This window comes from Syngnathus scovelli, unplaced genomic scaffold (genome assembly GCF_024217435.2).
Source record: "Syngnathus scovelli strain Florida unplaced genomic scaffold, RoL_Ssco_1.2 HiC_scaffold_27, whole genome shotgun sequence".
Classification (NCBI taxonomy): domain Eukaryota; kingdom Metazoa; phylum Chordata; class Actinopteri; order Syngnathiformes; family Syngnathidae; genus Syngnathus; species Syngnathus scovelli.
In genome coordinates, this window is record NW_026061362.1 from 1,470,734 (window position 1) to 1,613,002 (window position 142,269).

Sequence of the window (142,269 nt, forward strand, 5' to 3'; positions counted from 1 at the left end):
GGCAGGGAGGCAGGCAGTGTCTGTCTGTTGAGGTTTTCACCTTGTTCTTCTCCTGCTGAAGTTCTAACTGGACGTCCATCAGTTTGGTTCTCAGCTCGTCATTGGCGGCCTGAAGGGCGTCCGTTCGCTCCGCCTTGGCCCGCCCTGCCGGAGCTCGTTTGGACATCTCTTACTCGAGTCTCGCCCGGTCGTCAGTCAGAGATCACAACATTTGTACCTGGAGAGCACAAACGCAGCGCTGTTTTCCACTGGCTTCGAACTCAACTTCAATCGGTACCGTAACTTACAACATCATAAACATAGAACTAGCTTGACTTATTCATTGAATAAATGCATTTGGTTCTTCAAAACTGCATCACGCAACATAGCGTGACCGAGACGGCCGTTATCCACCTGCGTGAAGTTATTTGGTGAAATGAATGAGATGTTTAAGACACCATCGTTCTGTCTCTATGTAGATGAAGGGAAATAATCGATTGCTGAAGGTCCAAAGGTGTTGTGATAAACAAATAAACATATTAGTGATTAGTGACATATTTGTGATAAACATATTAGGCAGGATAATCACATATGTTAACGTGACTGCCCACACTGTATTTATTTATGGTTATTTGTTAAATCGAGTACTGTTAGACATGAAATAGGAAGTGTTTAACATAAATGGAAGACGAAAGGGGTACTCACCATTGTAGCTCCTGCTGGTCAATGATACGAGCCTCTTCTTGCAGTGGAAAACATACAGCCAACAAACACCGTGGAACCTAAAGGAATGAAATTAAACATTAACATTTAGCCTAAACCAACATTCACAGATACAACGCAACGCAAACTACATAAACGTAAATCTTTTTAAACACAATGAGTTGTACTTACCGTGTACGCTCTAGACGGTCCACTTGCAAGCAGAAAATAAAGATATTTCTGTTGATAATCGTCGTGTTTGTATCCGGTGTCTCGCTCAAGGCCATTGCGCCCACAGATTTGAATTTTGGCGAGAGTTCAGCCTATTGACGTCATTTCCGCGGTGTAATACCCGCATATCTGAAACGGCAAAGTTAAGAGTAGAGTTAAATAAAGTTTTTAGTCAACGCAATAATTTACAACCGTTGACCAGTCGAAATAATCGTCGAAATTTGGCGTCTGTGGCTGGAAGCAGACGCCGAGTTCGACATTCCTCCCAAACGCCACACTCCCTCGCTTTTCAGGGCTAAAAAAAAACAGTTGTAATTACCTTGTACGCTCTAGACGGTCAAGTTGCAAGCTGAAAACAAAAATATTTGCCTTGTAAGTCATCGTGTTACTAACCGCTGTGTCTTGTTTGCCAGAATTGCCGCTTTCCTACTTCCTGTTGCAAGCCACGCCCACGGATTATAATTTTGCCGTGAGTTCCGCCTATTGACGTCATGTCCGCGTCACATGACTGCGACGTAATATTATCTAAAACTGTTTGTGCGGTATTGTGTTGTTCTGTGCGGTATTGTGTTATTCTGTGCGGCGTCGTGTTGTTCTGTGCGGCGTCGTGTTGTTCAGTGCGACGTCGTGTTGTTCAGTGCGGCATGGTGTTGTTCAGTGCGGCATGGTGTTGTTCAGTGCGGCATGGTGTTGTTCAGTGCGGCATAATGTTGTTCAGTGCGGCATAATGTTGTTCAGTGCGGCATGGTGTTGTTCAGTGCGGCATGGTGTTGTTCAGTGCGGCATGGTGTTGTTCAGTGCGGCATAATGTTGTTCAGTAAGCCATAATGTTGTTCAGTGCGGCATGGTGTTGTTCAGTGCGGGATGGTGTTGTTCAGTGCAGGATGGTGTTGTTCAGTGCGGCATGGTGTTGTTCAATGCGGCATGGTGTTGTTCAGTGCGGGATGGTGTTGTTCAGTGCAGGATGGTGTTGTTCAGTGCGGCATGGTGTTGTTCAATGCGGCATGGTGTTGTTCAGTGCGGCATGGTGTTGTTCAGTGCGGCATGGTGTTGTTCAGTGCGGCATGGTGTTGTTCAGTGCGGCATGGTGTTGTTCAGTGCGGAATGGTGTTGTTCAGTGCGGCATGGTGTTGTTCAGTGTGGGATGGTGTTGTTCAATGCGGGATCGTGTTGTTCAGTACGGGGTGGTGTTGTTCAGTGCAGGATGGTGTTGTTCAGTGCAGGATGGTGTTGTTCAGTGCGGCATGGTGTTGTTCAATGCAGGATCGTGTTGTTCAGTGCAGCATGGTGTTGTTCAGTGCAGCATGGTGTTGTTCAGTGCGGCATGGTGTTGTTCAGTGCGGGATGGTGTTGTTCAGTGCGGCATGGTGTTTTTCAGTGCGGCATAATGTTGTTCAGTGCAGCATGGTGTTGTTCAGTGCGGCATGGTGTTGTTCAGTGCGACATAATGTTGTTCAGTGCGGCATAATGTTGTTCAGTGCGGCATGGTGTTGTTCAGTGCGGCATGGTGTTGTTCAGTGCGGCATGGTGTTGTTCAGTGCGGCATGGTGTTGTTCAGTGCGGCATGGTGTTGTTCAGTGCAGGATGGTGTTGTTCAGTGCAGGATGGTGTTGTTCAATGCGGCATGGTGTTGTTCAGTGCGGGATGGTGTTGTTCAGTGCAGGATGGTGTTGTTCAGTGCGGCATGGTGTTGTTCAGTGCGGAATGGTGTTGTTCAGTGCGGCATGGTGTTGTTCAGTGCGGCATGGTGTTGTTCAGTGCAGGATGGTGTTGTTCAATGCGGGATGGTGTTGTTCAGTGCGGGATGGTGTTGTTCAGTGCAGGATGGTGTTGTTCAGTGCGGCATGGTGTTGTTCAATGCGGCATGGTGTTGTTCAGTGCAGGATGGTGTTGTTCAGTGCGGCATGGTGTTGTTCAAATGCGGCATGGTGTTGTTCAATGCGGCATGGTGTTGTTCAGTGCGGCATGGTGTTGTTCAGTGCGGCATGGTGTTGTTCAGTGCAGCGTAATGTTGTTCAGTGCGGCATGGTGTTGTTCAGTGCGGAATGGTGTTGTTCAGTGCGGCATGGTGTTGTTCAGTGCGGGATGGTGTTGTTCAGTGCGGCATGGTGTTGCTCAGTGCGACATGGTGTTGTTCAGTGCGGGATGGTGTTGTTCAGTGCGGCATGGTGTTGTTCAGTGCGGCATGGTGTTGTTCAGTGCGGCATGGTGTTGTTCAGTGCGGCATAATGTTGTTCAGTGCGCCATAATGTTGTTCAGTGCGGCATGGTGTTGTTCAGTGCGGGATGGTGTTGTTCAGTGCAGGATGGTGTTGTTCAGTGCGGCATGGTGTTGTTCAATGCGGGATCGTGTTGTTCAGTGCGGCATGGTGTTGTTCAGTGCGGCATGGTGTTGTTCAGTGCGGCATGGTGTTGTTCAGTGCGGCATGGTGTTGTTCAGTGCGGCATAATGTTGTTCAGTGCGGCATAATGTTGTTCAGTGCGGCATAATGTTGTTCAGTGCGGCATAATGTTGTTCAGTGCGGCATAATGTTGTTCAGTGCGGCATAATGTTGTTCAGTGCGGCATAATGTTGTTCAGTGCGGAATGGTGTTGTTCATTGCGGCATGGTGTTGTTCAGTGCGGCATGGTGTTGTTTAGTGCGGGATGGTGTTGTTCAGTGCAGGATGGTGTTGTTCAGTGCAGGATGGTGTTGTTCAGTGCGGCATGGTGTTGTTCAATGCGGCATGGTGTTGTTCAGTTCGGGATGGTGTTGTTCAGTGCGGCATGGTGTTGTTCAGTGCGGCATAATGTTTTTCAGTGCGGCATGTTGTTGTTCAGTGCGGCATGGTGTTGTTCAGTGCAGCATAATGTTGTTCAGTGCGGCATGGTGTTGTTCAGTGCGGAATGGTGTTGTTCAGTGCGGCATGGTGTTGTTCAGTGCGGCATGGTGTTGTTCAGTGCGGCATGGTGTTGTTCAGTGCGGCATGGTGTTGTTCAGTGCGGGATGGTGTTCAATGCGGGATCGTGTTGTTCAGTGCGGCATGGTGTTGTTCAGTGCGGCATGGTGTTGTTCAGTGCAGCATGGTGTTGTTCAGTGCGGCATGGTGTTGTTCATTTCGGCATAATGTTGTTCAGTGCGGCATAATGTTGTTTAGTGCGGCATGGTGTTGTTCAGTGCGGGATGGTGTTGTTCAGTGCGTTATAATGTTGTTCAGTGCGGCATGGTGTTGTTCAGTGCGGCATGGTGTTGTTCAGTGCGGCATGGTGTTGTTCAGTGCGGCATAATGTTGTTCAGTGCGGCATAATGTTGTTCAGTGCGGGATGGTGTTGTTCAGTGCGGGATGGTGTTGTTCAGTGCGGCATGGTGTTCAATGCGGAATGGTGTTGTTCAGTGCAGGATGGTGTTGTTCAGTGCGGCATGGTGTTGTTCAGTGCGGCATAATGTTGTTCAGTGCGGCATGGTGTTGTTCAGTGCGGCATGGTGTTGTTCAGTGCGGCATGGTGTTGTTCAGTGCGGCATGGTGTTGTTCAGTGCGGCATGGTGTTGTTCAGTGCGGCATGGTGTTGTTCAGTGCGGCATAATGTTCAGTGAGGCATAATGTTGTTCAGTGCGGCATAATGTTGTTCAGTGCGGCATGGTGTTGTTCAGTGCGGGATGGTGTTGTTCAGTGCAGGATGGTGTTGTTCAGTGCGGCATGGTGTTCAGTGCGGGATGGTGTCTTTCAGTGCGGCATGGTGTCGTTCAGTGCGGCATGGTGTCTTTCAGTGCGGCATGGTGTCGTTCAGTGAGGCATGGTGTTGTTCAGTGCGGCATGGTGTTGTTTAGTGCGGCATGGTGTTGTTCAGTGCGGGATGGTGTTGTTCAGTGTGGCATGGTGTTCAGTGCGGCATGGTGTTGTTCAGTGCGGTATCGTGTTGTTCAGTGCGGTATCGTGTTTCTCAGTGCGGTATCGTGTTGTTCAGTGCAGTATCGTTGTGTTGTTCGTATTGTGTTGTGTTGTTCGTAATGTGTTGTGTTGTTCGTATTGTGTTGTGTTGTTCGTATTGTGTTGTGTTGTTCGTATTGTGTTGTGTTATTCATATTGTGTTGTTCATATTGTGTTGAGTTGTTCGTATTGTGTTGTGTTGTTCGTATTGTGTTGCCTTTAACACTTAGCCTCTAACACTTAGCCTCTAACACTTAGCCTCTAGCATCTAGAAGGTAAATAAATAGGAAGGAAGGACTCACCGGTGACGTCTTCGCCCACGTCCAAGCGTTGTACTTTGTATTTTCATCCTTCTGACAGTGGAAAACATAGCCAACAAACACCGTGGAACCTAAACGAATGAAAGAAAACTATCATTTGGCCACAACCAACATTCACAGATACAACACAATGTGACGTGCGGGGTTGAGGTTAAAGGTTGAGTGAAGGGCCCTTGTTTTAAACTACTTTTTTGAAAAGGATTGGGAACAAGTAAGACGTATTTAATTTATTTAATGGGAAGTAGTAAGAGCTATTGAATTTAATCTATGTATTATATTCTATTGTATTGTATTCTATTGTATTCTTTTGGATTGTATTCACACTAACCCCACTAAAACTTCAGCCCACAAAAACTCGCCTCTGGCGCCTAGCCTCTGGCACTTAGCCTCTAACACTTAGCCTTTAACACTTAGCCTTTAACACTTAGCCTTTAACACTTAGCCTTTAACACTTAGCCTTTAACACTTAGCCTAGAAGGTGAATAAATAGGGTTAAAGGTTGAGTGAAGGGCCCTCGTTTTAAACTACTGTTTTGAAAAGGAGTGGGAACAAGTAAGACGTATTTAATTTATTTAATGGGAAGTAGTAAGACTTATTAAATTTATTTAATCTACTTTTCTTCCCAGGCAAAATTTGATGTGCTGCAATTCCAAATTTCCAAAGTGAATGAAGGAATGAAGTCCTTTAAATTATGATTTTGTATAAATACTAGGCATTAACACAAAATCGACGGCACAAAATGGGCAGACTTTACTTGTTTGAAAAGGACTGGTTACAAGACAGACTTTTTTAATTTATTTAATGGGAAGAAGACTTAGTTTAATTGATCTATTTTTGTTCCCTGGCAAAATTCGATTTGCTGCAATTCCAAATTTCCAAAGTGAATGAAGGCAAGAAGTCGTTTAAATTATGATTTTGTTTAAATACTAGGCATGGACACAAAATCTACGGCACAAAATGGGCAGACTTTACTTGTTTGAAGAGGACTGGTTACAAGACAGACTTTTCTGATTTATTTATTGGGAAGAAGACTTATTTAGTTTATTTAATCTATTTTTGTTCCCTGGCAAAATTGGATTTGCTGAAACTGTATTTTGCCAAATCTTGCCTTGAGACCTGATAGGAAGTATTAAACGCTTAGTTAAATCAATACAAGTTGGTAGTAAGAGCGAGTAATGTTGGTTGAACCGATGAATGAAGGTTGAAAGCAATTTAAATTATGACTTTGTATAAATACTAGATATTAACAGAACATCTACTGCGCGAAATGGGCAGAGTTTACTTGTTTGAGAAGGAGTGGCTTATTCAAAACTAAGATTTATTTAATCTGTTTGTTCCCAGGCAAAATTGGATGTGATGCAATTCCAAATTTCACCACATGACGGTGCCCAATTTCGACTTCATAGGACATATTAAACACTTAGCTTGTTATTATGTTCAAGGTAATCAGATTTGTTTATTATTCTAATGGCCTCTTCAAAACTATTCTGGATTACTACTTTGGATCTATTCTACATTACTTGGCAACAACATACTCTGTAACAGATTAGGCAGTATAATCATATATGTTAACTTGAGAGTGCCCACACTCAATCTACTTATTGTGATGTGTTAAATCAATTACTGTTAGACATTATTTGTCTAATAATCTACCAAATCTTTGAATTGAAGAATTTGTGATTTAATTAATAGCTTGTTGTTATGTTCAGGGTAATCAGACTTGTATATAATTCTAATGGCCTTCTTTTGAAAACTATTCTGAATTACAACTTTGGATCTTATATTACTTTGCAACAATCTACTCGGTGACAGATTAGGCAGTATAATCACATATGTTAACTTCAGTGCCCACACTGTATTTATTTATGGTTATTTGTTAAATCAAGTACTGTTAGACATGAAATAGGAAGTGTTTAACATAAATGTTATGGCTACTCACCATTGTAGCTCGCTCCTGGTCAATGATACGAGCCTCTTCTTGCAGTGGAAAACTTGCAGCCAACAAACACCGTGGAACCTAAAGGAATGAAATTAAACATTAACATTTCGCCTCGACCAATTTTCACACGTACAACGCAACGCGGCTACACTTCTGCTATTACAAACGTAAATCTCCTTAAACACAATGAGTGTTACTTACCGTGTACGCTCTAGGCAAAATTGGATGTGATGCAATTCCAAATCTATCTGAAACGGCAGTTAAAAGTAGAGTTACATCAAGTTTTCTTTTTTAATCAACACAATCATTTACAACCGTTGACCAGAAAGAATCGTCGAAATTCGACGTCCCCCACAAACGCCACGCTCACTCGCTTTTCAGGGCAACAAAAGTACTTCTTTTTAAAAACGATGAGTTGTACTTACCGTGTACGCTCTGGACGGTCCAGTTGCAAGCAGAAAATAAAAATATTTCTCTTGTTAGTCGTATGTTACCATCCGCTGTGTCTTTGTCAACATCGCCGCCGTTTTCCTACTTCCTGCTGCGAGCCACGCCCACGGATTTAAATTTGGGCGGAAGCTCTTTCCATTGGCGTCGTTTTCGCGTATAGCAAATCCGATTGGTTGGGAAGGGGGCACGGTTATGCAGCCGAGGGGTCCTGTGATCGGTGGGATGTAAAGTAGGCGTCGACGTCACGTCCGCGTCACGTGACCACGACGTGGCAGACGTCATATAGCAACCGCTGTTTTGTTTAGTAGACTTACAGTTGTTATGCATTGACATAATGGCGCACACACCAAATAGATTTAAATAAATTAAATAATTCTTCTGCCCACTCTCTTTTAAACAAGTTAACTCTCCCCGCGGATTTGAATTCCGGCGAAAGTTACGCCCATCGACGTCACGTATGTCACGTGACCACGACGTGGCAGATGTCATATAGCAACCGCTGTTTTGTTTAGTAGATTTACAGTTGTTATGCATTGGCATAATGGTGTGCACTCAAAATAGATTTAAATAAATTAAATATTTCTTCTGCCCACTCCCTTTTAAACAAGTTAACTCTGCCCACGTCCATTGACGTCTTGTCTGCGTCACGTGACCACGACGTAGCGACGTCATATAGTAACCGCTGTTTTGATCAGTAGACTTACAGTTATTATGCGTTGACATAATGGCGCACTGGTTAGCATGGCCACCTCTTAAGCATGATGTTGCGGGTTCGACGCCTGATCAATGTTAGCATGGAGTGAGCTGAAGTGCATGGCGCTGAAGATTTGAATCTTTGAAATGCGCTGAGGTCTGACATATCAGGCAGAATGGTTTGCCATCACGTTCAACAAAAAATAGAAACTTTCCCACTCTGATTAAAACGTCCTGTGTTCATCTATGTATTTTCGTTTTGCTGTGCATCTTTTCCCTGCCATTTCGAGAGCCCAATTGACACTCATAGTTTAAAGAAATGTGTTTGCCCATCCTACTTTGTGGAATTTCACCACATGCGCTTTTGACCAAAATACCAAATTGAACTCAAGTGAAGCCAACACGCACAACCCCCCCCCCACACACACACACACACACACAAATGTTGATATGAACATAAAAGAGCCGCATGCGGTTCGGGAGTTGCGGCTTGGCCAAACCTGTACTATACAACTTTATTTGTATAAAATTTTCACAACAGCTGTCACACAAACAAAGCGGGAAAAACCGAAGACGTGCGTGTTCCGCCCACGCTGGATTTATTTGCACCTTTGAAAAGACACCGTATTGCCGCAGATGTGGCAAAGAGTACTTTTGGGCATCTGAGACGGAAGGATGTCCAAAGCATCACGTCACCTGCTCTGGTAGGCATGGTGGTGGGACGTTGAGGCCAACCGCTTTGGGGTTGGCTGAATCTTTGATCGCAGGATGCCACACACTTGAAGACAGAAGCAGAAAAGCAGAGCTAAATGCAAAATGTACTCACCGGTGACTCCAATTTTTTTCCCCCCTGAAGAAACAGCTGGACGGGTGGCCCCGGCTGGCCAGTGGGACTCTTGTTATTCTGACCCTTTTTAGTGCGCGTTTGGGGCAACAACCGTTTTTTGTGGCGCTCTCTTCTGGTTCAAAAGTGCCCTGCATGTGAATTTGCTTTTCCTGCCTTCTGATTGGATGAGCGCCGGTGTGACGCGGTGCCTCTGTCACCGTGGCGGGGGGTATACGTTGGCATCGGAGCGTCTGCCAACGTCTGAGACCGGCTGGCAGTGTATCGGAGGTGTCGAGTGCGGTGCCGCTGGAGCTCACTCACCAGCTGGTGTTAGGGCCACAGAATGAAGGCCAAGGAGAAGAATAGAAAGAGAAACAGAAACTTCTCCTCCAATTGTTTGATTTGTCTCTTCTGAGCTTCGATGAATTCTTTCAGCTCTTTGTTCCTCTAGGACGGACAAATGGAAAGTGGCATTCAAAAGCCAGTAAGCGTGCAAGTAAGTGCCGGGCTGGCTTTGGGCCCTTACCTGTTGCGCGCTGTGCAGCAGATCCATTCTCTCTTGGAGGATGCAAGCGTCGCGCTCCCTCAACTCGCACATCAGGGCTCGCTTCCATTGGTCCACGGCGCTCCTAAGCTCTTCTCTCTGATCCGCCGTCAGCACGTCATTCACGCCAGCGTGGCTGGCTTTTTCGCCGTCCGTGGCGGGGCAGTCCCGCTGCGGTAGCGCCTCGTACAACATGGCCTCCAGCTCCAGGATCCTCTGGGCCGCAATCCTCGTCCATCAGTGGTCCGGCGGGAGATTTGAGGGCGGCTTACCTTATGAGCCTGGTCCATGGAACACTTCCTGAAGTCCAACTCTTCATCCAGGTAGCCCTTCTGCTTGCAGAACATATCCTAGCACAGCTCAAGGTCAGAATTGTTGGGGCACATTGCCGGAGTTCCCCTTGGCTGATGTCTGTCTACCTTCTCACTTTCAATGTCCAACATCTTCTGTTGAAGTGCTGACTTGGTCACTTTGATGTATTCTAACCACTGAGGAAAGGCTGCTGTCACATAAGCAGAATGCGAGAGCGTGCGTGGACGTGCGCGTTACCTTCTCGGCTAGGGTGAGAAGGGTCCTGGCGTGAATCACGACCACCTGCTCCTCGTTGGTGAGATTCTGCAAGAGCCCAAAGGCACAGCGTCAACAAGCTTCTTTCAGCGCAAAGCCTTCCAAAAGTCACATTTGAGCCGCCGAGTCTCGTGGAGTGCGAACATAAGGAGTTCGACATACACTTACGGCGTTATAGCCCAGGATGTCCAGCTTCTTCATCAGATCACTGATGACGATGTCCGGGGGAAAGGCGCAAGGAGCAATGTAAGGTGTTCTGGGACCTCGGGTTAAGGTTAGGGTTGCAAGGGACGCCTTACGTACGCTCACGCCCTCGGCCTCGCAGTAGATCTGCAAAGGGCTGAGGCCGTCTGGGAAACGGACTTGCAGAAACTTCAAGACGGGGGAGCGCCACTCCCTCTCCTGAAAGGCAGAGGCATGCATCCGTCCGTCCGTCCGTCCGTCCGTCCGTCCGTCCGTCCGTCCGTCACATCTCTGGCCTCAACACGCTTGTGCGAGTCTTCCCACCTCCAGCTCCAGGATGCGGAACTCAAGCAGTTCGTTTTGGTCTCGGATATCCTGGATGTGCTCTTTCAGACGCGCTTCTTCCGCCTCCATCCGCCTGACCTGAAAAGACAGTCAGACCTCATCTGCGGGGCTTCCCGACAGGTGTGACGCCAAGCGACTCCGCCCAGCGCCTTTCTTTCCGTCACCTTTTCGGCCAACTGCTGATTGCTCTGACGCAGCAGCTGCTTCTCCTCCACCCACTTGACATTCTAGAAGAGACAAACGCGTGGACAGCTTTGGAATGTTGTGTCATTTTCATCCACAAATTCTTTGGTTGACTGGAAAATGACATTTGCTTTTCTCCGCATTTTCCCAGCCACGTTCGGGGGGGGGGGGGGGGGGGGGGGGGGGGTTGGTCCAGTAATGCCAGACGGATGAGTGACTGAAGAATGTAGCTATTATGTCTGAGAAAAAGGTGTGCTCATTGATGAGCTTACCTGTCCTTGTTGCTTCAGCGCTGACTCCAGATCTGCTACTCTGCTTTGATAGTGACCCATTTCTACCATCAGCTTTTCTCTGGTCTGAAAGGAGGAGGAGGGAGGCTCCTCCTCCTCCTTTCAGACCAGAGAACACCCGAGGCTGGGTGAGAACGGGGAGGCTGCGACCCGGCCGGGGGTTGCGGGAAGGGGCGCCACCTTGATCTCCTTCTCGGCGTCGTAGTCCCCTTCGCTGGTCTGGGCTAGCAGAGCGTAGGCTCGTTGCAGCGCTTGATATTCTTGCGTCAGCTGGCGGTAGCGAAGCTCCGCCTCTTCATGCACACACCAATGCAACACAGCACTAGTACCAGAATCAGTCAGACCGGCGACAAAGCACCCGCGACGCAAAGACGAGTCCGATTCCAGGCTGAAGAGGAATGTTTGGTGCCAATACGCTGGCAGAAATGGCGGGCTACCTCTTCGGGTTCCGTGTCGGGGGTTCTGTCGGTGTGAAAAGACAAGGATGATCCGTCCGGGTCCACCAACACGTCTTCGTCGTAGCCGTAAAATGTTTCGATGACCTGCGGGCGCGGAAGCAAACATCTCTCTGAACAAACTGAAGCGACACCTCACGATGAATCGACGAGAGGAACGATAGCGAGAAAAAGGCCATTTCATCTTGCGCAACACCAAGCAGCCGCAAACAAACAGACTCACCTTGCAGGACCTCACGCTTTGTTCCTCCTCAGAGATTCTCGACGTCGGTATCGTAGCAGCAAATCTCTCTCCTGTCGACACAAATAATCCGCCTTTGAGATTCTTTGGATGCAAAGGGAACGAACGGCTCCGGCGCAGAAACAAACGCGACTCACAATGACATTTCTGACATGAGCTCCTGTCTCCAGAGCCTGAAAAACACGTCACCGGCGATGATTGGAGGGACGCTCGTCTTTTCCAAAAGTGACAACTACAGGGTGTGTCAGGGTTTTCCAGATTATCTTTATCGTATCATTGTGTTGCTTTGACTTTGACTGCGACCTGTAATAAATAATATTATTTATCCCTTATTTATCCCTATCGCTTATCCCTTCCTACACAAAGTCGTAAAACACCCCTTGCTATGTTTTGACTAGAGGTCAAGGGCTTCCTCTATTCAATCCACTCTTACACCCACCCTGTTTCTCTTAATTAAAATGCTCGTGCAGGAGCCGAGAGTCAGACTTCATTCGTACAACGGATGGACTCTCCACCTGCAGGTGTCCAAAAGAACTTACTTGTCTCCCGTGTGGTTCTTGCAAAATAAGTTGGAGCGAGCGCAACTCTAACAGGGTGCATTTTGCCACTAGCTGCCTACGGACAATGACGTCGCGCTCGCGGCTCATGGTTGACGGGCTGAGCAGCCGGGCAAGTCCGTCGTTTTCAGCGCACAGCGAGTGGCAAAGGCGCTGACAAAACGGGAGCTTTGAGCTGCTGAAAACGGCAAAACAAGTCTAAAGCGTGTTCAAACGCGTGCGCACAATGCTCCTGCTTGAAAGGTCGGAATTTAAGGGGCCAGTTTCTTGGATGGCGGCCGCCGGCCAAGCTTTGGACGGAAAAGGTTTCCTGGCGACAGCGAGCGAGCGCGGCGCTGCCGTACGTGCACCGAGTCGCCTGCCTGAAGACCTTGGACAAGTCGTCGATGATGTGCCGCTGCTCCACAACTTGAAGGAACTCCATTTCACCGTCCTGCTGGCCGCAACCGCGGTCCAGGTCATTGAGCGAACTAGGCCTTCTCTGTGGAACACAAATGCAGTGGACTCTGTTGGCACGCCGCCGTTGTCCGCGTCGACTTACCAAGCTTGCCATCTCCTCGTTCTCCTGGGTGACAAAGCGCACTTTGTTTTCAAGGCGACACAGCACCAGCGAGAGTTCTTCATTCTTCCTGCTCAGGCGTTTGTTTTTGTACAGGAGTGGCAGAAACTGGCTTTCTGTTTCTCTCAGTCGCTTTAGCTGCAAGCATGAAGTGCGGGATGTGAAAGACGCACAACACGCGGGCCAGAACGTATCCATTTCTTTTGCATCGGTTTGAACGGAATCGTGGCTTTGGCTCCCAATAAAAGACATCTACCAGGCAACCGACTCGCCGCGCCGCTCAACTAATAAGCAAGCGCAATGGGTGCCTCGCTGGATGGCGCGCATCAAACGTAGCGCAAACCTTCAAGCGTGCCGTCAATAAATTACCAGTTCATTGCGCTCTTCAGAAAGCAGGGCGTTTCGATCCTCCAGTTTCCTGATGACTGCGCTGAGCTCAGCGATTTTCAGATGAAACCGTCGCGTGTCCCGATCCTCCTGAGACTGAAAACGCCCCGCAACACACACACACAAGCACTCGTTCAAAGTTCAAAACTGTTTTTGTGCTACCTTCCTCCAGCAACGAACTAAGTCATGCGTACTGCAAGTGTGTGATGAGGTGGCTTACGCAATGAAGAGGATTGCTAGTAGCGGCGTTGACCCCACTTCCAGGGTAGTTTAGGCCCGCCCTTTGGGAATCCCTCAGGGCAGCGATCTGCTGCTCGGCAGCCTGAGTCTGCAGCTGAAGGCGGTGGACGTGGCCGGCCCCAGGGCTTCATCCAAAACACTAACCGCTCTGTCTTTCAGCTTGATCTCATCCGTCTGGATGTACAAACGGGGAGCGCTCAGGCAGGCGGGCAAACTCATTTGCCAGAATTGTGACAAAAACAAAGAGAGCAACCGGCCAATTTTTTTCTTGAATCGACTAGAACACCTTTGCTGTGACAAAAGCGAAGCGAGCAACCGGACATTTTCTTCTTGTGAAATAGAATAGAATAGAATGCCTTAGGTGTCATTGCACTGCAGGTATACAACGAAATTGGGAACATAGCCACGCACCGCACATCTGATCAGTCCTACCAGTCGGCGGATCTCCCTCTCGCAGTCTCTCTTGGTTCGGCTCAGCTCCTCCCGATGCTGGTGATGAGCCGATCGGAGCTCGGCCGCTCGGGACTGCCAGGCCTGCTGGGCCGCTGCCAGGGCTTCTTCCGCGCTCCTGGTGGAGGCGACACCGCTCGGTCTCCCGACACCGCCGCGTCTCCTCCACCTCCGCCAGCAAAGCGCCCCCCCTCCTCACCTGAGCAGACATTGCGCCACACCGGGCCGTTGAGACCGCAACGGAGCGCCGCGACGCTTACTGGGGACAAGCTACACAATACGGTAGCGGCCGCATCGAAGCCCGACGTGGCGTGCGGATAGTCAGACACGGATAGAGCGGATCACCTTGTCCATGGAGCCGTCCCTCAGGCTGAGGACCAAGGCATTCAGTCGCTGGATCTCTCCATCTTTGATTTTGATCACTCTCATCAGCTCCATTTCATGCTGCCGCAGTAATGTCTCCCTGGTAATGGCTAACTCTTTCTGCTTCTCCTCATGGAGTTTGCTTTTGAGTTCCGTCATGGCGGCGGTGGCACGGTGGTGCTCCGCCCGCAGGTCCTGACTTCTCTCTCTCTCCAGACAGCTGACCTGACATGACTTAGACTTAGACAAACTTTATTGTCATCTTGTCTGCACATGGTGCATACAAAACGAAATTCCGTTGCATACGTCTTACAACAAAGTAGTGATATTGCAGTTGAATAGAAGTAACATATCCTATGAAAATATATATATATACATATACTATATATATATATATATATATATATATATATATATATATATTAAAAATAAGTATAAAGTGCAGCAGTGATAATTATGCAATAGTGCAAGTAGGCAAAACAGTATTCAAGAGTGTGCAGAGGAATGCTAAACCATGTATTAAACTTCTATTTAAAGGGTTTATACAAGTTCAGTAAAGTTGGTAGTGCGAGATAGTGCAAGATAGAGGTCCGTAGTGTCATAAAGTACAGTTCTGTGAATGTGTGATGCAGAGTTCAGTTTAGAGCTCAACAGTTCTAGTGTTCAACAGTCTGATGACAGCAGGGAAAAAGCTGTTGCAGAACCTGGTGGACCTGCAGCGGATGCTGCAAACCTCTTCCCAGAGGGCAGCAGGGAGAACAGTCCATGGTGGGGGTGTGATGGGTCATTGATGATGTTACGGGCACGGGACATGCAGCGCTGAGATGAAATGTCCTGAATGGAGGGAAGAGGAGCCCCTATGATCCTCTCTGCTGTCCTCACCACTCTCCTCACGTTCTTCCAATCGGAGGCGGTGCAGCCTCCACACCACACAGAGAGACAGCTTGTCAGAATGCTCTCTATGGTGCTCCTGTAGAACGTCCTCATGATGGGTGGGGGCAGGTGGGCTCTCCTCATCCTCCGCAGGAAGTACAAGCGCTTCTGTGCCCTCTTGACCAGTGCCGTAGTGTTCATAGTCCAGGTGAGGTCTTCTGTGATGTGGACCCCCAGGAATTTGGTGCTGCTGACCACCTCCACAGCTGAGCTGTTGATGATCAGTGGAGCGTGGTGAGGCTGTTTTTTCCTGAAGTCGACGATGATCTCCTTCATCTTCTCCTCATTCAGGATCAGGCTGTTTTCTCTGCACCAGCCCACCAGCTGCTCCACCTCCTCTCTGTAGTCCAGGTCGTTGTTGTCTCTGATGAGCCCCACCACCGTTGTGTCGTCTGCTGACTTCACGATGTGATTGGTGGTGAACCTGAGGACGCAGTCGTGTGTCATCAGGGTGCACAGCAGGGGGCTCAGGACGCAGCCCTGAAGGGAGCCTGTGCTGAGGGTGATGACATCAGAGGTGTTCTGTCCGACCCGGACTGACTGAGGTCTGTTGGTGAGGAAGTCTAGCACCCAGTTGCGAAGGGGGGTGTTGAAGCCCAGGTGTTCCAATTTTCCTACCAGATGCTGTGGGATGATGGTGTTAAACGCTGAGCTGAAGTCCAGGAACAGCCTCCGCACATGCGTGTTCTTCTCCTCCAGGTGAGCCAGGCTCAGGTGAAGAACGGAGGAGATGGCTTCCTGAGTGGAGCGGTTTTGCCGGTCGGCAAACTGGAACGGGTCAAATAATAGGGGGAGTCTGGAAACGATGTGACCTTTAAGCAGCCTTTCGAAGCACTTCATCATAACCGGAGTCAGTGCAACAGGCCGGTAATCATTAAATGAGGTGATTTGAGGTTTCTTCGGCACCGGAATGATGGAGGCAGTCTTAAAGCACGCCGGCACTGTGGCTTGGCCCAGCGAGGTGTTAAAAATGTCTGTGATGACCCCAGCCAGATGACTTGCACATTCCCTGAACACACGCCCAGGAATGTTGTCCGGGCCAGGGGCCTTACAGGGGTTGACTCTCCTCAGGGTCTTCAACACATCGGCGGAGTCAAGGCAGAGTACCTCCTCTTCCTGATGGGGGACAGTTTTAACTGCTGGAGTGCCGTTTAGTGCCTCGAACCTCCCAAAGAAGTTATTTAGACCATTTAGAAAGTCAGCATCAACTACACCCACCGGGGGGGGGGGGAGGGTGAGTTGTCGTCTGTAATCGCCCGTATGCCTTGCCACATACTCCTGATGTTTTTGACGTCGTGGAAACGATCCTGAAATTTTCGACTGCGGTCTCGCTTCGCTATTCTGATGGCACGGTTCAAGTTGGCTCTCGCTGTCCTCAGTGTCTCCTTGTCGCCAGACTTGAAGGCAGAGTTCCGCGCTCGTAGCGTTTGACGTACCTCCTCAGTCATCCAGGGTCGTTGGTTGCCCCGGGTGATGATATTCTTAGTGGTGCTGACGTCCTCGGTGCATTTGTTGATGTAGGCTGACACAGTCATGGCACACGCATGTCTAATCTACATCGGGAAAACTGGGAGGGAGGGAGGCAGGCAGGGAGGCAGGCAGGGAGGCAGGCAGGGAGGCAGGCAGGGAGGCAGGCAGTGTCTGTCTGTTGAGGTTTTCACCTTGTTCTTCTCCTGCTGAAGTTCTAACTGGACGTCCATCAGTTTGGTTCTCAGCTCGTCATTGGCGGCCTGAAGGGCGTCCGTTCGCTCCGCCTTGGCCCGCCCTGCCGGAGCTCGTTTGGACATCTCTTACTCGAGTCTCGCCCGGTCGTCAGTCAGAGATCACAACATTTGTACCTGGAGAGCACAAACGCAGCGCTGTTTTCCACTGGCTTCGAACTCAACTTCAATCGGTACCGTAACTTACAACATCATAAACATAGAACTAGCTTGACTTATTCATTGAATAAATGCATTTGGTTCTTCAAAACTGCATCACGCAACATAGCGTGACCGAGACGGCCGTTATCCACCTGCGTGAAGTTATTTGGTGAAATGAATGAGATGTTTAAGACACCATCGTTCTGTCTCTATGTAGATGAAGGGAAATAATCGATTGCTGAAGGTCCAAAGGTGTTGTGATAAACAAATAAACATATTAGTGATTAGTGACATATTTGTGATAAACATATTAGGCAGGATAATCACATATGTTAACGTGACTGCCCACACTGTATTTATTTATGGTTATTTGTTAAATCGAGTACTGTTAGACATGAAATAGGAAGTGTTTAACATAAATGGAAGACGAAAGGGGTACTCACCATTGTAGCTCCTGCTGGTCAATGATACGAGCCTCTTCTTGCAGTGGAAAACATACAGCCAACAAACACCGTGGAACCTAAAGGAATGAAATTAAACATTAACATTTAGCCTAAACCAACATTCACAGATACAACGCAACGCAAACTACACAAACGTAAATCTTTTTAAACACAATGAGTTGTACTTACCGTGTACGCTCTAGACGGTCCACTTGCAAGCAGAAAATAAAGATATTTCTGTTGATAATCGTCGTGTTTGTATCCGGTGTCTCGCTCAAGGCCATTGCGCCCACAGATTTGAATTTTGGCGAGAGTTCAGCCTATTGACGTCATTTCCGCGGTGTAATACCCGCATATCTGAAACGGCAAAGTTAAGAGTAGAGTTAAATAAAGTTTTTAGTCAACGCAATAATTTACAACCGTTGACCAGTCGAAATAATCGTCGAAATTTGGCGTCTGTGGCTGGAAGCAGACGCCGAGTTCGACATTCCTCCCAAACGCCACACTCCCTCGCTTTTCAGGGCTAAAAAAAAACAGTTGTAATTACCTTGTACGCTCTAGACGGTCAAGTTGCAAGCTGAAAACAAAAATATTTGCCTTGTAAGTCATCGTGTTACTAACCGCTGTGTCTTGTTTGCCAGAATTGCCGCTTTCCTACTTCCTGTTGCAAGCCACGCCCACGGATTATAATTTTGCCGTGAGTTCCGCCTATTGACGTCATGTCCGCGTCACATGACTGCGACGTAATATTATCTAAAACTGTTTGTGCGGTATTGTGTTGTTCTGTGCGGTATTGTGTTATTCTGTGCGGCGTCGTGTTGTTCAGTGCGACGTCGTGTTGTTCAGTGCGGCATGGTGTTGTTCAGTGCGGCATGGTGTTGTTCAGTGCGGCATGGTGTTGTTCAGTGCGGCATAATGTTGTTCAGTGCGGCATGGTGTTGTTCAGTGCGGCATGGTGTTGTTCAGTGCGGCATGGTGTTGTTCAGTGCGGCATAATGTTGTTCAGTAAGCCATAATGTTGTTCAGTGCGGCATGGTGTTGTTCAGTGCGGGATGGTGTTGTTCAGTGCAGGATGGTGTTGTTCAGTGCAGGATGGTGTTGTTCAGTGCGGCATGGTGTTGTTCAATGCGGCATGGTGTTGTTCAGTGCGGGATGGTGTTGTTCAGTGCAGGATGGTGTTGTTCAGTGCGGCATGGTGTTGTTCAATGCGGCATGGTGTTGTTCAGTGCGGCATGGTGTTGTTCAGTGCGGCACGGTGTTGTTCAGTGCGGCATGGTGTTGTTCAGTGCGGAATGGTGTTGTTCAGTGCGGAATGGTGTTGTTCAGTGCGGCATGGTGTTGTTCAGTGTGGGATGGTGTTGTTCAATGCGGGATCGTGTTGTTCAGTACGGGGTGGTGTTGTTCAGTGCAGGATGGTGTTGTTCAGTGCAGGATGGTGTTGTTCAGTGCGGCATGGTGTTGTTCAATGCAGGATCGTGTTGTTCAGTGCAGCATGGTGTTGTTCAGTGCAGCATGGTGTTGTTCAGTGCGGCATGGTGTTGTTCAATGCGGCATGGTGTTGTTCAGTGCGGGATGGTGTTGTTCAGTGCGGCATGGTGTTTTTCAGTGCGGCATAATGTTGTTCAGTGCAGCATGGTGTTGTTCAGTGCGGCATGGTGTTGTTCAGTGCGACATAATGTTGTTCAGTGCGGCATAATGTTGTTCAGTGCGGCATGGTGTTGTTCAGTGCGGCATGGTGTTGTTCAGTGCGGCATGGTGTTGTTCAGTGCGGCATGGTGTTGTTCAGTGCGGCATGGTGTTGTTCAGTGCGGCATGGTGTTGTTCAGTGCAGGATGGTGTTGTTCAGTGCAGGATGGTGTTGTTCAATGCGGCATGGTGTTGTTCAATGCGGCATGGTGTTGTTCAGTGCGGGATGGTGTTGTTCAGTGCAGGATGGTGTTGTTCAGTGCGGCATGGTGTTGTTCAGTGCGGAATGGTGTTGTTCAGTGCGGCATGGTGTTGTTCAGTGCGGCATGGTGTTGTTCAGTGCAGGATGGTGTTGTTCAATGCGGGATGGTGTTGTTCAGTGCGGGATGGTGTTGTTCAGTGCAGGATGGTGTTGTTCAGTGCGGCATGGTGTTGTTCAAGGCGGCATGGTGTTGTTCAGTGCAGGATGGTGTTGTTCAGTGCGGCATGGTGTTGTTCAATGCGGCATGGTGTTGTTCAATGCGGCATGGTGTTGTTCAGTGCGGCATGGTGTTGTTCAGTGCGGCATGGTGTTGTTCAGTGCGGCATGGTGTTGTTCAGTGCAGCGTAATGTTGTTCAGTGCGGCATGGTGTTGTTCAGTGCGGAATGGTGTTGTTCAGTGCGGCATGGTGTTGTTCAGTGCGGGATGGTGTTGTTCAGTGCGGCATGGTGTTGCTCAGTGCGGCATGGTGTTGTTCAGTGCGGGATGGTGTTGTTCAGTGCGGCATGGTGTTGTTCAGTGCGGCATGGTGTTGTTCAGTGCGGCATAATGTTGTTCAGTGCGCCATAATGTTGTTCAGTGCGGCATGGTGTTGTTCAGTGCGGGATGGTGTTGTTCAGTGCAGGATGGTGTTGTTCAGTGCGGCATGGTGTTGTTCAATGCGGGATCGTGTTGTTCAGTGCGGCATGGTGTTGTTCAGTGCGGCATGGTGTTGTTCAGTGCGGCATGGTGTTGTTCAGTGCGGCATGGTGTTGTTCAGTGCGGCATAATGTTGTTCAGTGCGGCATAATGTTGTTCAGTGCGGCATAATGTTGTTCAGTGCGGCATAATGTTGTTCAGTGCGGCATAATGTTGTTCAGTGCGGCATAATGTTGTTCAGTGCGGCATAATGTTGTTCAGTGCGGGATGGTGTTGTTCATTGCGGCATGGTGTTGTTCAGTGCGGCATGGTGTTGTTCAGTGCGGCATGGTGTTGTTCAGTGCGGGATGGTGTTGTTCAGTGCAGGATGGTGTTGTTCAGTGCGGCATGGTGTTGTTCAATGCGGCATGGTGTTGTTCAGTTCGGGATGGTGTTGTTCAGTGCGGCATGGTGTTGTTCAGTGCGGCATGGTGTTGTTCAGTGCGGCATGTTGTTGTTCAGTGCGGCATGGTGTTGTTCAGTGCAGCATAATGTTGTTCAGTGCGGCATGGTGTTGTTCAGTGCGGAATGGTGTTGTTCAGTGCGGCATGGTGTTGTTCAGTGCGGCATGGTGTTGTTCAGTGCGGCATGGTGTTGTTCAGTGCGGCATGGTGTTGTTCAGTGCGGCATGGTGTTGTTCAGTGCGGCATGGTGTTGTTCAGTGCGGGATGGTGTTCAATGCGGGATCGTGTTGTTCAGTGCGGCATGGTGTTGTTCAGTGCGGCATGGTGTTGTTCAGTGCGGCATGGTGTTGTTCAGTGCGGCATGGTGTTGTTCATTTCGGCATAATGTTGTTCAGTGCGGCATAATGTTGTTTAGTGCGGCATGGTGTTGTTCAGTGCGGGATGGTGTTGTTCAGTGCGTTATAATGTTGTTCAGTGCGGCATGGTGTTGTTCAGTGCGGCATGGTGTTGTTCAGTGCGGCATGGTGTTGTTCAGTGCGGCATAATGTTGTTCAGTGCGGCATAATGTTGTTCAGTGCGGGATGGTGTTGTTCAGTGCGGGATGGTGTTGTTCAGTGCGGCATGGTGTTCAATGCGGAATGGTGTTGTTCAGTGCAGGATGGTGTTGTTCAGTGCGGCATGGTGTTGTTCAGTGCGGCATAATGTTGTTCAGTGCGGCATGGTGTTGTTCAGTGCGGCATGGTGTTGTTCAGTGCGGCATGGTGTTGTTCAGTGCGGCATGGTGTTGTTCAGTGCGGCATGGTGTTGTTCAGTGCGGCATGGTGTTGTTCAGTGCGGCATAATGTTCAGTGAGGCATAATGTTGTTCAGTGCGGCATAATGTTGTTCAGTGCGGCATGGTGTTGTTCAGTGCGGGATGGTGTTGTTCAGTGCAGGATGGTGTTGTTCAGTGCGGCATGGTGTTCAGTGCGGGATGGTGTCTTTCAGTGCGGCATGGTGTCGTTCAGTGCGGCATGGTGTCTTTCAGTGCGGCATGGTGTCGTTCAGTGAGGCATGGTGTTGTTCAGTGCGGCATGGTGTTGTTTAGTGCGGCATGGTGTTGTTCAGTGCGGGATGGTGTTGTTCAGTGTGGCATGGTGTTCAGTGCGGCATGGTGTTGTTCAGTGCGGTATCGTGTTGTTCAGTGCGGTATCGTGTTTCTCAGTGCGGTATCGTGTTGTTCAGTGCAGTATCGTTGTGTTGTTCGTATTGTGTTGTGTTGTTCGTAATGTGTTGTGTTGTTCGTATTGTGTTGTGTTGTTCGTATTGTGTTGTGTTGTTCGTATTGTGTTGTGTTGTTCATATTGTGTTGTTCATATTGTGTTGAGTTGTTCGTATTGTGTTGTGTTGTTCGTATTGTGTTGCCTTTAACACTTAGCCTCTAACACTTAGCCTCTAACACTTAGCCTCTAGCATCTAGAAGGTAAATAAATAGGAAGGAAGGACTCACGGGTTACGTCTTCGCCCACGTCCAAGCGTTGTACTTTGTATTTTCATCCTTCTGACAGTGGAAAACATAGCCAACAAACACCGTGGAACCTAAACGAATGAAAGAAAACTATCATTTGGCCACAACCAACATTCACAGATACAACACAATGTGACGTGCGGGGTTGAGGTTAAAGGTTGAGTGAAGGGCCCTCGTTTTAAACTACTTTTTTGAAAAGGATTGGGAACAAGTAAGACGTATTTAATTTATTTAATGGGAAGTAGTAAGAGCTATTGAATTTAATCTATGTATTATATTCTATTGTATTGTATTCTGTTGTATTCTTTTGGATTGTATTCACACTAACCCCACTAAAACTTCAGCCCACAAAAACTCGCCTCTGGCGCCTAGCCTCTGGCACTTAGCCTCTAACACTTAGCCTTTAACACTTAGCCTTTAACACTTAGCCTTTAACACTTAGCCTTTAACACTTAGCCTAGAAGGTGAATAAATAGGGTTAAAGGTTGAGTGAAGGGCCCTCGTTTTAAACTACTGTTTTGAAAAGGAGTGGGAACAAGTAAGACGTATTTAATTTATTTAATGGGAAGTAGTAAGACTTATTAAATTTATTTAATCTACTTTTCTTCCCAGGCAAAATTTGATGTGCTGCAATTCCAAATTTCCAAAGTGAATGAAGGAATGAAGTCCTTTAAATTATGATTTTGTATAAATACTAGGCATTAACACAAAATCGACGGCACAAAATGGGCAGACTTTACTTGTTTGAAAAGGACTGGTTACAAGACAGACTTTTTTAATTTATTTAATGGGAAGAAGACTTAGTTTAATTGATCTATTTTTGTTCCCTGGCAAAATTCGATTTGCTGCAATTCCAAATTTCCAAAGTGAATGAAGGCAAGAAGTCGTTTAAATTATGATTTTGTTTAAATACTAGGCATGGACACAAAATCTACGGCACAAAATGGGTAGACTTTACTTGTTTGAAGAGGACTGGTTACAAGACAGACTTTTCTGATTTATTTATTGGGAAGAAGACTTATTTAGTTTATTTAATCTATTTTTGTTCCCTGGCAAAATTGGATTTGCTGAAACTGTATTTTGCCAAATCTTGCCTTGAGACCTGATAGGAAGTATTAAACGCTTAGTTAAATCAATACAAGTTGGTAGTAAGAGCGAGTAATGTTGGTTGAACCGATGAATGAAGGTTGAAAGCAATTTAAATTATGACTTTGTATAAATACTAGATATTAACAGAACATCTACTGCGCGAAATGGGCAGAGTTTACTTGTTTGAGAAGGAGTGGCTTATTCAAAACTAAGATTTATTTAATCTGTTTGTTCCCAGGCAAAATTGGATGTGATGCAATTCCAAATTTCACCACATGACGGTGCCCAATTTCGACTTCATAGGACATATTAAACACTTAGCTTGTTATTATGTTCAAGGTAATCAGATTTGTTTATTATTCTAATGGCCTCTTCAAAACTATTCTGGATTACTACTTTGGATCTATTCTACATTACTTGGCAACAACATACTCTGTAACAGATTAGGCAGTATAATCATATATGTTAACTTGAGAGTGCCCACACTCAATCTACTTATTGTGATGTGTTAAATCAATTACTGTTAGACATTATTTGTCTGATAATCTACCAAATCTTTGAATTGAAGAATTTGTGATTTAATTAATAGCTTGTTGTTATGTTCAGGGTAATCAGACTTGTATATAATTCTAATGGCCTTCTTTTGAAAACTATTCTGAATTACAACTTTGGATCTTATATTACTTTGCAACAATCTACTCGGTGACAGATTAGGCAGTATAATCACATATGTTAACTTCAGTGCCCACACTGTATTTATTTATGGTTATTTGTTAAATCAAGTACTGTTAGACATGAAATAGGAAGTGTTTAACATAAATGTTATGGCTACTCACCATTGTAGCTCGCTCCTGGTCAATGATACGAGCCTCTTCTTGCAGTGGAAAACTTGCAGCCAACAAACACCGTGGAACCTAAAGGAATGAAATTAAACATTAACATTTCGCCTCGACCAATTTTCACACGTACAACGCAACGCGGCTACACTTCTGCTATTACAAACGTAAATCTCCTTAAACACAATGAGTGTTACTTACCGTGTACGCTCTAGACGGTCCAGTTGCAAGCAGAAAATAAAGATATTTCTGTTGATAATCGTCGCTGCTCAGTGGCTCACGGCCATCGCGCCAACAGATTTGAATTTTGGCGGAGGTTCCGGCAATTACGTCATATCCGCGGCACATGACTGCGACGTAATACCCGCTTATCTGAAACGGCAGTTAAAAGTAGAGTTACATCAAGTTTTCTTGGAACCTAAACGAATGAAAGAAAACTATCATTTGGCCACAACCAACATTCACAGATACAACACAACGTGCGGGGTTGAGGTTAAAGATTGAGTGAAGGGCCCTCGTTTTAAACTACTGTTTTGAAAAGGAGTGGAAACAAGTAAGACGTATTTAATTTATTTAATGGGAAGTAGTAAGACTTATTAAATTTATTTAATCTACTTTTCTTCCCAGGCAAAATTTGATGTGCTGCAATTCCAAATTTCCAAAGTGAATGAAGGAATGAAGTCCTTTAAATTATGATTTTGTATAAATACTAGGCATAAACACAAAATCGACGGCACAAAATGGGCAGACTTTACTTGTTTGAAAAGGACTGGTTACAAGACAGACTTTTTTAATTTATTTAAAGCTGTCCACGCGTTTGTCTCTTCTAGAATGTCAAGTGGGTGGAGGAGAAGCAGCTGCTGCGTCAGAGCAATCAGCAGTTGGCCGAAAAGGTGACGGAAAGAAAGGCGCTGGGCGGAGTCGCTTGGCGTCACACCTGTCGGGAAGCCCCGCAGATGAGGTCTGACTGTCTTTTCAGGTCAGGCGGATGGAGGCGGAAGAAGCGCGTCTGAAAGAGCACATCCAGGATATCCGAGACCAAAACGAACTGCTTGAGTGCCGCATCCTGGAGCTGGAGGTGGGAAGACTCGCACAAGCGTGTTGAGGCCAGAGATGTGACGGACGGACGGACGGACGGACGGACGGATGCATGCCTCTGCCTTTCAGGAGAGGGAGTGGCGCTCCCCCGTCTTGAAGTTTCTGCAAGTCCGTTTCCCAGACGGCCTCAGCCCTTTGCAGATCTACTGCGAGGCCGAGGGCGTGAGCGTACGTAAGGCGTCCCTCGCAACCCTAACCTTAACCCGAGGTCCCAGAACACCTTACATTGCTCCTTGCGCCTTTCCCCCGGACATCGTCATCAGTGATCTGATGAAGAAGCTGGACATCCTGGGCTATAACGCCGTAAGTGTATGTCGAACTCCTTATGTTCGCACTCCACGAGACTCGGCGGCTCAAATGTGACTTTTGGAAGGCTTTGCGCTGAAAGAAGCTTGTTGACGCTGTGCCTTTGGGCTCTTGCAGAATCTCACCAACGAGGAGCAGGTGGTCGTGATTCACGCCAGGACCCTTCTCACCCTAGCCGAGAAGGTAACGCGCACGTCCACGCACGCTCTCGCATTCTGCTTATGTGACAGCAGCCTTTCCTCAGTGGTTAGAATACATCAAAGTGACCAAGTCAGCACTTCAACAGAAGATGTTGGACATTGAAAGTGAGAAGGTAGACAGACACGCGACATCAGCCAAGGGGAACTCCGGCAATGTGCCCCAACAATTCTGACCTTGAGCTGTGCTAGGATATGTTCTGCAAGCAGAAGGGCTACCTGGATGAAGAGTTGGACTTCAGGAAGTGTTCCATGGACCAGGCTCATAAGGTAAGCCGCCCTCAAATCTCCCGCCGGACCACTGATGGACGAGGATTGCGGCCCAGAGGATCCTGGAGCTGGAGGCCATGTTGTACGAGGCGCTACCGCAGCGGGACTGCCCCGCCACGGACGGCGAAAAAGCCAGCCACGCTGGCGTGAATGACGTGCTGACGGCGGATCAGAGAGAAGAGCTTAGGAGCGCCGTGGACCAATGGAAGCGAGCCCTGATGTGCGAGTTGAGGGAGCGCGACGCTTGCATCCTCCAAGAGAGAATGGATCTGCTGCACAGCGCGCAACAGGTAAGGGCCCAAAGCCAGCCCGGCACTTACTTGCACGCTTACTGGCTTTTGAATGCCACTTTCCATTTGTCCGTCCTAGAGGAACAAAGAGCTGAAAGAATTCATCGAAGCTCAGAAGAGACAAATCAAACAATTGGAGGAGAAGTTTCTGTTTCTCTTTCTATTCTTCTCCTTGGCCTTCATTCTGTGGCCCTAACACCAGCTGGTGAGTGAGCTCCAGCGGCACCGCACTCGACACCTCCGATACACTGCCAGCCGGTCTCAGACGTTGGCAGACGCTCCGATGCCAACGTATACCCCCCGCCACGGTGACAGAGGCACCGCGTCACACCGGCGCTCATCCAATCAGAAGGCAGGAAAAGCAAATTCACATGCAGGGCACTTTTGAACCAGAAGAGAGCGCCACAAAAAACGGTTGTTGCCCCAAACGCGCACTAAAAAGGGTCAGAATAACAAGAGTCCCACTGGCCAGCCGGGGCCACCCGTCCAGCTGTTTCTTCAGGGGGGAAAAAAATTGGAGTCACCGGTGAGTACATTTTGCATTTAGCTCTGCTTTTCTGCTTCTGTCTTCAAGTGTGTGGCATCCTGCGATCAAAGATTCAGCCAACCCCAAAGCGGTTGACCTCAACGTCCCACCACCATGCCTACCAGAGCAGGTGACGTGATGCTTTGGACATCCTTCCGTCTCAGATGCCCAAAAGTACTCTTTGCCACATCTGCGGCAATACGGTGTCTTTTCAAAGGTGCAAATAAATCCAGCGTGGGCGGAACACGCACGTCTTCGGTTTTTCCCGCTTTGTTTGTGTGACAGCTGTTGTGAAAATTTTATACAAATAAAGTTGTATAGTACAGGTTTGGCCAAGCCGCAACTCCCGAACCGCATGCGGCTCTTTTATGTTCATATCAACATTTGTGTGTGTGTGTGTGTGTGGGGGGGGGTTGTGCGTGTTGGCTTCACTTGAGTTCAATTTGGTATTTTGGTCAAAAGCGCATGTGGTGAAATTCCACAAAGTAGGATGGGCAAACACATTTCTTTAAACTATGAGTGTCAATTGGGCTCTCGAAATGGCAGGGAAAAGATGCACAGCAAAACGAAAATACGTAGATGAACACAGGACGTTTTAATCAGAGTGGGAAAGTTTCTATTTTTTGTTGAACGTGATGGCAAACCATTCTGCCTGATATGTCACACCTCAGCGCATTTCAAAGATTCAAATCTTCAGCGCCATGCACTTCAGCTCACTCCATGCTAACATTGATCAGGCGTCGAATCCGCAACATCATGCTTAAGAGGTGGCCATGCTAACCAGTGCGCCATTATGTCAACGCATAATAACTGTAAGTCTACTGATCAAAACAGCGGTTACTATATGACGTCGCTACGTCGTGGTCACGTGACGCAGACAAGACGTCAATGGACGTGGGCAGAGTTAACTTGTTTAAAAGGGAGTGGGCAGAAGAAATATTTAATTTATTTAAATCTATTTTGAGTGCACACCATTATGCCAATGCATAACAACTGTAAATCTACTAAACAAAACAGCGGTTGCTATATGACATCTGCCACGTCGTGGTCACGTGACATACGTGACGTCGATGGGCGTAACTTTCGCCGGAATTCAAATCCGCGGGGAGAGTTAACTTGTTTAAAAGAGAGTGGGCAGAAGAATTATTTAATTTATTTAAATCTATTTGGTGTGTGCGCCATTATGTCAATGCATAACAACTGTAAGTCTACTAAACAAAACAGCGGTTGCTATATGACGTCTGCCACGTCGTGGTCACGTGACGCGGACGTGACGTCGACGCCTACTTTACATCCCACCGATCACAGGACCCCTCGGCTGCATAACCGTGCCCCCTTCCCAACCAATCGGATTTGCTATACGCGAAAACGACGCCAATGGAAAGAGCTTCCGCCCAAATTTAAATCCGTGGGCGTGGCTCGCAGCAGGAAGTAGGAAAACGGAGGCGATGTTGACAAAGACACAGCGGATGGTAACATACGACTAACAAGAGAAATATTTTTATTTTCTGCTTGCAACTGGACCGTCCAGAGCGTACACGGTAAGTACAACTCATCGTTTTTAAAAAGAAGTACTTTTGTTGCCCTGAAAAGCGAGTGAGCGTGGCGTTTGTGGGGGACGTCGAATTTCGACGATTCTTTCTGGTCAACGGTTGTAAATGATTGTGTTGATTAAAAAAGAAAACTTGATGTAACTCTACTTTTAACTGCCGTTTCAGATGGATTTGGAATTGCATCACATCCAATTTTGCCTAGAGCGTACACGGTAAGTAACACTCATTGTGTTTAAGGAGATTTACGTTTGTAATAGCAGAAGTGTAGGCGCGTTGCGTTGTACGTGTGAAAATTGGTCGAGGCGAAATGTTAATGTTTAATTTCATTCCTTTAGGTTCCACGGTGTTTGTTGGCTGCAAGTTTTCCACTGCAAGAAGAGGCTCGTATCATTGACCAGGAGCGAGCTACAATGGTGAGTAGCCATAACATTTATGTTAAACACTTCCTATTTCATGTCTAACAGTACTTGATTTAACAAATAACCATAAATAAATACAGTGTGGGCACTGAAGTTAACATATGTGATTATACTGCCTAATCTGTCACCGAGTAGATTGTTGCAAAGTAATATAAGATCCAAAGTTGTAATTCAGAATAGTTTTCAAAAGAAGGCCATTAGAATTATATACAAGTCTGATTACCCTGAACAAGCTATTAATTAAATCACAAATTCTTCAATTCAAAGATTTGGTAGATTATCAGACAAATAATGTCTAACAGTAATTGATTTAACACATCACGATAAGTAGATTGAGTGTGGGCACTCTCAAGTTAACATATGTGATTATACTGCCTAATCTGTTACAGAGTATGTTGTTGCCAAGTAATGTAGAATAGATCCAAAGTAGTAATCCAGAATAGTTTTGAAGAGGCCATTAGAATGATAAACAAATCTGATTACCTTGAACATAATAACAAGCTAAGTGTTTAATATGTCCTATAAAGTCAAAATTGGGCACCATCATGTGGTGAAATTTGGAATTGCATCACATCCAATTTTGCCTGGGAACAAACAGATTACATAAATCTTAGTTTTGAATAAACCACTCCTTCTCAAACAAGTAAACTCTGCCCATTTTGCGCAGTAGATGTTCTGTTAATATCTAGTATTTATACAAAGTCATAATTTAAATTGCTTTCAACCTTCATTCATCGGTTCAACCAACATTACTCGCTCTTATTACCAACTTGTATTGATTTAACTAAGCGTTTAATACTTCCTATCAGGTCTCAAATCGAGATTTGGCAAAATACAATTTCAGCAAATCCAATTTTGCCAGGGAACAAAAATAGATTAAATAAACTAAATAAGTCTTCTTCCCAATAAATAAATCAGAAAAGTCTGTCTTGTAACCAGTCCTCTTCAAACAAGTAAAGTCTGCCCATTTTGTGCCGTAGATTTTGTGTCCATGCCTAGTATTTAAACAAAATCATAATTTAAACGACTTCTTGCCTTCATTCACTTTGGAAATTTGGAATTGCAGCAAATCGAATTTTGCCAGGGAACAAAAATAGATCAATTAAACTAAGTCTTCTTCCCATTAAATAAATTAAAAAAGTCTGTCTTGTAACCAGTCCTTTTCAAACAAGTAAAGTCTGCCCATTTTGTGCCGTCGATTTTGTGTTAATGCCTAGTATTTATACAAAATCATAATTTAAAGGACTTCATTCCTTCATTCACTTTGGAAATTTGGAATTGCAGCACATCAAATTTTGCCTGGGAAGAAAAGTAGATTAAATAAATTTAATAAGTCTTACTACTTCCCATTAAATAAATTAAATACGTCTTACTTGTTCCCACTCCTTTTCAAAACAGTAGTTTAAAACGAGGGCCCTTCACTCAACCTTTAACCCTATTTATTCACCTTCTAGGCTAAGTGTTAAAGGCTAAGTGTTAAAGGCTAAGTGTTAAAGGCTAAGTGTTAAAGGCTAAGTGTTAAAGGCTAAGTGTTAGAGGCTAAGTGCCAGAGGCTAGGCGCCAGAGGCGAGTTTTTGTGGGCTGAAGTTTTAGTGGGGTTAGTGTGAATACAATCCAAAAGAATACAACAGAATACAATACAATAGAATATAATACATAGATTAAATTCAATAGCTCTTACTACTTCCCATTAAATAAATTAAATACGTCTTACTTGTTCCCAATCCTTTTCAAAAAAGTAGTTTAAAACGAGGGCCCTTCACTCAACCTTTAACCTCAACCCCGCACGTCACATTGTGTTGTATCTGTGAATGTTGGTTGTGGCCAAATGATAGTTTTCTTTCATTCGTTTAGGTTCCACGGTGTTTGTTGGCTATGTTTTCCACTGTCAGAAGGATGAAAATACAAAGTACAACGCTTGGACGTGGGCGAAGACGTCACCGGTGAGTCCTTCCTTCCTATTTATTTACCTTCTAGATGCTAGAGGCTAAGTGTTAGAGGCTAAGTGTTAGAGGCTAAGTGTTAAAGGCAACACAATACGAACAACACAACACAATACGAACAACTCAACACAATATGAACAACACAATATGAACAACACAACACAATACGAACAACACAACACAATACGAACAACACAACACAATACGAACAACACAACACAATACGAACAACACAACACATTACGAACAACACAACACAATACGAACAACACAACACATTACGAACAACACAACACAATACGAACAACACAACGATACTGCACTGAACAACACGATACCGCACTGAGAAACACGATACCGCACTGAACAACACGATACCGCACTGAACAACACCATGCCGCACTGAACACCATGCCACACTGAACAACACCATCCCGCACTGAACAACACCATGCCGCACTAAACAACACCATGCCGCACTGAACAACACCATGCCTCACTGAACGACACCATGCCGCACTGAAAGACACCATGCCGCACTGAACGACACCATGCCGCACTGAAAGACACCATCCCGCACTGAACACCATGCCGCACTGAACAACACCATCCTGCACTGAACAACACCATCCCGCACTGAACAACACCATGCCGCACTGAACAACATTATGCCGCACTGAACAACATTATGCCTCACTGAACATTATGCCGCACTGAACAACACCATGCCGCACTGAACAACACCATGCCGCACTGAACAACACCATGCCGCACTGAACAACACCATGCCGCACTGAACAACACCATGCCGCACTGAACAACACCATGCCGCACTGAACAACATTATGCCGCACTGAACAACACCATGCCGCACTGAACAACACCATCCTGCACTGAACAACACCATTCCGCATTGAACACCATGCCGCACTGAACAACACCATCCCGCACTGAACAACACCATCCCGCACTGAACAACATTATGCCGCACTGAACAACATTATGCCGCACTGAACAACACCATGCCGCACTGAACAACACCATGCCGCACTGAACAACACCATGCCGCACTGAACAACATTATAACGCACTGAACAACACCATCCCGCACTGAACAACACCATCCCGCACTGAACAACACCATGCCGCACTAAACAACATTATGCCGCACTGAACAACATTATGCCGAAATGAACAACACCATGCCGCACTGAACAACACCATGCCGCACTGAACAACACCATGCCGCACTGAACAACACCATGCCGCACTGAACAACACGATCCCGCATTGAACACCATCCCGCACTGAACAACACCATGCCGCACTGAACAACACCATGCCGCACTGAACAACACCATGCCGCACTGAACAACACCATGCCGCACTGAACAACACCATTCCGCACTGAACAACACCATGCCGCACTGAACAACATTATGCCGCACTGAACAACACCATGCCGCACTGAACAACAACATGCCGCACTGAAAAACATTATGCCGCACTGAACAACACCATGCCGCACTGAACAACACCATCCCGAACTGAACAACACCATGCCGCATTGAACAACACCATGCCGCACTGAACAACACCATCCTGCACTGAACAACACCATCCCGCACTGAACAACACCATGCCGCACTGAACAACACCATGCCGCACTGAACAACACCATGCCGCACTGAACAACACCATGCCGCAATGAACAACACCATCCCGCACTGAACAACATTATGCCGCACTGAACAACATTATGCCGCACTGAACAACATTATGCCGCACTGAACAACATTATGCCGCACTGAACAACATTATGCCGCACTGAACAACATTATGCCGCACTGAACAACACCATGCCGCACTGAACAACACCATGCCGCACTGAACAACACCATGCCGCACTGAACAACACCATGCCGCACTGAACAACACGATCCCGCATTGAACAACACCATGCCGCACTGAACAACACCATCCTGCACTGAACAACACCATCCCGCACTGAACAACACCATGCCGCACTGAACAACATTATGGCGCACTGAACAACATTATGCCGCACTGAACAACACCATGCCGCACTGAACAACACCATGCCGCACTGAACAACACCATGCCGCACTGAACAACACCATCCCGCACTGAACAACACCATGCCGCACTGAGCAACACCATGCCGCACTGAACAACATTATGTCGCACTGAACAACACCATGCTGCACTGAACAACATTATGCCGCACTGAAAAACACCATGCCGCACTGAACAACACCATCCCGCACTGAACAACACCATCCCGCACTGAACAACACCATGCCGCATTGAACAACACCATGCCGCATTGAACAACACCATGCCGCACTGAACAACACCATGCTGCACTGAACAACACCATGCTGCACTGAACAACACGATCCTGCATTGAACAACACCATGCCGCACTGAACAACACCATCCTGCACTGAACAACACCATCCTGCACTGAACAACACCACCCCGTACTGAACAACACGATCCCGCATTGAACAACACCATCCCACACTGAACAACACCATGCCGCACTGAACAACACCATGCCGCACTGAACAACACCATGCCGCACTGAACAACACCATGCCGCACTGAACAACACCATGCCGCACTGAACAACACCATGCCGCACTGAACAACACCATGCCGCACTGAACAACACCATCCTGCACTGAACAACACCATCCCGCACTGAACAACACCATGCCGCATTGAACAACACCATGCCGCACTGAACAACACCATCCCGCACTGAACAACACCATGCCGCACTGAACAACATTATGGCTTACTGAACAACATTATGCCGCACTGAACAACACCATGCCGCACTGAACAACACCATGCCGCACTGAACAACACCATGCCGCACTGAACAACATTATGCCGCACTGAACAACATTATGCCGCACTGAACAACACCATGCCGCACTGAACAACACCATGCCGCACTGAACAACACCATGCCGCACTGAACAACACGACGTCGCACTGAACAACACGACGCCGCACAGAACAACACGACGCCGCACAGAATAACACAATACCGCACAGAACAACACAATACCGCACAAACAGTTTTAGATAATATTACGTCGCAGTCATGTGACGCGGACATGACGTCAATAGGCGGAACTCACGGCAAAATTATAATCCGTGGGCGTGGCTTGCAACAGGAAGTAGGAAAGCGGCAATTCTGGCAAACAAGACACAGCGGTTAGTAACACGATGACTTACAAGGCAAATATTTTTGTTTTCAGCTTGCAACTTGACCGTCTAGAGCGTACAAGGTAATTACAACTGTTTTTTTTTAGCCCTGAAAAGCGAGGGAGTGTGGCGTTTGGGAGGAATGTCGAACTCGGCGTCTGCTTCCAGCCACAGACGCCAAATTTCGACGATTATTTCGACTGGTCAACGGTTGTAAATTATTGCGTTGACTAAAAACTTTATTTAACTCTACTCTTAACTTTGCCGTTTCAGATATGCGGGTATTACACCGCGGAAATGACGTCAATAGGCTGAACTCTCGCCAAAATTCTAATCTGTGGGCGCAATGGCCTTGAGCGAGACACCGGATACAAACACGACGATTATCAACAGAAATATCTTTATTTTCTGCTTGCAAGTGGACCGTCTAGAGCGTACACGGTAAGTACAACTCATTGTGTTTAAAAAGATTTACGTTTGTGTAGTTTGCGTTGCGTTGTATCTGTGAATGTTGGTTTAGGCTAAATGTTAATGTTTAATTTCATTCCTTTAGGTTCCACGGTGTTTGTTGGCTGTATGTTTTCCACTGCAAGAAGAGGCTCGTATCATTGACCAGCAGGAGCTACAATGGTGAGTACCCCTTTCGTCTTCCATTTATGTTAAACACTTCCTATTTCATGTCTAACAGTACTCGATTTAACAAATAACCATAAATAAATACAGTGTGGGCAGTCACGTTAACATATGTGATTATCCTGCCTAATATGTTTATCACAAATATGTCACTAATCACTAATATGTTTATTTGTTTATCACAACACCTTTGGACCTTCAGCAATCGATTATTTCCCTTCATCTACATAGAGACAGAACGATGGTGTCTTAAACATCTCATTCATTTCACCAAATAACTTCACGCAGGTGGATAACGGCCGTCTCGGTCACGCTATGTTGCGTGATGCAGTTTTGAAGAACCAAATGCATTTATTCAATGAATAAGTCAAGCTAGTTCTATGTTTATGATGTTGTAAGTTACGGTACCGATTGAAGTTGAGTTCGAAGCCAGTGGAAAACAGCGCTGCGTTTGTGCTCTCCAGGTACAAATGTTGTGATCTCTGACTGACGACCGGGCGAGACTCGAGTAAGAGATGTCCAAACGAGCTCCGGCAGGGCGGGCCAAGGCGGAGCGAACGGACGCCCTTCAGGCCGCCAATGACGAGCTGAGAAACAAACTGATGGACGTCCAGTTAGAACTTCAGCAGGAGAAGAACAAGGTGAAAACCTCAACAGACAGACACTGCCTGCCTCCCTGCCTGCCTCCCTGCCTGCCTCCCTGCCTGCCTCCCTGCCTGCCTCCCTGCCTGCCTCCCTCCCTCCCACTTTTCCCGATGTAGATTAGACATGCGTGTGCCATGACTGTGTCAGCCTACATCAACAAATGCACCGAGGACGTCAGCACCACTAAGAATATCATCACCCGGGGCAACCAACGACCCTGGATGACTGAGGAGGTACGTCAAACGCTACGAGCGCGGAACTCTGCCTTCAAGTCTGGCGACAAGGAGACACTGAGGACAGCGAGAGCCAACTTGAACCGTGCCATCAGAATAGCGAAGCGAGACCGCAGTCGAAAATTTCAGGATCGTTTCCACGACGTCAAAAACATCAGGAGTATGTGGCAAGGCATACGGGCGATTACAGACGACAACTCACCCTCCCCCCCCCCGGTGGGTGTAGTTGATGCTGACTTTCTAAATGGTCTAAATAACTTCTTTGGGAGGTTCGAGGCACTAAACGGCACTCCAGCAGTTAAAACTGTCCCCCATCAGGAAGAGGAGGTACTCTGCCTTGACTCCGCCGATGTGTTGAAGAACCTGAGGAGAGTCAACCCCTGTAAGGCCCCTGGCCCGGACAACATTCCTGGGCGTGTGTTCAGGGAATGTGCAAGTCATCTGGCTGGGGTCATCACAGACATTTTTAACACCTCGCTGGGCCAAGCCACAGTGCCGGCGTGCTTTAAGACTGCCTCCATCATTCCGGTGCCGAAGAAACCTCAAATCACCTCATTTAATGATTACCGGCCTGTTGCACTGACTCCGGTTATGATGAAGTGCTTCGAAAGGCTGCTTAAAGGTCACATCGTTTCCAGACTCCCCCTATTATTTGACCCGTTCCAGTTTGCCGACCGGCAAAACCGCTCCACTCAGGAAGCCATCTCCTCCGTTCTTCACCTGAGCCTGGCTCACCTGGAGGAGAAGAACACGCATGTGCGGAGGCTGTTCCTGGACTTCAGCTCAGCGTTTAACACCATCATCCCACAGCATCTGGTAGGAAAATTGGAACACCTGGGCTTCAACACCCCCCTTCGCAACTGGCTGCTAGACTTCCTCACCAACAGACCTCAGTCAGTCCGGGTCGGACAGAACACCTCTGATGTCATCACCCTCAGCACAGGCTCCCTTCAGGGCTGCGTCCTGAGCCCCCTGCTGTGCACCCTGATGACACACGACTGCGTCCTCAGGTTCACCACCAATCACATCGTGAAGTCAGCAGACGACACAACGGTGGTGGGGCTCATCAGAGACAACAACGACCTGGACTACAGAGAGGAGGTGGAGCAGCTGGTGGGCTGGTGCAGAGAAAACAGCCTGATCCTGAATGAGGAGAAGATGAAGGAGATCATCGTCGACTTCAGGAAAAAACAGCCTCACCACGCTCCACTGATCATCAACAGCTCAGCTGTGGAGGTGGTCAGCAGCACCAAATTCCTGGGGGTCCACATCACAGAAGACCTCACCTGGACTATGAACACTACGGCACTGGTCAAGAGGGCACAGAAGCGCTTGTACTTCCTGCGGAGGATGAGGAGAGCCCACCTGCCCCCACCCATCATGAGGACGTTCTACAGGAGCACCATAGAGAGCATTCTGACAAGCTGTCTCTCTGTGTGGTGTGGAGGCTGCACCGCCTCCGATTGGAAGAACGTGAGGAGAGTGGTGAGGACAGCAGAGAGGATCATAGGGGCTCCTCTTCCCTCCATTCAGGACATTTCATCTCAGCGCTGCATGTCCCGTGCCCGTAACATCATCAATGACCCATCACACCCCCACCATGGACTGTTCTCCCTGCTGCCCTCTGGGAAGAGGTTTGCAGCATCCGCTGCAGGTCCACCAGGTTCTGCAACAGCTTTTTCCCTGCTGTCATCAGACTGTTGAACACTAGAACTGTTGAGCTCTAAACTGAACTCTGCATCACACATTCACAGAACTGTACTTTATGACACTACGGACCTCTATCTTGCACTATCTCGCACTACCAACTTTACTGAACTTGTATAAACCCTTTAAATAGAAGTTTAATACATGGTTTAGCATTCCTCTGCACACTCTTGAATACTGTTTTGCCTACTTGCACTATTGCATAATTATCACTGCTGCACTTTATACTTATTTTTAATATATATATATATATATATATATATATATATATATATATATATATATATATATATATATATATAGTATATGTATATATATATATTTTCATAGGATATGTTACTTCTATTCAACTGCAATATCACTACTTTGTTGTAAGACGTATGCAACGGAATTTCGTTTTGTATGCACCATGTGCAGACAAGATGACAATAAAGTTTGTCTAAGTCTAAGTCTAAGTCATGTCAGGTCAGCTGTCTGGAGAGAGAGAGAAGTCAGGACCTGCGGGCGGAGCACCACCGTGCCACCGCCGTCGTGTTGTTCAGTGCGGCATGGTGTTGTTCAGTGCGGAATGGTGTTGTTCAGTGCGGCATGGTGTTGTTCAGTGCGGCATGGTGTTGTTAAGTGCGGCATGGTGTTGTTAAGTGCGGCGTAATGTTGTTCAGTGCGGCATGGTGTTGTTCAGTGCGGCATGGTGTTGTTCAGTGCGGCATGGTGTTGTTCAGTGCGGCATGGTGTTGTTCAGTGCGGCATGGTGCTGTTTAGTGCGGCATGGTGCTGTTCAGTGCGGCATGGTGTTGTTCAGTGCGGCATGGTGTTGTTCAGTGCGGCATGGTGTTGTTCAGTGCGGCATGGTGTTGTTCAGTGCGGCATGGTGTTGTTCAGTGCGGCATGGTGTTGTTCAGTGCGGCATGGTGTTGTTCAGTGCGGCATGGTGTTGTTCAGTGCGGCATAATGTTGTTCAGTGCGGCATAATGTTGTTCAGTGCGGCATAATGTTGTTCAGTGCGGCATAATGTTGTTCAGTGCGGCATAATGTTGTTCAGTGCGGCATGGTGTTGTTCAGTGCGGCATGGTGTTGTTCAGTGCGGCATGGTGTTGTTCAGTGCGGCATGGTGTTGTTCAGTGCGGCATGGTGTTGTTCAGTGCGGCATGGTGTTGTTCAGTGCGGCATGGTGTTGTTCAGTGCGGCATGGTGTTGTTCAGTGCGGCATGGTGTTGTTCAGTGCGGGATGGTGTTGTTCAGTGCGGGATGGTGTTGTTCAGTGCGGCATGGTGTTCAGTGCGGCATAATGTTGTTCAGTGCGGGATGGTGTTGTTCAGTGCGGGATGGTGTTGTTCAGTGCGGCATGGTGTTCAGTGCGGCATAATGTTGTTCAGTGCGGCATAATGTTGTTCAGTGCGGCATGGTGTTGTTCAGTGCGGCATGGTGTTGTTCAGTGCGGCATAATGTTGTTCAGTGCGGCATAATGTTGTTCAGTGCGGTATAATGTTGTTCAGTGCTGCATGGTGTTGTTCAGTGCTGCATGGTGTTGTTCAGTGCGGCATGGTGTTGTTCAGTGCGGCATGGTGTTGTTCAGTGCGGCATGGTGTTGTTCAGTGCGGCATGGTGTTGTTCAGTGCGGCATGGTGTTGTTCAGTGCGGCATGGTGTTGTTCAGTGCGGCATGGTGTTGTTCAGTGCGGCATGGTGTTGTTCAGTGCGGCATGGTGTTGTTCAGTGCGGCATGGTGTTGTTCAGTGCGGCATGGTGTTGTTCAGTGCGGCATGGTGTAGTTCAGTGCGGCATGGTGTTGTTCAGTGCGGGATGGTGTTGTTCAGTGCGGCATGGTGTTGTTCAGTGCGGCATGGTGTTGTTCAGTGCGGCATGGTGTTGTTCAGTGCGGCATGGTGTTGTTCAGTGCGGCATAATGTTGTTCAGTGCGGCATAGTGTTGTTCAGTGCGGCATGGTGTTGTTTAGTGCGGGATGGTGTTGTTCAGTGCGGCATGGTGTTGTTCAGTGCGGCATGGTGTTGTTCAGTGCGGCATGGTGTTGTTCAGTGCGGCATGGTGTTGTTCAGTGCGGCATGGTGTTGTTCAGTGCGGCATGGTGTTCAGTGCGGCATGGTGTTTTTCAGTGCGGCATAATGTTGTTCAGTGCGGCATAATGTTGTTCAGTGCGGCATAATGTTGTTCAGTGCGGCATAATGTTGTTCAGTGCGGCATAATGTTGTTCAGTGCGGGATGGTGTTGTTCAGTGCGGCATGGTGTTGTTCAGTGCGGCATGGTGTTGTTCAGTGCGGCATGGTGTTGTTCAGTGCGGCATGGTGTTGTTCAGTGCGGCATGGTGTTGTTCAGTGCGGCATGGTGTTGTTCAGTGCGGGATGGTGTTGTTCAGTGCGGGATGGTGTTGTTCAGTGCGGGATGGTGTTGTTCAGTGCGGCATGGTGTTCAGTGCGGCATAATGTTGTTCAGTGCGGCATGGTGTTGTTCAGTGCGGCATGGTGTTGTTCAGTGCGGCATAATGTTGTTCAGTGCGGCATAATGTTGTTCAGTGCGGCACCTAGCACCTAGAAGGTAAATAAATAGGAAGGAAGGACTCACCGGTGACGTCGTCGCCCACGTCCAAGCGTTGTACTTTGTATTTTCATCCTTCTGACAGTGGAAAACATATAGCCAACAAACACCGTGGAACCTAAACGAATGAAAGAAAACTATCATTTGGCCACAACCAACATTCACAGATACAACACAATGTGACGTGCGGTGTTGAGGTTAAAGGTTGAGTGAAGGGCCCTCGTTTTAAACTACTTTTTTGAAAAGGAGTGGGAACAAGTAAGACGTATTTAATTTATTTATTGGGAAGTAGTAAGACTTATTAAATTTATTTAATCTACTTTTCTTCCCAGGCAAAATTTGACGTGCTGCAATTCCAAATTTCCAAAGTGAATGAAGGAATGAAATCCTTTAAATTATGATTTTGTATAAATACTAGGCATAAACACAAAATCTACGGCACAAAATGGGCAGACTTTACTTGTTTGAAAAGGACTGGTTACAAGACAGACTTTTTTAATTTATTTAATGGGAAGAAGACTTATTTAGTTTAATTGATCTATTTTTGTTCCCTGGCAAAATTCGATTTGCTGCAATTCCAAATTTCCAAAGTGAATGAAGGAATGAAGTCGTTTAAATTATGATTTTGTATAAATACTAGGCATAGACACAAAATCTACGGCACAAAACGGGCAGACTTTACTTGTTTGAAGAGGACTGGTTGCAAGACAGACTTTTCTGATTTATTTAATGGGAAGAAGACTTATTTAGTTTATTTAATCTCTTTTTGTTGCCTGGCAAAATTGGATTTGCTGAAATTGTATTTTGCCAAATCTTGACTTGAGACCTGATAGGAAGTATTAAACGCTCAGTTAAATCGATACAAGTTGGTAATAAGAGCGAGTAATGTTGGTTGAAGCGATGAATGAAGGTTAAAAGCAATTTAAATTATGACTTTGTCTAAATACTAGATATTAACAGACCATCTACTGCGCAAAATGGGCAGAGTTTACTTGTTTGAGAAGGAGTGGCTTATTTAAGTCTAAGATTTATTTAATCTGTTTGTTCCCAGGCAAAATTGGATGTGATGCAATTCCAAATTTCACCACATGATGGTGCCAAATTTTGACTTCATAGGACATATTCAACACTTAACTATTATGTTCAAGGTAATCAGATTTGTTTATTATTCTAATGGCCTTTTCAAAACTATTCTGGATTACTACTTTGGATCTATTCTACATTACTTGGCAACAACATACTCTGTAACAGATTAGGCAGTATAATCACATATGTTAACTTGAGAGTGCCCACACTCAATCTACTTATCGTGATGTGTTAAATCAATTACTGTTAGACATTATTATTCTGATAATCTACCAAATCTTTGAATTGAAGAATTTGTGATTTAATTAATAGCTTGTTGTTATGTTCAGGGTAATCAGACTTGTATATAATTCTAATGGCCTTCTTTTGAAAACTATTCTGAATTACAACTTTGGATCTTATATTACTTTGCAACAATATACTCGGTGACAGATTAGGCAGTATAATCACATATGTTAACTTCAGTGCCCACACTGTATTTATTTATGGTTATTTGTTAAATCAAGTACTGTTAGACATGAAATAGGAAGTGTTTAACATAAATGTTATGGCTACTCACCGTTGTAGCTCGCTCCTGGTCAATGATACGAGCCTCTTCTTGCAGTGGAAAACTTGCAGCCAACAAACACCGTGGAACCTAAAGGAATGAAATTAAACATTAACATTTCGCCTGGACCAATATTCACACGTACAACGCAACGCGGCTACACTTCTGCTAGCGCCTCAGCTACACGTTGCTATTACAAACGTAAATCTCTTTAAACACAATGAGTGTTACTTACCGTGTACGCTGTAGACGGTCCAGTTGCAAGCAGAAAATAAAGATATTTCTGTTGATATTCGTCGTTGCTCAGTGGCTCACGGCCATCGCGCCAACAGATTTGAATTTTGGTGGAAGGTCAGCCAATTACGTCATATCCGCGGCACATGACTGCGACGTAATACCCGCTTATCTGAAACGGCAGTTAAAAGTAGAGTTACATCAAGTTTTCTTTTTTAATCAACGCAATCATTTACAACCGTTGACCAGAAAGAATCGTCGAAATTCGACGTTCCCCCCAAACGCCACACTCACTCGCTTTTCAGGGCAACAAAAGTACTTCTTTTTAAAAACGATGAGTTGTACTTACCGTGTACGCTCTGGACGGTCCAGTTGCAAGCAGAAAATAAAAATATTTCTCTCGTTAGTCGTATGTTACCATCCGCCGTGTCTTTGTCAACATCGCCATTTTCCTACTTCCTGTTGCGAGCCACGCCCACGGATTTAAATTCTGGCGGAAGAGCCCGCCCATTGGCGTCGTTTTCGCGTATAGCAAATCCGATTGGTTGGGAAGGGGGCGCGGTTATGCAGCCGAGGGGTCCTGTGATCGGTGGGATGTAAAGTAGGCGTCGACGTCACGTCCGCGTCACGTGACCACGACGTGGCAGACGTCATATAGCAACCGCTGTTTTGTTTAGTAGACTTACAGTTGTTATGCATTGACATAATGGCGCACACTCCAAATAGATTTAAATAAATTAAATAATTCTTCTGCCCACTCCCTTTTAAACAAGTTAACTCTCCCCGCGGATTTGAATTCCGGCGGAAGTTCTTACAGTTGTTATGCGTTGACATAATGGCGCACTGGTTAGCATGTCCACCTCTTAAGCATGATGTTGCGGGTTCGACGCCTGATCAATGTTAGCATGGAGTGAGCTGAAGTGCATGGCGCTGAAGATTTGAATCTTTGAAATGCGCTGAGGTCTGACGTATCAGGCAGAATGGTTTGCCATCACGTTCAACAAAAAATAGAAACTTTCCCACTCTGATAAAAACGTCCTGTGTTCATCTACATATTTTCGTTTTGCTGTGCATCTTTTCCCTGCCATTTCGAGAGCCCAATTGACACTAATAGTTTACTGGAATGTGTTTGCCCATCCTACTTTGTGGAATTTCACCACATGCGCTTTTGACGAAAATACTAAATTGAACTCAAGTGAAGCCAACACGCACAACCCCCCCCCCCCCCCCCCCCCCCCACACACACACACACAAATGTTGATATGAACATAAAAGAGCCGCATGCGGTTCGGGAGTTGCGGCTTGGCCAAACCTGTACTATACAACTTTATTTGTGTAAAATTTTCACAACAGCTGTCACACAAACAAAGCGGGAAAAACCGAAGACGTGCGTGTTCCGCCCACGCTGGATTTATTTGCACCTTTGAAAAGACACCGTATTGCCGCAGATGTGGCAAAGAGTACTTTTGGGCATCTGAGACGGAAGGATGTCCAAAGCATCACGTCACCTGCTCTGGTAGGAATGGTGGTGGGACGTTGAGGTCAACCGCTTTGGGGTTGGCTGAATCTTTGGTCGCAGGATGCCACACACTTGAAGACAGAAGCAGAAAAGCAGAGCTAAATGCAAAATGTACTCACCGGTGACTCCAATTTTTTCCCCCCCTGAAGAAATGGATGGACGGGTGGCCCCGGCTGGCCGGTGGGACTCTTGTTATTCTGACCCTTTTTAGTGCGCGTTTGGGGCAACAACCGTTTTTTGTGGCGCTCTCTTCTGGTTCAAGAGTGCCCTGCATGTGAATTTGCCTTTCCTGCCTTCTGATTGGATGAGCGCCGGTGTGACGCGGTGCCTCTGTCACCGTGGCGGGGGGTATACGTCGGCATCGGAGCGTCTGCCAACGTCTGAGACCGGCTGGCAGTGTATCGGAGGTGTCGAGTGCGGTGCCGCTGGAGCTCACTCACCAGCTGGTGTTAGGGCCACAGAATGAAGGCCAAGGAGAAGACTAGAAAGAGAAACAGAAACTTCTCCTCCAATTGTTTGATTTGTCTCTTGTGAGCTTCGATGAATTCTTTCAGCTCTTTGTTCCTCTAGGACGGACAAATGGAAAGTAGCCTTCAAAAGCCAGTAAGCGTGCAAGTAAGTGCCGGGCTGGCTTTGGGCCCTTACCTGTTGCGCGCTGTGCAGCAGATCCATTCTCTCTTGGAGGATGCAAGCGTCGCGCTCCCTCAACTCCCACATCAGGGCTCGCTTCCATTGGTCCACGGCGCTCCTAAGCTCTTGTCTCTGATCCGCCGTCAGCACGTCATTCACGCCAGCGTGGCTGGCTTTTTCGCCGTCCGTGGCGGGGCAGTCCCGCTGCGGTAGCGCCTCGTACAACATGGCCTCCAGCTCCATGATCCTCTGGGCCGCAATCCTCGTCCATCAGTAGTCCGGCGGGAGATTTGAGGGCGGCTTACCTTATGAGCCTGGTCCATGGAACGCTTCCTGAAGTCCAACTCTTCATCCAGGTAGCCCTTCTGGTTGCAGAACATATCCTAGCACAGCTCAAGGTCAGAATTGTTGGGGCACATTGCCCCGAGTTCCCCTTGGCTGATGTCGCGTGTCTGTCTACCTTCTCACTTTCAATGTCCAACATCTTCTGTTGAAGTGCTGACTTGGTCACTTTGATGTATTCTAACCACTGAGGAAAGGCTGCTGTCACATAAGCAGAATGCGAGAGCGTGCGTGGACGTGCGCGTTACCTTCTCGGCTAGGGTGGGAAGGGTCCTGGCGTGAATCACGACCACCTGCTCCTCGTTGGTGAGATTCTGCAAGAGCCCAAAGGCACAGCGTCAACAAGGTTCTTTCAGCGCAAAGCCTTCCAAAAGTCACATTTGAGCCGCCGAGTCTCGTGGAGTGCGAACATAAGGAGTTCGACATACACTTACGGCGTTATCGCCCAGGATGTCCAGCTTCTTCATCAGATCACTGATGACGATGTCCTGGGGAAAGGCGCAAGGAGCAATGTAAGGTGTTCTGGGACCTCAGGTTAAGGTTAGGGTTGCGAGGGACGCCTTACGTACGCTCACGCCGTCGGCCTCGCAGTAGATCTGCAAAGGGCTGAGGCCGTCTGGGAAACGGACTTGCAGAAACTTCAAGACGGGGGAGCGCCACTCCCTCTCCTGAAAGGCAGAGGCATGCATCCGTCCGTCCGTCCGTCCGTCCGTCCGTCCGTCACATCTCTGGCCTCAAAACGCTTGTGCGAGTCTTCCCACCTCCAGCTCCAGGATGCGGAACTCAAGCAGTTCGTTTTGGTCTCGGATATCCTGGATGTGCTCTTTCAGACGCGCTTCTTCCGCCTCCATCCGCCTGACCTGAAAAGACAGTCAGACCTCATCTGCGGGGCTTCCGGACGGGTGTGACGCCAAGCGACTCCGCCCAGCGCCTTTCTTTCCGTCACCTTTTCGGCCAACTGCTGATTGCTCTGACGCAGCAGCTGCTTCTCCTCCACCCACTTGACATTCTAGAAGAGACAAACGCGTGGACAGCTTTGGAATGTTGTGTCATTTTCATCCACAAATTCTTTGGTTGACTGGAAAATGACATTTGCTTTTCTCCACATTTTCCCAGCCACGTTCAGGGGGGGGGTGTTGGTCCAGTAATGCCAGACGAATGAGTGACTGAAGAATGTAGCTATTTTGTCTGAGAAAAAGGTGTGCTCATTGATAAGCTTACCTGTCCTTGTTGCTTCAGCGCTGACTCCAGATCTGCTACTCTGCTTTGATAGTGACCCATTTCTACTGTCATGTAACATGGGGGGAAGAGATGGTGCAAATGGTAAAATATGGATTGTTCACAGGAATAAATTGGCAGAGCTGAAATTCCAAATTTGTCCAAAAGATGGCGCCAGACCAAAACATGAGACCAAAAAAGGGGCCAAAATAAGCTAAGCAAGTTAAAATAGAAATAAAACAGGAACACGGTGTCGGATTGTGAGTCACGCATGGACGCACAAATGTGATTTTTACTTTTTGATTTCTTTGCTTGGCTAAAAATGTATTCTGTAACAGCTTGAAGCAATATTGTTAGTCAATTCGATCAAGGGACCCGTCACTATGAGAATAGTGGCGTGACATAAATTGTTTGGAGAAGCACAAATGTGATTTTTACTTCTTGATTTCTTTGCTTGGCTAAAAATTGATTCCCTCTTTCATGAACTGTGTTTTGCAATCGAATTGTTCTGGGATTGAATGATTTTATTAACACGGGTATCAGTGGGTGAAATTGTTCGGTTTCTGGAGTGATTAAGATTTGTAATTCTATTTCATGTTTCTTCAATAAATGTGTTGTGTATATTCATCTACTTTGTTGTGCGCTGATTTGTACTGAATGTACAATCGATGGTTCGGGGTTGATTTGACAATTTGATTAATGTGCGGGGGGTTATTATGGTATAACATAGGACCGTAATAAATAAAAGTAACATCAGACAATTTTAGAGAATTGAATAACTTTCGTAGTTATTTGAGACACGAGTGAATTTCAATCCGTTTGAAAGTTTGCTTCGTCTGAATAAATTAACGGAAGTGTTTGAATCGGATTATCGGTTTGGTGTAGAACTGAAAGTAATTTAATTATTTGAAGGGCGCAGGCCCGTTTCCCCTTTTGACGGGCCGCGTAAAAAGTAACTCCGAACATGTTAGAGAATTAAATAACTTTCGTAGATATTTAAGGGAAGAGTGATTATTGAAAGAGGTGCGTTTGACACTACCATCAGCTTTTCTCTGGTCTGAAAGGAGGAGGAGGGAGGCTCCTCCTCCTCCTTTCAGACCAGAGAACACCCGAGGCTGGGTGAGAACGGGGAGGCTGCGACCCGGCCGGGGGTTGCGGGAAGGGGCGCCACCTTGATCTCCTTCTCGGCGTCGTAGTCCCCTCCGCTGGTCTGGGCTAGCAGAGCGTAGGCTCGTTGCAGCGCTTGATATTCTTGCGTCAGCTGGCGGTAGCGAAGCTCCGCCTCCTCATGCACACACCAATGCAACACAGCACTAGTACCAGAATCAGTCAGACCGGCGACAAAGCACCCGCGACGCAAAGACGAGTCCGATTCCAGGCTGAAGAGGAATGTTTGGCGCCAATACGCTGGCAGAAATGGCGGGCTACCTCTTCGGGTTCCGTGTCGGGGGTTCTGTCGGTGTGAAAAGACAAGGACGATCCGTCCGAGTCCACCAACACGTCTTCGTCGTAGCCGTAAAATGTTTCGATGACCTGCGGGCGCGGAAGCAAACATCTCTCTGAACAAACTGAAGCGACACCTCACGATGAATCGACGAGAGGAACGATAGCGAGAAAAAGGCCATTTCATCTTGCGCAACACCAAGCAGCCACAAACAAACAGACTCACCTTGCAGGACCTCACGCTTTGTTCCTCCTCAGAGATTCTCGACGTCGGTATCGTAGCAGCAAATCTCTCTCCTGTCGACACAAATAATCCGCCTTTGAGATTCTTTGGATGCAAAGGGAACGAACGGCTCCGGCGCAGAAACAAACGCGACTCACGATGACATTTCTGACATGAGCTCCTGTCTCCAGAGCCTGAAAAACCCGTCACCGGCGATGATTGGAGGGACGCTCGTCTTTTCCAAAAGTGACAACTACAGGGTGTGTCAGGGTTTTCCAGATTATCTTTATCGTATGATTATGTTGCTTTGACTTTGACTGCAACCTGTAATAAATAATATTATTTATCCCTTATTTATCCCTATCGCTTATCCCTTCCTACACAAAGTCGTAAAACATCCCTTGCTATGTTTTGACTAGAGGTCAAGGGCTTTCTCTATTCAATCCACTCTTACACCCACCCTGTTTCTCTTAATAAAAATGCTCGTGCGGGAGCCGAGAGTCAGACTTCATTCGTACAACGGATGGACTCTCCACCTGCAGGTGTCCAAAAGAACTTACTTGTCTCCCGTGTGGTTCTTGCAAAATAAGTTGGAGCGAGCGCAACTCTAACAGGGTGCATTTTGCCACTAGCTGCCTACGGACAATGACGTCGCGCTCGCGGCTCATGGTTGACGGGCTGAGCAGCCGGGCGAGTCCGTCGTTTTCAGCGCACAGCGAGTGGCAAAGGCGCTGACAAAACGGGAGCTTTGAGCTGCTGAAAACGGCAAAACAAGTCTAAAGCGTGTTCAAACGCGTGCGCACAATGCTCCTGCTTGAAAGGTCGGAGTTTAAGGGGCCAATTTTTTGGATGGCGGCCGCCGGCCAAGCTTTGGACGGAAAAGGTTTCCTGGCGACAGCGAGCGAGCGCGGCGCTGCCGTACGTGCACCGAGTCACCTGCCTGAAGACCTTGGACAAGTCGTCGATGATGTGCCGCTGCTCCACAACTTGAAGGAACTCCATTTCACCGTCCTGCTGGCCGCAACCGCGCTCCAGGTCATTGAGCGAACTAGGCCTTCTCTGTGGAACACAAATGCAGTGGACTCTGTTGGCACGCCGCCGTTGTCCGCGTCGACTTACCAAGCTTGCCATCTCCTCGTTCTCCTGGGTGACAAAGCGCACTTTGTTTTCAAGGCGACACAGCACCAGTGAGAGTTCTTCATTCTTCCTGCTCAGGCGTTTGTTTTTGTACAGGAGTGGCAGAAACTGGCTTTCTGTTTCTCTCAGTCGCTTAAGCTGCAAGCATGAAGTGCGGGATGCGAAAGACGCACAACACGCGGGCCAGAACGTATCCATTCCTTTTGCATCGGTTTGAACGGAATCGTGGCTTTGGCTCCCAATAAAAGACATCTACCAGGCAACCGACTCGCCGCGCCGCTCAACTAATAAGCAAGCGCAATGGGTGCCTCGCTGGATGGCGCGCATCAAACGTAGCGCAAACCTTCAAGCGTGCCGTCAATAAATTACCAGTTCATTGCGCTCTTCAGAAAGCAGGGCGTTTCGATCCTCCAGTTTCCTGATGACTGCGCTGAGCTCAGCGATTTTCAGATGAAACCTTCGCGTGTCCCGATCCTCCTGAGACTGAAAACGCCCCGCAACACACACACACAAGCACTCGTTCAAAGTTCAAAACTGTTTTTGTGCTACCTTCCTCCAGCAACGAACTAAGTCATGCGTACTGCAAGTGTGTGATGAGGTGGCTTACGCTATGAAGAGGATTGCTAGTAGCGCCGTTGACCCCACTTCCAGGGTAGTTTAGGCCCGCCCTTTGGGAATCCCTCAGGGCAGCGATCTGCTGCTCGGCAGCCTGAGTCTGCAGCTGAAGGTGGCGGACGTGGCCGGCCCCAGGGATTTATCCAAAACACTAACCGCTCTGTCTTTCAGCTTGATCTCATCCATCTGGATGTACAAACGGGGAGCGCTCAGGCAGGCGGGCAAACTCATTTGCCAGAATTGTGACAAAAACAAAGAGAGCAACCGGCCAATTTTTATCTTGAATCGACTAGAACACCATTGCTGTGACAAAAGCGAAGCGAGCAACCGGACGTTTTCTTCTTGTGAAATAGAATAGAATAGAATGCCTTAGGTGTCATTGCACTGCAGGTATACAACGAAATTGGGAACATAGCCACGCACCGCGCATCTGATCAGTCCTACCAGTCGGCGGATCTCCCTCTCGCAGTCTCTCTTGGTTCGGCTCAGCTCCTCCCGATGCTGGTGATGAGCCGATCGGAGCTCGGCCGCTCGGGACTGCCAGGCCTGCTGGGCCGCTGCCAGGGCTTCTTCCGCGCTCCTGGTGGAGGCGACACCGCTCGGTCTCCCGACACCGCCGCGTCTCCTCCACTTCCGCCAGCAAAGCGCCCCCGCTCCTCACCTGAGCAGACATTGCGCCACATCGGGCCGTTGACCCGTGGAACCTAAAGGAAGGAAATTAAACATTAACATTTAGCCTCAACCAACATTCACAGATACAACGCAACGCAAACTACACAAACATAAATCTTTTAAAACACAATGAGTTGTACTTACCGTGTACGCTCTAGACGGTCCACTTGCAAGCAGAAAATAAAGATATTTCTGTTGATAATCGTCGTGTTTGTATCCGTTGTCTCGCTCAAGGCCATTGCGCCCACAGATTTGAATTTTGGCCAGAGTTCAGCCTATTGACGTCATTTCCGCGGTGTAATACCCGCATATCTGAAACGGCAAAGTTAAGAGTAGAGTTAAATAAAGTTTTTAATCAACGCAATAATTTACAAACGTTGACCAGTCGAAATAATCGTCGAAATTTGGCGTCTGTGGCTGGAAGCAGACGCCGAGTTCGACGTTCCTCCCAAATGCCACACTGCCTCGCTTTTCAGGCCAACAAAAAAACATATTTTTCAAAACAATGAGTTGTAATTACCTTGTACGCTCTAGACGGTCAAGTTGCAAGCTGAAAACAAAAATATTTGTCTTGTTAGTCGTCGTGTTACTAACCGCTGTGTCTTGTTTGCCAGCATTGCCGCTTTCCTACTTCCTGTTGCAAGCCACGCCCACGGATTATAATTTTGGCATGAGTTCCGCCTATTGACGTCATGTCCGCGTCGCATGACTGCGACGTAATATTATCTAAAACTGTTTGTGCGGCATGGTGTTGTTCTGTGCGGTATTGCGTTATTCTGTGCGGCGTCGTGTTGTTCTGTGCGGCGTTGTTGTTCAGTGCGGCATGTTGTTGTTCAGTGCGGCATGTTGTTGTTCAGTGCGGCATGTTGTTGTTCAGTGCGGCATGGTGTTGTTAAGTGCGGCATGGTGTTGTTAAGTGCGGCATGGTGTTGTTAAGTGCGGCATGGTGTTGTTCAGTGCGGCATGGTGTTGTTCAGTGCGGCATGGTGTTGTTCAGTGCGGGATGGTGTTGTTCAGTGCGGCATGGTGTTGTTCAGTGCGGCATGGTGTTGTTCAGTGCGGCATGGTGTTGTTCAGTGCGGCGTAATATTGTTCAGTGCGGCGTAATGTTGTTCAGTGGGGCATGGTGTTGTTCAGTGCGGCATGGTGTTGTTCAGTGCGACATGATGTTGTTCAGTGCGGCATAATGTTGTTCAGTGCGGCATAATGTTGTTCAGTGCGGCATAATGTTGTTCAGTGCGGCATGGTGTTGTTCAGTGCGGCATGGTGTTGTTCAGTGCGGCATGGTGTTGTTCAGTGCGGCATGGTGTTGTTCAGTGCGGCATGGTGTTGTTCAGTGCGGCATGGTGTTGTTCAGTGCGGCATGGTGTTGTTCAGTGCGGCATGGTGTTGTTCAGTGCGGCATGGTGTTGTTCAGTGCGGCATGGTGTTGTTCAGTGCGGCATGGTGTTGTTCAGTGCGGCATGGTGTTGTTCAGTGCGGCATGGTGTTGTTCAGTGCGGCATGGTGTTGTTCAGTGCGGCATGGTGTTGTTCAGTGCGGCATGGTGTTGTTCAGTGCGGCATGGTGTTGTTCAGTGCAGCATGGTGTTCAGTGCGGCATAATGTTGTTCAGTGCGGCATAATGTTGTTCAGTGCGGCATGGTGTTGTTCAGTGCGGCATAATGTTGTTCAGTGCGGTATATTGTTGTTCAGTGGGGCATAATGTTGTTCAGTGGGGCATAATGTTGTTCAGTGCGGCATGGTGTTGTTCAGTGCGGGATGGTGTTGTTCAGTGCGGGATGGTGTTGTTCAGTGCGGCATGGTGTTGTTCAGTGCGGCATGGTGTTGTTCAGTGCGGCATGGTGTTGTTCAGTGCGGCATGGTGTTGTTCAGTGCGGCATGGTGTTGTTCAGTGCGGCATGGTGTTGTTCAGTGCGGCATGGTGTTGTTCAGTGCGGCATAATGTTGTTCAGTGCGGCATAATGTTGTTCAGTGCGGCATGGTGTTGTTCAGTGCGGGATGGTGTTGTTCAGTGCGGCATGGTGTTGTTCAGTGCGGCATGGTGTTGTTCAGTGCGGCATGGTGTTGTTCAGTGCGGCATGGTGTTGTTCAGTGCGGCATGGTGTTGTTCAGTGCGGCATGGTGTTGTTCAGTGCGGCATGGTGTTGTTCAGTGCGGCGTCGTGTTGTTCAGTGCGGCGTCGTGTTGTTCAGTGCGGCATGGTGTTGTTCAGTGCGGCATGGTGTTGTTCAGTGCGGCATGGTGTTGTTAAGTGCGGCATGGTGTTGTTCAGTGCGGCATGGTGTTGTTCAGTGCGGCGTAATGTTGTTCAGTGCGGCATGGTGTTGTTCAGTGCGGCATGGTGTTGTTCAGTGCGGCATGGTGCTGTTCAGTGCGGCATGGTGCTGTTCAGTGCGGCATGGTGCTGTTCAGTGCGGCATGGTGCTGTTCAGTGCGGCATGGTGTTGTTCAGTGCGGCATGGTGTTGTTCAGTGCGGCATGGTGTTGTTCAGTGCGGCATGGTGTTGTTCAGTGCGGCATGGTGTTGTTCAGTGCGGCATGGTGTTGTTCAGTGCGGCATGGTGTTGTTCAGTGCGGCATAGTGTTGTTCAGTGCGGCATAATGTTGTTCAGTGCGGCATAATGTTGTTCAGTGCGGCATAATGTTGTTCAGTGCGGCATAATGTTGTTCAGTGCGGCATAATGTTGTTCAGTGCGGGATGGTGTTGTTCAGTGCGGCATGGTGTTGTTCAGTGCGGCATGGTGTTGTTCAGTGCGGCATGGTGTTGTTCAGTGCGGCATGGTGTTGTTCAGTGCGGCATGGTGTTGTTCAGTGCGGCATGGTGTTGTTCAGTGCGGCATGGTGTTGTTCAGTGCGGCATGGTGTTGTTCAGTGCGGGATGGTGTTGTTCAGTGCGGGATGGTGTTGTTCAGTGCGGCATGGTGTTCAGTGCGGCATAATGTTGTTCAGTGCGGCATAATGTTGTTCAGTGCGGCATGGTGTTGTTCAGTGCGGCATAATGTTGTTCAGTGCGGCATAATGTTGTTCAGTGCGGTATAATGTTGTTCAGTGCTGCATGGTGTTGTTCAGTGCTGCATGGTGTTGTTCAGTGCGGCATGGTGTTGTTCAGTGCGGCATGGTGTTGTTCAGTGCGGCATGGTGTTGTTCAGTGCGGCATGGTGTTGTTCAGTGCGGCATGGTGTTGTTCAGTGCGGCATGGTGTTGTTCAGTGCGGCATGGTGTTGTTCAGTGCGGCATGGTGTTGTTCAGTGCGGCATGGTGTTGTTCAGTGCGGCATGGTGTTGTTCAGTGCGGCATGGTGTTGTTCAGTGCGGCATGGTGTTGTTCAGTGCGGCATGGTGTTGTTCAGTGCGGCATGGTGTAGTTCAGTGCGGCATGGTGTTGTTCAGTGCGGGATGGTGTTGTTCAGTGCGGCATGGTGTTGTTCAGTGCGGCATGGTGTTGTTCAGTGCGACATGATGTTGTTCAGTGCGGCATAATGTTGTTCAGTGCGGCATAATGTTGTTCAGTGCGGCATAATGTTGTTCAGTGCGGCATGGTGTTGTTCAGTGCGGCATGGTGTTGTTCAGTGCGGCATGGTGTTGTTCAGTGCGGCATGGTGTTGTTCAGTGCGGCATGGTGTTGTTCAGTGCGGCATGGTGTTGTTCAGTGCGGCATGGTGTTGTTCAGTGCGGCATGGTGTTGTTCAGTGCGGCATGGTGTTGTTCAGTGCGGCATGGTGTTGTTCAGTGCGGCATGGTGTTGTTCAGTGCGGCATGGTGTTTTTCAGTGCGGCATAATGTTGTTCAGTGCGGCATAATGTTGTTCAGTGCGGCATAATGTTGTTCAGTGCGGCATAATGTTGTTCAGTGCGGCATAATGTTGTTCAGTGCGGGATGGTGTTGTTCAGTGCGGCATGGTGTTGTTCAGTGCGGCATGGTGTTGTTCAGTGCGGCATGGTGTTGTTCAGTGCGGCATGGTGTTGTTCAGTGCGGCATGGTGTTGTTCAGTGCGGCATGGTGTTGTTCAGTGCGGCATGGTGTTGTTCAGTGCGGCATGGTGTTGTTCAGTGCGGCATGGTGTTGTTCAGTGCGGGATGGTGTTGTTCAGTGCGGGATGGTGTTGTTCAGTGCGGGATGGTGTTGTTCAGTGCGGCATGGTGTTCAGTGCGGCATAATGTTGTTCAGTGCGGCATGGTGTTGTTCAGTGCGGCATGGTGTTGTTCAGTGCGGCATAATGTTGTTCAGTGCGGCATAATGTTGTTCAGTGCGGCACCTAGCACCTAGAAGGTAAATAAATAGGAAGGAAGGACTCACCGGTGACGTCGTCGCCCACGTCCAAGCGTTGTACTTTGTATTTTCATCCTTCTGACAGTGGAAAACATATAGCCAACAAACACCGTGGAACCTAAACGAATGAAAGAAAACTATCATTTGGCCACAACCAACATTCACAGATACAACACAATGTGACGTGCGGTGTTGAGGTTAAAGGTTGAGTGAAGGGCCCTCGTTTTAAACTACTTTTTTGAAAAGGAGTGGGAACAAGTAAGACGTATTTAATTTATTTATTGGGAAGTAGTAAGACTTATTAAATTTATTTAATCTACTTTTCTTCCCAGGCAAAATTTGACGTGCTGCAATTCCAAATTTCCAAAGTGAATGAAGGAATGAAATCCTTTAAATTATGATTTTGTATAAATACTAGGCATAAACACAAAATCTACGGCACAAAATGGGCAGACTTTACTTGTTTGAAAAGGACTGGTTACAAGACAGACTTTTTTAATTTATTTAATGGGAAGAAGACTTATTTAGTTTAATTGATCTATTTTTGTTCCCTGGCAAAATTCGATTTGCTGCAATTCCAAATTTCCAAAGTGAATGAAGGAATGAAGTCGTTTAAATTATGATTTTGTATAAATACTAGGCATAGACACAAAATCTACGGCACAAAACGGGCAGACTTTACTTGTTTGAAGAGGACTGGTTGCAAGACAGACTTTTCTGATTTATTTAATGGGAAGAAGACTTATTTAGTTTATTTAATCTCTTTTTGTTGCCTGGCAAAATTGGATTTGCTGAAATTGTATTTTGCCAAATCTTGACTTGAGACCTGATAGGAAGTATTAAACGCTCAGTTAAATCGATACAAGTTGGTAATAAGAGCGAGTAATGTTGGTTGAAGCGATGAATGAAGGTTAAAAGCAATTTAAATTATGACTTTGTCTAAATACTAGATATTAACAGACCATCTACTGCGCAAAATGGGCAGAGTTTACTTGTTTGAGAAGGAGTGGCTTATTTAAGTCTAAGATTTATTTAATCTGTTTGTTCCCAGGCAAAATTGGATGTGATGCAATTCCAAATTTCACAACATGATGGTGCCAAATTTTGACTTCATAGGACATATTCAACACTTAACTATTATGTTCAAGGTAATCAGATTTGTTTATTATTCTAATGGCCTTTTCAAAACTATTCTGGATTACTACTTTGGATCTATTCTACATTACTTGGCAACAACATACTCTGTAACAGATTAGGCAGTATAATCACATATGTTAACTTGAGAGTGCCCACACTCAATCTACTTATCGTGATGTGTTAAATCAATTACTGTTAGACATTATTATTCTGATAATCTACCAAATCTTTGAATTGAAGAATTTGTGATTTAATTAATAGCTTGTTGTTATGTTCAGGGTAATCAGACTTGTATATAATTCTAATGGCCTTCTTTTGAAAACTATTCTGAATTACAACTTTGGATCTTATATTACTTTGCAACAATATACTCGGTGACAGATTAGCCAGTATAATCACATATGTTAACTTCAGTGCCCACACTGTATTTATTTATGGTTATTTGTTAAATCAAGTACTGTTAGACATGAAATAGGAAGTGTTTAACATAAATGTTATGGCTACTCACCGTTGTAGCTCGCTCCTGGTCAATGATACGAGCCTCTTCTTGCAGTGGAAAACTTGCAGCCAACAAACACCGTGGAACCTAAAGGAATGAAATTAAACATTAACATTTCGCCTGGACCAATATTCACACGTACAACGCAACGCGGCTACACTTCTGCTAGCGCCTCAGCTACACGTTGCTAATACAAACGTAAATCTCTTTAAACACAATGAGTGTTACTTACCGTGTACGCTGTAGACGGTCCAGTTGCAAGCAGAAAATAAAGATATTTCTGTTGATATTCGTCGTTGCTCAGTGGCTCACGGCCATCGCGCCAACAGATTTGAATTTTGGTGGAAGTTCAGCCAATTACGTCATATCCGCGGCACATGACTGCGACGTAATACCCGTTTATCTGAAACGGCAGTTAAAAGTAGAGTTACATCAAGTTTTCTTTTTTAATCAACGCAATCATTTACAACCGTTGACCAGAAAGAATCGTCGAAATTCGACGTTCCCCCCAAACGCCACACTCACTCGCTTTTCAGGGCAACAAAAGTACTTCTTTTTAAAAACGATGAGTTGTACTTACCGTGTACGCTCTGGACGGTCCAGTTGCAAGCAGAAAATAAAAATATTTCTCTCGTTAGTCGTATGTTACCATCCGCTGTGTCTTTGTCAACATCGCCATTTTCCTACTTCCTGTTGCGAGCCACGCCCACGGATTTAAATTCTGGCGGAAGAGCCCGCCCATTGGCGTCGTTTTCGCGTATAGCAAATCCGATTGGTTGGGAAGGGGGCGCGGTTATGCAGCCGAGGGGTCCTGTGATCGGTGGGATGTAAAGTAGGCGTCGACGTCACGTCCGCGTCACGTGACCACGACGTGGCAGACGTCATATAGCAACCGCTGTTTTGTTTAGTAGACTTACAGTTGTTATGCATTGACATAATGGCGCACACTCCAAATAGATTTAAATAAATTAAATAATTCTTCTGCCCACTCCCTTTTAAACAAGTTAACTCTCCCCGCGGATTTGAATTCCGGCGGAAGTTCTTACAGTTGTTATGCGTTGACATAATGGCGCACTGGTTAGCATGTCCACCTCTTAAGCATGATGTTGCGGGTTCGACGCCTGATCAATGTTAGCATGGAGTGAGCTGAAGTGCATGGCGCTGAAGATTTGAATCTTTGAAATGCGCTGAGGTCTGACGTATCAGGCAGAATGGTTTGCCATCACGTTCAACAAAAAATAGAAACTTTCCCACTCTGATAAAAACGTCCTGTGTTCATCTACATATTTTCGTTTTGCTGTGCATCTTTTCCCTGCCATTTCGAGAGCCCAATTGACACTAATAGTTTACTGGAATGTGTTTGCCCATCCTACTTTGTGGAATTTCACCACATGCGCTTTTGACGAAAATACTAAATTGAACTCAAGTGAAGCCAACACGCACAACCCCCCCCCCCCCCCCCCCCCCCACACACACACACACACACCTACACACACACACACACAAATGTTGATATGAACATAAAAGAGCCGCATGCGGTTCGGGAGTTGCGGCTTGGCCAAACCTGTACTATACAACTTTATTTGTGTAAAATTTTCACAACAGCTGTCACACAAACAAAGCGGGAAAAACCGAAGACGTGCGTGTTCCGCCCACGCTGGATTTATTTGCACCTTTGAAAAGACACCGTATTGCCGCAGATGTGGCAAAGAGTACTTTTGGGCATCTGAGACGGAAGGATGTCCAAAGCATCACGTCACCTGCTCTGGTAGGAATGGTGGTGGGACGTTGAGGTCAACCGCTTTGGGGTTGGCTGAATCTTTGGTCGCAGGATGCCACACACTTGAAGACAGAAGCAGAAAAGCAGAGCTAAATGCAAAATGTACTCACCGGTGACTCCAATTTTTTCCCCCCCTGAAGAAATGGATGGACGGGTGGCCCCGGCTGGCCGGTGGGACTCTTGTTATTCTGACCCTTTTTAGTGCGCGTTTGGGGCAACAACCGTTTTTTGTGGCGCTCTCTTCTGGTTCAAGAGTGCCCTGCATGTGAATTTGCCTTTCCTGCCTTCTGATTGGATGAGCGCCGGTGTGACGCGGTGCCTCTGTCACCGTGGCGGGGGGTATACGTCGGCATCGGAGCGTCTGCCAACGTCTGAGACCGGCTGGCAGTGTATCGGAGGTGTCGAGTGCGGTGCCGCTGGAGCTCACTCACCAGCTGGTGTTAGGGCCACAGAATGAAGGCCAAGGAGAAGACTAGAAAGAGAAACAGAAACTTCTCCTCCAATTGTTTGATTTGTCTCTTGTGAGCTTCGATGAATTCTTTCAGCTCTTTGTTCCTCTAGGACGGACAAATGGAAAGTAGCCTTCAAAAGCCAGTAAGCGTGCAAGTAAGTGCCGGGCTGGCTTTGGGCCCTTACCTGTTGCGCGCTGTGCAGCAGATCCATTCTCTCTTGGAGGATGCAAGCGTCGCGCTCCCTCAACTCCCACATCAGGGCTCGCTTCCATTGGTCCACGGCGCTCCTAAGCTCTTGTCTCTGATCCGCCGTCAGCACGTCATTCACGCCAGCGTGGCTGGCTTTTTCGCCGTCCGTGGCGGGGCAGTCCCGCTGCGGTAGCGCCTCGTACAACATGGCCTCCAGCTCCATGATCCTCTGGGCCGCAATCCTCGTCCATCAGTAGTCCGGCGGGAGATTTGAGGGCGGCTTACCTTATGAGCCTGGTCCATGGAACGCTTCCTGAAGTCCAACTCTTCATCCAGGTAGCCCTTCTGGTTGCAGAACATATCCTAGCACAGCTCAAGGTCAGAATTGTTGGGGCACATTGCCCCGAGTTCCCCTTGGCTGATGTCGCGTGTCTGTCTACCTTCTCACTTTCAATGTCCAACATCTTCTGTTGAAGTGCTGACTTGGTCACTTTGATGTATTCTAACCACTGAGGAAAGGCTGCTGTCACATAAGCAGAATGCGAGAGCGTGCGTGGACGTGCGCGTTACCTTCTCGGCTAGGGTGGGAAGGGTCCTGGCGTGAATCACGACCACCTGCTCCTCGTTGGTGAGATTCTGCAAGAGCCCAAAGGCACAGCGTCAACAAGGTTCTTTCAGCGCAAAGCCTTCCAAAAGTCACATTTGAGCCGCCGAGTCTCGTGGAGTGCGAACATAAGGAGTTCGACATACACTTACGGCGTTATCGCCCAGGATGTCCAGCTTCTTCATCAGATCACTGATGACGATGTCCTGGGGAAAGGCGCAAGGAGCAATGTAAGGTGTTCTGGGACCTCAGGTTAAGGTTAGGGTTGCGAGGGACGCCTTACGTACGCTCACGCCGTCGGCCTCGCAGTAGATCTGCAAAGGGCTGAGGCCGTCTGGGAAACGGACTTGCAGAAACTTCAAGACGGGGGAGCGCCACTCCCTCTCCTGAAAGGCAGAGGCATGCATCCGTCCGTCCGTCCGTCCGTCCGTCCGTCACATCTCTGGCCTCAAAACGCTTGTGCGAGTCTTCCCACCTCCAGCTCCAGGATGCGGAACTCAAGCAGTTCGTTTTGGTCTCGGATATCCTGGATGTGCTCTTTCAGACGCGCTTCTTCCGCCTCCATCCGCCTGACCTGAAAAGACAGTCAGACCTCATCTGCGGGGCTTCCGGACGGGTGTGACGCCAAGCGACTCCGCCCAGCGCCTTTCTTTCCGTCACCTTTTCGGCCAACTGCTGATTGCTCTGACGCAGCAGCTGCTTCTCCTCCACCCACTTGACATTCTAGAAGAGACAAACGCGTGGACAGCTTTGGAATGTTGTGTCATTTTCATCCACAAATTCTTTGGTTGACTGGAAAATGACATTTGCTTTTCTCCACATTTTCCCAGCCACGTTCAGGGGGGGGGTGTTGGTCCAGTAATGCCAGACGAATGAGTGACTGAAGAATGTAGCTATTTTGTCTGAGAAAAAGGTGTGCTCATTGATAAGCTTACCTGTCCTTGTTGCTTCAGCGCTGACTCCAGATCTGCTACTCTGCTTTGATAGTGACCCATTTCTACTGTCATGTAACATGGGGGGAAGAGATGGTGCAAATGGTAAAATGTGGATTGTTCACAGGAATAAATTGGCAGAGCTGAAATTCCAAATTTGTCCAAAAGATGGCGCCAGACCAAAACATGAGACCAAAAAAGGGGCCAAAATAAGCTAAGCAAGTTAAAATAGAAATAAAACAGGAACACGGTGTCGGATTGTGAGTCACGCATGGACGCACAAATGTGATTTTTACTTTTTGATTTCTTTGCTTGGCTAAAAATGTATTCTGTAACAGCTTAAAGCAATATTGTTAGTCAATTCGATCAAGGGACCCGTCACTATGAGAATAGTGGCGTGACATAAATTGTTTGGAGAAGCACAAATGTGATTTTTACTTCTTGATTTCTTTGCTTGGCTAAAAATTGATTCCCTCTTTCATGAACTGTGTTTTGCAATCGAATTGTTCTGGGATTGAATGATTTTATTAACACGGGTATCAGTGGGTGAAATTGTTCGGTTTCTGGAGTGATTAAGATTTGTAATTCTATTTCATGTTTCTTCAATAAATGTGTTGTGTATATTCATCTACTTTGTTGTGCGCTGATTTGTACTGAATGTACAATCGATGGTTCGGGGTTGATTTGACAATTTGATTAATGTGCGGGGGGTTATTATGGTATAACATAGGACCGTAATAAATAAAAGTAACATCAGACAATTTTAGAGAATTGAATAACTTTCGTAGTTATTTGAGACACGAGTGAATTTCAATCCGTTTGAAAGTTTGCTTCGTCTGAATAAATTAACGGAAGTGTTTGAATCGGATTATCGGTTTGGTGTAGAACTGAAAGTAATTTAATTATTTGAAGGGCGCAGGCCCGTTTCCCCTTTTGACGGGCCGCGTAAAAAGTAACTCCGAACATGTTAGAGAATTAAATAACTTTCGTAGATATTTAAGGGAAGAGTGATTATTGAAAGAGGTGCGTTTGACACTACCATCAGCTTTTCTCTGGTCTGAAAGGAGGAGGAGGGAGGCTCCTCCTCCTCCTTTCAGACCAGAGAACACCCGAGGCTGGGTGAGAACGGGGAGGCTGCGACCCGGCCGGGGGTTGCGGGAAGGGGCGCCACCTTGATCTCCTTCTCGGCGTCGTAGTCCCCTCCGCTGGTCTGGGCTAGCAGAGCGTAGGCTCGTTGCAGCGCTTGATATTCTTGCGTCAGCTGGCGGTAGCGAAGCTCCGCCTCCTCATGCACACACCAATGCAACACAGCACTAGTACCAGAATCAGTCAGACCGGCGACAAAGCACCCGCGACGCAAAGACGAGTCCGATTCCAGGCTGAAGAGGAATGTTTGGCGCCAATACGCTGGCAGAAATGGCGGGCTACCTCTTCGGGTTCCGTGTCGGGGGTTCTGTCGGTGTGAAAAGACAAGGACGATCCGTCCGAGTCCACCAACACGTCTTCGTCGTAGCCGTAAAATGTTTCGATGACCTGCGGGCGCGGAAGCAAACATCTCTCTGAACAAACTGAAGCGACACCTCACGATGAATCGACGAGAGGAACGATAGCGAGAAAAAGGCCATTTCATCTTGCGCAACACCAAGCAGCCGCAAACAAACAGACTCACCTTGCAGGACCTCACGCTTTGTTCCTCCTCAGAGATTCTCGATGTCGGTATCGTAGCAGCAAATCTCTCTCCTGTCGACACAAATAATCCGCCTTTGAGATTCTTTGGATGCAAAGGGAACGAACGGCTCCGGCGCAGAAACAAACGCGACTCACGATGACATTTCTGACATGAGCTCCTGTCTCCAGAGCCTGAAAAACCCGTCACCAGCGATGATTGGAGGGACGCTCGTCTTTTCCAAAAGTGACAACTACAGGGTGTGTCAGGGTTTTCCAGATTATCTTTATCGTATGATTATGTTGCTTTGACTTTGACTGCAACCTGTAATAAATAATATTATTTATCCCTTATTTATCCCTATCGCTTATCCCTTCCTACACAAAGTCGTAAAACATCCCTTGCTATGTTTTGACTAGAGGTCAAGGGCTTTCTCTATTCAATCCACTCTTACACCCACCCTGTTTCTCTTAATAAAAATGCTCGTGCGGGAGCCGAGAGTCAGACTTCATTCGTACAACGGATGGACTCTCCACCTGCAGGTGTCCAAAAGAACTTACTTGTCTCCCGTGTGGTTCTTGCAAAATAAGTTGGAGCGAGCGCAACTCTAACAGGGTGCATTTTGCCACTAGCTGCCTACGGACAATGACGTCGCGCTCGCGGCTCATGGTTGACGGGCTGAGCAGCCGGGCGAGTCCGTCGTTTTCAGCGCACAGCGAGTGGCAAAGGCGCTGACAAAACGGGAGCTTTGAGCTGCTGAAAACGGCAAAACAAGTCTAAAGCGTGTTCAAACGCGTGCGCACAATGCTCCTGCTTGAAAGGTCGGAGTTTAAGGGGCCAATTTTTTGGATGGCGGCCGCCGGCCAAGCTTTGGACGGAAAAGGTTTCCTGGCGACAGCGAGCGAGCGCGGCGCTGCCGTACGTGCACCGAGTCACCTGCCTGAAGACCTTGGACAAGTCGTCGATGATGTGCCGCTGCTCCACAACTTGAAGGAACTCCATTTCACCGTCCTGCTGGCCGCAACCGCGCTCCAGGTCATTGAGCGAACTAGGCCTTCTCTGTGGAACACAAATGCAGTGGACTCTGTTGGCACGCCGCCGTTGTCCGCGTCGACTTACCAAGCTTGCCATCTCCTCGTTCTCCTGGGTGACAAAGCGCACTTTGTTTTCAAGGCGACACAGCACCAGTGAGAGTTCTTCATTCTTCCTGCTCAGGCGTTTGTTTTTGTACAGGAGTGGCAGAAACTGGCTTTCTGTTTCTCTCAGTCGCTTAAGCTGCAAGCATGAAGTGCGGGATGCGAAAGACGCACAACACGCGGGCCAGAACGTATCCATTCCTTTTGCATCGGTTTGAACGGAATCGTGGCTTTGGCTCCCAATAAAAGACATCTACCAGGCAACCGACTCGCCGCGCCGCTCAACTAATAAGCAAGCGCAATGGGTGCCTCGCTGGATGGCGCGCATCAAACGTAGCGCAAACCTTCAAGCGTGCCGTCAATAAATTACCAGTTCATTGCGCTCTTCAGAAAGCAGGGCGTTTCGATCCTCCAGTTTCCTGATGACTGCGCTGAGCTCAGCGATTTTCAGATGAAACCTTCGCGTGTCCCGATCCTCCTGAGACTGAAAACGCCCCGCAACACACACACACAACCACTCGTTCAAAGTTCAAAACTGTTTTTGTGCTACCTTCCTCCAGCAACGAACTAAGTCATGCGTACTGCAAGTGTGTGATGAGGTGGCTTACGCTATGAAGAGGATTGCTAGTAGCGCCGTTGACCCCACTTCCAGGGTAGTTTAGGCCCGCCCTTTGGGAATCCCTCAGGGCAGCGATCTGCTGCTCGGCAGCCTGAGTCTGCAGCTGAAGGCGGTGGACGTGGCCGGCCCCAGGGATTTATCCAAAACACTAACCGCTCTGTCTTTCAGCTTGATCTCATCCATCTGGATGTACAAACGGGGAGCGCTCAGGCAGGCGGGCAAACTCATTTGCCAGAATTGTGACAAAAACAAAGAGAGCAACCGGCCAATTTTTATCTTGAATCGACTAGAACACCATTGCTGTGACAAAAGCGAAGCGAGCAACCGGACGTTTTCTTCTTGTGAAATAGAATAGAATAGAATGCCTTAGGTGTCATTGCACTGCAGGTATACAACGAAATTGGGAACATAGCCACGCACCGCGCATCTGATCAGTCCTACCAGTCGGCGGATCTCCCTCTCGCAGTCTCTCTTGGTTCGGCTCAGCTCCTCCCGATGCTGGTGATGAGCCGATCGGAGCTCGGCCGCTCGGGACTGCCAGGCCTGCTGGGCCGCTGCCAGGGCTTCTTCCGCGCTCCTGGTGGAGGCGACACCGCTCGGTCTCCCGACACCGCCGCGTCTCCTCCACTTCCGCCAGCAAAGCGCCCCCGCTCCTCACCTGAGCAGACATTGCGCCACATCGGGCCGTTGAGACCGCAACGGAGCGCCGCGACGCTTACTGAGGACAAGCTACACAATACGGTAGCGGCCGCATCGGAGCCCGACGTGGCGTGCGGATAGTCAGACACGGATTGAGCGGATCACCTTGTCCATGGAGCCGTCCCTCAGGCTGAGGACCAAGGCATTCAGTCGCTGGATCTCTCCATCTTTGATTTTGATCACTCTCATCAGCTCCATTTCATGCTGCCGCAGTAATGTTTCCCTGGTAACGGCTAACTCTTTCTGCTTCTCCTCATGGAGTTTGCTTTTGAGTTCCGTCATGGCGGCGGTGGCACGGTGGTGCTCCGCCCGCAGGTCCTGACTTCTCTCTCTCTCCAGACAGCTGACCTGACATGACTTAGACAAACTTTATTGTCATCTTGTCTGCACATGGTGCGTACAAAACGAAATTTCGTTGCACACGGCTTACAACAAAGTAGTGATATTGCAGTTGAATAGAAGTAACATATCCTATGAAAATATATATATACATATACTGTATATATATATATATTACAAATAAGTATAAAGTGCAGCAGTGCTAATTATGCAATAGTGCAAGTAGGCAAAACAGTATTCAAGAGTGTGCAGAGGAATGCTAAACCATGTATTAAACTTCTATTTAAAGGGTTTACACAAGTTCAGTAAAGTTGGTAGTGCGAGATAGTGCAAGATAGAGGTCCGTAGTGTCATAAAGTACAGTTCTGTGAATGTGTGATGCAGAGTTCAGTTTAGAGCTCAACAGTTCTAATGTTCAACAGTCTGATGACAGCAGGGAAAAAGCTGTTGCAGAACCTGGTGGACCTGCAGCGGATTGTGCGAAACCTCTTCCCAGAGGGCAGCAGGGAGAACAGTCCATGGTGGGGGTGTGATGGGTCATTGTTGATGTTACGGGCACCGGACATGCAGCGCTGAGATGAAATGTCCTGAATGGAGGGAAGAGGAGCCCCTATGATCCTCTCTGCTGTCCTCACCACTCTCCTCACGTTCTTCCAATCGGAGGCGGTGCAGCCTCCACACCACACAGAGAGTCAGCTTGTCAGAATGCTCTCTATGGTGCTCCTGTAGAACGTCCTCATGATGGGTGGGGGCAGGTGGGCTCTCCTCATCCTCCGCAGGAAGTACAAGCGCTTCTGTGCCCTCTTGATCAGTGCCGTAGTGTTCATAGTCCAGGTGAGGTCTTCTGTGATGTGGACCCCCAGGAATTTGGTGCTGCTGACCACCTCCACAGCTGAGCTGTTGATGATCAGTGGAGCGTGGTGAGGCTGGTTTTTCCTGAAGTCGACGATGATCTCCTTCATCTTCTCCACATTCAGGATCAGGCTGTTGTCTCTGCACCAGCCCACCAGCTGCTCCACCTCCTCTCTGTAGTCCAGGTCGTTGTTGTCTCTGATGAGCCCCACCGCCGTTGTGTCGTCTGCGAACTTCACGATGTGATTGGTGGTGAACCTGGGGACGCAGTCGTGTGTCATCAGGGTGAACAGCAGGGGGCTCAGGACGCAGCCCTGAGGGGAGCCTGTGCTGAGGGTGATGACATCAGAGGTGTTCTGTCCGACCCGGACTGACTGAGGTCTGTTGGTGAGGAAGTCTAGCAGCCAGTTGCGAAGGGGGGTGTTGAAGCCCAGGTGTTCCAATTTTCCTACTAGATGCTGTGGGATGATGGTGTTAAACGCTGAGCTGAAGTCCAGGAACAGCATCCGAACATGGGTGTTCTTCTCCTCCAGGTGAGCCAGGCTCAGGTGAAGAACGGAGGAGATGGCGTCCTGAGTGGAGCGGTTTTGCCGGTCGGCAAACTGGAACGGGTCAAATAATGGGGGGAGTCTGGAAACGATGTGATCTTTAAGCAGCCGTTCGAAGCACTTCATCATGACCGGAGTCAGTGCAACAGGCCGGTAATCATTAAATGAGGTGATTTGAGGTTTCTTCGGCACCGGAATGATGGAGGCAGTCTTAAAGCACGCTGGCACTGTGGCTTGGCCCAGCGAGGTGTTAAAAATGTCTGTGATGACCCCAGCCAGCTGACTTGCACATTCCCTGAACACACGCCCAGGAATGTTGTCGGGGCCAGGGGCCTTACGGGGGTTGACTCTCCTCAGGGTCTTCAACACATCGGCGGAGTCAAGGCAGAGTACCTCCTCTTCCTGATGGGGGACAGTTTTAACTGCTGGAGTGCCGTTTAGTGCCTCGAACCTCCCAAAGAAGTTATTTAGACCATTTAGAAAGTCAGCATCAACTTCACCCACCGGGGGGGGAGGGTGAGTTGTAGTCTGTAATCGCCCGTATGCCTTGCCACATACTCCTGGTGTTGTTGGCGTCGTGGAAACGATCCTGAATTTTTCGACTGTGGTCTCGCTTCGCTACCCTGATGGCACGGTTCAAGTTGGCTCTCGCTGTCCTCAGTGTCTCCTTGTCGCCAGACTTGAAGGCAGAGTTCCGCGCTCGTAGCGTTTGACGTACCTCCTCAGTCATCCAGGGTCGTTGGTTGCCCCGGGTGATGATATTCTTAGTGGTGCTGACGTCCTCGGTGCATTTGTTGACGTAGGCTGACACAGTCATGGCACACGCATGTCAAATCTACATCGGGGAAACTGGGAGGGAGGGAGGGAGGGAGGGAGGGAGGGAGGGAGGGAGGGAGGGAGGGAGGGAGGCCGGGAGGGAGGCAAGCAGGGAGGCAGGCAGGCAGGGAGGCAGGCAGGGAGGCAGGCAGGGAAGCAGGCAGGGAGGAAGGCAGTGTCTGTCTGTTGAGGTTTTCACCTTGTTCTTCTCCTGCTGAAGTTCTAACTGGACGTCCATCAGTTTGGCTCTCAGCTCGTCATTGGCGGCCTGAAAGGCGTCCGTTCGCTCCGCCTTGACCCGCCCTGCCGGAGCTCGTTTGGACATCTCTTACTCGAGTCTCGCCCGGTCGTCAGTCAGAGATCACAACATTTGTACCTGGAGAGCACAAACGCAGCGCTGTTTTCCACTGGCTTCGGACTCAACTTCAATCGGTACCGTAACGTACAACATCATAAACATAGATCTAGCTTGACTTATTCATTGAATAAATGCATTTGGTTCTTCAAAACTGCATCACGCAACATAGCGTGACCGAGACGGCCGTTATCCACCTGCGTGAAGTTATTTGGTGAAATGAATGAGATGTTTAAGACACCATCGTTCTGTCTCTATGTAGATGAAGGGAAATAATCGATTGCTGAAGGTCCAAAGGTGTTGTGATAAACAAATAAACATATTAGTGACATATTTGTGATAAACATATTAGGCAGGATAATCACATATGTTAACTTGACTGCCCACACTGTATTTATTTATGGTTATTTGTTAAATCGAGTACTGTTAGACATGAAACAGGAAGTGTTTAACATAAATGGACGACGAAAGGGGTACTCACCATTGTAGCTCCTGCTGGTCAATGATACGAGCCTCTTCTTGCAGTGGAAAACATACAGCCAACAAACACCGTGGAACCTAAAGGAAGGAAATTAAACATTAACATTTAGCCTCAACCAACATTCACAGATACAACGCAACGCAAACTACACAAACATAAATCTTTTAAAACACAATGAGTTGTACTTACCGTGTACGCTCTAGACGGTCCACTTGCAAGCAGAAAATAAAGATATTTCTGTTGATAATCGTCGTGTTTGTATCCGTTGTCTCGCTCAAGGCCATTGCGCCCACAGATTTGAATTTTGGCCAGAGTTCAGCCTATTGACGTCATTTCCGCGGTGTAATACCCGCATATCTGAAACGGCAAAGTTAAGAGTAGAGTTAAATAAAGTTTTTAATCAACGCAATAATTTACAAACGTTGACCAGTCGAAATAATCGTCGAAATTTGGCGTCTGTGGCTGGAAGCAGACGCCGAGTTCGACGTTCCTCCCAAATGCCACACTGCCTCGCTTTTCAGGCCAACAAAAAAACATATTTTTCAAAACAATGAGTTGTAATTACCTTGTACGCTCTAGACGGTCAAGTTGCAAGCTGAAAACAAAAATATTTGTCTTGTTAGTCGTCGTGTTACTAACCGCTGTGTCTTGTTTGCCAGCATTGCCGCTTTCCTACTTCCTGTTGCAAGCCACGCCCACGGATTATAATTTTGCCATGAGTTCCGCCTATTGACGTCATGTCCGCGTCGCATGACTGCGACGTAATATTATCTAAAACTGTTTGTGCGGCATGGTGTTGTTCTGTGCGGTATTGCGTTATTCTGTGCGGCGTCGTGTTGTTCTGTGCGGCGTCGTGTTGTTCAGTGCGGCATGTTGTTGTTCAGTGCGGCATGTTGTTGTTCAGTGCGGCATGTTGTTGTTCAGTGCGGCATGGTGTTGTTCAGTGCGGCATGGTGTTGTTAAGTGCGGCATGGTGTTGTTCAGTGCGGCATGGTGTTGTTCAGTGCGGCATGGTGTTGTTCAGTGCGGGATGGTGTTGTTCAGTGCGGCATGGTGTTGTTCAGTGCGGCATGGTGTTGTTCAGTGCGGCATGGTGTTGTTCAGTGCGGCATAATATTGTTCAGTGCGGCGTAATGTTGTTCAGTGGGGCATGGTGTTGTTCAGTGCGGCATGGTGTTGTTCAGTGCGACATGATGTTGTTCAGTGCGGCATAATGTTGTTCAGTGCGGCATAATGTTGTTCAGTGCGGCATAATGTTGTTCAGTGCGGCATAATGTTGTTCAGTGCGGGATGGTGTTGTTCAGTGCGGCATGGTGTTGTTCAGTGCGGCATGGTGTTGTTCAGTGCGGCATGGTGTTGTTCAGTGCGGCATGGTGTTGTTCAGTGCGGCATGGTGTTGTTCAGTGCGGCATGGTGTTGTTCAGTGCGGCATGGTGTTGTTCAGTGCGGCATGGTGTTGTTCAGTGCGGCATGGTGTTGTTCAGTGCGGCATGGTGTTCAGTGCGGCATAATGTTGTTCAGTGCGGCATAATGTTGTTCAGTGCGGCATGGTGTTGTTCAGTGCGGCATAATGTTGTTCAGTGCGGCATAATGTTGTTCAGTGCGGTATATTGTTGTTCAGTGGGGCATAATGTTGTTCAGTGCGGCATGGTGTTGTTCAGTGCGGGATGGTGTTGTTCAGTGCGGGATGGTGTTGTTCAGTGCGGCATGGTGTTGTTCAGTGCGGCATGGTGTTGTTCAGTGCGGCATGGTGTTGTTCAGTGCGGCATGGTGTTGTTCAGTGCGGCATGGTGTTGTTCAGTGCGGCATGGTGTTGTTCAGTGCGGCATGGTGTTGTTCAGTGCGGCATGGTGTTGTTCAGTGCGGCATGGTGTTGTTCAGTGCGGCATGGTGTTGTTCAGTGCGGCATGGTGTTGTTCAGTGCGGCATGGTGTAGTTCAGTGCGGCATGGTGTTGTTCAGTGCGGCATGGTGTAGTTCAGTGCGGCATGGTGTTGTTCAGTGCGGGATGGTGTTGTTCAGTGCGGCATGGTGTTGTTCAGTGCGGCATGGTGTTGTTAAGTGCGGCATGGTGTTGTTCAGTGCGGCGTAATGTTGTTCAGTGGGGCATGGTGTTGTTCAGTGCGGCATGGTGTTGTTCAGTGCGGCATGGTGTTGTTCAGTGCGGCATGGTGTTGTTCAGTGCGGCATGGTGCTGTTCAGTGCGGCATGGTGCTGTTCAGTGCGGCATGGTGTTGTTCAGTGCGGCATGGTGTTGTTCAGTGCGGCATGGTGTTGTTCAGTGCGGCATGGTGTTGTTCAGTGCGGCATGGTGTTGTTCAGTGCGGCATGGTGTTGTTCAGTGCGGCATGGTGTTGTTCAGTGCGGCATGGTGTTGTTCAGTGCGGCATAATGTTGTTCAGTGCGGCATAATGTTGTTCAGTGCGGCATAATGTTGTTCAGTGCGGCATAATGTTGTTCAGTGCGGCATAATGTTGTTCAGTGCGGCATAATGTTGTTCAGTGCGGGATGGTGTTGTTCAGTGCGGCATGGTGTTGTTCAGTGCGGCATGGTGTTGTTCAGTGCGGCATGGTGTTGTTCAGTGCGGCATGGTGTTGTTCAGTGCGGCATGGTGTTGTTCAGTGCGGCATGGTGTTGTTCAGTGCGGCATGGTGTTGTTCAGTGCGGCATGGTGTTGTTCAGTGCGGGATGGTGTTGTTCAGTGCGGGATGGTGTTGTTCAGTGCGGGATGGTGTTGTTCAGTGCGGGATGGTGTTGTTCAGTGCGGCATAATGTTGTTCAGTGCGGCATAATGTTGTTCAGTGCGGCATGGTGTTGTTCAGTGCGGCATAATGTTGTTCAGTGCGGCATAATGTTGTTCAGTGCGGTATAATGTTGTTCAGTGCGGCATAATGTTGTTCAGTGCGGCATAATGTTGTTCAGTGCGGCATAATGTTGTTCAGTGCGGCATAATGTTGTTCAGTGCGGGATGGTGTTGTTCAGTGCGGCATGGTGTTGTTCAGTGCGGCATGGTGTTGTTCAGTGCGGCATGGTGTTGTTCAGTGCGGCATGGTGTTGTTCAGTGCGGCATGGTGTTGTTCAGTGCGGCATGGTGTTGTTCAGTGCGGCATGGTGTTGTTCAGTGCGGCATGGTGTTGTTCAGTGCGGGATGGTGTTGTTCAGTGCGGGATGGTGTTGTTCAGTGCGGGATGGTGTTGTTCAGTGCGGCATAATGTTGTTCAGTGCGGCATAATGTTGTTCAGTGCGGCATGGTGTTGTTCAGTGCGGCATAATGTTGTTCAGTGCGGCATAATGTTGTTCAGTGCGGTATAATGTTGTTCAGTGCTGCATGGTGTTGTTCAGTGCTGCATGGTGTTGTTCAGTGCGGCATGGTGTTGTTCAGTGCGGCATGGTGTTGTTCAGTGCGGCATGGTGTTGTTCAGTGCGGCATGGTGTTGTTCAGTGCGGCATGGTGTTGTTCAGTGCGGCATGGTGTTGTTCAGTGCGGCATGGTGTTGTTCAGTGCGGCATGGTGTTGTTCAGTGCGGCATGGTGTTGTTCAGTGCGGCATGGTGTTGTTCAGTGCGGCATGGTGTTGTTCAGTGCGGCATGGTGTAGTTCAGTGCGGCATGGTGTTGTTCAGTGCGGGATGGTGTTGTTCAGTGCGGCATGGTGTTGTTCAGTGCGGCATGGTGTTGTTCAGTGCGACATGGTGTTGTTCAGTGCGGCATAATGTTGTTCAGTGCGGCATAATGTTGTTCAGTGCGGTATAATGTTGTTCAGTGCGGCATAATGTTGTTCAGTGCGGCATAATGTTGTTCAGTGCGGCATAATGTTGTTCAGTGCGGCATAATGTTGTTCAGTGCGGCATGGTGTTGTTTAGTGTGGGATGGTGTTGTTCAGTGCGGCATGGTGTTGTTCAGTGCGGCATGGTGTTGTTCAGTGCGGCATGGTGTTGTTCAGTGCGGCATGGTGTTGTTCAGTGCGGCATGGTGTTGTTCAGTGCGGCATGGTGTTGTTCAGTGCGGCATGGTGTTGTTCAGTGCGGCATGGTGTTGTTCAGTGCGGCATGGTGTTGTTCAGTGCGGCATGGTGTTTTTCAGTGCGGCATAATGTTGTTCAGTGCGGCATAATGTTGTTCAGTGCGGCATAATGTTGTTCAGTGCGGCATAATGTTGTTCAGTGCGGCATAATGTTGTTCAGTGCGGCATGGTGTTGTTCAGTGCGGCATGGTGTTGTTCAGTGCGGCATGGTGTTGTTCAGTGCGGCATGGTGTTGTTCAGTGCGGCATGGTGTTGTTCAGTGCGGCATGGTGTTGTTCAGTGCGGCATGGTGTTGTTCAGTGCGGGATGGTGTTGTTCAGTGCGGGATGGTGTTGTTCAGTGCGGGATGGTGTTGTTCAGTGCGGCATGGTGTTCAGTGCGGCATAATGTTGTTCAGTGCGGCATGGTGTTGTTCAGTGCGGCATGGTGTTGTTCAGTGCGGCATAATGTTGTTCAGTGCGGCATAATGTTGTTCAGTGCGGCACCTAGCACCTAGAAGGTAAATAAATAGGAAGGAAGGACTCACCGGTGACGTCGTCGCCCACGTCCAAGCGTTGTACTTTGTATTTTCATCCTTCTGACAGTGGAAAACATATAGCCAACAAACACCGTGGAACCTAAACGAATGAAAGAAAACTATCATTTGGCCACAACCAACATTCACAGATACAACACAATGTGACGTGCGGTGTTGAGGTTAAAGGTTGAGTGAAGGGCCCTCGTTTTAAACTACTTTTTTGAAAAGGAGTGGGAACAAGTAAGACGTATTTAATTTATTTATTGGGAAGTAGTAAGACTTATTAAATTTATTTAATCTACTTTTCTTCCCAGGCAAAATTTGACGTGCTGCAATTCCAAATTTCCAAAGTGAATGAAGGAATGAAATCCTTTAAATTATGATTTTGTATAAATACTAGGCATAAACACAAAATCTACGGCACAAAATGGGCAGACTTTACTTGTTTGAAAAGGACTGGTTACAAGACAGACTTTTTTAATTTATTTAATGGGAAGAAGACTTATTTAGTTTAATTGATCTATTTTTGTTCCCTGGCAAAATTCGATTTGCTGCAATTCCAAATTTCCAAAGTGAATGAAGGAATGAAGTCGTTTAAATTATGATTTTGTATAAATACTAGGCATAGACACAAAATCTACGGCACAAAACGGGCAGACTTTACTTGTTTGAAGAGGACTGGTTGCAAGACAGACTTTTCTGATTTATTTAATGGGAAGAAGACTTATTTAGTTTATTTAATCTCTTTTTGTTGCCTGGCAAAATTGGATTTGCTGAAATTGTATTTTGCCAAATCTTGACTTGAGACCTGATAGGAAGTATTAAACGCTCAGTTAAATCGATACAAGTTGGTAATAAGAGCGAGTAATGTTGGTTGAAGCGATGAATGAAGGTTAAAAGCAATTTAAATTATGACTTTGTCTAAATACTAGATATTAACAGACCATCTACTGCGCAAAATGGGCAGAGTTTACTTGTTTGAGAAGGAGTGGCTTATTTAAGTCTAAGATTTATTTAATCTGTTTGTTCCCAGGCAAAATTGGATGTGATGCAATTCCAAATTTCACCACATGATGGTGCCAAATTTTGACTTCATAGGACATATTCAACACTTAACTATTATGTTCAAGGTAATCAGATTTGTTTATTATTCTAATGGCCTTTTCAAAACTATTCTGGATTACTACTTTGGATCTATTCTACATTACTTGGCAACAACATACTCTGTAACAGATTAGGCAGTATAATCACATATGTTAACTTGAGAGTGCCCACACTCAATCTACTTATCGTGATGTGTTAAATCAATTACTGTTAGACATTATTATTCTGATAATCTACCAAATCTTTGAATTGAAGAATTTGTGATTTAATTAATAGCTTGTTGTTATGTTCAGGGTAATCAGACTTGTATATAATTCTAATGGCCTTCTTTTGAAAACTATTCTGAATTACAACTTTGGATCTTATATTACTTTGCAACAATATACTCGGTGACAGATTAGGCAGTATAATCACATATGTTAACTTCAGTGCCCACACTGTATTTATTTATGGTTATTTGTTAAATCAAGTACTGTTAGACATGAAATAGGAAGTGTTTAACATAAATGTTATGGCTACTCACCGTTGTAGCTCGCTCCTGGTCAATGATACGAGCCTCTTCTTGCAGTGGAAAACTTGCAGCCAACAAACACCGTGGAACCTAAAGGAATGAAATTAAACATTAACATTTCGCCTGGACCAATATTCACACGTACAACGCAACGCGGCTACACTTCTGCTAGCGCCTCAGCTACACGTTGCTAATACAAACGTAAATCTCTTTAAACACAATGAGTGTTACTTACCGTGTACGCTGTAGACGGTCCAGTTGCAAGCAGAAAATAAAGATATTTCTGTTGATATTCGTCGTTGCTCAGTGGCTCACGGCCATCGCGCCAACAGATTTGAATTTTGGTGGAAGTTCAGCCAATTACGTCATATCCGCGGCACATGACTGCGACGTAATACCCGTTTATCTGAAACGGCAGTTAAAAGTAGAGTTACATCAAGTTTTCTTTTTTAATCAACGCAATCATTTACAACCGTTGACCAGAAAGAATCGTCGAAATTCGACGTTCCCCCCAAACGCCACACTCACTCGCTTTTCAGGGCAACAAAAGTACTTCTTTTTAAAAACGATGAGTTGTACTTACCGTGTACGCTCTGGACGGTCCAGTTGCAAGCAGAAAATAAAAATATTTCTCTCGTTAGTCGTATGTTACCATCCGCTGTGTCTTTGTCAACATCGCCATTTTCCTACTTCCTGTTGCGAGCCACGCCCACGGATTTAAATTTGGGCGGAAGAGCCCGCCCATTGGCGTCGTTTTCGCGTATAGCAAATCCGATTGGTTGGGAAGGGGGCGCGGTTATGCAGCCGAGGGGTCCTGTGATCGGTGGGATGTAAAGTAGGCGTCGACGTCACGTCCGCGTCACGTGACCACGACGTGGCAGACGTCATATAGCAACCGCTGTTTTGTTTAGTAGACTTACAGTTGTTATGCATTGACATAATGGCGCACACTCCAAATAGATTTAAATAAATTAAATAATTCTTCTGCCCACTCCCTTTTAAACAAGTTAACTCTCCCCGCGGATTTGAATTCCGGCGGAAGTTCTTACAGTTGTTATGCGTTGACATAATGGCGCACTGGTTAGCATGTCCACCTCTTAAGCATGATGTTGCGGGTTCGACGCCTGATCAATGTTAGCATGGAGTGAGCTGAAGTGCATGGCGCTGAAGATTTGAATCTTTGAAATGCGCTGAGGTCTGACGTATCAGGCAGAATGGTTTGCCATCACGTTCAACAAAAAATAGAAACTTTCCCACTCTGATAAAAACGTCCTGTGTTCATCTACATATTTTCGTTTTGCTGTGCATCTTTTCCCTGCCATTTCGAGAGCCCAATTGACACTAATAGTTTACTGGAATGTGTTTGCCCATCCTACTTTGTGGAATTTCACCACATGCGCTTTTGACGAAAATACTAAATTGAACTCAAGTGAAGCCAACACGCACAACCCCCCCCCCCACACACACACACACACACACACCTACACACACACACACAAATGTTGATATGAACATAAAAGAGCCGCATGCGGTTCGGGAGTTGCGGCTTGGCCAAACCTGTACTATACAACTTTATTTGTGTAAAATTTTCACAACAGCTGTCACACAAACAAAGCGGGAAAAACCGAAGACGTGCGTGTTCCGCCCACGCTGGATTTATTTGCACCTTTGAAAAGACACCGTATTGCCGCAGATGTGGCAAAGAGTACTTTTGGGCATCTGAGACGGAAGGATGTCCAAAGCATCACGTCACCTGCTCTGGTAGGAATGGTGGTGGGACGTTGAGGTCAACCGCTTTGGGGTTGGCTGAATCTTTGGTCGCAGGATGCCACACACTTGAAGACAGAAGCAGAAAAGCAGAGCTAAATGCAAAATGTACTCACCGGTGACTCCAATTTTTTCCCCCCCTGAAGAAATGGATGGACGGGTGGCCCCGGCTGGCCGGTGGGACTCTTGTTATTCTGACCCTTTTTAGTGCGCGTTTGGGGCAACAACCGTTTTTTGTGGCGCTCTCTTCTGGTTCAAGAGTGCCCTGCATGTGAATTTGCCTTTCCTGCCTTCTGATTGGATGAGCGCCGGTGTGACGCGGTGCCTCTGTCACCATGGCGGGGGGTATACGTCGGCATCGGAGCGTCTGCCAACGTCTGAGACCGGCTGGCAGTGTATCGGAGGTGTCGAGTGCGGTGCCGCTGGAGCTCACTCACCAGCTGGTGTTAGGGCCACAGAATGAAGGCCAAGGAGAAGACTAGAAAGAGAAACAGAAACTTCTCCTCCAATTGTTTGATTTGTCTCTTGTGAGCTTCGATGAATTCTTTCAGCTCTTTGTTCCTCTAGGACGGACAAATGGAAAGTAGCCTTCAAAAGCCAGTAAGCGTGCAAGTAAGTGCCGGGCTGGCTTTGGGCCCTTACCTGTTGCGCGCTGTGCAGCAGATCCATTCTCTCTTGGAGGATGCAAGCGTCGCGCTCCCTCAACTCCCACATCAGGGCTCGCTTCCATTGGTCCACGGCGCTCCTAAGCTCTTGTCTCTGATCCGCCGTCAGCACGTCATTCACGCCAGCGTGGCTGGCTTTTTCGCCGTCCGTGGCGGGGCAGTCCCGCTGCGGTAGCGCCTCGTACAACATGGCCTCCAGCTCCATGATCCTCTGGGCCGCAATCCTCGTCCATCAGTAGTCCGGCGGGAGATTTGAGGGCGGCTTACCTTATGAGCCTGGTCCATGGAACGCTTCCTGAAGTCCAACTCTTCATCCAGGTAGCCCTTCTGGTTGCAGAACATATCCTAGCACAGCTCAAGGTCAGAATTGTTGGGGCACATTGCCCCGAGTTCCCCTTGGCTGATGTCGCGTGTCTGTCTACCTTCTCACTTTCAATGTCCAACATCTTCTGTTGAAGTGCTGACTTGGTCACTTTGATGTATTCTAACCACTGAGGAAAGGCTGCTGTCACATAAGCAGAATGCGAGAGCGTGCGTGGACGTGCGCGTTACCTTCTCGGCTAGGGTGGGAAGGGTCCTGGCGTGAATCACGACCACCTGCTCCTCGTTGGTGAGATTCTGCAAGAGCCCAAAGGCACAGCGTCAACAAGGTTCTTTCAGCGCAAAGCCTTCCAAAAGTCACATTTGAGCCGCCGAGTCTCGTGGAGTGCGAACATAAGGAGTTCGACATACACTTACGGCGTTATCGCCCAGGATGTCCAGCTTCTTCATCAGATCACTGATGACGATGTCCTGGGGAAAGGCGCAAGGAGCAATGTAAGGTGTTCTGGGACCTCAGGTTAAGGTTAGGGTTGCGAGGGACGCCTTACGTACGCTCACGCCGTCGGCCTCGCAGTAGATCTGCAAAGGGCTGAGGCCGTCTGGGAAACGGACTTGCAGAAACTTCAAGACGGGGGAGCGCCACTCCCTCTCCTGAAAGGCAGAGGCATGCATCCGTCCGTCCGTCCGTCCGTCCGTCACATCTCTGGCCTCAAAACGCTTGTGCGAGTCTTCCCACCTCCAGCTCCAGGATGCGGAACTCAAGCAGTTCGTTTTGGTCTCGGATATCCTGGATGTGCTCTTTCAGACGCGCTTCTTCCGCCTCCATCCGCCTGACCTGAAAAGACAGTCAGACCTCATCTGCGGGGCTTCCGGACGGGTGTGACGCCAAGCGACTCCGCCCAGCGCCTTTCTTTCCGTCACCTTTTCGGCCAACTGCTGATTGCTCTGACGCAGCAGCTGCTTCTCCTCCACCCACTTGACATTCTAGAAGAGACAAACGCGTGGACAGCTTTGGAATGTTGTGTCATTTTCATCCACAAATTCTTTGGTTGACTGGAAAATGACATTTGCTTTTCTCCACATTTTCCCAGCCACGTTCAGGGGGGGGGGTGTTGGTCCAGTAATGCCAGACGAATGAGTGACTGAAGAATGTAGCTATTTTGTCTGAGAAAAAGGTGTGCTCATTGATAAGCTTACCTGTCCTTGTTGCTTCAGCGCTGACTCCAGATCTGCTACTCTGCTTTGATAGTGACCCATTTCTACTGTCATGTAACATGGGGGGAAGGGATGGTGCAAATGGTAAAATATGGATTGTTCACAGGAATAAATTGGCAGAGCTGAAATTCCAAATTTGTCCAAAAGATGGCGCCAGACCAAAACATGAGACCAAAAAAGGGGCCAAAATAAGCTAAGCAAGTTAAAATAGAAATAAAACAGGAACACGGTGTCGGATTGTGAGTCACGCATGGACGCACAAATGTGATTTTTACTTTTTGATTTCTTTGCTTGGCTAAAAATGTATTCTGTAACAGCTTAAAGCAATATTGTTAGTCAATTCGATCAAGGGACCCGTCACTATGAGAATAGTGGCGTGACATAAATTGTTTGGAGAAGCACAAATGTGATTTTTACTTCTTGATTTCTTTGCTTGGCTAAAAATTGATTCCCTCTTTCATGAACTGTGTTTTGCAATCGAATTGTTCTGGGATTGAATGATTTTATTAACACGGGTATCAGTGGGTGAAATTGTTCGGTTTCTGGAGTGATTAAGATTTGTAATTCTATTTCATGTTTCTTCAATAAATGTGTTGTGTATATTCATCTACTTTGTTGTGCGCTGATTTGTACTGAATGTACAATCGATGGTTCGGGGTTGATTTGACAATTTGATTAATGTGCAGGGGGTTATTATGGTATAACATAGGACCGTAATAAATAAAAGTAACATCAGACAATTTTAGAGAATTGAATAACTTTCGTAGTTATTTGAGACACGAGTGAATTTCAATCCGTTTGAAAGTTTGCTTCGTCTGAATAAATTAACGGAAGTGTTTGAATCGGATTATCGGTTTGGTGTAGAACTGAAAGTAATTTAATTATTTGAAGGGCGCAGGCCCGTTTCCCCTTTTGACGGGCCGCGTAAAAAGTAACTCCGAACATGTTAGAGAATTAAATAACTTTCGTAGATATTTAAGGGAAGAGTGATTATTGAAAGAGGTGCGTTTGACACTACCATCAGCTTTTCTCTGGTCTGAAAGGAGGAGGAGGGAGGCTCCTCCTCCTCCTTTCAGACCAGAGAACACCCGAGGCTGGGTGAGAACGGGGAGGCTGCGACCCGGCCGGGGGTTGCGGGAAGGGGCGCCACCTTGATCTCCTTCTCGGCGTCGTAGTCCCCTCCGCTGGTCTGGGCTAGCAGAGCGTAGGCTCGTTGCAGCGCTTGATATTCTTGCGTCAGCTGGCGGTAGCGAAGCTCCGCCTCCTCATGCACACACCAATGCAACACAGCACTAGTACCAGAATCAGTCAGACCGGCGACAAAGCACCCGCGACGCAAAGACGAGTCCGATTCCAGGCTGAAGAGGAATGTTTGGCGCCAATACGCTGGCAGAAATGGCGGGCTACCTCTTCGGGTTCCGTGTCGGGGGTTCTGTCGGTGTGAAAAGACAAGGACGATCCGTCCGAGTCCACCAACACGTCTTCGTCGTAGCCGTAAAATGTTTCGATGACCTGCGGGCGCGGAAGCAAACATCTCTCTGAACAAACTGAAGCGACACCTCACGATGAATCGACGAGAGGAACGATAGCGAGAAAAAGGCCATTTCATCTTGCGCAACACCAAGCAGCCGCAAACAAACAGACTCACCTTGCAGGACCTCACGCTTTGTTCCTCCTCAGAGATTCTCGACGTCGGTATCGTAGCAGCAAATCTCTCTCCTGTCGACACAAATAATCCGCCTTTGAGATTCTTTGGATGCAAAGGGAACGAACGGCTCCGGCGCAGAAACAAACGCGACTCACGATGACATTTCTGACATGAGCTCCTGTCTCCAGAGCCTGAAAAACCCGTCACCGGCGATGATTGGAGGGACGCTCGTCTTTTCCAAAAGTGACAACTACAGGGTGTGTCAGGGTTTTCCAGATTATCTTTATCGTATGATTATGTTGCTTTGACTTTGACTGCAACCTGTAATAAATAATATTATTTATCCCTTATTTATCCCTATCGCTTATCCCTTCCTACACAAAGTCGTAAAACATCCCTTGCTATGTTTTGACTAGAGGTCAAGGGCTTTCTCTATTCAATCCACTCTTACACCCACCCTGTTTCTCTTAATAAAAATGCTCGTGCGGGAGCCGAGAGTCAGACTTCATTCGTACAACGGATGGACTCTCCACCTGCAGGTGTCCAAAAGAACTTACTTGTCTCCCGTGTGATTCTTGCAAAATAAGTTGGAGCGAGCGCAACTCTAACAGGGTGCATTTTGCCACTAGCTGCCTACGGACAATGACGTCGCGCTCGCGGCTCATGGTTGACGGGCTGAGCAGCCGGGCGAGTCCGTCGTTTTCAGCGCACAGCGAGTGGCAAAGGCGCTGACAAAACGGGAGCTTTGAGCTGCTGAAAACGGCAAAACAAGTCTAAAGCGTGTTCAAACGCGTGCGCACAATGCTCCTGCTTGAAAGGTCGGAGTTTAAGGGGCCAATTTTTTGGATGGCGGCCGCCGGCCAAGCTTTGGACGGAAAAGGTTTCCTGGCGACAGCGAGCGAGCGCGGCGCTGTCGTACGTGCACCGAGTCACCTGCCTGAAGACCTTGGACAAGTCGTCGATGATGTGCCGCTGCTCCACAACTTGAAGGAACTCCATTTCACCGTCCTGCTGGCCGCAACCGCGCTCCAGGTCATTGAGCGAACTAGGCCTTCTCTGTGGAACACAAATGCAGTGGACTCTGTTGGCACGCCGCCGTTGTCCGCGTCGACTTACCAAGCTTGCCATCTCCTCGTTCTCCTGGGTGACAAAGCGCACTTTGTTTTCAAGGCGACACAGCACCAGTGAGAGTTCTTCATTCTTCCTGCTCAGGCGTTTGTTTTTGTACAGGAGTGGCAGAAACTGGCTTTCTGTTTCTCTCAGTCGCTTAAGCTGCAAGCATGAAGTGCGGGATGCGAAAGACGCACAACACGCGGGCCAGAACGTATCCATTCCTTTTGCATCGGTTTGAACGGAATCGTGGCTTTGGCTCCCAATAAAAGACATCTACCAGGCAACCGACTCGCCGCGCCGCTCAACTAATAAGCAAGCGCAATGGGTGCCTCGCTGGATGGCGCGCATCAAACGTAGCGCAAACCTTCAAGCGTGCCGTCAATAAATTACCAGTTCATTGCGCTCTTCAGAAAGCAGGGCGTTTCGATCCTCCAGTTTCCTGATGACTGCGCTGAGCTCAGCGATTTTCAGATGAAACCTTCGCGTGTCCCGATCCTCCTGAGACTGAAAACGCCCCGCAACACACACACACAACCACTCGTTCAAAGTTCAAAACTGTTTTTGTGCTACCTTCCTCCAGCAACGAACTAAGTCATGCGTACTGCAAGTGTGTGATGAGGTGGCTTACGCTATGAAGAGGATTGCTAGTAGCGCCGTTGACCCCACTTCCAGGGTAGTTTAGGCCCGCCCTTTGGGAATCCCTCAGGGCAGCGATCTGCTGCTCGGCAGCCTGAGTCTGCAGCTGAAGGCGGTGGACGTGGCCGGCCCCAGGGATTTATCCAAAACACTAACCGCTCTGTCTTTCAGCTTGATCTCATCCATCTGGATGTACAAACGGGGAGCGCTCAGGCAGGCGGGCAAACTCATTTGCCAGAATTGTGACAAAAACAAAGAGAGCAACCGGCCAATTTTTATCTTGAATCGACTAGAACACCATTGCTGTGACAAAAGCGAAGCGAGCAACCGGACGTTTTCTTCTTGTGAAATAGAATAGAATAGAATGCCTTAGGTGTCATTGCACTGCAGGTATACAACGAAATTGGGAACATAGCCACGCACCGCGCATCTGATCAGTCCTACCAGTCGGCGGATCTCCCTCTCGCAGTCTCTCTTGGTTCGGCTCAGCTCCTCCCGATGCTGGTGATGAGCCGATCGGAGCTCGGCCGCTCGGGACTGCCAGGCCTGCTGGGCCGCTGCCAGGGCTTCTTCCGCGCTCCTGGTGGAGGCGACACCGCTCGGTCTCCCGACACCGCCGCGTCTCCTCCACTTCCGCCAGCAAAGCGCCCCCGCTCCTCACCTGAGCAGACATTGCGCCACATCGGGCCGTTGAGACCGCAACGGAGCGCCGCGACGCTTACTGAGGACAAGCTACACAATACGGTAGCGGCCGCATCGGAGCCCGACGTGGCGTGCGGATAGTCAGACACGGATTGAGCGGATCACCTTGTCCATGGAGCCGTCCCTCAGGCTGAGGACCAAGGCATTCAGTCGCTGGATCTCTCCATCTTTGATTTTGATCACTCTCATCAGCTCCATTTCATGCTGCCGCAGTAATGTCTCCCTGGTAACGGCTAACTCTTTCTGCTTCTCCTCATGGAGTTTGCTTTTGAGTTCCGTCATGGCGGCGGTGGCACGGTGGTGCTCCGCCCGCAGGTCCTGACTTCTCTCTCTCTCCAGACAGCTGACCTGACATGACTTAGACAAACTGTATTGTCATCTTGTCTGCACATGGTGCATACAAAACGAAATTTCGTTGCACACGGCTTACAACAAAGTAGTGATATTGCAGTTGAATAGAAGTAACATATCCTATGAAAATATATATATATACATATACTGTATATATATATATATTACAAATAAGTATAAAGTGCAGCAGTGCTAATTATGCAATAGTGCAAGTAGGCAAAACAGTATTCAAGAGTGTGCAGAGGAATGCTAAACCATGTATTAAACTTCTATTTAAAGGGTTTACACAAGTTCAGTAAAGTTGGTAGTGCGAGATAGTGCAAGATAGAGGTCCGTAGTGTCATAAAGTACAGTTCTGTGAATGTGTGATGCAGAGTTCAGTTTAGAGCTCAACAGTTCTAATGTTCAACAGTCTGATGACAGCAGGGAAAAAGCTGTTGCAGAACCTGGTGGACCTGCAGCGGATTGTGCGAAACCTCTTCCCAGAGGGCAGCAGGGAGAACAGTCCATGGTGGGGGTGTGATGGGTCATTGATGATGTTACGGGCACGGGACATGCAGCGCTGAGATGAAATGTCCTGAATGGAGGGAAGAGGAGCCCCTATGATCCTCTCTGCTGTCCTCACCACTCTCCTCACGTTCTTCCAATCGGAGGCGGTGCAGCCTCCACACCACACAGAGAGTCAGCTTGTCAGAATGCTCTCTATGGTGCTCCTGTAGAACGTCCTCATGATGGGTGGGGGCAGGTGGGCTCTCCTCATCCTCCGCAGGAAGTACAAGCGCTTCTGTGCCCTCTTGATCAGTGCCGTAGTGTTCATAGTCCAGGTGAGGTCTTCTGTGATGTGGACCCCCAGGAATTTGGTGCTGCTGACCACCTCCACAGCTGAGCTGTTGATGATCAGTGGAGCGTGGTGAGGCTGGTTTTTTCTGAAGTCGACGATGATCTCCTTCATCTTCTCCACATTCAGGATCAGGCTGTTGTCTCTGCACCAGCCCACCAGCTGCTCCACCTCCTCTCTGTAGTCCAGGTCGTTGTTGTCTCTGATGAGCCCCACCGCCGTTGTGTCGTCTGCGAACTTCACGATGTGATTGGTGGTGAACCTGGGGACGCAGTCGTGTGTCATCAGGGTGAACAGCAGGGGGCTCAGGACGCAGCCCTGAGGGGAGCCTGTGCTGAGGGTGATGACATCAGAGGTGTTCTGTCCGACCCGGACTGACTGAGGTCTGTTGGTGAGGAAGTCTAGCAGCCAGTTGCGAAGGGGGGTGTTGAAGCCCAGGTGTTCCAATTTTCCTACTAGATGCTGTGGGATGATGGTGTTAAACGCTGAGCTGAAGTCCAGGAACAGCATCCGAACATGGGTGTTCTTCTCCTCCAGGTGAGCCAGGCTCAGGTGAAGAACGGAGGAGATGGCGTCCTGAGTGGAGCGGTTTTGCCGGTCGGCAAACTGGAACGGGTCAAATAATGGGGGGAGTCTGGAAACGATGTGATCTTTAAGCAGCCGTTCGAAGCACTTCATCATGACCGGAGTCAGTGCAACAGGCCGGTAATCATTAAATGAGGTGATTTGAGGTTTCTTCGGCACCGGAATGATGGAGGCAGTCTTAAAGCACGCTGGCACTGTGGCTTGGCCCAGCGAGGTGTTAAAAATGTCTGTGATGACCCCAGCCAGCTGACTTGCACATTCCCTGAACACACGCCCAGGAATGTTGTCGGGGCCAGGGGCCTTACGGGGGTTGACTCTCCTCAGGGTCTTCAACACATCGGCGGAGTCAAGGCAGAGTACCTCCTCTTCCTGATGGGGGACAGTTTTAACTGCTGGAGTGCCGTTTAGTGCCTCGAACCTCCCAAAGAAGTTATTTAGACCATTTAGAAAGTCAGCATCAACTTCACCCACCGGGGGGGGAGGGTGAGTTGTAGTCTGTAATCGCCCGTATGCCTTGCCACATACTCCTGGTGTTGTTGGCGTCGTGGAAACGATCCTGAATTTTTCGACTGTGGTCTCGCTTCGCTACCCTGATGGCACGGTTCAAGTTGGCTCTCGCTGTCCTCAGTGTCTCCTTGTCGCCAGACTTGAAGGCAGAGTTCCGCGCTCGTAGCGTTTGACGTACCTCCTCAGTCATCCAGGGTCGTTGGTTGCCCCGGGTGATGATATTCTTAGTGGTGCTGACGTCCTCGGTGCATTTGTTGACGTAGGCTGACACAGTCATGGCACACGCATGTCAAATCTACATCGGGGAAACTGGGAGGGAGGGAGGGCGGGAGGGAGGCAAGCAGGGAGGCAGGCAGGCAGGGAGGCAGGCAGGGAGGCAGGCAGGGAAGCAGGCAGGGAGGAAGGCAGTGTCTGTCTGTTGAGGTTTTCACCTTGTTCTTCTCCTGCTGAAGTTCTAACTGGACGTCCATCAGTTTGGCTCTCAGCTCGTCATTGGCGGCCTGAAAGGCGTCCGTTCGCTCCGCCTTGACCCGCCCTGCCGGAGCTCGTTTGGACATCTCTTACTCGAGTCTCGCCCGGTCGTCAGTCAGAGATCACAACATTTGTACCTGGAGAGCACAAACGCAGCGCTGTTTTCCACTGGCTTCGGACTCAACTTCAATCGGTACCGTAACGTACAACATCATAAACATAGATCTAGCTTGACTTATTCATTGAATAAATGCATTTGGTTCTTCAAAACTGCATCACGCAACATAGCGTGACCGAGACGGCCGTTATCCACCTGCGTGAAGTTATTTGGTGAAATGAATGAGATGTTTAAGACACCATCGTTCTGTCTCTATGTAGATGAAGGGAAATAATCGATTGCTGAAGGTCCAAAGGTGTTGTGATAAACAAATAAACATATTAGTGACATATTTGTGATAAACATATTAGGCAGGATAATCACATATGTTAACTTGACTGCCCACACTGTATTTATTTATGGTTATTTGTTAAATCGAGTACTGTTAGACATGAAACAGGAAGTGTTTAACATAAATGGACGACGAAAGGGGTACTCACCATTGTAGCTCCTGCTGGTCAATGATACGAGCCTCTTCTTGCAGTGGAAAACATACAGCCAACAAACACCGTGGAACCTAAAGGAAGGAAATTAAACATTAACATTTAGCCTCAACCAACATTCACAGATACAACGCAACGCAAACTACACAAACATAAATCTTTTAAAACACAATGAGTTGTACTTACCGTGTACGCTCTAGACGGTCCACTTGCAAGCAGAAAATAAAGATATTTCTGTTGATAATCGTCGTGTTTGTATCCGTTGTCTCGCTCAAGGCCATTGCGCCCACAGATTTGAATTTTGGCCAGAGTTCAGCCTATTGACGTCATTTCCGCGGTGTAATACCCGCATATCTGAAACGGCAAAGTTAAGAGTAGAGTTAAATAAAGTTTTTGATCAACGCAATAATTTACAAACGTTGACCAGTCGAAATAATCGTCGAAATTTGGCGTCTGTGGCTGGAAGCAGACGCCGAGTTCGACGTTCCTCCCAAATGCCACACTGCCTCGCTTTTCAGGCCAACAAAAAAACATATTTTTCAAAACAATGAGTTGTAATTACCTTGTACGCTCTAGACGGTCAAGTTGCAAGCTGAAAACAAAAATATTTGTCTTGTTAGTCGTCGTGTTACTAACCGCTGTGTCTTGTTTGCCAGCATTGCCGCTTTCCTACTTCCTGTTGCAAGCCACGCCCACGGATTATAATTTTGCCATGAGTTCCGCCTATTGACGTCATGTCCGCGTCGCATGACTGCGACGTAATATTATCTAAAACTGTTTGTGCGGCATGGTGTTGTTCTGTGCGGTATTGTGTTATTCTGTGCGGCGTCGTGTTGTTCTGTGCGGCGTAGTGTTGTTCAGTGCGGCGTCGTGTTGTTCAGTGCGGCATGTTGTTGTTCAGTGCGGCATGTTGTTGTTCAGTGCGGCATGGTGTTGTTCAGTGCGGCATGGTGTTGTTCAGTGCGGCATGGTGTTGTTCAGTGCGGCATGGTGTTGTTCAGTGCGGCATGGTGTTGTTCAGTGCGGCATGGTGTTGTTCAGTGCGGCATAATATTGTTCAGTGCGGCGTAATGTTGTTCAGTGGGGCATGGTGTTGTTCAGTGCGGCATGGTGTTGTTCAGTGCGACATGATGTTGTTCAGTGCGGCATAATGTTGTTCAGTGCGGCATAATGTTGTTCAGTGCGGCATAATGTTGTTCAGTGCGGGATGGTGTTGTTCAGTGCGGGATGGTGTTGTTCAGTGCGGCATGGTGTTGTTCAGTGCGGCATGGTGTTGTTCAGTGCGGCATGGTGTTGTTCAGTGCGGCATGGTGTTGTTCAGTGTGGCATGGTGTTGTTCAGTGCGGCATGGTGTTGTTCAGTGCGGGATGGTGTTGTTCAGTGCGGCATGGTGTTGTTCAGTGCGGCATGGTGTTTAGTGCGGGATGGTGTTGTTCAGTGCGGCATGGTGTTGTTCAGTGCGGCATGGTGTTGTTCAGTGCGGCATGGTGTTGTTCAGTGCGGCATGGTGTTGTTCAGTGCGGCATGGTGTTCAGTGCGGCATGGTGTTCAGTGCGGCATAATGTTGTTCAGTGCGGCATAATGTTGTTCAGTGCGGCATGGTGTTGTTCAGTGCGGCATAATGTTGTTCAGTGCGGTATATTGTTGTTCAGTGCGGTATATTGTTGTTCAGTGGGGCATAATGTTGTTCAGTGCGGCATGGTGTTGTTCAGTGCGGGATGGTGTTGTTCAGTGCGGCATGGTGTTGTTCAGTGCGGCATGGTGTTGTTCAGTGCGGCATGGTGTTGTTCAGTGCGGCATGGTGTTGTTCAGTGCGGCATGGTGTTGTTCAGTGCGGCATGGTGTAGTTCAGTGCGGCATGGTGTAGTTCAGTGCGGCATGGTGTAGTTCAGTGTGGCATGGTGTTGTTCAGTGCGGGATGGTGTTGTTCAGTGCGGCATGGTGTTGTTCAGTGCGACATGGTGTTGTTCAGTGCGGCATAATGTTGTTCAGTGCGGCATAATGTTGTTCAGTGCGGCATAATGTTGTTCAGTGCGGCATGGTGTTGTTCAGTGCGGCATGGTGTTGTTCAGTGCGGCATGGTGTTGTTCAGTGCGGCATGGTGTTGTTCAGTGCGGCATGGTGTTGTTCAGTGCGGCATGGTGTTGTTCAGTGCGGCATGGTGTTGTTCAGTGCGGCATGGTGTTGTTCAGTGCGGCATGGTGTTGTTCAGTGCGGTGTCGTGTTGTTCAGTGCGGTGTCGTGTTGTTCAGTGCAGCATGGTGTTGTTCAGTGCGGAATGGTGTTGTTCAGTGCGGCATGGTGTTGTTCAGTGCGGCATGGTGTTGTTAAGTGCGGCATGGTGTTGTTCAGTGCGGCGTAATGTTGTTCAGTGGGGCATGGTGTTGTTCAGTGCGGCATGGTGTTGTTCAGTGCGGCATGGTGTTGTTCAGTGCGGCATGGTGTTGTTCAGTGCGGCATGGTGCTGTTCAGTGCGGCATGGTGCTGTTCAGTGCGGCATGGTGTTGTTCAGTGCGGCATGGTGTTGTTCAGTGCGGCATGGTGTTGTTCAGTGCGGCATGGTGTTGTTCAGTGCGGCATGGTGTTGTTCAGTGCGGCATGGTGTTTTTCAGTGCGGCATAATGTTGTTCAGTGCGGCATAATGTTGTTCAGTGCGGCATAATGTTGTTCAGTGCGGCATAATGTTGTTCAGTGCGGCATAATGTTGTTCAGTGCGGGATGGTGTTGTTCAGTGCGGCATGGTGTTGTTCAGTGCGGCATGGTGTTGTTCAGTGCGGCATGGTGTTGTTCAGTGCGGCATGGTGTTGTTCAGTGCGGCATGGTGTTGTTCAGTGCGGCATGGTGTTGTTCAGTGCGGCATGGTGTTGTTCAGTGCGGGATGGTGTTGTTCAGTGCGGCATGGTGTTCAGTGCGGCATAATGTTGTTCAGTGCGGCATAATGTTGTTCAGTGCGGCATGGTGTTGTTCAGTGCGGCATAGTGTTGTTCAGTGCGGCATAATGTTGTTCAGTGCGGCATAATGTTGTTCAGTGCTGCATGGTGTTGTTCAGTGCTGCATGGTGTTGTTCAGTGCGGGATGGTGTTGTTCAGTGCGGCATGGTGTTGTTCAGTGCGGCATGGTGTTGTTCAGTGCGGCATGGTGTTGTTCAGTGCGGCATGGTGTTGTTCAGTGCGGCATGGTGTTGTTCAGTGCGGCATGGTGTTGTTCAGTGCGGCATGGTGTTGTTCAGTGCGGCATGGTGTTGTTCAGTGCGGCATGGTGTTGTTCAGTGCGGCATGGTGTTGTTCAGTGCGGCATGGTGTTGTTCAGTGCGGCATGGTGTTGTTCAGTGCGGGATGGTGTTGTTCAGTGCGGGATGGTGTAGTTCAGTGCGGCATGGTGTTGTTCAGTGCGACATGGTGTTGTTCAGTGCGGCATGATGTTGTTCAGTGCGGCATAATGTTGTTCAGTGCGGTATAATGTTGTTCAGTGCGGTATAATGTTGTTCAGTGCTGCATGGTGTTGTTCAGTGCGGCATGGTGTTGTTCAGTGCGGCATGGTGTTGTTCAGTGCGGCATGGTGTTGTTCAGTGCGGCATGGTGTTGTTCAGTGCGGCATGGTGTTGTTCAGTGCGGCATGGTGTTGTTCAGTGCGGCATGGTGTTGTTCAGTGCGGCATAGTGTTGTTCAGTGCGGCATAATGTTGTTCAGTGCGGTATAATGTTGTTCAGTGCGGCATAATGTTGTTCAGTGCGGCATAATGTTGTTCAGTGCGGCATAATGTTGTTCAGTGCGGCATGGTGTTGTTTAGTGTGGGATGGTGTTGTTCAGTGCGGCATGGTGTTGTTCAGTGCGGCATGGTGTTGTTCAGTGCGGCATGGTGTTGTTCAGTGCGGCATGGTGTTGTTCAGTGCGGCATGGTGTTGTTCAGTGCGGCATGGTGTTGTTCAGTGCGGCATGGTGTTGTTCAGTGCGGCATGGTGTTGTTCAGTGCGGCATGGTGTTGTTCAGTGCGGCATGGTGTTTTTCAGTGCGGCATAATGTTGTTCAGTGCGGCATAATGTTGTTCAGTGCGGCATAATGTTGTTCAGTGCGGCATAATGTTGTTCAGTGCGGCATAATGTTGTTCAGTGCGGGATGGTGTTGTTCAGTGCGGCATGGTGTTGTTCAGTGCGGCATGGTGTTGTTCAGTGCGGCATGGTGTTGTTCAGTGCGGCATGGTGTTGTTCAGTGCGGCATGGTGTTGTTCAGTGCGGCATGGTGTTGTTCAGTGCGGCATGGTGTTGTTCAGTGCGGGATGGTGTTGTTCAGTGCGGGATGGTGTTGTTCAGTGCGGGATGGTGTTGTTCAGTGCGGCATGGTGTTCAGTGCGGCATAATGTTGTTCAGTGCGGCATGGTGTTGTTCAGTGCGGCATGGTGTTGTTCAGTGCGGCATAATGTTGTTCAGTGCGGCATAATGTTGTTCAGTGCGGCACCTAGCACCTAGAAGGTAAATAAATAGGAAGGAAGGACTCACCGGTGACGTCGTCGCCCACGTCCAAGCGTTGTACTTTGTATTTTCATCCTTCTGACAGTGGAAAACATATAGCCAACAAACACCGTGGAACCTAAACGAATGAAAGAAAACTATCATTTGGCCACAACCAACATTCACAGATACAACACAATGTGACGTGCGGTGTTGAGGTTAAAGGTTGAGTGAAGGGCCCTCGTTTTAAACTACTTTTTTGAAAAGGAGTGGGAACAAGTAAGACGTATTTAATTTATTTATTGGGAAGTAGTAAGACTTATTAAATTTATTTAATCTACTTTTCTTCCCAGGCAAAATTTGACGTGCTGCAATTCCAAATTTCCAAAGTGAATGAAGGAATGAAATCCTTTAAATTATGATTTTGTATAAATACTAGGCATAAACACAAAATCTACGGCACAAAATGGGCAGACTTTACTTGTTTGAAAAGGACTGGTTACAAGACAGACTTTTTTAATTTATTTAATGGGAAGAAGACTTATTTAGTTTAATTGATCTATTTTTGTTCCCTGGCAAAATTCGATTTGCTGCAATTCCAAATTTCCAAAGTGAATGAAGGAATGAAGTCGTTTAAATTATGATTTTGTATAAATACTAGGCATAGACACAAAATCTACGGCACAAAACGGGCAGACTTTACTTGTTTGAAGAGGACTGGTTGCAAGACAGACTTTTCTGATTTATTTAATGGGAAGAAGACTTATTTAGTTTATTTAATCTCTTTTTGTTGCCTGGCAAAATTGGATTTGCTGAAATTGTATTTTGCCAAATCTTGACTTGAGACCTGATAGGAAGTATTAAACGCTCAGTTAAATCGATACAAGTTGGTAATAAGAGCGAGTAATGTTGGTTGAAGCGATGAATGAAGGTTAAAAGCAATTTAAATTATGACTTTGTCTAAATACTAGATATTAACAGACCATCTACTGCGCAAAATGGGCAGAGTTTACTTGTTTGAGAAGGAGTGGCTTATTTAAGTCTAAGATTTATTTAATCTGTTTGTTCCCAGGCAAAATTGGATGTGATGCAATTCCAAATTTCACCACATGATGGTGCCAAATTTTGACTTCATAGGACATATTCAACACTTAACTATTATGTTCAAGGTAATCAGATTTGTTTATTATTCTAATGGCCTTTTCAAAACTATTCTGGATTACTACTTTGGATCTATTCTACATTACTTGGCAACAACATACTCTGTAACAGATTAGGCAGTATAATCACATATGTTAACTTGAGAGTGCCCACACTCAATCTACTTATCGTGATGTGTTAAATCAATTACTGTTAGACATTATTATTCTGATAATCTACCAAATCTTTGAATTGAAGAATTTGTGATTTAATTAATAGCTTGTTGTTATGTTCAGGGTAATCAGACTTGTATATAATTCTAATGGCCTTCTTTTGAAAACTATTCTGAATTACAACTTTGGATCTTATATTACTTTGCAACAATATACTCGGTGACAGATTAGGCAGTATAATCACATATGTTAACTTCAGTGCCCACACTGTATTTATTTATGGTTATTTGTTAAATCAAGTACTGTTAGACATGAAATAGGAAGTGTTTAACATAAATGTTATGGCTACTCACCGTTGTAGCTCGCTCCTGGTCAATGATACGAGCCTCTTCTTGCAGTGGAAAACTTGCAGCCAACAAACACCGTGGAACCTAAAGGAATGAAATTAAACATTAACATTTCGCCTGGACCAATATTCACACGTACAACGCAACGCGGCTACACTTCTGCTAGCGCCTCAGCTACACGTTGCTATTACAAACGTAAATCTCTTTAAACACAATGAGTGTTACTTACCGTGTACGCTGTAGACGGTCCAGTTGCAAGCAGAAAATAAAGATATTTCTGTTGATATTCGTCGTTGCTCAGTGGCTCACGGCCATCGCGCCAACAGATTTGAATTTTGGTGGAAGTTCAGCCAATTACGTCATATCCGCGGCACATGACTGCGACGTAATACCCGCTTATCTGAAACGGCAGTTAAAAGTAGAGTTACATCAAGTTTTCTTTTTTAATCAACGCAATCATTTACAACCGTTGACCAGAAAGAATCGTCGAAATTCGACGTTCCCCCCAAACGCCACACTCACTCGCTTTTCAGGGCAACAAAAGTACTTCTTTTTAAAAACGATGAGTTGTACTTACCGTGTACGCTCTGGACGGTCCAGTTGCAAGCAGAAAATAAAAATATTTCTCTCGTTAGTCGTATGTTACCATCCGCTGTGTCTTTGTCAACATCGCCATTTTCCTACTTCCTGTTGCGAGCCACGCCCACGGATTTAAATTCTGGCGGAAGAGCCCGCCCATTGGCGTCGTTTTCGCGTATAGCAAATCCGATTGGTTGGGAAGGGGGCGCGGTTATGCAGCCGAGGGGTCCTGTGATCGGTGGGATGTAAAGTAGGCGTCGACGTCACGTCCGCGTCACGTGACCACGACGTGGCAGACGTCATATAGCAACCGCTGTTTTGTTTAGTAGACTTACAGTTGTTATGCATTGACATAATGGCGCACACTCCAAATAGATTTAAATAAATTAAATAATTCTTCTGCCCACTCCCTTTTAAACAAGTTAACTCTCCCCGCGGATTTGAATTCCGGCGGAAGTTCTTACAGTTGTTATGCGTTGACATAATGGCGCACTGGTTAGCATGTCCACCTCTTAAGCATGATGTTGCGGGTTCGACGCCTGATCAATGTTAGCATGGAGTGAGCTGAAGTGCATGGCGCTGAAGATTTGAATCTTTGAAATGCGCTGAGGTCTGACGTATCAGGCAGAATGGTTTGCCATCACGTTCAACAAAAAATAGAAACTTTCCCACTCTGATAAAAACGTCCTGTGTTCATCTACATATTTTCGTTTTGCTGTGCATCTTTTCCCTGCCATTTCGAGAGCCCAATTGACACTAATAGTTTACTGGAATGTGTTTGCCCATCCTACTTTGTGGAATTTCACCACATGCGCTTTTGACGAAAATACTAAATTGAACTCAAGTGAAGCCAACACGCACAACCCCCCCCCCCCCACACACACACACACACACACCTACACACACACACACAAATGTTGATATGAACATAAAAGAGCCGCATGCGGTTCGGGAGTTGCGGCTTGGCCAAACCTGTACTATACAACTTTATTTGTGTAAAATTTTCACAACAGCTGTCACACAAACAAAGCGGGAAAAACCGAAGACGTGCGTGTTCCGCCCACGCTGGATTTATTTGCACCTTTGAAAAGACACCGTATTGCCGCAGATGTGGCAAAGAGTACTTTTGGGCATCTGAGACGGAAGGATGTCCAAAGCATCACGTCACCTGCTCTGGTAGGAATGGTGGTGGGACGTTGAGGTCAACCGCTTTGGGGTTGGCTGAATCTTTGGTCGCAGGATGCCACACACTTGAAGACAGAAGCAGAAAAGCAGAGCTAAATGCAAAATGTACTCACCGGTGACTCCAATTTTTTCCCCCCCTGAAGAAATGGATGGACGGGTGGCCCCGGCTGGCCGGTGGGACTCTTGTTATTCTGACCCTTTTTAGTGCGCGTTTGGGGCAACAACCGTTTTTTGTGGCGCTCTCTTCTGGTTCAAGAGTGCCCTGCATGTGAATTTGCCTTTCCTGCCTTCTGATTGGATGAGCGCCGGTGTGACGCGGTGCCTCTGTCACCGTGGCGGGGGGTATACGTCGGCATCGGAGCGTCTGCCAACGTCTGAGACCGGCTGGCAGTGTATCGGAGGTGTCGAGTGCGGTGCCGCTGGAGCTCACTCACCAGCTGGTGTTAGGGCCACAGAATGAAGGCCAAGGAGAAGACTAGAAAGAGAAACAGAAACTTCTCCTCCAATTGTTTGATTTGTCTCTTGTGAGCTTCGATGAATTCTTTCAGCTCTTTGTTCCTCTAGGACGGACAAATGGAAAGTAGCCTTCAAAAGCCAGTAAGCGTGCAAGTAAGTGCCGGGCTGGCTTTGGGCCCTTACCTGTTGCGCGCTGTGCAGCAGATCCATTCTCTCTTGGAGGATGCAAGCGTCGCGCTCCCTCAACTCCCACATCAGGGCTCGCTTCCATTGGTCCACGGCGCTCCTAAGCTCTTGTCTCTGATCCGCCGTCAGCACGTCATTCACGCCAGCGTGGCTGGCTTTTTCGCCGTCCGTGGCGGGGCAGTCCCGCTGCGGTAGCGCCTCGTACAACATGGCCTCCAGCTCCATGATCCTCTGGGCCGCAATCCTCGTCCATCAGTAGTCCGGCGGGAGATTTGAGGGCGGCTTACCTTATGAGCCTGGTCCATGGAACGCTTCCTGAAGTCCAACTCTTCATCCAGGTAGCCCTTCTGGTTGCAGAACATATCCTAGCACAGCTCAAGGTCAGAATTGTTGGGGCACATTGCCCCGAGTTCCCCTTGGCTGATGTCGCGTGTCTGTCTACCTTCTCACTTTCAATGTCCAACATCTTCTGTTGAAGTGCTGACTTGGTCACTTTGATGTATTCTAACCACTGAGGAAAGGCTGCTGTCACATAAGCAGAATGCGAGAGCGTGCGTGGACGTGCGCGTTACCTTCTCGGCTAGGGTGGGAAGGGTCCTGGCGTGAATCACGACCACCTGCTCCTCGTTGGTGAGATTCTGCAAGAGCCCAAAGGCACAGCGTCAACAAGGTTCTTTCAGCGCAAAGCCTTCCAAAAGTCACATTTGAGCCGCCGAGTCTCGTGGAGTGCGAACATAAGGAGTTCGACATACACTTACGGCGTTATCGCCCAGGATGTCCAGCTTCTTCATCAGATCACTGATGACGATGTCCTGGGGAAAGGCGCAAGGAGCAATGTAAGGTGTTCTGGGACCTCAGGTTAAGGTTAGGGTTGCGAGGGACGCCTTACGTACGCTCACGCCGTCGGCCTCGCAGTAGATCTGCAAAGGGCTGAGGCCGTCTGGGAAACGGACTTGCAGAAACTTCAAGACGGGGGAGCGCCACTCCCTCTCCTGAAAGGCAGAGGCATGCATCCGTCCGTCCGTCCGTCCGTCCGTCACATCTCTGGCCTCAAAACGCTTGTGCGAGTCTTCCCACCTCCAGCTCCAGGATGCGGAACTCAAGCAGTTCGTTCTGGTCTCGGATATCCTGGATGTGCTCTTTCAGACGCGCTTCTTCCGCCTCCATCCGCCTGACCTGAAAAGACAGTCAGACCTCATCTGCGGGGCTTCCGGACGGGTGTGACGCCAAGCGACTCCGCCCAGCGCCTTTCTTTCCGTCACCTTTTCGGCCAACTGCTGATTGCTCTGACGCAGCAGCTGCTTCTCCTCCACCCACTTGACATTCTAGAAGAGACAAACGCGTGGACAGCTTTGGAATGTTGTGTCATTTTCATCCACAAATTCTTTGGTTGACTGGAAAATGACATTTGCTTTTCTCCACATTTTCCCAGCCACGTTCAGGGGGGGGGGGTGTTGGTCCAGTAATGCCAGACGAATGAGTGACTGAAGAATGTAGCTATTTTGTCTGAGAAAAAGGTGTGCTCATTGATAAGCTTACCTGTCCTTGTTGCTTCAGCGCTGACTCCAGATCTGCTACTCTGCTTTGATAGTGACCCATTTCTACTGTCATGTAACATGGGGGGAAGGGATGGTGCAAATGGTAAAATATGGATTGTTCACAGGAATAAATTGGCAGAGCTGAAATTCCAAATTTGTCCAAAAGATGGCGCCAGACCAAAACATGAGACCAAAAAAGGGGCCAAAATAAGCTAAGCAAGTTAAAATAGAAATAAAACAGGAACACGGTGTCGGATTGTGAGTCACGCATGGACGCACAAATGTGATTTTTACTTTTTGATTTCTTTGCTTGGCTAAAAATGTATTCTGTAACAGCTTAAAGCAATATTGTTAGTCAATTCGATCAAGGGACCCGTCACTATGAGAATAGTGGCGTGACATAAATTGTTTGGAGAAGCACAAATGTGATTTTTACTTCTTGATTTCTTTGCTTGGCTAAAAATTGATTCCCTCTTTCATGAACTGTGTTTTGCAATCGAATTGTTCTGGGATTGAATGATTTTATTAACACGGGTATCAGTGGGTGAAATTGTTCGGTTTCTGGAGTGATTAAGATTTGTAATTCTATTTCATGTTTCTTCAATAAATGTGTTGTGTATATTCATCTACTTTGTTGTGCGCTGATTTGTACTGAATGTACAATCGATGGTTCGGGGTTGATTTGACAATTTGATTAATGTGCGGGGGGTTATTATGGTATAACATAGGACCGTAATAAATAAAAGTAACATCAGACAATTTTAGAGAATTGAATAACTTTCGTAGTTATTTGAGACACGAGTGAATTTCAATCCGTTTGAAAGTTTGCTTCGTCTGAATAAATTAACGGAAGTGTTTGAATCGGATTATCGGTTTGGTGTAGAACTGAAAGTAATTTAATTATTTGAAGGGCGCAGGCCCGTTTCCCCTTTTGACGGGCCGCGTAAAAAGTAACTCCGAACATGTTAGAGAATTAAATAACTTTCGTAGATATTTAAGGGAAGAGTGATTATTGAAAGAGGTGCGTTTGACACTACCATCAGCTTTTCTCTGGTCTGAAAGGAGGAGGAGGGAGGCTCCTCCTCCTCCTTTCAGACCAGAGAACACCCGAGGCTGGGTGAGAACGGGGAGGCTGCGACCCGGCCGGGGGTTGCGGGAAGGGGCGCCACCTTGATCTCCTTCTCGGCGTCGTAGTCCCCTCCGCTGGTCTGGGCTAGCAGAGCGTAGGCTCGTTGCAGCGCTTGATATTCTTGCGTCAGCTGGCGGTAGCGAAGCTCCGCCTCCTCATGCACACACCAATGCAACACAGCACTAGTACCAGAATCAGTCAGACCGGCGACAAAGCACCCGCGACGCAAAGACGAGTCCGATTCCAGGCTGAAGAGGAATGTTTGGCGCCAATACGCTGGCAGAAATGGCGGGCTACCTCTTCGGGTTCCGTGTCGGGGGTTCTGTCGGTGTGAAAAGACAAGGACGATCCGTCCGAGTCCACCAACACGTCTTCGTCGTAGCCGTAAAATGTTTCGATGACCTGCGGGCGCGGAAGCAAACATCTCTCTGAACAAACTGAAGCGACACCTCACGATGAATCGACGAGAGGAACGATAGCGAGAAAAAGGCCATTTCATCTTGCGCAACACCAAGCAGCCGCAAACAAACAGACTCACCTTGCAGGACCTCACGCTTTGTTCCTCCTCAGAGATTCTCGACGTCGGTATCGTAGCAGCAAATCTCTCTCCTGTCGACACAAATAATCCGCCTTTGAGATTCTTTGGATGCAAAGGGAACGAACGGCTCCGGCGCAGAAACAAACGCGACTCACGATGACATTTCTGACATGAGCTCCTGTCTCCAGAGCCTGAAAAACCCGTCACCGGCGATGATTGGAGGGACGCTCGTCTTTTCCAAAAGTGACAACTACAGGGTGTGTCAGGGTTTTCCAGATTATCTTTATCGTATGATTATGTTGCTTTGACTTTGACTGCAACCTGTAATAAATAATATTATTTATCCCTTATTTATCCCTATCGCTTATCCCTTCCTACACAAAGTCGTAAAACATCCCTTGCTATGTTTTGACTAGAGGTCAAGGGCTTTCTCTATTCAATCCACTCTTACACCCACCCTGTTTCTCTTAATAAAAATGCTCGTGCGGGAGCCGAGAGTCAGACTTCATTCGTACAACGGATGGACTCTCCACCTGCAGGTGTCCAAAAGAACTTACTTGTCTCCCGTGTGGTTCTTGCAAAATAAGTTGGAGCGAGCGCAACTCTAACAGGGTGCATTTTGCCACTAGCTGCCTACGGACAATGACGTCGCGCTCGCGGCTCATGGTTGACGGGCTGAGCAGCCGGGCGAGTCCGTCGTTTTCAGCGCACAGCGAGTGGCAAAGGCGCTGACAAAACGGGAGCTTTGAGCTGCTGAAAACGGCAAAACAAGTCTAAAGCGTGTTCAAACGCGTGCGCACAATGCTCCTGCTTGAAAGGTCGGAGTTTAAGGGGCCAATTTTTTGGATGGCGGCCGCCGGCCAAGCTTTGGACGGAAAAGGTTTCCTGGCGACAGCGAGCGAGCGCGGCGCTGCCGTACGTGCACCGAGTCACCTGCCTGAAGACCTTGGACAAGTCGTCGATGATGTGCCGCTGCTCCACAACTTGAAGGAACTCCATTTCACCGTCCTGCTGGCCGCAACCGCGCTCCAGGTCATTGAGCGAACTAGGCCTTCTCTGTGGAACACAAATGCAGTGGACTCTGTTGGCACGCCGCCGTTGTCCGCGTCGACTTACCAAGCTTGCCATCTCCTCGTTCTCCTGGGTGACAAAGCGCACTTTGTTTTCAAGGCGACACAGCACCAGTGAGAGTTCTTCATTCTTCCTGCTCAGGCGTTTGTTTTTGTACAGGAGTGGCAGAAACTGGCTTTCTGTTTCTCTCAGTCGCTTAAGCTGCAAGCATGAAGTGCGGGATGCGAAAGACGCACAACACGCGGGCCAGAACGTATCCATTCCTTTTGCATCGGTTTGAACGGAATCGTGGCTTTGGCTCCCAATAAAAGACATCTACCAGGCAACCGACTCGCCGCGCCGCTCAACTAATAAGCAAGCGCAATGGGTGCCTCGCTGGATGGCGCGCATCAAACGTAGCGCAAACCTTCAAGCGTGCCGTCAATAAATTACCAGTTCATTGCGCTCTTCAGAAAGCAGGGCGTTTCGATCCTCCAGTTTCCTGATGACTGCGCTGAGCTCAGCGATTTTCAGATGAAACCTTCGCGTGTCCCGATCCTCCTGAGACTGAAAACGCCCCGCAACACACACACACAACCACTCGTTCAAAGTTCAAAACTGTTTTTGTGCTACCTTCCTCCAGCAACGAACTAAGTCACGCGTACTGCAAGTGTGTGATGAGGTGGCTTACGCTATGAAGAGGATTGCTAGTAGCGCCGTTGACCCCACTTCCAGGGTAGTTTAGGCCCGCCCTTTGGGAATCCCTCAGGGCAGCGATCTGCTGCTCGGCAGCCTGAGTCTGCAGCTGAAGGCGGTGGACGTGGCCGGCCCCAGGAATTTATCCAAAACACTAACCGCTCTGTCTTTCAGCTTGATCTCATCCATCTGGATGTACAAACGGGGAGCGCTCAGGCAGGCGGGCAAACTCATTTGCCAGAATTGTGACAAAAACAAAGAGAGCAACCGGCCAATTTTTATCTTGAATCGACTAGAACACCATTGCTGTGACAAAAGCGAAGCGAGCAACCGGACGTTTTCTTCTTGTGAAATAGAATAGAATAGAATGCCTTAGGTGTCATTGCACTGCAGGTATACAACGAAATTGGGAACATAGCCACGCACCGCGCATCTGATCAGTCCTACCAGTCGGCGGATCTCCCTCTCGCAGTCTCTCTTGGTTCGGCTCAGCTCCTCCCGATGCTGGTGATGAGCCGATCGGAGCTCGGCCGCTCGGGACTGCCAGGCCTGCTGGGCCGCTGCCAGGGCTTCTTCCGCGCTCCTGGTGGAGGCGACACCGCTCGGTCTCCCGACACCGCCGCGTCTCCTCCACTTCCGCCAGCAAAGCGCCCCCGCTCCTCACCTGAGCAGACATTGCGCCACATCGGGCCGTTGAGACCGCAACGGAGCGCCGCGACGCTTACTGAGGACAAGCTACACAATACGGTAGCGGCCGCATCGGAGCCCGACGTGGCGTGCGGATAGTCAGACACGGATTGAGCGGATCACCTTGTCCATGGAGCCGTCCCTCAGGCTGAGGACCAAGGCATTCAGTCGCTGGATCTCTCCATCTTTGATTTTGATCACTCTCATCAGCTCCATTTCATGCTGCCGCAGTAATGTTTCCCTGGTAACGGCTAACTCTTTCTGCTTCTCCTCATGGAGTTTGCTTTTGAGTTCCGTCATGGCGGCGGTGGCACGGTGGTGCTCCGCCCGCAGGTCCTGACTTCTCTCTCTCTCCAGACAGCTGACCTGACATGACTTAGACAAACTTTATTGTCATCTTGTCTGCACATGGTGCATACAAAACGAAATTTCGTTGCACACGGCTTACAACAAAGTAGTGATATTGCAGTTGAATAGAAGTAACATATCCTATGAAAATATATATATACATATACTGTATATATATATATATATTACAAATAAGTATAAAGTGCAGCAGTGCTAATTATGCAATAGTGCAAGTAGGCAAAACAGTATTCAAGAGTGTGCAGAGGAATGCTAAACCATGTATTAAACTTCTATTTAAAGGGTTTACACAAGTTCAGTAAAGTTGGTAGTGCGAGATAGTGCAAGATAGAGGTCCGTAGTGTCATAAAGTACAGTTCTGTGAATGTGTGATGCAGAGTTCAGTTTAGAGCTCAACAGTTCTAATGTTCAACAGTCTGATGACAGCAGGGAAAAAGCTGTTGCAGAACCTGGTGGACCTGCAGCGGATTGTGCGAAACCTCTTCCCAGAGGGCAGCAGGGAGAACAGTCCATGGTGGGGGTGTGATGGGTCATTGTTGATGTTACGGGCACCGGACATGCAGCGCTGAGATGAAATGTCCTGAATGGAGGGAAGAGGAGCCCCTATGATCCTCTCTGCTGTCCTCACCACTCTCCTCACGTTCTTCCAATCGGAGGCGGTGCAGCCTCCACACCACACAGAGAGTCAGCTTGTCAGAATGCTCTCTATGGTGCTCCTGTAGAACGTCCTCATGATGGGTGGGGGCAGGTGGGCTCTCCTCATCCTCCGCAGGAAGTACAAGCGCTTCTGTGCCCTCTTGATCAGTGCCGTAGTGTTCATAGTCCAGGTGAGGTCTTCTGTGATGTGGACCCCCAGGAATTTGGTGCTGCTGACCACCTCCACAGCTGAGCTGTTGATGATCAGTGGAGCGTGGTGAGGCTGGTTTTTCCTGAAGTCGACGATGATCTCCTTCATCTTCTCCACATTCAGGATCAGGCTGTTGTCTCTGCACCAGCCCACCAGCTGCTCCACCTCCTCTCTGTAGTCCAGGTCGTTGTTGTCTCTGATGAGCCCCACCGCCGTTGTGTCGTCTGCGAACTTCACGATGTGATTGGTGGTGAACCTGGGGACGCAGTCGTGTGTCATCAGGGTGAACAGCAGGGGGCTCAGGACGCAGCCCTGAGGGGAGCCTGTGCTGAGGGTGATGACATCAGAGGTGTTCTGTCCGACCCGGACTGACTGAGGTCTGTTGGTGAGGAAGTCTAGCAGCCAGTTGCGAAGGGGGGTGTTGAAGCCCAGGTGTTCCAATTTTCCTACTAGATGCTGTGGGATGATGGTGTTAAACGCTGAGCTGAAGTCCAGGAACAGCATCCGAACATGGGTGTTCTTCTCCTCCAGGTGAGCCAGGCTCAGGTGAAGAACGGAGGAGATGGCGTCCTGAGTGGAGCGGTTTTGCCGGTCGGCAAACTGGAACGGGTCAAATAATGGGGGGAGTCTGGAAACGATGTGATCTTTAAGCAGCCGTTCGAAGCACTTCATCATGACCGGAGTCAGTGCAACAGGCCGGTAATCATTAAATGAGGTGATTTGAGGTTTCTTCGGCACCGGAATGATGGAGGCAGTCTTAAAGCACGCTGGCACTGTGGCTTGGCCCAGCGAGGTGTTAAAAATGTCTGTGATGACCCCAGCCAGCTGACTTGCACATTCCCTGAACACACGCCCAGGAATGTTGTCGGGGCCAGGGGCCTTACGGGGGTTGACTCTCCTCAGGGTCTTCAACACATCGGCGGAGTCAAGGCAGAGTACCTCCTCTTCCTGATGGGGGACAGTTTTAACTGCTGGAGTGCCGTTTAGTGCCTCGAACCTCCCAAAGAAGTTATTTAGACCATTTAGAAAGTCAGCATCAACTTCACCCACCGGGGGGGGAGGGTGAGTTGTAGTCTGTAATCGCCCGTATGCCTTGCCACATACTCCTGGTGTTGTTGGCGTCGTGGAAACGATCCTGAATTTTTCGACTGTGGTCTCGCTTCGCTACCCTGATGGCACGGTTCAAGTTGGCTCTCGCTGTCCTCAGTGTCTCCTTGTCGCCAGACTTGAAGGCAGAGTTCCGCGCTCGTAGCGTTTGACGTACCTCCTCAGTCATCCAGGGTCGTTGGTTGCCCCGGGTGATGATATTCTTAGTGGTGCTGACGTCCTCGGTGCATTTGTTGACGTAGGCTGACACAGTCATGGCACACGCATGTCAAATCTACATCGGGGAAACTGGGAGGGAGGGAGGGAGGGAGGGAGGGAGGGAGGGAGGGAGGGAGGGAGGGAGGCCGGGAGGGAGGCAAGCAGGGAGGCAGGCAGGCAGGGAGGCAGGCAGGGAGGCAGGCAGGGAAGCAGGCAGGGAGGAAGGCAGTGTCTGTCTGTTGAGGTTTTCACCTTGTTCTTCTCCTGCTGAAGTTCTAACTGGACGTCCATCAGTTTGGCTCTCAGCTCGTCATTGGCGGCCTGAAAGGCGTCCGTTCGCTCCGCCTTGACCCGCCCTGCCGGAGCTCGTTTGGACATCTCTTACTCGAGTCTCGCCCGGTCGTCAGTCAGAGATCACAACATTTGTACCTGGAGAGCACAAACGCAGCGCTGTTTTCCACTGGCTTCGGACTCAACTTCAATCGGTACCGTAACGTACAACATCATAAACATAGATCTAGCTTGACTTATTCATTGAATAAATGCATTTGGTTCTTCAAAACTGCATCACGCAACATAGCGTGACCGAGACGGCCGTTATCCACCTGCGTGAAGTTATTTGGTGAAATGAATGAGATGTTTAAGACACCATCGTTCTGTCTCTATGTAGATGAAGGGAAATAATCGATTGCTGAAGGTCCAAAGGTGTTGTGATAAACAAATAAACATATTAGTGACATATTTGTGATAAACATATTAGGCAGGATAATCACATATGTTAACTTGACTGCCCACACTGTATTTATTTATGGTTATTTGTTAAATCGAGTACTGTTAGACATGAAACAGGAAGTGTTTAACATAAATGGACGACGAAAGGGGTACTCACCATTGTAGCTCCTGCTGGTCAATGATACGAGCCTCTTCTTGCAGTGGAAAACATACAGCCAACAAACACCGTGGAACCTAAAGGAAGGAAATTAAACATTAACATTTAGCCTCAACCAACATTCACAGATACAACGCAACGCAAACTACACAAACATAAATCTTTTAAAACACAATGAGTTGTACTTACCGTGTACGCTCTAGACGGTCCACTTGCAAGCAGAAAATAAAGATATTTCTGTTGATAATCGTCGTGTTTGTATCCGTTGTCTCGCTCAAGGCCATTGCGCCCACAGATTTGAATTTTGGCCAGAGTTCAGCCTATTGACGTCATTTCCGCGGTGTAATACCCGCATATCTGAAACGGCAAAGTTAAGAGTAGAGTTAAATAAAGTTTTTAATCAACGCAATAATTTACAAACGTTGACCAGTCGAAATAATCGTCGAAATTTGGCGTCTGTGGCTGGAAGCAGGCGCCGAGTTCGACGTTCCTCCCAAATGCCACACTGCCTCGCTTTTCAGGCCAACAAAAAAACATATTTTTCAAAACAATGAGTTGTAATTACCTTGTACGCTCTAGACGGTCAAGTTGCAAGCTGAAAACAAAAATATTTGTCTTGTTAGTCGTCGTGTTACTAACCGCTGTGTCTTGTTTGCCAGCATTGCCGCTTTCCTACTTCCTGTTGCAAGCCACGCCCACGGATTATAATTTTGCCATGAGTTCCGCCTATTGACGTCATGTCCGCGTCGCATGACTGCGACGTAATATTATCTAAAACTGTTTGTGCGGCATGGTGTTGTTCTGTGCGGTATTGCGTTATTCTGTGCGGCGTCGTGTTGTTCTGTGCGGCGTCGTGTTGTTCAGTGCGGCATGTTGTTGTTCAGTGCGGCATGTTGTTGTTCAGTGCGGCATGTTGTTGTTCAGTGCGGCATGGTGTTGTTCAGTGCGGCATGGTGTTGTTCAGTGCGGCATGGTGTTGTTCAGTGCGGCATGGTGTTGTTCAGTGCGGCATGGTGTTGTTCAGTGCGGCATGGTGTTGTTCAGTGCGGGATGGTGTTGTTCAGTGCGGCATGGTGTTGTTCAGTGCGGCATGGTGTTGTTCAGTGCGGCATGGTGTTGTTCAGTGCGGCATAATATTGTTCAGTGCGGCGTAATGTTGTTCAGTGGGGCATGGTGTTGTTCAGTGCGGCATGGTGTTGTTCAGTGCGACATGATGTTGTTCAGTGCGGCATAATGTTGTTCAGTGCGGCATAATGTTGTTCAGTGCGGCATAATGTTGTTCAGTGCGGGATGGTGTTGTTCAGTGCGGCATGGTGTTGTTCAGTGCGGCATGGTGTTGTTCAGTGCGGCATGGTGTTGTTCAGTGCGGCATGGTGTTGTTCAGTGCGGCATGGTGTTGTTCAGTGCGGCATGGTGTTGTTCAGTGCGGCATGGTGTTGTTCAGTGCGGCATGGTGTTGTTCAGTGCGGCATGGTGTTGTTCAGTGCGGCATGGTGTTCAGTGCGGCATAATGTTGTTCAGTGCGGCATAATGTTGTTCAGTGCGGCATGGTGTTGTTCAGTGCGGCATAATGTTGTTCAGTGCGGCATAATGTTGTTCAGTGCGGTATATTGTTGTTCAGTGGGGCATAATGTTGTTCAGTGCGGCATGGTGTTGTTCAGTGCGGGATGGTGTTGTTCAGTGCGGGATGGTGTTGTTCAGTGTGGCATGGTGTTGTTCAGTGCGGCATGGTGTTGTTCAGTGCGGCATGGTGTTGTTCAGTGCGGCATGGTGTTGTTCAGTGCGGCATGGTGTTGTTCAGTGCGGCATGGTGTTGTTCAGTGCGGCATGGTGTTGTTCAGTGCGGCATGGTGTAGTTCAGTGCGGCATGGTGTTGTTCAGTGCGGCATGGTGTAGTTCAGTGCGGCATGGTGTTGTTCAGTGCGGCATGGTGTTGTTCAGTGCGGGATGGTGTTGTTCAGTGCGGCATGGTGTTGTTCAGTGCGACATGATGTTGTTCAGTGCGGCATAATGTTGTTCAGTGCGGCATGGTGTTGTTCAGTGCGGCATGGTGTTGTTTAGTGCGGGATGGTGTTGTTCAGTGCGGCATGGTGTTGTTCAGTGCGGCATGGTGTTGTTCAGTGCGGCATGGTGTTGTTCAGTGCGGCATGGTGTTGTTCAGTGCGGCATGGTGTTGTTCAGTGCGGCATGGTGTTGTTCAGTGCGGCGTCGTGTTGTTCAGTGCGGCGTCGTGTTGTTCAGTGCAGCATGGTGTTGTTCAGTGCAGCATGGTGTTGTTCAGTGCGGAATGGTGTTGTTCAGTGCGGCATGGTGTTGTTCAGTGCGGCATGGTGTTGTTAAGTGCGGCATGGTGTTGTTCAGTGCGGCGTAATGTTGTTCAGTGGGGCATGGTGTTGTTCAGTGCGGCATGGTGTTGTTCAGTGCGGCATGGTGTTGTTCAGTGCGGCATGGTGTTGTTCAGTGCGGCATGGTGTTGTTCAGTGCGGCATGGTGCTGTTCAGTGCGGCATGGTGCTGTTCAGTGCGGCATGGTGTTGTTCAGTGCGGCATGGTGTTGTTCAGTGCGGCATGGTGTTGTTCAGTGCGGCATGGTGTTGTTCAGTGCGGCATGGTGTTGTTCAGTGCGGCATGGTGTTGTTCAGTGCGGCATGGTGTTGTTCAGTGCGGCATGGTGTTGTTCAGTGCGGCATAATGTTGTTCAGTGCGGCATAATGTTGTTCAGTGCGGCATAATGTTGTTCAGTGCGGCATAATGTTGTTCAGTGCGGCATAATGTTGTTCAGTGCGGCATAATGTTGTTCAGTGCGGGATGGTGTTGTTCAGTGCGGCATGGTGTTGTTCAGTGCGGCATGGTGTTGTTCAGTGCGGCATGGTGTTGTTCAGTGCGGCATGGTGTTGTTCAGTGCGGCATGGTGTTGTTCAGTGCGGCATGGTGTTGTTCAGTGCGGCATGGTGTTGTTCAGTGCGGCATGGTGTTGTTCAGTGCGGCATGGTGTTGTTCAGTGCGGGATGGTGTTGTTCAGTGCGGGATGGTGTTGTTCAGTGCGGGATGGTGTTGTTCAGTGCGGGATGGTGTTGTTCAGTGCGGCATAATGTTGTTCAGTGCGGCATAATGTTGTTCAGTGCGGCATGGTGTTGTTCAGTGCGGCATAATGTTGTTCAGTGCGGCATAATGTTGTTCAGTGCGGTATAATGTTGTTCAGTGCGGCATAATGTTGTTCAGTGCGGCATAATGTTGTTCAGTGCGGCATAATGTTGTTCAGTGCGGCATAATGTTGTTCAGTGCGGGATGGTGTTGTTCAGTGCGGCATGGTGTTGTTCAGTGCGGCATGGTGTTGTTCAGTGCGGCATGGTGTTGTTCAGTGCGGCATGGTGTTGTTCAGTGCGGCATGGTGTTGTTCAGTGCGGCATGGTGTTGTTCAGTGCGGCATGGTGTTGTTCAGTGCGGCATGGTGTTGTTCAGTGCGGGATGGTGTTGTTCAGTGCGGGATGGTGTTGTTCAGTGCGGGATGGTGTTGTTCAGTGCGGCATAATGTTGTTCAGTGCGGCATAATGTTGTTCAGTGCGGCATGGTGTTGTTCAGTGCGGCATAATGTTGTTCAGTGCGGCATAATGTTGTTCAGTGCGGTATAATGTTGTTCAGTGCTGCATGGTGTTGTTCAGTGCTGCATGGTGTTGTTCAGTGCGGCATGGTGTTGTTCAGTGCGGCATGGTGTTGTTCAGTGCGGCATGGTGTTGTTCAGTGCGGCATGGTGTTGTTCAGTGCGGCATGGTGTTGTTCAGTGCGGCATGGTGTTGTTCAGTGCGGCATGGTGTTGTTCAGTGCGGCATGGTGTTGTTCAGTGCGGCATGGTGTTGTTCAGTGCGGCATGGTGTTGTTCAGTGCGGCATGGTGTTGTTCAGTGCGGCATGGTGTAGTTCAGTGCGGCATGGTGTTGTTCAGTGCGGGATGGTGTTGTTCAGTGCGGCATGGTGTTGTTCAGTGCGGCATGGTGTTGTTCAGTGCGACATGGTGTTGTTCAGTGCGGCATAATGTTGTTCAGTGCGGCATAATGTTGTTCAGTGCGGTATAATGTTGTTCAGTGCGGCATAATGTTGTTCAGTGCGGCATAATGTTGTTCAGTGCGGCATAATGTTGTTCAGTGCGGCATAATGTTGTTCAGTGCGGCATGGTGTTGTTTAGTGTGGGATGGTGTTGTTCAGTGCGGCATGGTGTTGTTCAGTGCGGCATGGTGTTGTTCAGTGCGGCATGGTGTTGTTCAGTGCGGCATGGTGTTGTTCAGTGCGGCATGGTGTTGTTCAGTGCGGCATGGTGTTGTTCAGTGCGGCATGGTGTTGTTCAGTGCGGCATGGTGTTGTTCAGTGCGGCATGGTGTTGTTCAGTGCGGCATGGTGTTGTTCAGTGCGGCATGGTGTTTTTCAGTGCGGCATAATGTTGTTCAGTGCGGCATAATGTTGTTCAGTGCGGCATAATGTTGTTCAGTGCGGCATAATGTTGTTCAGTGCGGCATAATGTTGTTCAGTGCGGGATGGTGTTGTTCAGTGCGGCATGGTGTTGTTCAGTGCGACATGGTGTTGTTCAGTGCGGCATGGTGTTGTTCAGTGCGGCATGGTGTTGTTCAGTGCGGCATGGTGTTGTTCAGTGCGGCATGGTGTTGTTCAGTGCGGCATGGTGTTGTTCAGTGCGGGATGGTGTTGTTCAGTGCGGGATGGTGTTGTTCAGTGCGGGATGGTGTTGTTCAGTGCGGCATGGTGTTCAGTGCGGCATAATGTTGTTCAGTGCGGCATGGTGTTGTTCAGTGCGGCATGGTGTTGTTCAGTGCGGCATAATGTTGTTCAGTGCGGCATAATGTTGTTCAGTGCGGCACCTAGCACCTAGAAGGTAAATAAATAGGAAGGAAGGACTCACCGGTGACGTCGTCGCCCACGTCCAAGCGTTGTACTTTGTATTTTCATCCTTCTGACAGTGGAAAACATATAGCCAACAAACACCGTGGAACCTAAACGAATGAAAGAAAACTATCATTTGGCCACAACCAACATTCACAGATACAACACAATGTGACGTGCGGTGTTGAGGTTAAAGGTTGAGTGAAGGGCCCTCGTTTTAAACTACTTTTTTGAAAAGGAGTGGGAACAAGTAAGACGTATTTAATTTATTTATTGGGAAGTAGTAAGACTTATTAAATTTATTTAATCTACTTTTCTTCCCAGGCAAAATTTGACGTGCTGCAATTCCAAATTTCCAAAGTGAATGAAGGAATGAAATCCTTTAAATTATGATTTTGTATAAATACTAGGCATAAACACAAAATCTACGGCACAAAATGGGCAGACTTTACTTGTTTGAAAAGGACTGGTTACAAGACAGACTTTTTAAATTTATTTAATGGGAAGAAGACTTATTTAGTTTAATTGATCTATTTTTGTTCCCTGGCAAAATTCGATTTGCTGCAATTCCAAATTTCCAAAGTGAATGAAGGAATGAAGTCGTTTAAATTATGATTTTGTATAAATACTAGGCATAGACACAAAATCTACGGCACAAAACGGGCAGACTTTACTTGTTTGAAGAGGACTGGTTGCAAGACAGACTTTTCTGATTTATTTAATGGGAAGAAGACTTATTTAGTTTATTTAATCTCTTTTTGTTGCCTGGCAAAATTGGATTTGCTGAAATTGTATTTTGCCAAATCTTGACTTGAGACCTGATAGGAAGTATTAAACGCTCAGTTAAATCGATACAAGTTGGTAATAAGAGCGAGTAATGTTGGTTGAAGCGATGAATGAAGGTTAAAAGCAATTTAAATTATGACTTTGTCTAAATACTAGATATTAACAGACCATCTACTGCGCAAAATGGGCAGAGTTTACTTGTTTGAGAAGGAGTGGCTTATTTAAGTCTAAGATTTATTTAATCTGTTTGTTCCCAGGCAAAATTGGATGTGATGCAATTCCAAATTTCACCACATGATGGTGCCAAATTTTGACTTCATAGGACATATTCAACACTTAACTATTATGTTCAAGGTAATCAGATTTGTTTATTATTCTAATGGCCTTTTCAAAACTATTCTGGATTACTACTTTGGATCTATTCTACATTACTTGGCAACAACATACTCTGTAACAGATTAGGCAGTATAATCACATATGTTAACTTGAGAGTGCCCACACTCAATCTACTTATCGTGATGTGTTAAATCAATTACTGTTAGACATTATTATTCTGATAATCTACCAAATCTTTGAATTGAAGAATTTGTGATTTAATTAATAGCTTGTTGTTATGTTCAGGGTAATCAGACTTGTATATAATTCTAATGGCCTTCTTTTGAAAACTATTCTGAATTACAACTTTGGATCTTATATTACTTTGCAACAATATACTCGGTGACAGATTAGGCAGTATAATCACATATGTTAACTTCAGTGCCCACACTGTATTTATTTATGGTTATTTGTTAAATCAAGTACTGTTAGACATGAAATAGGAAGTGTTTAACATAAATGTTATGGCTACTCACCGTTGTAGCTCGCTCCTGGTCAATGATACGAGCCTCTTCTTGCAGTGGAAAACTTGCAGCCAACAAACACCGTGGAACCTAAAGGAATGAAATTAAACATTAACATTTCGCCTGGACCAATATTCACACGTACAACGCAACGCGGCTACACTTCTGCTAGCGCCTCAGCTACACGTTGCTAATACAAACGTAAATCTCTTTAAACACAATGAGTGTTACTTACCGTGTACGCTGTAGACGGTCCAGTTGCAAGCAGAAAATAAAGATATTTCTGTTGATATTCGTCGTTGCTCAGTGGCTCACGGCCATCGCGCCAACAGATTTGAATTTTGGTGGAAGTTCAGCCAATTACGTCATATCCGCGGCACATGACTGCGACGTAATACCCGTTTATCTGAAACGGCAGTTAAAAGTAGAGTTACATCAAGTTTTCTTTTTTAATCAACGCAATCATTTACAACCGTTGACCAGAAAGAATCGTCGAAATTCGACGTTCCCCCCAAACGCCACACTCACTCGCTTTTCAGGGCAACAAAAGTACTTCTTTTGAAAAACGATGAGTTGTACTTACCGTGTACGCTCTGGACGGTCCAGTTGCAAGCAGAAAATAAAAATATTTCTCTCGTTAGTCGTATGTTACCATCCGCTGTGTCTTTGTCAACATCGCCATTTTCCTACTTCCTGTTGCGAGCCACGCCCACGGATTTAAATTTGGGCGGAAGAGCCCGCCCATTGGCGTCGTTTTCGCGTATAGCAAATCCGATTGGTTGGGAAGGGGGCGCGGTTATGCAGCCGAGGGGTCCTGTGATCGGTGGGATGTAAAGTAGGCGTCGACGTCACGTCCGCGTCACGTGACCACGACGTGGCAGACGTCATATAGCAACCGCTGTTTTGTTTAGTAGACTTACAGTTGTTATGCATTGACATAATGGCGCACACTCCAAATAGATTTAAATAAATTAAATAATTCTTCTGCCCACTCCCTTTTAAACAAGTTAACTCTCCCCGCGGATTTGAATTCCGGCGGAAGTTCTTACAGTTGTTATGCGTTGACATAATGGCGCACTGGTTAGCATGTCCACCTCTTAAGCATGATGTTGCGGGTTCGACGCCTGATCAATGTTAGCATGGAGTGAGCTGAAGTGCATGGCGCTGAAGATTTGAATCTTTGAAATGCGCTGAGGTCTGACGTATCAGGCAGAATGGTTTGCCATCACGTTCAACAAAAAATAGAAACTTTCCCACTCTGATAAAAACGTCCTGTGTTCATCTACATATTTTCGTTTTGCTGTGCATCTTTTCCCTGCCATTTCGAGAGCCCAATTGACACTAATAGTTTACTGGAATGTGTTTGCCCATCCTACTTTGTGGAATTTCACCACATGCGCTTTTGACGAAAATACTAAATTGAACTCAAGTGAAGCCAACACGCACAACCCCCCCCCACACACACACACACACACACACACACACACCTACACACACACACACAAATGTTGATATGAACATAAAAGAGCCGCATGCGGTTCGGGAGTTGCGGCTTGGCCAAACCTGTACTATACAACTTTATTTGTGTAAAATTTTCACAACAGCTGTCACACAAACAAAGCGGGAAAAACCGAAGACGTGCGTGTTCCGCCCACGCTGGATTTATTTGCACCTTTGAAAAGACACCGTATTGCCGCAGATGTGGCAAAGAGTACTTTTGGGCATCTGAGACGGAAGGATGTCCAAAGCATCACGTCACCTGCTCTGGTAGGAATGGTGGTGGGACGTTGAGGTCAACCGCTTTGGGGTTGGCTGAATCTTTGGTCGCAGGATGCCACACACTTGAAGACAGAAGCAGAAAAGCAGAGCTAAATGCAAAATGTACTCACCGGTGACTCCAATTTTTTCCCCCCCTGAAGAAATGGATGGACGGGTGGCCCCGGCTGGCCGGTGGGACTCTTGTTATTCTGACCCTTTTTAGTGCGCGTTTGGGGCAACAACCGTTTTTTGTGGCGCTCTCTTCTGGTTCAAGAGTGCCCTGCATGTGAATTTGCCTTTCCTGCCTTCTGATTGGATGAGCGCCGGTGTGACGCGGTGCCTCTGTCACCATGGCGGGGGGTATACGTCGGCATCGGAGCGTCTGCCAACGTCTGAGACCGGCTGGCAGTGTATCGGAGGTGTCGAGTGCGGTGCCGCTGGAGCTCACTCACCAGCTGGTGTTAGGGCCACAGAATGAAGGCCAAGGAGAAGACTAGAAAGAGAAACAGAAACTTCTCCTCCAATTGTTTGATTTGTCTCTTGTGAGCTTCGATGAATTCTTTCAGCTCTTTGTTCCTCTAGGACGGACAAATGGAAAGTAGCCTTCAAAAGCCAGTAAGCGTGCAAGTAAGTGCCGGGCTGGCTTTGGGCCCTTACCTGTTGCGCGCTGTGCAGCAGATCCATTCTCTCTTGGAGGATGCAAGCGTCGCGCTCCCTCAACTCCCACATCAGGGCTCGCTTCCATTGGTCCACGGCGCTCCTAAGCTCTTGTCTCTGATCCGCCGTCAGCACGTCATTCACGCCAGCGTGGCTGGCTTTTTCGCCGTCCGTGGCGGGGCAGTCCCGCTGCGGTAGCGCCTCGTACAACATGGCCTCCAGCTCCATGATCCTCTGGGCCGCAATCCTCGTCCATCAGTAGTCCGGCGGGAGATTTGAGGGCGGCTTACCTTATGAGCCTGGTCCATGGAACGCTTCCTGAAGTCCAACTCTTCATCCAGGTAGCCCTTCTGGTTGCAGAACATATCCTAGCACAGCTCAAGGTCAGAATTGTTGGGGCACATTGCCCCGAGTTCCCCTTGGCTGATGTCGCGTGTCTGTCTACCTTCTCACTTTCAATGTCCAACATCTTCTGTTGAAGTGCTGACTTGGTCACTTTGATGTATTCTAACCACTGAGGAAAGGCTGCTGTCACATAAGCAGAATGCGAGAGCGTGCGTGGACGTGCGCGTTACCTTCTCGGCTAGGGTGGGAAGGGTCCTGGCGTGAATCACGACCACCTGCTCCTCGTTGGTGAGATTCTGCAAGAGCCCAAAGGCACAGCGTCAACAAGGTTCTTTCAGCGCAAAGCCTTCCAAAAGTCACATTTGAGCCGCCGAGTCTCGTGGAGTGCGAACATAAGGAGTTCGACATACACTTACGGCGTTATCGCCCAGGATGTCCAGCTTCTTCATCAGATCACTGATGACGATGTCCTGGGGAAAGGCGCAAGGAGCAATGTAAGGTGTTCTGGGACCTCAGGTTAAGGTTAGGGTTGCGAGGGACGCCTTACGTACGCTCACGCCGTCGGCCTCGCAGTAGATCTGCAAAGGGCTGAGGCCGTCTGGGAAACGGACTTGCAGAAACTTCAAGACGGGGGAGCGCCACTCCCTCTCCTGAAAGGCAGAGGCATGCATCCGTCCGTCCGTCCGTCCGTCCGTCACATCTCTGGCCTCAAAACGCTTGTGCGAGTCTTCCCACCTCCAGCTCCAGGATGCGGGACTCAAGCAGTTCGTTCTGGTCTCGGATATCCTGGATGTGCTCTTTCAGACGCGCTTCTTCCGCCTCCATCCGCCTGACCTGAAAAGACAGTCAGACCTCATCTGCGGGGCTTCCGGACGGGTGTGACGCCAAGCGACTCCGCCCAGCGCCTTTCTTTCCGTCACCTTTTCGGCCAACTGCTGATTGCTCTGACGCAGCAGCTGCTTCTCCTCCACCCACTTGACATTCTAGAAGAGACAAACGCGTGGACAGCTTTGGAATGTTGTGTCATTTTCATCCACAAATTCTTTGGTTGACTGGAAAATGACATTTGCTTTTCTCCACATTTTCCCAGCCACGTTCAGGGGGGGGGGGTGTTGGTCCAGTAATGCCAGACGAATGAGTGACTGAAGAATGTAGCTATTTTGTCTGAGAAAAAGGTGTGCTCATTGATAAGCTTACCTGTCCTTGTTGCTTCAGCGCTGACTCCAGATCTGCTACTCTGCTTTGATAGTGACCCATTTCTACTGTCATGTAACATGGGGGGAAGGGATGGTGCAAATGGTAAAATATGGATTGTTCACAGGAATAAATTGGCAGAGCTGAAATTCCAAATTTGTCCAAAAGATGGCGCCAGACCAAAACATGAGACCAAAAAAGGGGCCAAAATAAGCTAAGCAAGTTAAAATAGAAATAAAACAGGAACACGGTGTCGGATTGTGAGTCACGCATGGACGCACAAATGTGATTTTTACTTTTTGATTTCTTTGCTTGGCTAAAAATGTATTCTGTAACAGCTTAAAGCAATATTGTTAGTCAATTCGATCAAGGGACCCGTCACTATGAGAATAGTGGCGTGACATAAATTGTTTGGAGAAGCACAAATGTGATTTTTACTTCTTGATTTCTTTGCTTGGCTAAAAATTGATTCCCTCTTTCATGAACTGTGTTTTGCAATCGAATTGTTCTGGGATTGAATGATTTTATTAACACGGGTATCAGTGGGTGAAATTGTTCGGTTTCTGGAGTGATTAAGATTTGTAATTCTATTTCATGTTTCTTCAATAAATGTGTTGTGTATATTCATCTACTTTGTTGTGCGCTGATTTGTACTGAATGTACAATCGATGGTTCGGGGTTGATTTGACAATTTGATTAATGTGCAGGGGGTTATTATGGTATAACATAGGACCGTAATAAATAAAAGTAACATCAGACAATTTTAGAGAATTGAATAACTTTCGTAGTTATTTGAGACACGAGTGAATTTCAATCCGTTTGAAAGTTTGCTTCGTCTGAATAAATTAACGGAAGTGTTTGAATCGGATTATCGGTTTGGTGTAGAACTGAAAGTAATTTAATTATTTGAAGGGCGCAGGCCCGTTTCCCCTTTTGACGGGCCGCGTAAAAAGTAACTCCGAACATGTTAGAGAATTAAATAACTTTCGTAGATATTTAAGGGAAGAGTGATTATTGAAAGAGGTGCGTTTGACACTACCATCAGCTTTTCTCTGGTCTGAAAGGAGGAGGAGGGAGGCTCCTCCTCCTCCTTTCAGACCAGAGAACACCCGAGGCTGGGTGAGAACGGGGAGGCTGCGACCCGGCCGGGGGTTGCGGGAAGGGGCGCCACCTTGATCTCCTTCTCGGCGTCGTAGTCCCCTCCGCTGGTCTGGGCTAGCAGAGCGTAGGCTCGTTGCAGCGCTTGATATTCTTGCGTCAGCTGGCGGTAGCGAAGCTCCGCCTCCTCATGCACACACCAATGCAACACAGCACTAGTACCAGAATCAGTCAGACCGGCGACAAAGCACCCGCGACGCAAAGACGAGTCCGATTCCAGGCTGAAGAGGAATGTTTGGCGCCAATACGCTGGCAGAAATGGCGGGCTACCTCTTCGGGTTCCGTGTCGGGGGTTCTGTCGGTGTGAAAAGACAAGGACGATCCGTCCGAGTCCACCAACACGTCTTCGTCGTAGCCGTAAAATGTTTCGATGACCTGCGGGCGCGGAAGCAAACATCTCTCTGAACAAACTGAAGCGACACCTCACGATGAATCGACGAGAGGAACGATAGCGAGAAAAAGGCCATTTCATCTTGCGCAACACCAAGCAGCCGCAAACAAACAGACTCACCTTGCAGGACCTCACGCTTTGTTCCTCCTCAGAGATTCTCGACGTCGGTATCGTAGCAGCAAATCTCTCTCCTGTCGACACAAATAATCCGCCTTTGAGATTCTTTGGATGCAAAGGGAACGAACGGCTCCGGCGCAGAAACAAACGCGACTCACGATGACATTTCTGACATGAGCTCCTGTCTCCAGAGCCTGAAAAACCCGTCACCGGCGATGATTGGAGGGACGCTCGTCTTTTCCAAAAGTGACAACTACAGGGTGTGTCAGGGTTTTCCAGATTATCTTTATCGTATGATTATGTTGCTTTGACTTTGACTGCAACCTGTAATAAATAATATTATTTATCCCTTATTTATCCCTATCGCTTATCCCTTCCTACACAAAGTCGTAAAACATCCCTTGCTATGTTTTGACTAGAGGTCAAGGGCTTTCTCTATTCAATCCACTCTTACACCCACCCTGTTTCTCTTAATAAAAATGCTCGTGCGGGAGCCGAGAGTCAGACTTCATTCGTACAACGGATGGACTCTCCACCTGCAGGTGTCCAAAAGAACTTACTTGTCTCCCGTGTGATTCTTGCAAAATAAGTTGGAGCGAGCGCAACTCTAACAGGGTGCATTTTGCCACTAGCTGCCTACGGACAATGACGTCGCGCTCGCGGCTCATGGTTGACGGGCTGAGCAGCCGGGCGAGTCCGTCGTTTTCAGCGCACAGCGAGTGGCAAAGGCGCTGACAAAACGGGAGCTTTGAGCTGCTGAAAACGGCAAAACAAGTCTAAAGCGTGTTCAAACGCGTGCGCACAATGCTCCTGCTTGAAAGGTCGGAGTTTAAGGGGCCAATTTTTTGGATGGCGGCCGCCGGCCAAGCTTTGGACGGAAAAGGTTTCCTGGCGACAGCGAGCGAGCGCGGCGCTGTCGTACGTGCACCGAGTCACCTGCCTGAAGACCTTGGACAAGTCGTCGATGATGTGCCGCTGCTCCACAACTTGAAGGAACTCCATTTCACCGTCCTGCTGGCCGCAACCGCGCTCCAGGTCATTGAGCGAACTAGGCCTTCTCTGTGGAACACAAATGCAGTGGACTCTGTTGGCACGCCGCCGTTGTCCGCGTCGACTTACCAAGCTTGCCATCTCCTCGTTCTCCTGGGTGACAAAGCGCACTTTGTTTTCAAGGCGACACAGCACCAGTGAGAGTTCTTCATTCTTCCTGCTCAGGCGTTTGTTTTTGTACAGGAGTGGCAGAAACTGGCTTTCTGTTTCTCTCAGTCGCTTAAGCTGCAAGCATGAAGTGCGGGATGCGAAAGACGCACAACACGCGGGCCAGAACGTATCCATTCCTTTTGCATCGGTTTGAACGGAATCGTGGCTTTGGCTCCCAATAAAAGACATCTACCAGGCAACCGACTCGCCGCGCCGCTCAACTAATAAGCAAGCGCAATGGGTGCCTCGCTGGATGGCGCGCATCAAACGTAGCGCAAACCTTCAAGCGTGCCGTCAATAAATTACCAGTTCATTGCGCTCTTCAGAAAGCAGGGCGTTTCGATCCTCCAGTTTCCTGATGACTGCGCTGAGCTCAGCGATTTTCAGATGAAACCTTCGCGTGTCCCGATCCTCCTGAGACTGAAAACGCCCCGCAACACACACACACAACCACTCGTTCAAAGTTCAAAACTGTTTTTGTGCTACCTTCCTCCAGCAACGAACTAAGTCATGCGTACTGCAAGTGTGTGATGAGGTGGCTTACGCTATGAAGAGGATTGCTAGTAGCGCCGTTGACCCCACTTCCAGGGTAGTTTAGGCCCGCCCTTTGGGAATCCCTCAGGGCAGCGATCTGCTGCTCGGCAGCCTGAGTCTGCAGCTGAAGGCGGTGGACGTGGCCGGCCCCAGGGATTTATCCAAAACACTAACCGCTCTGTCTTTCAGCTTGATCTCATCCATCTGGATGTACAAACGGGGAGCGCTCAGGCAGGCGGGCAAACTCATTTGCCAGAATTGTGACAAAAACAAAGAGAGCAACCGGCCAATTTTTATCTTGAATCGACTAGAACACCATTGCTGTGACAAAAGCGAAGCGAGCAACCGGACGTTTTCTTCTTGTGAAATAGAATAGAATAGAATGCCTTAGGTGTCATTGCACTGCAGGTATACAACGAAATTGGGAACATAGCCACGCACCGCGCATCTGATCAGTCCTACCAGTCGGCGGATCTCCCTCTCGCAGTCTCTCTTGGTTCGGCTCAGCTCCTCCCGATGCTGGTGATGAGCCGATCGGAGCTCGGCCGCTCGGGACTGCCAGGCCTGCTGGGCCGCTGCCAGGGCTTCTTCCGCGCTCCTGGTGGAGGCGACACCGCTCGGTCTCCCGACACCGCCGCGTCTCCTCCACTTCCGCCAGCAAAGCGCCCCCGCTCCTCACCTGAGCAGACATTGCGCCACATCGGGCCGTTGAGACCGCAACGGAGCGCCGCGACGCTTACTGAGGACAAGCTACACAATACGGTAGCGGCCGCATCGGAGCCCGACGTGGCGTGCGGATAGTCAGACACGGATTGAGCGGATCACCTTGTCCATGGAGCCGTCCCTCAGGCTGAGGACCAAGGCATTCAGTCGCTGGATCTCTCCATCTTTGATTTTGATCACTCTCATCAGCTCCATTTCATGCTGCCGCAGTAATGTCTCCCTGGTAACGGCTAACTCTTTCTGCTTCTCCTCATGGAGTTTGCTTTTGAGTTCCGTCATGGCGGCGGTGGCACGGTGGTGCTCCGCCCGCAGGTCCTGACTTCTCTCTCTCTCCAGACAGCTGACCTGACATGACTTAGACAAACTTTATTGTCATCTTGTCTGCACATGGTGCATACAAAACGAAATTTCGTTGCACACGGCTTACAACAAAGTAGTGATATTGCAGTTGAATAGAAGTAACATATCCTATGAAAATATATATATACATATACTGTATATATATATATATTACAAATAAGTATAAAGTGCAGCAGTGCTAATTATGCAATAGTGCAAGTAGGCAAAACAGTATTCAAGAGTGTGCAGAGGAATGCTAAACCATGTATTAAACTTCTATTTAAAGGGTTTACACAAGTTCAGTAAAGTTGGTAGTGCGAGATAGTGCAAGATAGAGGTCCGTAGTGTCATAAAGTACAGTTCTGTGAATGTGTGATGCAGAGTTCAGTTTAGAGCTCAACAGTTCTAATGTTCAACAGTCTGATGACAGCAGGGAAAAAGCTGTTGCAGAACCTGGTGGACCTGCAGCGGATTGTGCGAAACCTCTTCCCAGAGGGCAGCAGGGAGAACAGTCCATGGTGGGGGTGTGATGGGTCATTGATGATGTTACGGGCACGGGACATGCAGCGCTGAGATGAAATGTCCTGAATGGAGGGAAGAGGAGCCCCTATGATCCTCTCTGCTGTCCTCACCACTCTCCTCACGTTCTTCCAATCGGAGGCGGTGCAGCCTCCACACCACACAGAGAGTCAGCTTGTCAGAATGCTCTCTATGGTGCTCCTGTAGAACGTCCTCATGATGGGTGGGGGCAGGTGGGCTCTCCTCATCCTCCGCAGGAAGTACAAGCGCTTCTGTGCCCTCTTGATCAGTGCCGTAGTGTTCATAGTCCAGGTGAGGTCTTCTGTGATGTGGACCCCCAGGAATTTGGTGCTGCTGACCACCTCCACAGCTGAGCTGTTGATGATCAGTGGAGCGTGGTGAGGCTGGTTTTTTCTGAAGTCGACGATGATCTCCTTCATCTTCTCCACATTCAGGATCAGGCTGTTGTCTCTGCACCAGCCCACCAGCTGCTCCACCTCCTCTCTGTAGTCCAGGTCGTTGTTGTCTCTGATGAGCCCCACCGCCGTTGTGTCGTCTGCGAACTTCACGATGTGATTGGTGGTGAACCTGGGGACGCAGTCGTGTGTCATCAGGGTGAACAGCAGGGGGCTCAGGACGCAGCCCTGAGGGGAGCCTGTGCTGAGGGTGATGACATCAGAGGTGTTCTGTCCGACCCGGACTGACTGAGGTCTGTTGGTGAGGAAGTCTAGCAGCCAGTTGCGAAGGGGGGTGTTGAAGCCCAGGTGTTCCAATTTTCCTACTAGATGCTGTGGGATGATGGTGTTAAACGCTGAGCTGAAGTCCAGGAACAGCATCCGAACATGGGTGTTCTTCTCCTCCAGGTGAGCCAGGCTCAGGTGAAGAACGGAGGAGATGGCGTCCTGAGTGGAGCGGTTTTGCCGGTCGGCAAACTGGAACGGGTCAAATAATGGGGGGAGTCTGGAAACGATGTGATCTTTAAGCAGCCGTTCGAAGCACTTCATCATGACCGGAGTCAGTGCAACAGGCCGGTAATCATTAAATGAGGTGATTTGAGGTTTCTTCGGCACCGGAATGATGGAGGCAGTCTTAAAGCACGCTGGCACTGTGGCTTGGCCCAGCGAGGTCTTAAAAATGTCTGTGATGACCCCAGCCAGCTGACTTGCACATTCCCTGAACACACGCCCAGGAATGTTGTCGGGGCCAGGGGCCTTACGGGGGTTGACTCTCCTCAGGGTCTTCAACACATCGGCGGAGTCAAGGCAGAGTACCTCCTCTTCCTGATGGGGGACAGTTTTAACTGCTGGAGTGCCGTTTAGTGCCTCGAACCTCCCAAAGAAGTTATTTAGACCATTTAGAAAGTCAGCATCAACTTCACCCACCGGGGGGGGAGGGTGAGTTGTAGTCTGTAATCGCCCGTATGCCTTGCCACATACTCCTGGTGTTGTTGGCGTCGTGGAAACGATCCTGAATTTTTCGACTGTGGTCTCGCTTCGCTACCCTGATGGCACGGTTCAAGTTGGCTCTCGCTGTCCTCAGTGTCTCCTTGTCGCCAGACTTGAAGGCAGAGTTCCGCGCTCGTAGCGTTTGACGTACCTCCTCAGTCATCCAGGGTCGTTGGTTGCCCCGGGTGATGATATTCTTAGTGGTGCTGACGTCCTCGGTGCATTTGTTGACGTAGGCTGACACAGTCATGGCACACGCATGTCAAATCTACATCGGGGAAACTGGGAGGGAGGGAGGGCGGTTGGGAGGCAAGCAGGGAGGCAGGCAGGCAGGGAGGCAGGCAGGGAGGCAGGCAGGGAAGCAGGCAGGGAAGCAGGCAGGGAGGAAGGCAGTGTCTGTCTGTTGAGGTTTTCACCTTGTTCTTCTCCTGCTGAAGTTCTAACTGGACGTCCATCAGTTTGGCTCTCAGCTCGTCATTGGCGGCCTGAAAGGCGTCCGTTCGCTCCGCCTTGACCCGCCCTGCCGGAGCTCGTTTGGACATCTCTTACTCGAGTCTCGCCCGGTCGTCAGTCAGAGATCACAACATTTGTACCTGGAGAGCACAAACGCAGCGCTGTTTTCCACTGGCTTCGGACTCAACTTCAATCGGTACCGTAACGTACAACATCATAAACATAGATCTAGCTTGACTTATTCATTGAATAAATGCATTTGGTTCTTCAAAACTGCATCACGCAACATAGCGTGACCGAGACGGCCGTTATCCACCTGCGTGAAGTTATTTGGTGAAATGAATGAGATGTTTAAGACACCATTGTTCTGTCTCTATGTAGATGAAGGGAAATAATCGATTGCTGAAGGTCCAAAGGTGTTGTGATAAACAAATAAACATATTAGTGACATATTTGTGATAAACATATTAGGCAGGATAATCACATATGTTAACTTGACTGCCCACACTGTATTTATTTATGGTTATTTGTTAAATCGAGTACTGTTAGACATGAAACAGGAAGTGTTTAACATAAATGGACGACGAAAGGGGTACTCACCATTGTAGCTCCTGCTGGTCAATGATACGAGCCTCTTCTTGCAGTGGAAAACATACAGCCAACAAACACCGTGGAACCTAAAGGAAGGAAATTAAACATTAACATTTAGCCTCAACCAACATTCACAGATGCAACGCAAACTACACAAACATAAATCTTTTAAAACACAATGAGTTGTACTTACCGTGTACGCTCTAGACGGTCCACTTGCAAGCAGAAAATAAAGATATTTCTGTTGATAATCGTCGTGTTTGTATCCGTTGTCTCGCTCAAGGCCATTGCGCCCACAGATTTGAATTTTGGCCAGAGTTCAGCCTATTGACGTCATTTCCGCGGTGTAATACCCGCATATCTGAAACGGCAAAGTTAAGAGTAGAGTTAAATAAAGTTTTTAATCAACGCAATAATTTACAAACGTTGACCAGTCGAAATAATCGTCGAAATTTGGCGTCTGTGGCTGGAAGCAGACGCCGAGTTCGACGTTCCTCCCAAATGCCACACTGCCTCGCTTTTCAGGCCAACAAAAAAACATATTTTTCAAAACAATGAGTTGTAATTACCTTGTACGCTCTAGACGGTCAAGTTGCAAGCTGAAAACAAAAATATTTGTCTTGTTAGTCGTCGTGTTACTAACCGCTGTGTCTTGTTTGCCAGCATTGCCGCTTTCCTACTTCCTGTTGCAAGCCACGCCCACGGATTATAATTTTGCCATGAGTTCCGCCTATTGACGTCATGTCCGCGTCGCATGACTGCGACGTAATATTATCTAAAACTGTTTGTGCGGCATGGTGTTGTTCTGTGCGGTATTGCGTTATTCTGTGCGGCGTCGTGTTGTTCTGTGCGGCGTCGTGTTGTTCAGTGCGGCATGTTGTTGTTCAGTGCGGCATGTTGTTGTTCAGTGCGGCATGTTGTTGTTCAGTGCGGCATGGTGTTGTTCAGTGCGGCATGGTGTTGTTAAGTGCGGCATGGTGTTGTTCAGTGCGGCATGGTGTTGTTCAGTGCGGCATGGTGTTGTTCAGTGCGGGATGGTGTTGTTCAGTGCGGCATGGTGTTGTTCAGTGCGGCATGGTGTTGTTCAGTGCGGCATGGTGTTGTTCAGTGCGGCATAATATTGTTCAGTGCGGCGTAATGTTGTTCAGTGGGGCATGGTGTTGTTCAGTGCGGCATGGTGTTGTTCAGTGCGACATGATGTTGTTCAGTGCGGCATAATGTTGTTCAGTGCGGCATAATGTTGTTCAGTGCGGCATAATGTTGTTCAGTGCGGGATGGTGTTGTTCAGTGCGGCATGGTGTTGTTCAGTGCGGCATGGTGTTGTTCAGTGCGGCATGGTGTTGTTCAGTGCGGCATGGTGTTGTTCAGTGCGGCATGGTGTTGTTCAGTGCGGCATGGTGTTGTTCAGTGCGGCATGGTGTTGTTCAGTGCGGCATGGTGTTGTTCAGTGCGGCATGGTGTTGTTCAGTGCGGCATGGTGTTCAGTGCGGCATAATGTTGTTCAGTGCGGCATAATGTTGTTCAGTGCGGCATGGTGTTGTTCAGTGCGGCATAATGTTGTTCAGTGCGGCATAATGTTGTTCAGTGCGGTATATTGTTGTTCAGTGGGGCATAATGTTGTTCAGTGCGGCATGGTGTTGTTCAGTGCGGGATGGTGTTGTTCAGTGCGGGATGGTGTTGTTCAGTGCGGCATGGTGTTGTTCAGTGCGGCATGGTGTTGTTCAGTGCGGCATGGTGTTGTTCAGTGCGGCATGGTGTTGTTCAGTGCGGCATGGTGTTGTTCAGTGCGGCATGGTGTTGTTCAGTGCGGCATGGTGTTGTTCAGTGCGGCATGGTGTAGTTCAGTGCGGCATGGTGTTGTTCAGTGCGGCATGGTGTAGTTCAGTGCGGCATGGTGTAGTTCAGTGCGGCATGGTGTTGTTCAGTGCGGGATGGTGTTGTTCAGTGCGGCATGGTGTTGTTCAGTGCGGCATGGTGTTGTTCAGTGCGACATGATGTTGTTCAGTGCGGCATAATGTTGTTCAGTGCGGCATAATGTTGTTCAGTGCGGCATGGTGTTGTTTAGTGCGGGATGGTGTTGTTCAGTGCGGCATGGTGTTGTTCAGTGCGGCATGGTGTTGTTCAGTGCGGCATGGTGTTGTTCAGTGCGGCATGGTGTTGTTCAGTGCGGCATGGTGTTGTTCAGTGCGGCATGGTGTTGTTCAGTGCGGCGTCGTGTTGTTCAGTGCGGCGTCGTGTTGTTCAGTGCAGCATGGTGTTGTTCAGTGCGGAATGGTGTTGTTCAGTGCGGAATGGTGTTGTTCAGTGCGGCATGGTGTTGTTAAGTGCGGCATGGTGTTGTTCAGTGCGGCGTAATGTTGTTCAGTGGGGCATGGTGTTGTTCAGTGCGGCATGGTGTTGTTCAGTGCGGCATGGTGTTGTTCAGTGCGGCATGGTGTTGTTCAGTGCGGCATGGTGTTGTTCAGTGCGGCATGGTGCTGTTCAGTGCGGCATGGTGCTGTTCAGTGCGGCATGGTGCTGTTCAGTGCGGCATGGTGTTGTTCAGTGCGGCATGGTGTTGTTCAGTGCGGCATGGTGTTGTTCAGTGCGGCATGGTGTTGTTCAGTGCGGCATGGTGTTGTTCAGTGCGGCATGGTGTTGTTCAGTGCGGCATGGTGTTGTTCAGTGCGGCATAATGTTGTTCAGTGCGGCATAATGTTGTTCAGTGCGGCATAATGTTGTTCAGTGCGGCATAATGTTGTTCAGTGCGGCATAATGTTGTTCAGTGCGGCATAATGTTGTTCAGTGCGGGATGGTGTTGTTCAGTGCGGCATGGTGTTGTTCAGTGCGGCATGGTGTTGTTCAGTGCGGCATGGTGTTGTTCAGTGCGGCATGGTGTTGTTCAGTGCGGCATGGTGTTGTTCAGTGCGGCATGGTGTTGTTCAGTGCGGCATGGTGTTGTTCAGTGCGGCATGGTGTTGTTCAGTGCGGGATGGTGTTGTTCAGTGCGGGATGGTGTTGTTCAGTGCGGGATGGTGTTGTTCAGTGCGGCATAATGTTGTTCAGTGCGGCATAATGTTGTTCAGTGCGGCATGGTGTTGTTCAGTGCGGCATAATGTTGTTCAGTGCGGCATAATGTTGTTCAGTGCGGTATAATGTTGTTCAGTGCGGCATAATGTTGTTCAGTGCGGCATAATGTTGTTCAGTGCGGCATAATGTTGTTCAGTGCGGCATAATGTTGTTCAGTGCGGGATGGTGTTGTTCAGTGCGGCATGGTGTTGTTCAGTGCGGCATGGTGTTGTTCAGTGCGGCATGGTGTTGTTCAGTGCGGCATGGTGTTGTTCAGTGCGGCATGGTGTTGTTCAGTGCGGCATGGTGTTGTTCAGTGCGGCATGGTGTTGTTCAGTGCGGCATGGTGTTGTTCAGTGCGGGATGGTGTTGTTCAGTGCGGGATGGTGTTGTTCAATGCGGGATGGTGTTGTTCAGTGCGGCATAATGTTGTTCAGTGCGGCATAATGTTGTTCAGTGCGGCATGGTGTTGTTCAGTGCGGCATAATGTTGTTCAGTGCGGCATAATGTTGTTCAGTGCGGTATAATGTTGTTCAGTGCTGCATGGTGTTGTTCAGTGCTGCATGGTGTTGTTCAGTGCGGCATGGTGTTGTTCAGTGCGGCATGGTGTTGTTCAGTGCGGCATGGTGTTGTTCAGTGCGGCATGGTGTTGTTCAGTGCGGCATGGTGTTGTTCAGTGCGGCATGGTGTTGTTCAGTGCGGCATGGTGTTGTTCAGTGCGGCATGGTGTTGTTCAGTGCGGCATGGTGTTGTTCAGTGCGGCATGGTGTTGTTCAGTGCGGCATGGTGTTGTTCAGTGCGGCATGGTGTAGTTCAGTGCGGCATGGTGTTGTTCAGTGCGGGATGGTGTTGTTCAGTGCGGCATGGTGTTGTTCAGTGCGGCATGGTGTTGTTCAGTGCGACATGGTGTTGTTCAGTGCGGCATAATGTTGTTCAGTGCGGCATAATGTTGTTCAGTGCGGTATAATGTTGTTCAGTGCGGCATAATGTTGTTCAGTGCGGCATAATGTTGTTCAGTGCGGCATAATGTTGTTCAGTGCGGCATAATGTTGTTCAGTGCGGCATGGTGTTGTTTAGTGTGGGATGGTGTTGTTCAGTGCGGCATGGTGTTGTTCAGTGCGGCATGGTGTTGTTCAGTGCGGCATGGTGTTGTTCAGTGCGGCATGGTGTTGTTCAGTGCGGCATGGTGTTGTTCAGTGCGGCATGGTGTTCAGTGCGGCATAATGTTGTTCAGTGCGGCATAATGTTGTTCAGTGCGGCATGGTGTTGTTCAGTGCGGCATAATGTTGTTCAGTGCGGCATAATGTTGTTCAGTGCGGTATATTGTTGTTCAGTGGGGCATAATGTTGTTCAGTGCGGCATGGTGTTGTTCAGTGCGGGATGGTGTTGTTCAGTGCGGGATGGTGTTGTTCAGTGCGGCATGGTGTTGTTCAGTGCGGCATGGTGTTGTTCAGTGCGGCATGGTGTTGTTCAGTGCGGCATGGTGTTGTTCAGTGCGGCATGGTGTTGTTCAGTGCGGCATGGTGTTGTTCAGTGCGGCATGGTGTTGTTCAGTGCGGCATGGTGTAGTTCAGTGCGGCATGGTGTTGTTCAGTGCGGCATGGTGTAGTTCAGTGCGGCATGGTGTAGTTCAGTGCGGCATGGTGTTGTTCAGTGCGGGATGGTGTTGTTCAGTGCGGCATGGTGTTGTTCAGTGCGGCATGGTGTTGTTCAGTGCGACATGATGTTGTTCAGTGCGGCATAATGTTGTTCAGTGCGGCATAATGTTGTTCAGTGCGGCATGGTGTTGTTTAGTGCGGGATGGTGTTGTTCAGTGCGGCATGGTGTTGTTCAGTGCGGCATGGTGTTGTTCAGTGCGGCATGGTGTTGTTCAGTGCGGCATGGTGTTGTTCAGTGCGGCATGGTGTTGTTCAGTGCGGCATGGTGTTGTTCAGTGCGGCGTCGTGTTGTTCAGTGCGGCGTCGTGTTGTTCAGTGCAGCATGGTGTTGTTCAGTGCGGCATGGTGTTGTTAAGTGCGGCATGGTGTTGTTCAGTGCGGCGTAATGTTGTTCAGTGGGGCATGGTGTTGTTCAGTGCGGCATGGTGTTGTTCAGTGCGGCATGGTGTTGTTCAGTGCGGCATGGTGTTGTTCAGTGCGGCATGGTGTTGTTCAGTGCGGCATGGTGCTGTTCAGTGCGGCATGGTGCTGTTCAGTGCGGCATGGTGCTGTTCAGTGCGGCATGGTGTTGTTCAGTGCGGCATGGTGTTGTTCAGTGCGGCATGGTGTTGTTCAGTGCGGCATGGTGTTGTTCAGTGCGGCATGGTGTTGTTCAGTGCGGCATGGTGTTGTTCAGTGCGGCATGGTGTTGTTCAGTGCGGCATAATGTTGTTCAGTGCGGCATAATGTTGTTCAGTGCGGCATAATGTTGTTCAGTGCGGCATAATGTTGTTCAGTGCGGCATAATGTTGTTCAGTGCGGCATAATGTTGTTCAGTGCGGGATGGTGTTGTTCAGTGCGGCATGGTGTTGTTCAGTGCGGCATGGTGTTGTTCAGTGCGGCATGGTGTTGTTCAGTGCGGCATGGTGTTGTTCAGTGCGGCATGGTGTTGTTCAGTGCGGCATGGTGTTGTTCAGTGCGGCATGGTGTTGTTCAGTGCGGCATGGTGTTGTTCAGTGCGGGATGGTGTTGTTCAGTGCGGGATGGTGTTGTTCAGTGCGGGATGGTGTTGTTCAGTGCGGCATAATGTTGTTCAGTGCGGCATAATGTTGTTCAGTGCGGCATGGTGTTGTTCAGTGCGGCATAATGTTGTTCAGTGCGGCATAATGTTGTTCAGTGCGGTATAATGTTGTTCAGTGCGGCATAATGTTGTTCAGTGCGGCATAATGTTGTTCAGTGCGGCATAATGTTGTTCAGTGCGGCATAATGTTGTTCAGTGCGGGATGGTGTTGTTCAGTGCGGCATGGTGTTGTTCAGTGCGGCATGGTGTTGTTCAGTGCGGCATGGTGTTGTTCAGTGCGGCATGGTGTTGTTCAGTGCGGCATGGTGTTGTTCAGTGCGGCATGGTGTTGTTCAGTGCGGCATGGTGTTGTTCAGTGCGGCATGGTGTTGTTCAGTGCGGGATGGTGTTGTTCAGTGCGGGATGGTGTTGTTCAATGCGGGATGGTGTTGTTCAGTGCGGCATAATGTTGTTCAGTGCGGCATAATGTTGTTCAGTGCGGCATGGTGTTGTTCAGTGCGGCATAATGTTGTTCAGTGCGGCATAATGTTGTTCAGTGCGGTATAATGTTGTTCAGTGCTGCATGGTGTTGTTCAGTGCTGCATGGTGTTGTTCAGTGCGGCATGGTGTTGTTCAGTGCGGCATGGTGTTGTTCAGTGCGGCATGGTGTTGTTCAGTGCGGCATGGTGTTGTTCAGTGCGGCATGGTGTTGTTCAGTGCGGCATGGTGTTGTTCAGTGCGGCATGGTGTTGTTCAGTGCGGCATGGTGTTGTTCAGTGCGGCATGGTGTTGTTCAGTGCGGCATGGTGTTGTTCAGTGCGGCATGGTGTTGTTCAGTGCGGCATGGTGTAGTTCAGTGCGGCATGGTGTTGTTCAGTGCGGGATGGTGTTGTTCAGTGCGGCATGGTGTTGTTCAGTGCGGCATGGTGTTGTTCAGTGCGACATGGTGTTGTTCAGTGCGGCATAATGTTGTTCAGTGCGGCATAATGTTGTTCAGTGCGGCATAATGTTGTTCAGTGCGGCATAATGTTGTTCAGTGCGGCATAATGTTGTTCAGTGCGGCATAATGTTGTTCAGTGCGGCATGGTGTTGTTTAGTGTGGGATGGTGTTGTTCAGTGCGGCATGGTGTTGTTCAGTGCGGCATGGTGTTGTTCAGTGCGGCATGGTGTTGTTCAGTGCGGCATGGTGTTGTTCAGTGCGGCATGGTGTTGTTCAGTGCGGCATGGTGTTGTTCAGTGCGGCATGGTGTTGTTCAGTGCGGCATGGTGTTGTTCAGTGCGGCATGGTGTTGTTCAGTGCGGCATGGTGTTGTTCAGTGCGGCATGGTGTTTTTCAGTGCGGCATAATGTTGTTCAGTGCGGCATAATGTTGTTCAGTGCGGCATAATGTTGTTCAGTGCGGCATAATGTTGTTCAGTGCGGGATGGTGTTGTTCAGTGCGGCATGGTGTTGTTCAGTGCGGCATGGTGTTGTTCAGTGCGGCATGGTGTTGTTCAGTGCGGCATGGTGTTGTTCAGTGCGGCATGGTGTTGTTCAGTGCGGCATGGTGTTGTTCAGTGCGGCATGGTGTTGTTCAGTGCGGGATGGTGTTGTTCAGTGCGGGATGGTGTTGTTCAGTGCGGGATGGTGTTGTTCAGTGCGGCATGGTGTTCAGTGCGGCATAATGTTGTTCAGTGCGGCATGGTGTTGTTCAGTGCGGCATGGTGTTGTTCAGTGCGGCATAATGTTGTTCAGTGCGGCATAATGTTGTTCAGTGCGGCACCTAGCACCTAGAAGGTAAATAAATAGGAAGGAAGGACTCACCGGTGACGTCGTCGCCCACGTCCAAGCGTTGTACTTTGTATTTTCATCCTTCTGACAGTGGAAAACATATAGCCAACAAACACCGTGGAACCTAAACGAATGAAAGAAAACTATCATTTGGCCACAACCAACATTCACAGATACAACACAATGTGACGTGCGGTGTTGAGGTTAAAGGTTGAGTGAAGGGCCCTCGTTTTAAACTACTTTTTTGAAAAGGAGTGGGAACAAGTAAGACGTATTTAATTTATTTATTGGGAAGTAGTAAGACTTATTAAATTTATTTAATCTACTTTTCTTCCCAGGCAAAATTTGACGTGCTGCAATTCCAAATTTCCAAAGTGAATGAAGGAATGAAATCCTTTAAATTATGATTTTGTATAAATACTAGGCATAAACACAAAATCTACGGCACAAAATGGGCAGACTTTACTTGTTTGAAAAGGACTGGTTACAAGACAGACTTTTTTAATTTATTTAATGGGAAGAAGACTTATTTAGTTTAATTGATCTATTTTTGTTCCCTGGCAAAATTCGATTTGCTGCAATTCCAAATTTCCAAAGTAAATGAAGGAATGAAGTCGTTTAAATTATGATTTTGTATAAATACTAGGCATAGACACAAAATCTACGGCACAAAACGGGCAGACTTTACTTGTTTGAAGAGGACTGGTTGCAAGACAGACTTTTCTGATTTATTTAATGGGAAGAAGACTTATTTAGTTTATTTAATCTCTTTTTGTTGCCTGGCAAAATTGGATTTGCTGAAATTGTATTTTGCCAAATCTTGACTTGAGACCTGATAGGAAGTATTAAACGCTCAGTTAAATCGATACAAGTTGGTAATAAGAGCGAGTAATGTTGGTTGAAGCGATGAATGAAGGTTAAAAGCAATTTAAATTATGACTTTGTCTAAATACTAGATATTAACAGACCATCTACTGCGCAAAATGGGCAGAGTTTACTTGTTTGAGAAGGAGTGGCTTATTTAAGTCTAAGATTTATTTAATCTGTTTGTTCCCAGGCAAAATTGGATGTGATGCAATTCCAAATTTCACCACATGATGGTGCCAAATTTTGACTTCATAGGACATATTCAACACTTAACTATTATGTTCAAGGTAATCAGATTTGTTTATTATTCTAATGGCCTTTTCAAAACTATTCTGGATTACTACTTTGGATCTATTCTACATTACTTGGCAACAACATACTCTGTAACAGATTAGGCAGTATAATCACATATGTTAACTTGAGAGTGCCCACACTCAATCTACTTATCGTGATGTGTTAAATCAATTACTGTTAGACATTATTATTCTGATAATCTACCAAATCTTTGAATTGAAGAATTTGTGATTTAATTAATAGCTTGTTGTTATGTTCAGGGTAATCAGACTTGTATATAATTCTAATGGCCTTCTTTTGAAAACTATTCTGAATTACAACTTTGGATCTTATATTACTTTGCAACAATATACTCGGTGACAGATTAGGCAGTATAATCACATATGTTAACTTCAGTGCCCACACTGTATTTATTTATGGTTATTTGTTAAATCAAGTACTGTTAGACATGAAATAGGAAGTGTTTAACATAAATGTTATGGCTACTCACCGTTGTAGCTCGCTCCTGGTCAATGATACGAGCCTCTTCTTGCAGTGGAAAACTTGCAGCCAACAAACACCGTGGAACCTAAAGGAATGAAATTAAACATTAACATTTCGCCTGGACCAATATTCACACGTACAACGCAACGCGGCTACACTTCTGCTAGCGCCTCAGCTACACGTTGCTATTACAAACGTAAATCTCTTTAAACACAATGAGTGTTACTTACCGTGTACGCTGTAGACGGTCCAGTTGCAAGCAGAAAATAAAGATATTTCTGTTGATATTCGTCGTTGCTCAGTGGCTCACGGCCATCGCGCCAACAGATTTGAATTTTGGTGGAAGTTCAGCCAATTACGTCATATCCGCGGCACATGACTGCGACGTAATACCCGCTTATCTGAAACGGCAGTTAAAAGTAGAGTTACATCAAGTTTTCTTTTTTAATCAACGCAATCATTTACAACCGTTGACCAGAAAGAATCGTCGAAATTCGACGTTCCCCCCAAACGCCACACTCACTCGCTTTTCAGGGCAACAAAAGTACTTCTTTTTAAAAACGATGAGTTGTACTTACCGTGTACGCTCTGGACGGTCCAGTTGCAAGCAGAAAATAAAAATATTTCTCTCGTTAGTCGTATGTTACCATCCGCTGTGTCTTTGTCAACATCGCCATTTTCCTACTTCCTGTTGCGAGCCACGCCCACGGATTTAAATTCTGGCGGAAGAGCCCGCCCATTGGCGTCGTTTTCGCGTATAGCAAATCCGATTGGTTGGGAAGGGGGCGCGGTTATGCAGCCGAGGGGTCCTGTGATCGGTGGGATGTAAAGTAGGCGTCGACGTCACGTCCGCGTCACGTGACCACGACGTGGCAGACGTCATATAGCAACCGCTGTTTTGTTTAGTAGACTTACAGTTGTTATGCATTGACATAATGGCGCACACTCCAAATAGATTTAAATAAATTAAATAATTCTTCTGCCCACTCCCTTTTAAACAAGTTAACTCTCCCCGCGGATTTGAATTCCGGCGGAAGTTCTTACAGTTGTTATGCGTTGACATAATGGCGCACTGGTTAGCATGTCCACCTCTTAAGCATGATGTTGCGGGTTCGACGCCTGATCAATGTTAGCATGGAGTGAGCTGAAGTGCATGGCGCTGAAGATTTGAATCTTTGAAATGCGCTGAGGTCTGACGTATCAGGCAGAATGGTTTGCCATCACGTTCAACAAAAAATAGAAACTTTCCCACTCTGATAAAAACGTCCTGTGTTCATCTACATATTTTCGTTTTGCTGTGCATCTTTTCCCTGCCATTTCGAGAGCCCAATTGACACTAATAGTTTACTGGAATGTGTTTGCCCATCCTACTTTGTGGAATTTCACCACATGCGCTTTTGACGAAAATACTAAATTGAACTCAAGTGAAGCCAACACGCACAACCCCCCCCCCCCCCCCCCCCCCCACACACACACACACCTACACACACACACACAAATGTTGATATGAACATAAAAGAGCCGCATGCGGTTCGGGAGTTGCGGCTTGGCCAAACCTGTACTATACAACTTTATTTGTGTAAAATTTTCACAACAGCTGTCACACAAACAAAGCGGGAAAAACCGAAGACGTGCGTGTTCCGCCCACGCTGGATTTATTTGCACCTTTGAAAAGACACCGTATTGCCGCAGATGTGGCAAAGAGTACTTTTGGGCATCTGAGACGGAAGGATGTCCAAAGCATCACGTCACCTGCTCTGGTAGGAATGGTGGTGGGACGTTGAGGTCAACCGCTTTGGGGTTGGCTGAATCTTTGGTCGCAGGATGCCACACACTTGAAGACAGAAGCAGAAAAGCAGAGCTAAATGCAAAATGTACTCACCGGTGACTCCAATTTTTTCCCCCCCTGAAGAAATGGATGGACGGGTGGCCCCGGCTGGCCGGTGGGACTCTTGTTATTCTGACCCTTTTTAGTGCGCGTTTGGGGCAACAACCGTTTTTTGTGGCGCTCTCTTCTGGTTCAAGAGTGCCCTGCATGTGAATTTGCCTTTCCTGCCTTCTGATTGGATGAGCGCCGGTGTGACGCGGTGCCTCTGTCACCGTGGCGGGGGGTATACGTCGGCATCGGAGCGTCTGCCAACGTCTGAGACCGGCTGGCAGTGTATCGGAGGTGTCGAGTGCGGTGCCGCTGGAGCTCACTCACCAGCTGGTGTTAGGGCCACAGAATGAAGGCCAAGGAGAAGACTAGAAAGAGAAACAGAAACTTCTCCTCCAATTGTTTGATTTGTCTCTTGTGAGCTTCGATGAATTCTTTCAGCTCTTTGTTCCTCTAGGACGGACAAATGGAAAGTAGCCTTCAAAAGCCAGTAAGCGTGCAAGTAAGTGCCGGGCTGGCTTTGGGCCCTTACCTGTTGCGCGCTGTGCAGCAGATCCATTCTCTCTTGGAGGATGCAAGCGTCGCGCTCCCTCAACTCCCACATCAGGGCTCGCTTCCATTGGTCCACGGCGCTCCTAAGCTCTTGTCTCTGATCCGCCGTCAGCACGTCATTCACGCCAGCGTGGCTGGCTTTTTCGCCGTCCGTGGCGGGGCAGTCCCGCTGCGGTAGCGCCTCGTACAACATGGCCTCCAGCTCCATGATCCTCTGGGCCGCAATCCTCGTCCATCAGTAGTCCGGCGGGAGATTTGAGGGCGGCTTACCTTATGAGCCTGGTCCATGGAACGCTTCCTGAAGTCCAACTCTTCATCCAGGTAGCCCTTCTGGTTGCAGAACATATCCTAGCACAGCTCAAGGTCAGAATTGTTGGGGCACATTGCCCCGAGTTCCCCTTGGCTGATGTCGCGTGTCTGTCTACCTTCTCACTTTCAATGTCCAACATCTTCTGTTGAAGTGCTGACTTGGTCACTTTGATGTATTCTAACCACTGAGGAAAGGCTGCTGTCACATAAGCAGAATGCGAGAGCGTGCGTGGACGTGCGCGTTACCTTCTCGGCTAGGGTGGGAAGGGTCCTGGCGTGAATCACGACCACCTGCTCCTCGTTGGTGAGATTCTGCAAGAGCCCAAAGGCACAGCGTCAACAAGGTTCTTTCAGCGCAAAGCCTTCCAAAAGTCACATTTGAGCCGCCGAGTCTCGTGGAGTGCGAACATAAGGAGTTCGACATACACTTACGGCGTTATCGCCCAGGATGTCCAGCTTCTTCATCAGATCACTGATGACGATGTCCTGGGGAAAGGCGCAAGGAGCAATGTAAGGTGTTCTGGGACCTCAGGTTAAGGTTAGGGTTGCGAGGGACGCCTTACGTACGCTCACGCCGTCGGCCTCGCAGTAGATCTGCAAAGGGCTGAGGCCGTCTGGGAAACGGACTTGCAGAAACTTCAAGACGGGGGAGCGCCACTCCCTCTCCTGAAAGGCAGAGGCATGCATCCGTCCGTCCGTCCGTCCGTCCGTCACATCTCTGGCCTCAAAACGCTTGTGCGAGTCTTCCCACCTCCAGCTCCAGGATGCGGAACTCAAGCAGTTCGTTTTGGTCTCGGATATCCTGGATGTGCTCTTTCAGACGCGCTTCTTCCGCCTCCATCCGCCTGACCTGAAAAGACAGTCAGACCTCATCTGCGGGGCTTCCGGACGGGTGTGACGCCAAGCGACTCCGCCCAGCGCCTTTCTTTCCGTCACCTTTTCGGCCAACTGCTGATTGCTCTGACGCAGCAGCTGCTTCTCCTCCACCCACTTGACATTCTAGAAGAGACAAACGCGTGGACAGCTTTGGAATGTTGTGTCATTTTCATCCACAAATTCTTTGGTTGACTGGAAAATGACATTTGCTTTTCTCCACATTTTCCCAGCCACGTTCAGGGGGGGTGGGGGGGGGGGGGGGGGGGGTTGTTGGTCCAGTAATGCCAGACGAATGAGTGACTGAAGAATGTAGCTATTTTGTCTGAGAAAAAGGTGTGCTCATTGATAAGCTTACCTGTCCTTGTTGCTTCAGCGCTGACTCCAGATCTGCTACTCTGCTTTGATAGTGACCCATTTCTACTGTCATGTAACATGGGGGGAAGAGATGGTGCAAATGGTAAAATATGGATTGTTCACAGGAATAAATTGGCAGAGCTGAAATTCCAAATTTGTCCAAAAGATGGCGCCAGACCAAAACATGAGACCAAAAAAGGGGCCAAAATAAGCTAAGCAAGTTAAAATAGAAATAAAACAGGAACACGGTGTCGGATTGTGAGTCACGCATGGACGCACAAATGTGATTTTTACTTTTTGATTTCTTTGCTTGGCTAAAAATGTATTCTGTAACAGCTTAAAGCAATATTGTTAGTCAATTCGATCAAGGGACCCGTCACTATGAGAATAGTGGCGTGACATAAATTGTTTGGAGAAGCACAAATGTGATTTTTACTTCTTGATTTCTTTGCTTGGCTAAAAATTGATTCCCTCTTTCATGAACTGTGTTTTGCAATCGAATTGTTCTGGGATTGAATGATTTTATTAACACGGGTATCAGTGGGTGAAATTGTTCGGTTTCTGGAGTGATTAAGATTTGTAATTCTATTTCATGTTTCTTCAATAAATGTGTTGTGTATATTCATCTACTTTGTTGTGCGCTGATTTGTACTGAATGTACAATCGATGGTTCGGGGTTGATTTGACAATTTGATTAATGTGCGGGGGGTTATTATGGTATAACATAGGACCGTAATAAATAAAAGTAACATCAGACAATTTTAGAGAATTGAATAACTTTCGTAGTTATTTGAGACACGAGTGAATTTCAATCCGTTTGAAAGTTTGCTTCGTCTGAATAAATTAACGGAAGTGTTTGAATCGGATTATCGGTTTGGTGTAGAACTGAAAGTAATTTAATTATTTGAAGGGCGCAGGCCCGTTTCCCCTTTTGACGGGCCGCGTAAAAAGTAACTCCGAACATGTTAGAGAATTAAATAACTTTCGTAGATATTTAAGGGAAGAGTGATTATTGAAAGAGGTGCGTTTGACACTACCATCAGCTTTTCTCTGGTCTGAAAGGAGGAGGAGGGAGGCTCCTCCTCCTCCTTTCAGACCAGAGAACACCCGAGGCTGGGTGAGAACGGGGAGGCTGCGACCCGGCCGGGGGTTGCGGGAAGGGGCGCCACCTTGATCTCCTTCTCGGCGTCGTAGTCCCCTCCGCTGGTCTGGGCTAGCAGAGCGTAGGCTCGTTGCAGCGCTTGATATTCTTGCGTCAGCTGGCGGTAGCGAAGCTCCGCCTCCTCATGCACACACCAATGCAACACAGCACTAGTACCAGAATCAGTCAGACCGGCGACAAAGCACCCGCGACGCAAAGACGAGTCCGATTCCAGGCTGAAGAGGAATGTTTGGCGCCAATACGCTGGCAGAAATGGCGGGCTACCTCTTCGGGTTCCGTGTCGGGGGTTCTGTCGGTGTGAAAAGACAAGGACGATCCGTCCGAGTCCACCAACACGTCTTCGTCGTAGCCGTAAAATGTTTCGATGACCTGCGGGCGCGGAAGCAAACATCTCTCTGAACAAACTGAAGCGACACCTCACGATGAATCGACGAGAGGAACGATAGCGAGAAAAAGGCCATTTCATCTTGCGCAACACCAAGCAGCCGCAAACAAACAGACTCACCTTGCAGGACCTCACGCTTTGTTCCTCCTCAGAGATTCTCGACGTCGGTATCGTAGCAGCAAATCTCTCTCCTGTCGACACAAATAATCCGCCTTTGAGATTCTTTGGATGCAAAGGGAACGAACGGCTCCGGCGCAGAAACAAACGCGACTCACGATGACATTTCTGACATGAGCTCCTGTCTCCAGAGCCTGAAAAACCCGTCACCGGCGATGATTGGAGGGACGCTCGTCTTTTCCAAAAGTGACAACTACAGGGTGTGTCAGGGTTTTCCAGATTATCTTTATCGTATGATTATGTTGCTTTGACTTTGACTGCAACCTGTAATAAATAATATTATTTATCCCTTATTTATCCCTATCGCTTATCCCTTCCTACACAAAGTCGTAAAACATCCCTTGCTATGTTTTGACTAGAGGTCAAGGGCTTTCTCTATTCAATCCACTCTTACACCCACCCTGTTTCTCTTAATAAAAATGCTCGTGCGGGAGCCGAGAGTCAGACTTCATTCGTACAACGGATGGACTCTCCACCTGCAGGTGTCCAAAAGAACTTACTTGTCTCCCGTGTGGTTCTTGCAAAATAAGTTGGAGCGAGCGCAACTCTAACAGGGTGCATTTTGCCACTAGCTGCCTACGGACAATGACGTCGCGCTCGCGGCTCATGGTTGACGGGCTGAGCAGCCGGGCGAGTCCGTCGTTTTCAGCGCACAGCGAGTGGCAAAGGCGCTGACAAAACGGGAGCTTTGAGCTGCTGAAAACGGCAAAACAAGTCTAAAGCGTGTTCAAACGCGTGCGCACAATGCTCCTGCTTGAAAGGTCGGAGTTTAAGGGGCCAATTTTTTGGATGGCGGCCGCCGGCCAAGCTTTGGACGGAAAAGGTTTCCTGGCGACAGCGAGCGAGCGCGGCGCTGCCGTACGTGCACCGAGTCACCTGCCTGAAGACCTTGGACAAGTCGTCGATGATGTGCCGCTGCTCCACAACTTGAAGGAACTCCATTTCACCGTCCTGCTGGCCGCAACCGCGCTCCAGGTCATTGAGCGAACTAGGCCTTCTCTGTGGAACACAAATGCAGTGGACTCTGTTGGCACGCCGCCGTTGTCCGCGTCGACTTACCAAGCTTGCCATCTCCTCGTTCTCCTGGGTGACAAAGCGCACTTTGTTTTCAAGGCGACACAGCACCAGTGAGAGTTCTTCATTCTTCCTGCTCAGGCGTTTGTTTTTGTACAGGAGTGGCAGAAACTGGCTTTCTGTTTCTCTCAGTCGCTTAAGCTGCAAGCATGAAGTGCGGGATGCGAAAGACGCACAACACGCGGGCCAGAACGTATCCATTCCTTTTGCATCGGTTTGAACGGAATCGTGGCTTTGGCTCCCAATAAAAGACATCTACCAGGCAACCGACTCGCCGCGCCGCTCAACTAATAAGCAAGCGCAATGGGTGCCTCGCTGGATGGCGCGCATCAAACGTAGCGCAAACCTTCAAGCGTGCCGTCAATAAATTACCAGTTCATTGCGCTCTTCAGAAAGCAGGGCGTTTCGATCCTCCAGTTTCCTGATGACTGCGCTGAGCTCAGCGATTTTCAGATGAAACCTTCGCGTGTCCCGATCCTCCTGAGACTGAAAACGCCCCGCAACACACACACACAACCACTCGTTCAAAGTTCAAAACTGTTTTTGTGCTACCTTCCTCCAGCAACGAACTAAGTCATGCGTACTGCAAGTGTGTGATGAGGTGGCTTACGCTATGAAGAGGATTGCTAGTAGCGCCGTTGACCCCACTTCCAGGGTAGTTTAGGCCCGCCCTTTGGGAATCCCTCAGGGCAGCGATCTGCTGCTCGGCAGCCTGAGTCTGCAGCTGAAGGCGGTGGACGTGGCCGGCCCCAGGGATTTATCCAAAACACTAACCGCTCTGTCTTTCAGCTTGATCTCATCCATCTGGATGTACAAACGGGGAGCGCTCAGGCAGGCGGGCAAACTCATTTGCCAGAATTGTGACAAAAACAAAGAGAGCAACCGGCCAATTTTTATCTTGAATCGACTAGAACACCATTGCTGTGACAAAAGCGAAGCGAGCAACCGGACGTTTTCTTCTTGTGAAATAGAATAGAATAGAATGCCTTAGGTGTCATTGCACTGCAGGTATACAACGAAATTGGGAACATAGCCACGCACCGCGCATCTGATCAGTCCTACCAGTCGGCGGATCTCCCTCTCGCAGTCTCTCTTGGTTCGGCTCAGCTCCTCCCGATGCTGGTGATGAGCCGATCGGAGCTCGGCCGCTCGGGACTGCCAGGCCTGCTGGGCCGCTGCCAGGGCTTCTTCCGCGCTCCTGGTGGAGGCGACACCGCTCGGTCTCCCGACACCGCCGCGTCTCCTCCACTTCCGCCAGCAAAGCGCCCCCGCTCCTCACCTGAGCAGACATTGCGCCACATCGGGCCGTTGAGACCGCAACGGAGCGCCGCGACGCTTACTGAGGACAAGCTACACAATACGGTAGCGGCCGCATCGGAGCCCGACGTGGCGTGCGGATAGTCAGACACGGATTGAGCGGATCACCTTGTCCATGGAGCCGTCCCTCAGGCTGAGGACCAAGGCATTCAGTCGCTGGATCTCTCCATCTTTGATTTTGATCACTCTCATCAGCTCCATTTCATGCTGCCGCAGTAATGTTTCCCTGGTAACGGCTAACTCTTTCTGCTTCTCCTCATGGAGTTTGCTTTTGAGTTCCGTCATGGCGGCGGTGGCACGGTGGTGCTCCGCCCGCAGGTCCTGACTTCTCTCTCTCTCCAGACAGCTGACCTGACATGACTTAGACAAACTTTATTGTCATCTTGTCTGCACATGGTGCATACAAAACGAAATTTCGTTGCACACGGCTTACAACAAAGTAGTGATATTGCAGTTGAATAGAAGTAACATATCCTATGAAAATATATATATACATATACTGTATATATATATATATTACAAATAAGTATAAAGTGCAGCAGTGCTAATTATGCAATAGTGCAAGTAGGCAAAACAGTATTCAAGAGTGTGCAGAGGAATGCTAAACCATGTATTAAACTTCTATTTAAAGGGTTTACACAAGTTCAGTAAAGTTGGTAGTGCGAGATAGTGCAAGATAGAGGTCCGTAGTGTCATAAAGTACAGTTCTGTGAATGTGTGATGCAGAGTTCAGTTTAGAGCTCAACAGTTCTAATGTTCAACAGTCTGATGACAGCAGGGAAAAAGCTGTTGCAGAACCTGGTGGACCTGCAGCGGATTGTGCGAAACCTCTTCCCAGAGGGCAGCAGGGAGAACAGTCCATGGTGGGGGTGTGATGGGTCATTGTTGATGTTACGGGCACCGGACATGCAGCGCTGAGATGAAATGTCCTGAATGGAGGGAAGAGGAGCCCCTATGATCCTCTCTGCTGTCCTCACCACTCTCCTCACGTTCTTCCAATCGGAGGCGGTGCAGCCTCCACACCACACAGAGAGTCAGCTTGTCAGAATGCTCTCTATGGTGCTCCTGTAGAACGTCCTCATGATGGGTGGGGGCAGGTGGGCTCTCCTCATCCTCCGCAGGAAGTACAAGCGCTTCTGTGCCCTCTTGATCAGTGCCGTAGTGTTCATAGTCCAGGTGAGGTCTTCTGTGATGTGGACCCCCAGGAATTTGGTGCTGCTGACCACCTCCACAGCTGAGCTGTTGATGATCAGTGGAGCGTGGTGAGGCTGGTTTTTCCTGAAGTCGACGATGATCTCCTTCATCTTCTCCACATTCAGGATCAGGCTGTTGTCTCTGCACCAGCCCACCAGCTGCTCCACCTCCTCTCTGTAGTCCAGGTCGTTGTTGTCTCTGATGAGCCCCACCGCCGTTGTGTCGTCTGCGAACTTCACGATGTGATTGGTGGTGAACCTGGGGACGCAGTCGTGTGTCATCAGGGTGAACAGCAGGGGGCTCAGGACGCAGCCCTGAGGGGAGCCTGTGCTGAGGGTGATGACATCAGAGGTGTTCTGTCCGACCCGGACTGACTGAGGTCTGTTGGTGAGGAAGTCTAGCAGCCAGTTGCGAAGGGGGGTGTTGAAGCCCAGGTGTTCCAATTTTCCTACTAGATGCTGTGGGATGATGGTGTTAAACGCTGAGCTGAAGTCCAGGAACAGCATCCGAACATGGGTGTTCTTCTCCTCCAGGTGAGCCAGGCTCAGGTGAAGAACGGAGGAGATGGCGTCCTGAGTGGAGCGGTTTTGCCGGTCGGCAAACTGGAACGGGTCAAATAATGGGGGGAGTCTGGAAACGATGTGATCTTTAAGCAGCCGTTCGAAGCACTTCATCATGACCGGAGTCAGTGCAACAGGCCGGTAATCATTAAATGAGGTGATTTGAGGTTTCTTCGGCACCGGAATGATGGAGGCAGTCTTAAAGCACGCTGGCACTGTGGCTTGGCCCAGCGAGGTGTTAAAAATGTCTGTGATGACCCCAGCCAGCTGACTTGCACATTCCCTGAACACACGCCCAGGAATGTTGTCGGGGCCAGGGGCCTTACGGGGGTTGACTCTCCTCAGGGTCTTCAACACATCGGCGGAGTCAAGGCAGAGTACCTCCTCTTCCTGATGGGGGACAGTTTTAACTGCTGGAGTGCCGTTTAGTGCCTCGAACCTCCCAAAGAAGTTATTTAGACCATTTAGAAAGTCAGCATCAACTTCACCCACCGGGGGGGGAGGGTGAGTTGTAGTCTGTAATCGCCCGTATGCCTTGCCACATACTCCTGGTGTTGTTGGCGTCGTGGAAACGATCCTGAATTTTTCGACTGTGGTCTCGCTTCGCTACCCTGATGGCACGGTTCAAGTTGGCTCTCGCTGTCCTCAGTGTCTCCTTGTCGCCAGACTTGAAGGCAGAGTTCCGCGCTCGTAGCGTTTGACGTACCTCCTCAGTCATCCAGGGTCGTTGGTTGCCCCGGGTGATGATATTCTTAGTGGTGCTGACGTCCTCGGTGCATTTGTTGACGTAGGCTGACACAGTCATGGCACACGCATGTCAAATCTACATCGGGGAAACTGGGAGGGAGGGAGGGAGGGAGGGAGGGAGGGAGGGAGGGAGGGAGGGAGGGAGGCCGGGAGGGAGGCAAGCAGGGAGGCAGGCAGGCAGGGAGGCAGGCAGGGAGGCAGGCAGGGAAGCAGGCAGGGAGGAAGGCAGTGTCTGTCTGTTGAGGTTTTCACCTTGTTCTTCTCCTGCTGAAGTTCTAACTGGACGTCCATCAGTTTGGCTCTCAGCTCGTCATTGGCGGCCTGAAAGGCGTCCGTTCGCTCCGCCTTGACCCGCCCTGCCGGAGCTCGTTTGGACATCTCTTACTCGAGTCTCGCCCGGTCGTCAGTCAGAGATCACAACATTTGTACCTGGAGAGCACAAACGCAGCGCTGTTTTCCACTGGCTTCGGACTCAACTTCAATCGGTACCGTAACGTACAACATCATAAACATAGATCTAGCTTGACTTATTCATTGAATAAATGCATTTGGTTCTTCAAAACTGCATCACGCAACATAGCGTGACCGAGACGGCCGTTATCCACCTGCGTGAAGTTATTTGGTGAAATGAATGAGATGTTTAAGACACCATCGTTCTGTCTCTATGTAGATGAAGGGAAATAATCGATTGCTGAAGGTCCAAAGGTGTTGTGATAAACAAATAAACATATTAGTGACATATTTGTGATAAACATATTAGGCAGGATAATCACATATGTTAACTTGACTGCCCACACTGTATTTATTTATGGTTATTTGTTAAATCGAGTACTGTTAGACATGAAACAGGAAGTGTTTAACATAAATGGACGACGAAAGGGGTACTCACCATTGTAGCTCCTGCTGGTCAATGATACGAGCCTCTTCTTGCAGTGGAAAACATACAGCCAACAAACACCGTGGAACCTAAAGGAAGGAAATTAAACATTAACATTTAGCCTCAACCAACATTCACAGATACAACGCAACGCAAACTACACAAACATAAATCTTTTAAAACACAATGAGTTGTACTTACCGTGTACGCTCTAGACGGTCCACTTGCAAGCAGAAAATAAAGATATTTCTGTTGATAATCGTCGTGTTTGTATCCGTTGTCTCGCTCAAGGCCATTGCGCCCACAGATTTGAATTTTGGCCAGAGTTCAGCCTATTGACGTCATTTCCGCGGTGTAATACCCGCATATCTGAAACGGCAAAGTTAAGAGTAGAGTTAAATAAAGTTTTTAATCAACGCAATAATTTACAAACGTTGACCAGTCGAAATAATCGTCGAAATTTGGCGTCTGTGGCTGGAAGCAGACGCCGAGTTCGACGTTCCTCCCAAATGCCACACTGCCTCGCTTTTCAGGCCAACAAAAAAACATATTTTTCAAAACAATGAGTTGTAATTACCTTGTACGCTCTAGACGGTCAAGTTGCAAGCTGAAAACAAAAATATTTGTCTTGTTAGTCGTCGTGTTACTAACCGCTGTGTCTTGTTTGCCAGCATTGCCGCTTTCCTACTTCCTGTTGCAAGCCACGCCCACGGATTATAATTTTGCCATGAGTTCCGCCTATTGACGTCATGTCCGCGTCGCATGACTGCGACGTAATATTATCTAAAACTGTTTGTGCGGCATGGTGTTGTTCTGTGCGGTATTGCGTTATTCTGTGCGGCGTCGTGTTGTTCTGTGCGGCGTCGTGTTGTTCAGTGCGGCATGTTGTTGTTCAGTGCGGCATGTTGTTGTTCAGTGCGGCATGTTGTTGTTCAGTGCGGCATGGTGTTGTTCAGTGCGGCATGGTGTTGTTAAGTGCGGCATGGTGTTGTTCAGTGCGGCATGGTGTTGTTCAGTGCGGCATGGTGTTGTTCAGTGCGGCATGGTGTTGTTCAGTGCGGGATGGTGTTGTTCAGTGCGGCATGGTGTTGTTCAGTGCGGCATGGTGTTGTTCAGTGCGGCATGGTGTTGTTCAGTGCGGCATAATATTGTTCAGTGCGGCGTAATGTTGTTCAGTGGGGCATGGTGTTGTTCAGTGCGGCATGGTGTTGTTCAGTGCGACATGATGTTGTTCAGTGCGGCATAATGTTGTTCAGTGCGGCATAATGTTGTTCAGTGCGGCATAATGTTGTTCAGTGCGGCATAATGTTGTTCAGTGCGGGATGGTGTTGTTCAGTGCGGCATGGTGTTGTTCAGTGCGGCATGGTGTTGTTCAGTGCGGCATGGTGTTGTTCAGTGCGGCATGGTGTTGTTCAGTGCGGCATGGTGTTGTTCAGTGCGGCATGGTGTTGTTCAGTGCGGCATGGTGTTGTTCAGTGCGGCATGGTGTTGTTCAGTGCGGCATGGTGTTGTTCAGTGCGGCATGGTGTTCAGTGCGGCATAATGTTGTTCAGTGCGGCATAATGTTGTTCAGTGCGGCATGGTGTTGTTCAGTGCGGCATAATGTTGTTCAGTGCGGCATAATGTTGTTCAGTGCGGTATATTGTTGTTCAGTGGGGCATAATGTTGTTCAGTGCGGCATGGTGTTGTTCAGTGCGGGATGGTGTTGTTCAGTGCGGGATGGTGTTGTTCAGTGCGGCATGGTGTTGTTCAGTGCGGCATGGTGTTGTTCAGTGCGGCATGGTGTTGTTCAGTGCGGCATGGTGTTGTTCAGTGCGGCA

General features: G+C 48.4%; 2 protein-coding genes and 5 long non-coding RNA genes across 9 annotated transcripts; all 7 read right to left on the reverse strand.

The window, feature by feature from the left end:
* Window positions 1-46,470: 46,470 nt before the first annotated feature.
* On the reverse strand, window positions 46,471-47,047 carry LOC137839924 (uncharacterized). The gene is made up of 3 exons (XR_011086319.1): window positions 46,969-47,047; window positions 46,728-46,832; window positions 46,471-46,584 (listed from the first exon to the last, which is right to left on the reverse strand). It is a non-coding gene; the product is annotated as an uncharacterized lncRNA (long non-coding RNA).
* Window positions 47,048-74,513: 27,466 nt separating this feature from the next.
* Window positions 74,514-75,690, reverse strand: LOC125993144 (janus kinase and microtubule-interacting protein 3-like). 2 transcript variants are annotated; one of them, XM_049761887.2, is made up of 3 exons: window positions 75,326-75,690; window positions 75,121-75,246; window positions 74,514-74,751 (listed from the first exon to the last, which is right to left on the reverse strand). In XM_049761887.2, exons 1-2 carry the CDS (start codon window positions 75,551-75,553, stop codon window positions 75,130-75,132), a joined length of 345 nt encoding a protein of 114 aa, XP_049617844.1. In that variant the 5' UTR covers window positions 75,554-75,690; the 3' UTR covers window positions 74,514-74,751; window positions 75,121-75,129. The 2 variants fall into 2 exon arrangements, with proteins under 2 accessions (XP_049617844.1, XP_068505849.1); XM_068649748.1 differs by lacking the exon at window positions 74,514-74,751 and having other exon boundaries at window positions 74,778-75,246.
* Window positions 75,691-78,034: 2,344 nt separating this feature from the next.
* LOC137839926 (uncharacterized) lies at window positions 78,035-78,609 on the reverse strand. The gene is made up of 3 exons (XR_011086322.1): window positions 78,533-78,609; window positions 78,292-78,396; window positions 78,035-78,148 (listed from the first exon to the last, which is right to left on the reverse strand). It is a non-coding gene; the product is annotated as an uncharacterized lncRNA (long non-coding RNA).
* A 16,946-nt stretch (window positions 78,610-95,555) lies between these two features.
* Window positions 95,556-96,130, reverse strand: LOC137839925 (uncharacterized). The gene is made up of 3 exons (XR_011086320.1): window positions 96,054-96,130; window positions 95,813-95,917; window positions 95,556-95,669 (listed from the first exon to the last, which is right to left on the reverse strand). It is a non-coding gene; the product is annotated as an uncharacterized lncRNA (long non-coding RNA).
* A 13,879-nt stretch (window positions 96,131-110,009) lies between these two features.
* LOC125993143 (janus kinase and microtubule-interacting protein 3-like) lies at window positions 110,010-111,186 on the reverse strand. Of its 2 annotated transcripts, XM_049761886.2 has the most exons (3): window positions 110,822-111,186; window positions 110,617-110,742; window positions 110,010-110,247 (listed from the first exon to the last, which is right to left on the reverse strand). In XM_049761886.2, the coding sequence occupies exons 1-2, from the start codon at window positions 111,047-111,049 to the stop codon at window positions 110,626-110,628; spliced, it is 345 nt and encodes a 114-aa protein (XP_049617843.1). In that variant the 5' UTR covers window positions 111,050-111,186; the 3' UTR covers window positions 110,010-110,247; window positions 110,617-110,625. The 2 variants fall into 2 exon arrangements, with proteins under 2 accessions (XP_049617843.1, XP_068505851.1); XM_068649750.1 differs by lacking the exon at window positions 110,010-110,247 and having other exon boundaries at window positions 110,273-110,742.
* A 2,345-nt stretch (window positions 111,187-113,531) lies between these two features.
* On the reverse strand, window positions 113,532-114,106 carry LOC137839927 (uncharacterized). The gene is made up of 3 exons (XR_011086323.1): window positions 114,030-114,106; window positions 113,789-113,893; window positions 113,532-113,645 (listed from the first exon to the last, which is right to left on the reverse strand). It is a non-coding gene; the product is annotated as an uncharacterized lncRNA (long non-coding RNA).
* Window positions 114,107-134,125: 20,019 nt separating this feature from the next.
* LOC137839928 (uncharacterized) lies at window positions 134,126-134,700 on the reverse strand. The gene is made up of 3 exons (XR_011086324.1): window positions 134,624-134,700; window positions 134,383-134,487; window positions 134,126-134,239 (listed from the first exon to the last, which is right to left on the reverse strand). It is a non-coding gene; the product is annotated as an uncharacterized lncRNA (long non-coding RNA).
* Window positions 134,701-142,269: the final 7,569 nt, after the last annotated feature.

What these genes read in the sequence shown, in the direction of transcription:
- LOC125993143 (XM_049761886.2), bottom strand. Translation starts at nt 111,049, where the DNA reads ATGGAGCTGGAGGCCATGTTGTACGAGGCGCTACCGCAGCGGGACTGC. An exon ending in TGCTGCACAGCGCGCAACAG is followed by an intron (nt 110,743 to 110,821) that starts GTAAGGGCCCAA and finishes TGTCCGTCCTAG; the next exon opens with AGGAACAAAGAGCTGAAAGA.
- LOC125993144 (XM_049761887.2), bottom strand. Translation starts at nt 75,553, where the DNA reads ATGGAGCTGGAGGCCATGTTGTACGAGGCGCTACCGCAGCGGGACTGC. An exon ending in TGCTGCACAGCGCGCAACAG is followed by an intron (nt 75,247 to 75,325) that starts GTAAGGGCCCAA and finishes TGTCCGTCCTAG; the next exon opens with AGGAACAAAGAGCTGAAAGA.